The 140,492-nt window shown below is 42.4% G+C and overlaps 3 protein-coding genes across 4 annotated transcripts; 1 reads left to right on the top strand and 2 right to left on the bottom strand.

The window, feature by feature from the left end:
* Window positions 1-2,182: 2,182 nt before the first annotated feature.
* On the bottom strand, window positions 2,183-54,238 carry ATL3 (atlastin GTPase 3). The gene is made up of 13 exons (XM_060103066.1): window positions 53,921-54,238; window positions 41,003-41,217; window positions 40,718-40,861; window positions 37,065-37,169; window positions 36,514-36,564; window positions 26,118-26,174; window positions 25,011-25,103; window positions 23,866-24,004; window positions 10,411-10,538; window positions 9,738-9,794; window positions 8,369-8,440; window positions 7,546-7,977; window positions 2,183-6,761 (listed from the first exon to the last, which is right to left on the bottom strand). The coding sequence occupies exons 1-13, from the start codon at window positions 53,964-53,966 to the stop codon at window positions 6,675-6,677; spliced, it is 1,626 nt and encodes a 541-aa protein (XP_059959049.1). The 5' UTR covers window positions 53,967-54,238; the 3' UTR covers window positions 2,183-6,674.
* Window positions 54,239-61,841: 7,603 nt separating this feature from the next.
* Window positions 61,842-123,856, top strand: RTN3 (reticulon 3). 2 transcript variants are annotated; one of them, XM_060105579.1, is made up of 9 exons: window positions 61,842-62,269; window positions 77,041-77,091; window positions 87,865-90,207; window positions 116,364-116,571; window positions 118,492-118,630; window positions 119,068-119,137; window positions 119,618-119,664; window positions 120,968-121,026; window positions 122,883-123,856. In XM_060105579.1, exons 1-9 carry the CDS (start codon window positions 62,125-62,127, stop codon window positions 122,926-122,928), a joined length of 3,108 nt encoding a protein of 1,035 aa, XP_059961562.1. In that variant the 5' UTR covers window positions 61,842-62,124; the 3' UTR covers window positions 122,929-123,856. The 2 variants fall into 2 exon arrangements, with proteins under 2 accessions (XP_059961562.1, XP_059961563.1); XM_060105580.1 differs by lacking the exons at window positions 77,041-77,091; window positions 87,865-90,207 and having other exon boundaries at window positions 61,915-62,269.
* Window positions 123,857-125,083: 1,227 nt separating this feature from the next.
* ZFTA (zinc finger translocation associated) lies at window positions 125,084-133,879 on the bottom strand. Its single transcript, XM_060105578.1, has 5 exons — window positions 133,741-133,879; window positions 131,092-131,589; window positions 130,164-130,550; window positions 129,130-129,681; window positions 125,084-128,967 (listed from the first exon to the last, which is right to left on the bottom strand). The coding sequence occupies exons 1-5, from the start codon at window positions 133,877-133,879 to the stop codon at window positions 128,498-128,500; spliced, it is 2,046 nt and encodes a 681-aa protein (XP_059961561.1). The 3' UTR covers window positions 125,084-128,497.
* Between the last annotated feature and the right edge of the window lie 6,613 nt (window positions 133,880-140,492).

Here is a 140,492-nt window from a genome sequence, read left to right as displayed (position 1 = left end):
CATGTGATGCCACCACCATCCCCAGCAAGACAGTCTGCCCTTAAGCCCCATTCCAAGTCCAAAACAACGATTTGGGTGGAGAGCCAAGATCAAAACAGCCAGGATCAAACTGCTATCTGTCTACGAAGCCTCCAGTCTTTTCTGCAACCAGCTATGGAGCCCCGTTACTCTTCTTGTGACAGGTGGAAAATATTAATTTTTAATTATTTGCAATCTCTCCATTCTCTGCCTTCTGATGGTTCTCCTCCAGGAGATCCATTGTCGTGCTGCCTCTGAGGAAGAAGTAACTGAGAAAGTGGGAGGAAATGGCACAAGCCTAAATGCCGAGCAGGCCTAAGAGACCCTGTGGGGATTCTGAGCAGGTGGGGGGCGGGTACAAGAGGCAAGGCCAGGCCAAGAGGAAAGGGGGGGAGGAAGAGTCGGCAGCAAACCGCATCTAAGGGAGCAGAATCCATAGCAGGAGCATTTCATGATAACATGAGGGCTCTGACGCTTAACAGCAACTCAAACCTGGAGCACCCCTCAGGGGAAAGGTGTTCCATCAGCCAAGTGAATGCAGGCTTTTTACGTGTATCCAGGCCACCCTGGGCAGGCTTTGTGAATATACCAATTTTGACAGTTCGTCCTGGCTGGAAAAATCAGGCTTTTATGAAAGGAAGGTGAAGTATAACTTCCTTGTGAATTGCCTATCTCTGCAACCCCTCAAACCCTACTGAAGAGGTGAGAATAAACCCCTCGAGAGGCCCTGAAGAGCTTCCACTGCATAAATGCGCATCACGTCTATTTCCCCTTAAAAGCACATTCCCGAGATGTTGCAGGCTCTCATTCCACTACGCTTGTTAAATGGCCAGTCTGGGGAACTGAAAACTGCAGTGGACATTCATTTTTGTCCAGCAGTCTCTCATCTGGTGGCTCCATGTGGTTCTGGTGGAGCCACCAATCACAATACCCCCATCACCCTGAGTAGGGACACACGTGACCTACATATGGCTGGTTATCATGCCCTCAGGTTATATGACCCAAGCCAAGGGGGAGAGAGAGAGAGAGAGAGAGAGAGAGAGAGAGAGAGAGAGAGAGAGTGTGTGTGTGTGTGTGTGTGTGTGTGTGTGTGTAAAATACACATTTTTGAATAGGCAGTGGGTCAAAAAGCCTCTTTCCTCTGGGGACTTAAAAGAGATGATGTAAGCCTGGAGCCACAAATAATGCAGCCACTGCATACAGGAGATACTAGTCCTGTTGACATTTGAGTTCTTCCAGGGCCTCATGCTAGCTTAACTTCTAGACAGCCAATTATAAGAAACTTTCTCCTAGTTACAATTCTATTTTTTTAGTTATTAAGCTAGTCAGAGTTGGACTTATCTTTGGCAAACTGTTTATGGTCATCAAAGGCAACAATGCCAATGCACCAAAGACGAGCCACAGTTTGCTTGACGTCCCCCCGCCCCCCCCCCCCACGACCACTTTCCCCACCCTGGTCCTTCCTTCCCCCCAGCCTACACCGAGGGAGGCATCATCACTCCCCATATTCTTCGTGTCACATCTACTTGTGACTTTGCCCCTTCCCTACTATCTACTTGTGACTTTGCCCCTTCCCTACTAAACTGCGGTGAACTCAGTGCAACACCCAGCCTGGTACGATCAGGGATGGATGGAGGCTACTGACGCCACCCAGTGTATGTTTCAAACTAGGAAATAAATCTTTTTATTGTAGGGCTAAATTGGGTATGTAAAGTGATTAGTCAATATGTGAGAAGTTCAAACCAACTTCCCCACTGCCTCCAAGGTCGTCAGTGAAAGGGAAAGCTTTCAGTAGAGCTTTCTTTACCTCACCCCACTCCCAACAAGGAACCGTTAACCAGTTAGCTCCATTTTACCCAATACCTCCAACAGCATGGCTTGCTCCAGCATTATGCTAGTAAGATACTAGTTCAGTATTGTTTTGCAGGACAGAGAAAGCTGACTCACTCAAACCACATGACCACTGCCGCCTTTGATCCAAGTTTTCATCCCCTTAGAGATCCTATTTGCTTTGCCAAGCCCAAACGTACTTCACAGATCCTCCCATGTTAAAGAACAGAGAAAGAAGAAACACAAGTAACATGGTGCTGTGATCTTTATTCCATTAAGTGACCTTAAAACTAAGAAACAGAAACAAGCTTTTAATATACTAATAGCATAATCTAATCCATTGCACTTTTAAAAAAGTATATTAAATTTTAAAGCCATTCAAAAAGGGTCTAGGAGAAAGAAAGTGCTTTGAACAAATTATTTTTTTTGAAGAAAAAGAAATCAGAGAGGAAATTCTATATATGCTCAAAATTAACTCCTTTAAGGCTTAAGTCCATGATAGCATTTATTCATCTAAATTGGAAACTTTGGGAATCAAATGCAACCTTCCCTTGGTCATAAAACACTACATTTAAATTTTAGTTCTGGCACCTGAAATTCCTTTCCCAGGAAGAAAAATTTCTTCTAAAATCTTTCTGCCCTTAGATCTATCTTGAAAGTCCCTGGTAAGGGCTATTTTGTGGCTAATTTTCAGAGTTATGATCTTCTCCTTCCTTTTTGTTCATTTTTACTTAGGCTTAAGGTTTTCTGTGCATAAAAGATTTAGAGGTTCAAGTCACAGTGCTGAATTTTGCTTTTTAATAAAAGAAAAACAACTTTCAAAATAGTTTTTTTTTATCCTAATTACACCCGTTAGTAAATAGGATACTTGTACATTCATCTCTGAGAAGGCACTAGGGCTTCCTAATTTAGAAAACATTTTCACAGAGCTTAGATAATCCTCTAGACTAAAGGCATCCTTTTTACTCTGAACACTGTAAACTCTCAGTGATTGTATCTGGCAGTAGACCACCTACTCTGAACCTCAGGCAAAAGCCATCCACATGCCTCCAGACAATATACTGAATTGCACTCTCCCATCCCTCCGAGCAGTCTCTCTCGCTGTGGTCTCTGAACCACCTGTGATGCTGTTTTTAAAAGTGGTGATTCCAGGGCCACAACCCAGACCCAGACCCACTGAGGCAATCCCTGGGTATAAAGCTGGGAATTTGAATTTCTTTAAATATGCCTCCCAGAGGTAAGTTTTATGCACTTCAAGACAGACGAGAACCACTATCCAAAACATAGCTACAACAGGACTTAACAGAAGGAAAACGATTCAAATGCAAAATGGTCTCTTACAAATGGGCTTTTGAGTGTCATTTTAAAACACCACCTACACAAACAGTTTGTGTTTTAGTAACTGAAGCTTGTCTTCATCGTGCCCTTATTCTTGACTAAAATTTTGTTGGATCTAAAGGTAAGCCAGAATGATGCAGCCCATGTTGGCGACCTTAGATGGCTGCCATCCTAAATAAACCTAAATTACATTTCAATAGTTCTATGCAGATGTCCATATGCTACATTATTTTTAAAAAAATACTCTAGGGAAAAATAAAACTTTTTAAATCGCTTTTGCCTGGACTTAAATCAACTACTTAATTTCTCTGTAACTCATACGTACATACATACTCATCCAAACTCACCCCATCCAAGACACCATTTTCATAAGCCAGGTGGAACGCTGGGTATGACCTGTTAAAGATACGCACTGCCAGTACAAGGCAGTTTGTTTGTTCGCATAAGCATTTTACTTCACGAAAGAGAAAAAAAAAGAAAAACCAGGTAAAACAAAAACAATACTCACAGGCAACTCTACCAAGTATGAAGTAGCTGTTACTATATAAACCTCTGCGGGACTAACATCTCTTGGTATACTGCTAAAATAAGGTTATGACTCTAAGGATATTTTATCACCATACATGATAGTTTTCCCTCATTTTGTCTACACACCTCAGTAAAACAATCGAAATTTTGATTCTATTATTTTTACTTAGAAGCTAACTGGAAGCATTAAGAAAACAAAAAACTTAACAATATTTAACCTCTCCTAAAATGAAGTATTTTCATAGAAAATTCTGAAAACCTTTTATATGTTAATAGGAATGTGCCCCATATACTGTTAGGAATGTGCAAATTAAAAATGCTTGCATGGGCTTCCCTGGTGGCGCAGTGGTGGTTGAGAGTCCGCCTGCCGATGCAGGGGACACGGGTTTGTGCCCCGGTCCGGGAGGATCCCACATGCCGCGGAGCGGCTGGGCCCGTGAGCCATGGCCGCTGTGCCTGCGCGTCCAGAGCCTGTGCTCCGCAACGGGAGAGGCCACAACAGTGAGAGGCCAGCGTACCGCAAAAAAAAAAAAAAAAAAATGCTTGCATGGAAAGGCAGGAGTGGCAGAGCAACAAACACCAAGCAAAAACTTAGTCCTAAGTAATGTCCCTGACCCACAAACTAACAGCTGAGGGAAGGTAAGGGGTAAAAGGCATTCCTTTCAACCTGGTTATAAACCTCCCCAAGACTATTTATAGCCAGCAATGAGAATGTACCTTTTATTGGGAAAGCTGACATAAAATCATCAATTTTCTGTTTAAAAAAAAAAGAGGCCAAAGGAAACTCATAAAAATCCTCACTGAGAAAATTTTATAAACAATTTCCAGAGGCAGAATAAGTTAACTGATAAAGACAAAAAAATAAGGGTTCCCCAGGGTAATTAAACAAAGTTATTCCTTTAAGATCAAAACAGAAATGGTGGATTTAAACAGTAACTAAATTCTAAGATTTCATTAAATCATACATTATCATATATTTTTTTGTTTTAAAAAATCTAATATTTTAGTATTAAAATAAAATTTAAACACAGCATCCTTTCTCACCATTAAAAGTAGGACAATTCTAGACAATTTTTCTGAAATCTATAAACGTGCTTATACAAATGCATTAAAAGCTAAGTATTTCAACATCTGTAAGGCCTTTAGCAAATAAGTATCAACCTTCAGGAAGATGAGAGGCCACCTGAAAATGCACCAAAATTTCAAAACTAAGCTTTTAATTTATTGATAATAAAGCTAAGTATCACTGATATGCAAGTAAACGGTTTTTAGGACAAGCTGGAATTTTTCTAGAATTTAACCACAGCTGAATAAAATAGCAAGAACTTCAGGGCAAGATGGTATGTAAATATGAAAAAATACATAAAACACTTGGAATTAATTCAGAACTTGTAAAAATACTTGAGTGGTAAAGTGTTAAAACAGTCAAGAGAAATATTCTTTGACAGAGATTACATGCTAGAAGAGACTTTTTCTACCTTCCATTCATACTTCACGTATAAAGAATTTACACTCAGAATTTGCCTAAGCCTCCCTACCTCCCTCCCTCCCACAGCAAAAGTTAAATTATCTTAAGAATTAAGGCTCACATACCTGAATGTTTATATAAATACCCGCAGGCAAGTTTTATGAAGTTTTAAAATCCACAACAATTCACCATTATAAAACCAAAGGAAAAGGCAACTGATAAAGTTTTTTATCACATGATCAAGGTAAATGAAGAAGAATTCTTAGATACTTCTAGATATTATATGTCCATATTTGGGTGGGACTTTGGTCCTTACTAAGCCAAAGCTATTTTAAAGCTACCAGACTAGTCATGTATAAAGTTAAATAAAGGATGATTCAATAAAACTGACAGTTTTAGCTCCATTATTAAAAATATTAGACAGTGAATAGGAGAATGCAAATAAACATTGTGGATAAAGACCTGATTTACTGCTAAACCACATGAAATAGGATGCCAGTTAAAGGCAGTTATGTTTGGTAAATGTCTTTCCTCTAATCCTTGATAAAGTTCTGTTCTCATACAGAACTCTAAAAAACAAAAACTCTCAAATGACAATTGTGTGTGAGTTATGTATAATACATATATGTATATAAACCTACAATCAGTGAATCTGACCAAGGCACAAGTTCAAATGAGTTATCAGAGGTTACATGGTTCATTTCACTTTTTTCTTAAAGTATGAAAGCTCATTCCTTTTATTACAAGCTGCTCTGGTTTCTCAAGCCACGTTTGTCTCTTTTCTAGAAAGAAGCTATAGGAATGAATGAAGGCAAAAAAAAAAAAAAAAACAGCGTATGTTCTAACAAAACTGCCAGCCTGTCAGGAAACAGACCTTAAATTTCAGTGTACGGTAGAGTTAAATACGATATAATTTTTCCATACTATGTGGCAAAAACAATTCTCTAATATTATAAGACTTTAAAAGTGTTATGGCATCATTTTTAGTCAGTCTTTAGTTCTGAAGCTTTTGCAAGTTTTGTAAACTTAAAAAAAAAAAATCCTTTTCAAAAGAGTAAGGTACAAAAAAGAACTGATAATTCACCAAAACAGCATCTTTCATGTGGTTATCCTCAATCCCCTCCCTATTACGTCCTCAAAAGCATGGATTCAACCTTAAAAGGCACTAAATGGCACATAAAGGACAAAACCGCATTTCCATTTTTTCTTTTAGCTTTTTCCCCATAAAGTGCACAAAGCAGAGAGTAATAAGAAGACAGACATAGGCTTGGATCTATACCAGCAAGGAAAAGAAATGCTTCCAAGAGAAATGGAAGTGTGTTTAAGAATTTGAAACCACAGGAAAGGTCTGTTCATTTATTAGTGCCGTGTTCCAGCTCTTCCCAGATGGTCCCAGGTCTGCGTTCCTCGGGACCTGGACCTGTGGCCGGGGCAGAAGCCCAGAAATCAGAAGGGGCTGGCCGGGGTCTTGTAGGATCGTCTTGTTAAGATGCTATTGAGCTTTTTTATCCGAGGACGGTCTCCCAACAACTGCATCCCTCACAGCAGCCTGAGTGGAATTACCAATGTGAGAAGTGGCCTGCAAAAGTCCATTTATTCAACATGTCAGTTAATAAAATACAGCACAGCATCAAAAGAGTAAGCCATTGGAGACAAACTTTCGAAAATCTCTGCCTACATTGTTAGTATGTTATAGAAAATAAGGGAATGAAAATGCAGGGGTCGGGGAGCCTGTGGCAGCTGCTAACTCCCCAGAGAGTCCATCAGCTGAGCCGTTGCTACCTTACTGGAATGGGGTGGGCAGCTCTCCCGGCTTTACCACAAGCTTCTAACTTAACTGATATGTTCCTGCTACTCAGAAAGAGAAAGCTGAGTCTCAAGGATCTATAAACCTAGAGATCATGTCAATGTCAAAAGCCACTGGCTTACTGAATGATTTAAGTGAAAGACACGCCATCCATTAGTAGGTCTCAAAATAGAACAGTTTGTTAAGTTCATATTTTTCAAAGCTTGTGACTTTCAGTGAAGCAAACTAACCTTGGATGGGGGAGAGACTCACACAGGAATTGTGTCTGATGAACATGCAGTTAAAAGATTCCCATGAAGAAAACATATGTAAGTTGGAAATTTTTTTGCATTAAAGAGCAGTTTTTAAGCATGGAAACAAAATATTACAAATAAACATTAATATCCTAAAGAAGGATAATAAAACGTAAGGCCTATTAGAAAAAAAAAAAATGGCCAGGGGAAGTTTCTCATGCCTTCTTTCACTACTGAACTCTTCCAAACGGAGATATTTTACAATAAAAGCACAAATATCTATCCATTATCAACCGTCAGCCTGCTCAGCTGGCACCACTTACCTGCTCTAATACATATGCTGCACCAGAATCGATAGCACCGCCCAGCTCACGATACTGACCAGAGTACCTGATGTACCCCCAGGTGAGAAGCGCTATTAACAGCAGGCCAACCATACAGTTGAACAACTGGGCCACCACCTCAAGACCAATAAAGCCAGTGAGGCCTGAGGCTATGTACAAAGCCACAATGCCTGTGAAGAGCACTGCAGGTGTTCGGAAGGTGCTGAAGACATTCTTGCTACCATTGTGCTTGCAGAAGTTCTCATAGAGTTCCTTGATCTCCTCCTCCAGCTCCTGCTGGTAACGAAGGCTAAAATCCTTCCCACCCATCTTTTTTGTCTTCTTAAAATGGTCCAGAGCAACTTCTTTGAATTCACAGTGCTTCTCCTGTAGAATGTCTGGAGACAAATAAGGTTTGTCTCCCCCACAAACCTAAAAAGAATAAAGACACAATGTGAAGGGTGAAGAACCCTTCAAAAACAAATGCCAAATAAAACAAGTGAAAACACTGAAAAGCTCAGAATATTTTAAGATATTAGAAATTAACTTTAAAATGATGACCAAGACCAACAGAGGTCTGGCTTCAATTCCTCAGAAAAGCACACTTAGTAACCAGGGTGCTATTGATTAGTGAGAGCAGTGACACTGTAAGGAAGTCTTGCTTAGAAACGGCCATAATGAAAAGGCCCCAATAAGCAGGAAGACCTGAATGTTGCCTCATCATCATAAGATACACTAAACGGGATCAAGTTTGGACTTCTGAAGTCAGCAACATGCCCAGTTATAGATATTTCAGAATAAGACAACTGCCCAGCACACCTACCTCTTCCATGTTTTTATAGTAAATGTCCTTGGCAGAGGCTGCAGCTGCTAAATTGTTGGCTTCAGCAGTGGCCTTTTAAGAAATGAAAGCATAAAACATAAATCCTTTCTCTTTTAATATTCTTCCACAAATAACCAAGTAAATATTTTCTCTCACCCTATTCCCCATCCCCCCTTCATTATTCTTCTGTTTTTCAGCTTTCCATATAGCCCAATTTATGAATTAAAATACACCTTTTCTGCCAAATTTTCTGCCAAAAAATGTTCTCATACATAAGAATCTTTATCATAAAATTAAACCTCTGAAAGTATTTCCTTTGCTTTAATTTTATGTGTTAAAAAATAGATGTAACTCAGAAAAGAAGAGGAAAATTTTATCTTTACAACATCAATCCCAATCTCTAGCTCCCTTTGTGAAAATGTTATCCTACTAAAGAAATAAACATTTGGGGCTTCCCTGGTGGCGTAGTGGTTAAGAATCCACCTGCCAATGCAGGGGACACGGGTTTGATCCCTGCTGCGGGAAGATCCCACATGCCACAGAGCAACTAAGCCCATGCGCCACAACTACTGAGCCTGCGCTCTAGAGCCCATGAGCCACAACTACTGAGCCCATGCACCACAACTACTGAAGCCGATGTGCCTAGAGCCTGTGCTGCACAACAAGAGAAGCCACTGCAATGAGGAGCCCGTGCACCGCAACAAAGAGTAGCCCCCACTCGTAACAACTAGAGAAAGCCCGCACACAGCAATGAAGACCCAATGCAGCCATAAATAAATAAATAAATAAATAAATAAATAAATGAATAAATGAATAAATGAATGAATGAATAAATAAATAAATAAATAAATAAATAAATAAATAAAGAAATAAAGATTTGGCAATAAATGGCCTTATCCTCAGCACATGAAAGTCAGAAATTATATGTTTTAACAAAATGACATCTTGGAAACATCAAAATGTTGGAAATAAAACTATTTGCAAATTAAAAACCTGATTAGTAAACAGGAAATAGATACATTGGACATGTTCTATGAAAAGAGACAACAGGTAACAGGAAAATGATTTGTCTAACAGAACTGGGTATGTTTAACCTGGGAATAATAAAACACTGTTTTCCACAGTATATTTTGTGGGAAGACCAGGCCCAGCAAGAAGCCATTCTGTTCTAACTTCACCAGCATGAATACAGACAAGAAAACCGGAAGGGAGTCACACTGCTGGAAACTGTGCTAAACATGAATGGACCTCAGCATAATGAAAAGAGCGGGGACCAACAGCATTCTCTTCTTAAAGGACTCTGCTTACTGTATACGGGTCAACTCAAGTAATCAAAGGATATCATTTAGGATGCCAAAGAACTGCTTACCTGAAGCATGGATTTGGGGTGAGGCAGATCTTCTCCTTGGTAAATTTTAATATATGCCTTAGAATATAAACATAAAAACAACTATGAAAAATGCCATTCTGTCATATTTAACTGGACTTTAATTTTTAGAAACAGTGACCATACAATTGCATTTTCCTAAAGACCTAGATCAACACCCAGGAATTAGCAAAATCACAGCACACCTCTGAGTGCATGTTAGCATTTTTTAGTTAACTGAAAATATTCTCAAAGCAGCACAAGTCTAGGACTCCCACCAGGCTCCCCATGCACACTGGCCTCACCACTACCTGTGGGCAGAGTGACCATCCGCCTTGAGGTAGTCGTGTCACATCTAGGTGCCGTCTCCTCCTACTCACAGCAACTTCCTAACCACCTCCTGTCCACACCATCTTCCTTGAGGAACAATCTTCCTTTAGCCACAGTAATTACTCCTCTAAGAGAGTGCAAACAACATCATCCATTTGGTTCTTAGACCGATACTGCCACCCAGTGGCCCACTCCTGGGAGGACACTGGAGTCTCTCAAAACGCCTCTCACCATCTCCCCCTTGAAACTTTCCCCCAGGCTTTAAAATATTGAAACCAAGTTAGTTTATAACCTAGATCAGTTTAACCAAAAGTCAAACATTTTAATAATTAAAACCCACATTTACCTTAAAATATTCCAATAGCCCCCGACAGGTGACTTTCGAGCCATTGATCTCCTTTTCCATTAAGTTAGCTGGGTTTAATACATATGGTATCAGTGTCTGTAACTGCTCTTTGAATTCACTGGCAATATCTGTTCACAGGACAAAGAAAAAGGAAACAATAAGCCCAACAGATTTATTCAACCAAGGGGAGCATAACGCACAATCTTCACACTCTATCTAGTTGTTCTAACGTTTGCTAAGCTGAAAGACAAGGGCGGGGGTCCCAGACTGTGAGTCTGACAATGACCAGACTGCGTACGGGTTTCTGTTCTCATGTACCTGTATTGTCTCCTTCCCTTGTGCAGTATTAAGTCCTCTCTAGTCCAGAATAGAATAGGCAGAACATCCCTACCCTGCTTTCCATTCTGGGAGATTCAGTCTACTCCCTAGACTTACAAGAAATTTCACTTTTTAAAGAATTTCATTAACAGGTCTTCAAGAAAATCAAGTATCAACCCCTCAGGTTCTCCCAAGCCAGGCCTTTGCTGTACCCTCTCTCTCCCCCTTAAATCCATTAGATTTCACTATTCATCCACATGCTTTATTTTTGTTCATTTTCTAATGTTAAAGGAAGTAAAAGCACCTGGACCCCATGATATTTATTTTCTATTATCTCCTCAGAGAGGCCCTCTGGGCCACCCCAAAAGGAAAAGGCTACTATCTCAGAAAAGGTGATAGCTTCTTTTCAGCTTCTACAAAGTTCTCACAGAGGGTTCAGGAGAGCCATTAAATAGAGCTCTTTCCTCAAAGTGAGAACTCGCTGGCCCAACTACGAAAATGCAAGAAATCTGATTTATATGATCTAACTTCTTCCTAGGTTCCCGACTAATTCAGACTATCAACTGAAAAGAAAGTAGATGGGAACCCACATCAAGGTAGGAACTCTTTCAACAGTCCATAACCCAAATTTACAAAACTGAGACATTCTTATTTATTCATTCAACACTTTGGGGGCACTCTTTCGTGGCAGGCATTGCGGTAAGAGTTGGGGATAGCATAGTGAATAAAACAAAAGTGGTTTATAAATTTTTCCAACTACAAATATCACCATAAAAATCTCTATAGAAAAAACTTCAGGTCACTTTTACCTCCTTAGACTATAGGGTCAACTAAGAGAAGCTACCAGGTATGTGACAACAATGTAGACTCCTGGAAAAAATTCAAAACTGTTTTTAAAAAAACAACCATACATAAAGCCCACCATCAGACAATCACAATTAACATTTAAAATATCCTCCTTCCTTTTTAAGGCTCTTATATATTGCTAAACTGCTTCTATAGAAGATGGTACCCATTTATACCCCTATCACCAATGTAGGAGAAGACTTATTACTCTGAACACACCGAGATTTTCGTTGTTTTTAAAACTTTTACTGACTTGATTGGTGAAAAATAGTATCTTGCAGTTTTGTTTTGTTTTGTATTTAATTTATTTATGTTTTGGCTGCATTGGGTCTTCATTGCTGCCTGGGCTTTCTCTAGTTGAGGCAAGCAGGAGCTGCTCTTCATTGTGATACTCAGGCTTCGCACTGCGGTGGCTTCTCTTGTTGTGGAGCACGGGCTCTAGGCACATGGGCTTCGGTAGTTGTGGCATGCGGGCTCAGTAGTTGTGGCGCACAGGCTTAGTTGCTCTGCGGCATGTGGGATCTTCCCAGACCAGGGCTTGAACCCATGTCCCCTGCATTGGCAGGCGGATTCTTAACCACTGCGCCACCAGGGAAGTCCCTATCTTGCAGCTTCTGCTTCTGACAGTACTAAAGACTAGAGAATCTGAAGGGACCTTCTTCCTAACAAGATCCTGCATACAATATATTCCATTACAGTGTACACTTGGAAGTAAAAGAGAGCTGCAAGGGGCTGAGCAGGTGGGCAGTGAGCTGAAACCAGAGCACTGAGCTAAGTACATGTGAAGCTGTGGCTTATTTGAGGCCATTCACTGCAATGCAGTGACAAACTTTGGGCAAAAATAACTCCTAAATTCAGCTGGATCATGAAATGGGGCTGGACTGGTCCCAGGTGGGTAAGCTAGCTCCCCAAAGAAGCAAACACAGATCGCTTCTGGAGGAAAAGAGATCTGAAAAATGTACCAAAGAGCAACACAGACAGATGACGATGGGAAATAAGGAAGAAAATTAAGATATGGAAGACAGAATAAGATTATTTAATATATGTCTAACAGGAGTCCTGGGAGATGAAGGGGAGTGAATCAGAGGCAATAAAAGAAGGGATGATGGCTGAGAACTCTCTAGAACTGATGAAGTACATGAATCTACAGCTTCAGAAACCACAGCATATAACAAGCAGATTAAATAGAAAGAAAAACACATATAACAGTAAAACTGTCACATGGCAAAGACCTTCTGAAAGAAGGAAACTGTTTCCAGAAGGAAGATCTACAGGACAAGAAAGTGAACAAAGAAATTCTTTTTTTTTTGCAGTACGCGGGCCTCTCACTGTTGTGGCCTCTCCCGCTGCGGAGCACAGGCTCCGGACGCGCAGGCTCAGCGGCCGTGGCTCACGGGCCCAGCCGCTCCGCGGCATGTGGGATCTTCCCGGACGGGGGCACGAACCCGTGACCCCTGCATCGGCAGGCAGACTCTCAACCACTGCGCCACCAGGGAAGCCCAAGAAATTCTTTAAAAATGTAAGAAAAGCTAAACAAATATTATCTTATACAGTAATAATGACAGTTAACTGATGAGGTTAAAAAGAAAACAGAACTGAAACACTAGTTGGGAGGAAGGTAATCAGGTAATCTGTTCTAAAGCTCTGTATTGTTCAGGAAGGAGATTAAGTTATTTCTTTACATTTTAAATAAGTACATGTGGTAAAGTTTCAAGGGTAACAACTGAAAGAATTTTTATAGGTGGTATAACTTCCGTAAGAGGAGGGGACTGGAATAAGAAAACTAACACAATTTTTTTTTAAAAGACAAATAGGAGGGGGAAAAAAAGCATAGTAAGAGTAAAACTAATAGAAACCAAAAGGTAAGATGGTAGCTCTAAAACCAAATATTTCAGAAATCAGAAAATGGATTAAACCCACCAATTAAAAAAACAGGGCTTTAGAGCTTCCCTGGTGGCGCAGTGGTTGAGAGTCCACCTGCCGATGCAGGGGACGCAGGTTCGTGCCCCGGTCCAGGAAGATCCCACATGCCGTGGAGCAGCTGGGCCGGTGAGCCATGGCCAATGAGCCTGCGCGTCCGGAGCCTGTGCTCCGCAACGGGAGAGGCCACAACAGTGAGAGGCCCGTGTACCGCAAAACAAACAAACAAACAAACAAATAGGGCTTCCCTGGTGGCGCAGTGGTTGAGAGTCTGCCTGCCGATGCAGGGGACACGGGTTCATGCCCCGGTCTGGGAAGATCCCACATGCCGCAGAGCGGCTAGGCCCGTGAGCCATGGCCACTGAGCCTGCGCGTCCGGAGCCTGTGCTCCACAACGGGAGAGGCCACAACAGTGAGAGGCCTGTGTACTGCAAAAAAAAAAAAAAAATTATATATATATATATATATATATATATATATATATATATAAAATCTGATGTGAAAAAAAGCAAAAACTCCATTCTCCATGAATTACGTAGATAATACCTAATATTTACAGATATATTACTAGAAATAATGCGAGTTTAGCAAGATGGCTCAATTTATCATATAGAAAAATCAAATGCATTGCAACATACCAGCATAATTAGGAAAAATAATTTTTAAGATTTCTAACTTCTAAGGAAACTTCTAAAATAAATCTAACAAAACATGTATAATGCCTTAATCAAGTAAGTTTTTATATTCTTCATAAAGTGAAACTAAAAAACCTAAATAAATGGAGAGATTACTCTGTTCAGGATAAGAATACCTTCCCATTGTAAATACACGCCAATCCCCGTCAGACCAATTATAGATCCAATGCAATTGCAATCAAAAGCCAAACAGGGACATTAATAAACTTGATAAACTGATTCCAAAACTTACGCAGAAGAGCAAAGACTAAAGCATAATTAAGACACTCCTGAAGATGATTACAGGTAAAAAAGGGAGGGAATCGTTCTACCAGATATCAACTCTTATTATAAAATAACTAATTATGATAATGTAGTAATGGCACAGGGCTAGACAAAATGACCAGTGGGACAGAATTAAGAGCCTAGAATCTGACCCATGCATTTATAAAAGGATTTTTTTAAACATAACAGAAATTGCAAATAACGGGAAAACAGAGTATTCAATCAATCATGTCAAAAGTATTGGCACCTATGTACAAAAATAGAAAACGGATCTCCACCTCACATACACAAAAATTAATTCCCAGTCGACTAAACACAAATATGAAAGACAAAATTTAAGAGTGTTTGTATGCATGTGTGTGTGTGTGTAGAGAAAGGAAAGGATTTTCTAAAACAAGACTTAAAAAGCACTACATAAAATCAAAGGTGAATGAATTCGACCACATTAAAACTAAGACACTACTACTAAAAAAAGAAAAGGCAAGACACAGGATGGGAGAAGATACCTGCAATGCATAACCAACAAGGCTCATATCTTTTTTTTAAAAATAAATTTACTTATTTTATTTATTTATTTTAGGCTGCATCGGGTCTTCATTGCTGGGCACGGGCTTTCTCTAGTTGCAGAGAGTTGGGGCTACTCTTCGTTGCAGTACGCAGGCTTCTCATTGCAGTGGCTTCTCTTGTTGCAGAGCACAGGCTCTAGGTGCGGGCTTCAGTAGTTGTGGCTCACAGGCTGAGTAGTTGTGGCACACGGGATTAGTTGCTCCGCGGCATGTGGGATCTTCCCTGACCAGGGCTCGAACCCATGTCCCCTGCACTGGCAGGCGGATTCTTTTTTTTTTTTGCGGTATGCGGGCCTCTCACTGTTGTGGCCTCTCCCGTTGCGGAGCACAGGCTCCGGACGCGCAGGCTCAGCGGCCATGGCTCACGGGCCCAGCCGCTCCGCGGCATATGGGATCCTCCCAGACCGGGGCACGAACCCGTATCCCCTGCATCGGCAGGCGGACTCTCAACCACTTGCGCCACCAGGGAGGCCCTGGCAGGCGGATTCTTAACCACTGTGCCACCAGGGAAGCCCAAGGCTCATATCTTAAAGTAGACATACAGGATCTTTACAGTGCAGAGAAAGACAATCCAATTAAAACTGGACAACAGGAATTTCAAAGGAAAGGAAACATGAATGTAAATAAATACATGAAAAGACATTCAATCCCATTAGTAATCAGGGAAATGCAATTTAAGATCACAATGAGATATTTTTTTTTCTTTTTTTTTTTTTTTTTTGCTGTATGCGGGCCTCTCACTGTTGTGGCCTCCCCCGTTGCGGAGCACAGGCTCCGGATGCGCAGGCCCAGCGGCCATGGCTCACGGGCCCAGCCGCTCCGCGGCATATGGGACCCTCCCAGACCGGGGCACGAACCCGTATCCCCTGCATCGGCAGCCGGACTCTTAACCACTGCGCTACCAGGGAGGCCCCACAATGAGATATTTTATATCACTAACTTAGCAAAACTAAGATGCCTGATAATACCAAGTGTTGCCAAGGATATGGATCAATGGGAATTTTTATAAACACCGATGAAGGGACTATAAACTGGAACAAGAATTTTGGAAAACAATTTGGCATTATCTAGTAAAGGCGAAGCTGTATTACATATTCCAATATCCGTCAATCCCGCTTTTAAGCACATACCCTTGGGAAATTCCCATATATCCACACATACAAGAATGTTCATAGCAGCATTGTTCATAATAGCAAAAAACTGGAGAAAACTATTGAGAATAAACTGTTATATTCACAGAAGGCACTATTATACTACAATGAAACTGAATGAATTACAACTACATGCAATAATACAGATAGGGCCTCCCTGGTGGCGCAGTGGTTGAGAGTCCGCCTGCCGATGCAGGGGATACGGGTTCGTGCCCCGGTCCGGGAGGATCCCATATGCCGCGGAGCGGCTGGGCCCGTGAGCCATGGCCGCTGGGCCTGCGCATCCGGAGCCTGTGCTCCGCAACGGGAGAGGCCACAACAGTGAGAGGCCCGCGTACCACAAAAAAAAAAATAATAATAATAATAATAATACAGATAACCTTAAGCTTAAGAATAAAATGCTCAGTAAAAATTCAGGTTGGCCACATCTTATATTTTTATAAAGTTCAAAATTAAAGAAACTTAGCAATAGACTGTTACATGAACCAAACACAAGTAATTACTTTTTTTTAATTCAAGGACAGAAAAAGCAAATTTTACAATAGTGGTTATTTCTGTGGAGAGGCAGGGAGATGGGAAGAAGCATATAGGTATAGAAAATAGTACTTGTAATGTTCTGTAGTTCTGGAAAGCTACAGCCCTTGGGCCAAATACGACCTGCGAACTATATTTGTAAAGAAAGTTTTATTGGAATACAACCATGTACATTCATTAATACAATTGTCTATGGCTGCTTTCTTGCTACAACAGCAGAGCGGAGAAGTTGTAAGGCCCACAAAGTCTAAAATATTTACTATTTAGTCAGAACTTTTTACAGAAAAAGTTTGCCAATTGTAGTTCTAGATAGTTAAGTTGGGTAGTGGGTTGATGATGTTCATTAAATTATGTTTCATACCTTACATATATACATTACGTGTATCCTTTCTTACATGTAATACTTATGCTTTCCTTTGGATATCTAATAGCATATTTAAAAATTTAATGGTAGGTCATTATTTTAATTTGCTTTTATTTCTTCTATTACTAGTTAGGCCAAACTTTCTCCCATATTTGTTCATCAGCTGATTTCCTTTTCAGTGAACTATTTATTAGGGCCTTTATCTTAGAATACAGTCACTCTTCAGCAAGTAAATAAATGTTATCCTTATGTGTACCATGATAACTAAAATATTTTCTCCAGTTTGTTTGCCTTTTTGTAAATATACATAAGATTATTATGTATTCAAAACTACAGCACTTTTCCTAGATAATTTCTTTTATTCTTTCTAATTTTAAAGAGTCCTTCCCCAATTCCAGAAGTCTAATAAAATTTACTTTTCCTCCATGCTTTAAATTTTGTAATTAGAATTTATTTATGGCTCCTAAATTGAAATCTACACGAGATTTTTCTCTAAATAATAACATATACTTCTAATCACTGATTTCCACCCCATCTTAAATAACTAATCAATCATAAGGTCTCTTGACATCAAAAATTTTTTTAAGTTTTTCAATGTCCTACCTAAGTAAATGGGTACCAATCTCCATCTAAATACTCTTAATTCTATAGTCTTTTCAGGATGGCGCCAAAATATGGCCTATATCAACTTTAAAAAGGGATTGATCGGGCTTCCCTGGTGGCGCAGTGGTTGAGAATCCGCCTGCCGATGCAGGGGATATGGGTTCGTGCCCCGGTCTGGGAGGATCCCACTTGCCACGGAGCGGCTGGGCCCGTGAACCATGGCCACTGGGCCTGCACGTCCGGAGCCTGTGCTCCACAACGGGAGAGGCCACAACAGTGACAGGCCTGCGTACCGCTAAAAAAAAAAAAAGGATTGATCCCTATATTACACATTGATTAGTGGCTTAACATTTGATAAAGGTGACATTTCAACCAGTGGGGGAAAGTTGGACTCTCCAACAAATAGTGTTGAGACAAATAGGTGCCCATTCAGAAAATAAGCTGGATCCAAACTGGATCATAAATTATAATGTGAAAAATGGAACCACAAAATTTCAAGAAAAAAAAGTGGGACAAATTCTTCATAACCTTGGAGTGAAAAACACATAGGGTACATAAAATGCTATCCCATGTATATTTATATTTGCTTTGCATATACTAAAAGAAACTCTGGAAGCCTACAAAAATAGAAGAGAGACTTTTCACTAAATACTTCTTAATCTTTTCTGGGATTTTAAACATGTGAGTGCATTACCTATTCAGAAAAAAAAATTTTTTTATGGTTTCAACATTCATCACACTGAAAGAATGAGAGCTTCAGCAATTATTTCACAAAAGACGCAGCAGGATCTAGACACCACAGACTGTATTATCCATGTTTTTACACAGATTTCATAGACCCTCAGCTATTAATGTTTCTATGAAGGCTGTACCAAAATATGAGTTTTAGACTCAGAACAGACAAGAACTGTCTCACGACTGAGACAATCTCAGAATCTCATGGCATCCAAGAAGACTGCTCCTTACAATCTCTTCTGTTTAATTTCTAAACAATTCAGTAGTTACTGTATTAGGTCTCTCTGCCCTAGTGAAAAGGAAGACAGATTTCTTTATGGTGAAGACAGTCGTCCTGTGTCGGTTGAAAAGGAGTCTCAAAAATGAGCTCATCTCCTAGCTAACTATTGTAGGAACAGCAGCTCAGCACTGATTATACCAAAACTAAGACTGTCTGGCAGGTGTTCACCTCTGAATAAATGGTTATTCTTTTTTTAAAAAAAATAAAATAAAACCACTAAAACAATCCCTAAAGTACTTAGGGGAACATTTGCAGAAAATAGCTTCAGAATGTAGTTTTTTTGTGTGTGTGTGGTACACGGGCCTCTCACTGTTGTGGCCTCTCCCGTTGCGGAGCACAGGCTCAGGACATGCAGGCTCAGCAGCCATGGCTCACGGACCCAGCTGCTCCGCAGCATGTGGGATCTTCCCTGACCGGGGCACGAACCCATATCCCCTGCATCGGCAGGCGGACTCTCAACCACTGCGCCACCAGGGAAGCCACAGAATGTAGTTCTTAATCAATTTAAATGTCCTACAGAAACTACATAAAGATCCTTTTCTGGATTAAACATAACATTCTCAGGGTAATGGTGTCTTGCCCAGGTTATATGGGGCAGGGCTACAGAACCTCAACCAAGTCACTGTACAAGAATATACATGAGAAAATATATTGAAATGTCTAGGTATTTTTCTAACTCTGAGAAATGTGTCAGCTCTACTTAAAGATCCCCCCCCACAATGAAGTTTATGAGGTTCTCAATCAAGCACTTGCCAAATATTCACAAGTCACCTACTATTTGCAATGTAGCATCCTAAATTTACTCTTCACTCAAAACCCTTCAATATCTTGTTTAAAAGGTTCCCTAAAATTACAAACTACCCAACTCCAAAGCTAAAAAGTACATACATCTTTGCAGAGCTAACAAGAATTCTTCACGAACAATCCTAATGACTATAGTTCCCTAAATAGACACACAAGGGCAAACTAATATATTTTTTTCTAAGGTTTTTTAAAAATTTTATTTACTATTTATTTGTTTATTTGGTTGCTCGGGTATTAGTTGCAGCACACAGGATCTTCGTTGCAGCATACGGGATCTTTCACTGCAGCGCATGGGCTCCCTAGTTGTGGTGCGCAGGCTCAGTAGCTGGGGTACAGGGGCTTAGTTGCCCCGCAGCATGTGGGATCTTAGTTCCCCGACCAGGGATCGAACCCGCATCCCCTGCATTGGAAAGCAGATTCTCAACCACTGTACCGCCAAGGAAGTCCCAGGGCAAACTAGTATTAACATATTTTTAAAGTGAAATAAAAAAGGAAATTTTTGGGCCTCCCTGGTGGCGCAGTGGTTAAGAGTCCGCCTGCCGATGCAGGGGATACGGGTTCGTGCCCCGGTCTGGGAGGATCCCATATGCCGCGGAGCGGCTGGGCCCGTGAGCCATGGCCGCTGGGCCTGCGCATCCGGAGCCTGTGCTCCGCAACGGGAGAGGCCACAACAGTGAGAGGCCCACATACCGCAAAAAGAAAAAAAAAAAAAAAAAAGGAAATTTTTATTTTTCAAATCTTTCCTTTTAAAAACATCCTTATATGTACATATTTTTCAATAATTAGGATCCTTACAATATATGCTACTCTGCAATCTTTTTACATTTAATAACGTATCATGAATATCTTTCTATGTAAATACAGATAGATCCATTTATCTATCTTATCCTTTTAAATGACTTCTTTTCATTCCTTTGTGTGATGTACCATAATTTAACCAATTCCTCAAAAATACATATTTGGGTTGTTTCCAATTATTCACTATTATAATAATAATGCCACAGTAGTATTATTCTTGTCCACATATTTTTATCTACTTACATATGGATAGTCCCTTAGGGTAATTTCCTAAAAGTGAAACAGTGGATGAAAAGACGGGAACATTTAAAATGTTGATACTGTCACATAAAGACTGTGTACCAACACATTTGCACTTTCTTGATTACTGTTATGCAACACATATTTTCATGAATATGTCTTAACCATTTGTATTTCTTCCTTTGGGACTTGCCTTTCATGTAGCAAAGGAAAATTTTTAACCCTATAAATGTGTTTTATAGTTCAATCATGCATGAGGGAAGCAAATAGTACATAATTATGAGACTAAAGTTTGCTTATATAGAATTTATTCCCTATTTTATAAATATAATATGAAACTTACCACACTTAATATTTAGTAATAAACCTTTCATATCTGTAAGTATGTGTATGGGGTTGAGCAGTGTCCCCCCTCCTAAAATGCATGTCCACTGGAATCTCAGAATGGGGCCTTATTTAAAAATAGAGTCTTTACAGATGTAATTAGTTAAGTTGAGATCATACTGGATATGGGTGGGACCTAAATTCAAAGAGCAGTGTCCTTGTAAGAAGAGAGAACACAGAGAGAAGGTGGCCATGTGACCACAGAGACAGAAATCAGAATGCTGAAACTAAAAGCCAAGGAATGCCAAGGATTGCCAGCAACCACCAAGACAAACACAGGACAGATTCCCCCTCAGAGCCTCCAGAAGGAATCTACCCTGCCAACACCTTATTTTCGGAATTCTGGTCTCCTGAGCTGTTAGGGAATGAATTTCTTTTCTTAAGCCACCCCGTTTGTGGCACTTTGTTACAGCAGTCCTAAGAAACTAATACAATATGCATATTGTATTACAATATGCATTATATATTGTATTGCAATACAAAATTTCAAAAGTCAGGGTTACAGAACTTTAAAAAGCTCTTCCTATTTCCTGGAATACCATGATAAAAATGAATTTTAAAACAGAATGTTCTGGGGGCTTCCCTGGTGGCTCAGTGGTTGAGAATCTGCATGCCAACGCAGGGGACACGAGTTAGATCCCTGGTCCAGGAAGATCCCACATGCCGCGGAGCAACCAAGCCCATGCACCACAACTACTGAGCCTGCACTCCAGAGCCTGTGAGCCACAACTACTGAGCCTGCGTGCCGCAACTACTGAAGCCTGTGCGCCTAGAGCCCATGCTCTGCAACAAGAGAAGCCACCGCAATGAGAAGCCCGTGCACCGCAACAAAAAGTAGCCCATGCTCCCCGCAACTAGAGAAAGCCCACGCACAGCAATGAAGACCCAACACAACCAAAAATAAAGAAATTTTAAAAAAAGAATGTTCTGAAATATTTAAATGTTTAATAATACAGAGGAATGTCATTCTGCATGTTTATGCCCGATAACCTGAGACCACCCTAAGACAAGAGGAAAGGCATGAAGAGTCATTCTAACCGACCCTCTCCTAAACATCCTCAGTTGAGAATTCCACTGGGGGCCTTCCCTGGTGGCCCAATGGGTAAGACTCTGCACTCCCAATGCAGGGGACCCAGGTTCGATCCCTGGTTGGGGAACTAGATCCCGCATGCATGCCACAACTAGAGTTCGCATGCTGCAACTAAGACCTGGTGCAGCATGAATGAATGAATGAATAATTTTTTTAATTCAAATGAAAATCAAGTACTTAAAAAAAAAAAAGAATTCCACTGGACACCTTCCCTACCAGTGATGAACAAACCAGAGCTTAGGTTTGGTAAAAGTATGTCTAATAATGGAACGTTATAACCCTAAAAGGACACATCACTTACACACTCAACTTTCTCTCCTACCTAACTCACAAAGTGTTGCCTAAGCAGATTTCTCTCCAAAGCCAGGCCCCAACCTTGGATTTCTGAATTGCCAACTAATAAGCTGTGGAAGTTTCCTGCTCAGGAAAGCTGCCAACCACATAAAAATATCACAGGTAACAAATAGAAGGTAAAGGTAGGTCTCTCAAACTCGGTTTCTTTTGCAATATTAAGACCAGCTGGAATGTAAATCTTAGGTTGAACAAGCATATTAACTTTCTTGAATCAACTGAGCCAAATAAACTGAAAAAGATGCATTTTACATTTAATATGAGGCTATGAAAAATTCCCACTTCAAAAGGCAAGTTCTCCTACTAACTAAACAGTATATATCCTCTAAATGACTTCCCCAATATAACAGAACTTCTAGGTTAGCACAGTTAAGGCTTTGAGGCAAGAAGGCCGGGGACGTGAATCTCTGCCCCACTACTTACTAGCTGAGTACTTTGAGCAAGTTACTTAACTTTCCTAAGCCAGCTTCTTCATTTTTAAGATAAAGGAAATACCAACTCCATGGAATTACTGGGAACATAAAGTATAAAAGTAATGAGCACAGTGCTGGTGCTATTGTCTGAATGTCTGTGTGCCCCTAAAACTCATATGGTTGAAATCCTAACCCCTAAAGGTGATGGTATTAGTAGGTGGGGCCTTTGGGAAGTGATTAGGTCATGAAGGTGAAGCCCTCAAGAATGGGATTAGTGCTCCTATGAAAGAGATCCTACAATCAGAACTCTTGAGACCAGAAAGAGAACCCTCACCCAACCATGCTAGCACTCAGATCTTGGATTTCCAGCCTCCAGAACGGTGAGAAATGAATTTCTGTTGCTTATAAACCACCCAGTCAATGGTATTTTGTCATAGCAGCCTGGAGAGACTGACAGTTGGGAACACAGCCGGCCTCTAAAAACGGCAGCTATTATTATTTCTACTTTACTCGGAACCTAAGAAGTTCAGATAAGTTTATAAACAAAAGCACTTAGGTTAACACATGTGTAAACTGAGGACTAGCCATTAAATGACTCAAGGTCTCAGTGAAAAAGGAACAAAAATAAGATAATGGAACCCAAGTGTCCCACCTCTGATTTCTCTAAGTTACCGTCTAGTCAGCACTTCCTGATATTAACTCATGACCCAGCATCAAGTTTTGCTATAATCACAAATAAGATGAAAACAATAGCCATGCCATGCATCATGCTACTTTGTTTGGGAATTTAATTTCACATCATAAAAATGAGCTAATGATAAGTTTTCCCTTTTTTAGCACTTTTATCTCTTGTAAACCAGTAAACATAACATCTCTCTTAGAAAGATCATTAATGGGTATTACCACAACCATTTCAGATGGAGAAACTATGGTCACAGTAAGGCAGGAGCAAAAACTGAACTAGATTCTAAATACTATTCTTTCTAAGAGAACATACTATTTCTCTTTAGCATTTACTATTCACAATTGATATTTTCTGGTCACTATTTAATTCCAAACATAAAATCACATGTATAAAATAACATCATTTGAAACACACCTTTCAATTTGCCATCAAAGTCAGGGCTTGTCGCGACCTGGAGCCCTGGATGTGGTAGCAGAAAACAGGTGACACTGGAGAAACATGAGTGAATGTGATTTCGGACATTCTGAATTTCTTCATGTTGATGTTCCTTCACCTGCCAATAAAGGCTGACAATTTACAAAAGACCATTTGATTTTCCTCACCAGCAACCACTAGTATATGACAAAGGAAAGACTTCCCAATTCTAATGGATCGTAGTGGCCTAGGTGTTTTCCAATGAGAAAACTCAGAACCCTAAGAAGCAATAAATGCATAAAATCGATTAACCATGGCTTGGCTCCTAAAGCTATCAAAGAACAGCAACTAAAGAGTTTCTTAAATAGGAATACTGCACAAGACTGAGGAAGAATAAGGGAAGGTTTGTGGGCATGAAGCAGGGTCTAACCAATTAGCAGTGATTGACAGAGGCCTCCTGTGTTTTTTTTTTGTTTTTGCTTTTTTAATAAATTTATTTTATTATTTTTATTTTATTTATTTATTGTTTCTGGCTGCGTTGGGTCTTCATTGCTGAGCGCGGGCTTTTTCTCTGGTTGCGGCGAGTGGGGGTTACTCTTCGTTGCGGTTCCCGGGCTTCTCATTGAGGTGGCTTCTCTTGTTGCAGAGCATGGGCTCTAGGCACGCGGGCTTCAGTAGTTGTGGCTTGTAGGCTCTAAGCGCAGGCTCAGTACTTGTGGTGCATGGGCTTAGCTGCTCCACAGCATGCGGGCTCTTCCCGGACCAGGGATCGAACCCGTGTCCCCTGTACTGGCAGGCGGATTCTCAACCACTGTGTCACCAGGGAATCCTGACTTCTGTGTTTTGAAGCCTGTTTGTATCCACACCAGAAACAAAAGGCACATATGGACCCACATGTAAAATGTGCAACGGAAATTGCAATCAAAGCTTGGGCTTTTGCACGGGGTTCTGCTCTCCAATCCCTGTGAGTTATATATATGGGTTCTCTAATCTTACCATAAATAATATTATTGTGTGCTAATATTCCGGAATGTTCAACACAAAAGGTAATTTTCCATGATGTCCTTTAAATACAATAGCTAAAGGCAAATGAGAAAGTTATCACTAGTTCAGGTAATTCCTCAGAAGATTATATTTCTATTTACCTGTAGACGCTTTTCCAAAAATGACATTCCTCCCTGTAGTCCATAGTTGTATTCATAAGGGAAACTCCAGTCTCGAACCAGAAACATCAGTGTCTGTTTAGAAAGAGAGCAGAATGTATTATAATACTGCATAAATGTATTTTCAAAATAACCATTCAAATACTTCTTTGCATAATGCCAGCTTCTTCAAAGGGGGCAAGAAAATGTGCCAAAGGATTTATCTACTCTGTAATGTCTTAGAAACCTTATAAACACTAGCAGAACATGTATAAACCATATGTGAGGTCAATATCCCATCTGATATTTTTGTTCTCATGGGTTAATAGGAAGAGACTGATGAGAAAATGTTAAATTCAGGGCTCTGCTCGAAATGCAAGTATGAGGAATATGGTGGAGAACAAGAAAAACATATGGCACTAGCTACTCATAAAATGAGATCTACTTTTTTTTTTTTTTTTTTGCGGTACGCGGGCCTCTCACTGTTGTGGCCTCTCCCGTTGCGGAGCACAGGCTCCGGACGCGTAGGCTCAGCGGCCATGGCTCACGGGCCTAGCCACTCCGTGGCATGTGGGATCTTCCCGGACCGGGACACAAACCCGTGTCCCCTGCATCGGCAGGTGGACTCTCAACCACTGCACCACCAGGGAAGCCCTGAGATCTACTTTTAATGTCAGAAAGGCAAAGCAAACTAAAACAATAATACTTAGAGATCCTCTAATCTTACCGAGGCTACTATGCATTCTTACCCTCATAAAACAATTAGCTAAAGCAAGGGTCAGCAAACTTTCTGTAAAGGGCCACAGAGTAAATATTTCAGGCTGCTGTAGCAAGAAGCAGCCACGGACAATACAAATGAGTGTAGCTGTGTTCCAATAAAACTTTCACTGTGGACACTGACATTTAAATTTCAAATAACTTACATATGTCATGAAATATTATTCCTCCTTTGATTTTTTTCAGCCATTTAAAAATGTAAAAAAAAAACATTCCTAACTCACAGGTCATATGAAAGCAGGCAGCTGGCCAGATCTGGCCTGTGGATTGTAGTTTGCTCATCTCTGAACTAAAACAAAGATATGACTTAAATATTTATAGTTAATATTCTACCTGGAAGGGTTTTTGGAAAATTTCATCCATCGCCAGACGACCATATTCTGTGAAGAGCTTGAAAAAAGAAGAGTTATGGTTTGTAAGGCAATATTACATAAAGTATTTCTATGGCTATTCTATAGCAAATAATTCATTTAACAGACTGAATAATACTTATCTGAGACCAAAATTCTACAGTTTCAAAAGCCCACAGGAGTCATGAACCTTAAAATAATCTTGACTATTCCCTCTCTCACACCCCTCATCCCAATTCATTAGCAAACCCAAAATCCAACCACTCACAACTTCCACGTGGCTGCACTAGCTTCTCTTGCGTCAGCCCTTGCCCCCCCCGCCACCAGACTCTTCTCACTACAGCGGCCACGGTGGCTCTGTCATACACAAGGTTAGTCAGACCACGTCATACCTCTGCTCAAAACCCTCCAAGCTCGTTCAGGATAAAAGCCAGTCCCTACAGTGTGATCCAGTGACACTGGCCCTCCGTGATGCTCCTCAAGCCTGCGGGCGCAATGCTGCCTCAGGGCCTTTGTTTTCACTCCTCCTTCTGCCTGCCGTGTTCCTCCCCCAAACATCTGCCCAATCAGCTCCCTCACTTCTTCAGGTCTTTACTCCAATGACTTCTTCTCAGTGAAACCTCCCATGGCCATCTACCTAAGATTACAGTTTTCCGCATAATATTTCCTACCCCATGTCCTTGTGAAATTTTTCTCCTTCACCTGTCTCACTACCTAACGTAATATACCTTTATTTATCGTGATTAGTGTCTGTCTTCACTACTAGCATTTAAACTTCGTGAGGGCAAGGACGTTTGTCTGTTCTGTGCACTACGGGACCTCCAGCAGCAACGGTAGCATGTACTGGGCCTGTAGGATGCATGCCATTCAAATGACCCAATGAACGAATTCTTTAAAGACAGGGTTTACACATACATTTACCTCTATTTCTTCATGAAGCCTCACTAAAAAGTAAAGCAAAACGAAGTTTAAAAATTGTAAACTCACAGGACAGAGAGGATCAGAAATGATATGAAAAAGAGGAGTTGTCACAAAAACTCTGGAAGGAAAACAAATGAGAACTGTCTCGGGTTTTGGCTTTCTCTGCCCTGCTAAGAAATCTGTGAGGCAGGGGCCAGAAAGAAACAAGCAGAGTCTTTCAGCAGAATCTCTGAAAGGCTCAGAAATTAGAAGCACCGGTCACCCTGAAGGAGGGTGTGAGGGAGCTGGGAAATGGCTGGAAGCCTTCTGAGGGATCGCCGACACTCCCAGGTCCTGCCCCCTCCCCCAGCTCCAATCCCCTTCCTGCCCCCACAGAAGATGGGAAGTGAACCAAAAAGAATTTAGACTTTGAAACCAAACTCAGCTGAAGATGGGAGTAAGTCCCCTACCTTACTGGAAACAGGTACTTAAGTCAGGTCTACATGTGCCACAGTGAGACTCCTTGGGCCTCTCACCCTGCTGGAGCCACAGCAAGCTTTACCTACCCACACAGGAGTTTAAAGATGTCTCTGGAGAAACTGACAACCCAAGAATAATAGTCTGCAAACACTGACATTTAGGGGCTGCAACAAAATAACTAAATAATCTTGCCCAGTGATCTCACTGGTGATCCAAACCAGTACAAAAGGCCCACTCTCTTACCAAAAGCTACCAGTTGGTATTTTAGTGGCTCACTCTCAAATACAGATGACCAGGGACCACCACTCCTTTAAGAAAAGCTTCTAGTAGGGAAGACAAAAACTCATGTCTTTCAATTCTAGAACATCATTTAATCCTTTTGTAATTTCTTTCCCTCCATTTTCTGTGTTCTGTTTTACTAATATCGATTACCAACATGTTAAACCTCTCCTGAATTGATCCTCAAATTTTCCTATTTTTCAGTGCCCTCCTCTTCCCCTCCCCTCCACCTCTCCCTCTCCTCTCTTCCTCCCCTTTCCCTTCTCTCTGCTCCCCGCTCTGTCTCTCTCCTCTCCTCTCCTCTTCTCTCGATGCTCCACTACCTCCCCTGCTACTGATTTCTACTCTGTCTTTTTAGTCAACCTGTTAGGAGAATTTTCTCCAATTCACCTTCTAACTCCTCCTGTACGGAATTTTCCATTTTTGCTGTCATAGTTGTAATTTCCAGGAGCTCTTTCTGGTTTTCTGAAGGTTGCTTTATACCAGCATCCTGTTATTTCTTGGTTGCAACAGTTGCAATGTCTTATCTTTCTGAGGATATGAGTGTACCAAGAATGAAGAAAAAGCCCACACTAAGGTATATAACCATGAAAATTCATGCCAAGAATCAGAAGATCTTAAAAGCATCAGAGAGAAACAAAAAGGTCATATTCAAAGGAATCAGATGATGTGGGACTTCAGCAGAGACACTGGAAGCTGGAAAGTAATGAAACGATGCCTTCAATTCTAAAACAAAATTATTTCCTGTAATTCTAGGATAAAATTAACACATGCTCAGATTTATTAGACCTCAAAAATGTTATCTCCTATGCAGCCTTTCTCAGGAAGCTACTGGAGAATGCATACAATGATGGACAGAATAAACAAAAGATTAAATGGGATCCAACTGAGAAAGGAATCGAAAAGAAATTGCCCGGCCCTGGTTTCAAACTATATTACAAAACTATAGTAATCAAAACAGTACAGTACTGATATAAAAACAGACACACAGATCAATGGAACAGAATAGAGAGCCCAGAAATAAACCCTCATATACATGGTCAATTAATTTTGGAAAAGGGGGACAAGAATACACAATGGGGAAAGGAGAGTCTCTTCAATAAATGGTGTTGAGAAAACTGGACAGCTACATGCAAAAGAATGTAACTAGACTACTATATTACACCATACACAAAAATTCACTCAAAATGGATCAAAGACTTGAATGTAAAACCTGAGACCATAAAAATCCTAGAAGAAAACATAGGTGGTAAGTTCCTTGACATAGGTATTGGCAATCTTTGGATTTGACACCAAAAGCAAAGGCAACAAAAGCAAAAATAAACAAGTGAACTACATCAAACTAAATAGCTTCTGCACAGCAAAAGAAACCATCAACAAAATGAAAAGGCAATGTACCGAATGGGAGAAAATATTTCCAAATCATATGTCAGATAAGAGGTTAATATCCAAAATATATGAAGAACTTATGCAACACAACAGCTACTGAGAACTACCATATGATCCAGCAATCCAACTTCTTGGTATATATCCAAAGGAAACAAAACCAATATTTCAAATAGATATCAGCACTCCCATGTTCATAGCAGCATTATTCACAATAGCTAAAATACAGAAACAATCTAACAATCTAAGTGTCTGTCAATGGAAGAACAGATAAGAAAAATGTTATATATATTATACATATATACATAATGGATTATATATACCACAGGGGAATTTTTTTCAGTCTTTAAAAAGAAGGAAACCTTGTCATCTGTGGCAACATGGATGAAACTTAAGGGTAATATGCCAAGTTACATGCAGATTAACCCTCCATGTTGTTCAAGGATCAACTGGAGTTAATAATACTGTACCGTATACTTGAAAGTTGCTAAGAGTTTTAAAAGTTTTTATCACACACACACAAAAATAATAAAAATAATTTTTTATTAAAAGAAAGAAAATAGGGACTGCACTGGTGGTCCAGTGGGTAAGACTCCATGCTCCCAATGCAGGGGACCCATGTTCAATCCCTGGTCGGGGAACTAGATCCCACATGTGTGCCACAACTAAGAGTTCACATTACACAACTAAGAAGTCCACAAGCTGCAACTAAGATTCTGCATGCCGCAACTAAGAAGTCCACATGCCGCGACAAAGATCCCACGTGCCACAACTAAGACCTGGCGCAGCCAAAATAAATAAATAAACAAACAAATAAACAAATAATTGTAATAAATAAATAAATTACTAGGATGATGGCTATGCCCCAGGTCTAGACGAAGCACTCCAGACTAAAGGAACAAAACACAGGCCAAGAAGTCATGCCTCCCCAAGGAAAAATAAAACAGAACCTAAAGTATTAAGATCAGACTGAGATATTTTTTGAGTCTCTCCTTTGCAGACGCATTACTGATAAGCACAGAACACTAAACTAATGAAAAGAGTGATATAAGACACCTCAGTTATGAAGAACATATACATATATCCATATAATAAGGCAAATACAAATACTTTTTTAACCAAAAATTGCAACGTTAACTACTGGGAAGATGAGAGAAAGGAAACTGAGTGAGGGGTAGGAGAGTTGTAAAGAGAGAGAAATCCTAATTTTATATAAGAAATAACACTTAAGTCTTTTAAATCCAGAAGGAACAATATAAGCACATTCTTTAAAACTGTAGACACAAATAGCAGAAGACACAGCCAAAAGGAGTACAAGTGGCTGCCTCTGGAGAAAGGGAATGGGACGTAGAAGGGATGCTCATTATGAACACTGCAAGACTACTGACTTTTAAACTATGAATACAGATAACCATATTAAAAATAAATAAAATGTTTTTTTAAAAAAGTACAGCTTTCCCTGGTGGCGCAGTAGTTAAGAATCCGCCTGCCAATGCAGGGGACACAGGTTCAATCCCTGGTCCGGGAAGATCCCACATGCCGTGGAGCAACTAAGCCCATACGCCACAACTACTGAACCTGAACTCTAGAGCCCATGGGCCCGCACACCACAACTACTGAAGCCCGTGCACCTAGATCCCGTGCTCTGCAACAAGAGAAGCCACTGCAATGAGAAGCCCGCGCACCACAATGAAGAGTAACCCCCACTCGCCACAACTAGAGAAAGCCCACACAGAGCGACGAAGACCCAATGCAGCCAAAAATAAATAAATAAATAAATAAAATTTATTAGGGAAAAAAACTACCTGGTAAATTAAAATACTATATATATAAAAAAGACAAACACACACTATAAAACTATATACAACCATGATTTCCTATCTGTAATTCTGAAATCCAAAAAGCTCTAAAACCCCAAGTTAAGCAGCAAACTCATTTGGAGGAAAGTCTGCCTTAAACTGATGTAAGGCTTTAAATAGGTTTTATTTATCCTATTTCATATAATTGGTCACACATTTCACTGCAGAAATATTAATGTGTTTAATTAGAAGGTATTAACCAAGTGCCCATTCCTATCCCAGACATCATGCTATAATATATGCACCATATTATCTATCTAAAATCCAAAAACGGGACTCCCCTGGTGGCCCTGTGGTTAAGACTCCATGCCCCCAGTGCAGGGGGGATGGATTTGATCCCTGGTCAGGGAACCAGATCCTGCATGCCGCAACTAAGAGCCAACATGCCACAACTAAAAGATCTCACGTGCTGCAACTAAAGATCACGCATGCTGCAACTAAAGATACCGCATGCCACAACCAAGATCCCAAGTGCCACAACGAAGACCCAGTGCAGCAAAATAAGTAAATTAAAAAAATTTTTTTTAATTTTAAATCCAAAAAAATTTGAACTCCAAAACACATGTAGCCTCAAAGCGTTTGGATAAGGGCTTGTTGTCACATGTCATATATTTCCTATAGGGATACATACCTGTTTAAAGAACGCAGGGAAAGAATAGAAAGGATATATTCAAAACTGATAGGCATAGTGGTTACCTCTAGGGAGGGGGAGAGGGGGACTTCAGCCTTATCCAAAGTGCCCAATTTTTTGAAAGGATAATATTTCTAATTTCATCAGTAATATTATACATTATTAACTTTTAAAAGGAGAAAAAGTATTACAATGATAGATATCATCTTACCCATTTACAGAGCTTAATTCTAGGCTCTATGAAGAAGGCACAGAGTGAAGGGAGTATCTCCACCAGGAAACCTTTCCCAATCCCCGAGGCTGGGACCTCAGATACCTGGGCATCTCTCTCCCTCAGCACTTAATAGGTAATGAACTCCTGTTCAGAACCCTGATTTGTAATTTACATGGAATCAAATCTAGCCACTTTTTTTCTTTTGTCTTCTACCTTTGACATCTTGGTTAAAAAATTCTCCCTCGGGACTTCCCTGGTGCTCTAGTGGTTAAGAATCTGCCTTCCACTGCAGGGAATGTGAGTTCGATCCCTGGTCAGGGAACTAAGATCTCACATGCCTAAACTAGAGACCCCACATGCCACAAACCACAGAGCCCACGCGCCCTGGAGCCCTCGCACCACAACTAGAGGGCTCGTGAGCCACAACAAAAGATCCCACGTGCCATAATTAAGACCTGATGCAGCCAAATAAATAAGCAAATAAATATTTTTTTTTTAAAAATTTCTCCCTCGGGGCTTCCCTGGTGGTGCAGTGGTTAAGAATCTGCCTGCCAATGCAGGAGACACAGGTTCGAGCCCTGGTCCAGGAAGATCCCACATGCCACAGAGCAACTAAGCCCATGCGCCACAATTACTGAGCCTGCGCTCTAGAGCCCGCGAGTCACAACTATTGAAGCTCGTGTGCCTAGAGCCCGTGCTCCGCAGCAAGAGAAGCCACAGCAACGAGAAGCCCATGCGCCACATGGAATAGCCCCTGCTCGCCACAACTAGAGAAAGCCCGCGTGCAGCAATGAAGACCCAATGCAGCAAAAAATAAATAAATAAATTTATTTTTTAAAAAAATTTCTCCCTCAATATTGTATATTGGCCTATTTTTTCCAGTTATTTATGTTCTTTTTTTACATCAAAATATTTAATCATCTGGAATTTATTTTCGTATATAGCACAAGGTAGGCATCTAACTTCTTTGTATCTAAATACATAGGCAACTATCCTAACATCATTTACTGACTGATCCATCCTTTATGTATTATATATTCTTAAGTAGAATGAAATATATGAAAATGTACTATATCATAAGTATATATCACATTAATCTATTTTTCCCTGAACCAGTGCCCTGTTGCAGTAATTATAGCCTTATAAGATGTACTAAGTCAGTTTTCTCTTATTTCCCCCACCCCTTGTAATATTCTTGGAGGTTTTACAATTTAACTTTCCAAAGGAATCTCAGAACAATCCTGTCAAGTTCCCAAAAGAATACCTTTATGATTCTGTTTAATGGGAAAGAAGTAACAACTTTATAATACTCAGTCTCATATGAGGTAACATTTATATAATACACAGCAGTGTCTGGTACAGAGTAAGCAATAAACATGTGTTAGCTCCACATATAGAAGATACATATGAAATATAGATATTTACAGAAGAAACAAGGTGTATTCCTGCATGTGGTTAAATCTTTTATATGCCTCATACAACACTGTATATAGGTCTCCTTAAATTTATTCCAAGTTGTTAATATTTTGCTACAGCAAATGTTTTCCATTACATTTTTAAACTGGTTAATGTTGGTAGACAGGAAAGCCTACAGATTTTTGTATTTGTACTTTGTGATTGGTACCAAATTTTTTTTTTTTTAGTTCTAAATAGTTCGCCAGTTGATTCTTGTGAATTTCCAGGTACACAAGAAAATTATTGCCTCCTTCATAAAATTTATATTTATTCAATTTCTAAATCTACCATCAATCAATCTTGTCCAAGGAGACAAGGCCTCTGGCCATTAGGCCCAGTGGTCACCCTCCATAAGCGTAAAATCCATCCGACCTACCATCCCTGTTCTCACTGACCAGTGCCCTAACCCTAGTCACATCCCCCTTCCAGCTTCACAGTCGAAGGCACTGGCACTATCAGCCACTAAATTCTCTGGTCCTCCCTCCCCCACCCTCAGACACTTCCACTGTTTCTCCTGCAACTTCAGAGCCACAATGAACACTCTCCTAAAATTCCAGCTCCTTCTCTGAGAATTTCTTCTACCTCCCTGCTTTAACAAAACCTGAGGGCACAATTTTCCCCATAAATATCTGAAGTAGCAGCTGTTATTCTCTCACATCCCATGTGTCTCCAGATCAAAAGGTGGAGTTGGTGACTTCCCTGCTTCCCTTTATCACTTCTCAACCATCATCCTCCATCTTCTGGTAAAAAGCCCTACTCCTTTAGGATTTGCGCCATTCTGTAGAATAATCTCTTTCCCCATTCTTTATTGCCATCCATCTGCAAACCATGTGGTCATTCCCTATCATTCATCAAGCACTTTGACACCTGTCCCAGTCCTCTTCATCAAAGCAGGCACTTCCATTCAATCCCTGCTTCAGCCAAGAACCTAAGATGAGTAAAGATTTTTTCCTCCCCTACAGTAGGGCGTAATTAACAGAATCAGGAACGTTTAGTTTTGAAATGATTACGGGAAAGACATGTTTAAACACCTCTTGGGTTTGAGGAACCAGAGGATGGTGGAGCTCTTGAGAAGAGTATCAAAGGAGAATTATGTAACTGCATCATAATCCTTATCACCTGTTATGGAGTTGTGCCCACCCCCAAAAAAAACAGGCTGAAGTCCTAATCCCTGGTACCTGTGAAATGTGACCTTATTGGATGTAGGGTCTTCTCAGATTATTCAAGTTAAGATAAAGTCACTAGGGTAAGACTTAATCCAATATGACTAGTGTCCTTATAAGAAGACATAACAGAAACACAGGGAACAGAATGCAACGGGAAGACAAAGACACACAGACACAGGGGGAAGACAGCCACATGAAGACAGAGGCAGAGACTGAAGTGTTACAGCTGCAAGCCAAGGAATGCCAAAGATTGCCAACAAACCACTAGAAGCCAGGAAGAGGCAAGAAAGGATTCTCCCCACAGGCTCGGAGAGACTGTGGCCCCGTCAACCCCTTGATTTCCGACTTCTAGCTTCCACAACTGTGAGATGATACATTTCTACTGTTTTAAGCCACCCAGGTCGTGGTACTCTGTGACAGTAGTCCTAATACATCACCCATGCCTAGGCATTTAGGTACCCTCTCACTGACTGGACTACAAAATCCATAAAGAATCATGTCTACCTCACATACTATGGTATCTACAGCACTTGGTCCACTGCCTCACACAAATTAGGCACTCCAAAAAAAGGAGCTTAGAAAGGAATAAGTTTCAGGTAAAAAGGTGTCAAATTCAAGTTTTGATGGATATGTATTATGGAGCAACAGCTCTCAACTACTGAACAATGGCACTGGTATAGAACCACCAATTATGAAGTACAGGTAACTACTAATAATAACATTAAGAACCAAAATTTAGGAATTATTTCCTTTTTTTTTTTTTTTTGCAGTACGCGGGCCTCCTTTTTTTTTTAAGAAATAGAAATTAGAACTAATTCAAGGTAATTTCTATAATAAAAGACACCCCCACTGTGGTATTGATATGTTTCTTGAATGTCGGTGGGAGGAGTAGAATTAGAGAAGCATGCCAAATTGCATCCAACTCTGGAATACTCAATAAAGAGGATTTTACAGGAAAAGTGTATAAGAACTGCTACTGTTGGGACATCCCTGGTGGCAGAGTGGTTAAGAATCTGCCTGCCAACGCAGGGAACACGTGTTCAATCCCTGGTCTGGGAAGATCCCACATGCCGTGGAGCAACTAAGCCCGTGCGCCACAACCGCAGAGCCCGTGTGCCACAACTACTGAAGCCCGCGCACCTAGAGCCCGTGCTCTGCAACAAGAGAAGCCACCGCAATGAGAAGCCCGTACACTGCAACGAAGAGTAGCCCCCACTCGCCGCAACTAGAGAAAGCCCGCACACAGCAACGAAGACCCAACGCAGCCCCCCCCAAAAAAGAACTGCTACTATGGAGAAGAGGAGACAATGACTAATAACAGTAGCAGTGATAGGTATAATAAGTAATGGCTAGCAGTTACTAAGCACATACTGTTTTCCAGGCACATGATCCTATGCATTTTATAAATATGAATTTATTTAACCTCGCCTGAATTATTGCAATAGCTCCATAACCAGTCTCACTGAATGCACACTTGTGCCTCTAAAAATCTATTCTAAACACAACAGCCAGGGTGATCCTTTCATAATATGTCAAATAATATCACCCCTCTGATCAAAACATGGCTCTCATCTCACCCAGAGGAAAAGCCCAAGTCCTACAAAGGCAGGGCATCACTGGAAGCTGAATGCCTCTCTGACTTCATCACTTGGCCTTCTCCCGTCTCACCCTCCAACCCCACCCACTGGCCTCCTTGCTGTTCCTGGATCCCACCAAGCACATTCCACCTCAGGGTCTTTCTTCCTGCTGTCCCCTCCCCTGCACCACTCCCCACACCCCTCCCCCCAATATATCTGCAGGACTGACCCACCCACTTTCTTCCGGTTCCCAGCTCAACTCACTAAGGCCTTCCCTGACCACTCCAGCCACAGATACAGAATGCAGGATTACCATGAACCCCAAGCCTTCCTCCATGTTTCAATCTTTGGCTGAAACTACTCAGTTGTAAAACTTATCTTAGTCTTAAAACTTTTAAATGATATATTAACATTTTTATGAGAAATATATACCTGTAGCTGTTGAAGATCATCTTCCTGAATGTTCTGGGACAAATTATAAATCTAGAAAACAAAAGTCCAGATTTATTCTAGTCTAGCTTACTTCAAATGAATCCCAAATAAGGCTAAAGGACTGAACAGAAGCTTTGTACAATTAAAGGTCTGCATATAAGAATATGAGGTCTGTTTAAACAGTAATAACAGCTGTCTTTTTGAAAACTATGCATATAATGTTGAAATCACATAATCTTTCCTTTATACTTTAAAATATAGTTTTCTTCAATTTTTACCAAATCTATATTTCCTGTATGATGTAAATGATATAATTTCGATTTTCACTTTTCAGACTTTTCTTGGAATATACTACATATATTTATGACCAAAATGGAAAAATAGTTTAGGCTCCTTCTTAAGCTTGTAAGAGCTTAACTTATATCTGTAGTCTAAAAAGAACATTTACATATCACCATAGGAATGCTGATAACAGAACAATAACTGAAACTAGATGTATTCTCTTCATCTTATTTCTTCTACAAACTTTTTTCCTAGTCAAATGGTCTTACCTGAACAGAACTAGTCATGGTACTTAGAGCAAAGATGGTAGCACAATCTTTCACAGTGGACTGGCTGTCAAATGCCCCCTGGGTATCCATCAGAACAACTGCAACCTATGAAAAAAAGGAAACACAAACAAAATATGTAAAAGTGAGAAGGGAAGACATGCAAGGAGAAATTGAAAAGTACAGGTAATATTTAAATGAGGCTCAAGCACCTGCTCGTAGGTTCTATCAGAAAAGTACAATTACAGTTGACCCTTGAACAACAGGGGTTTGAACTGCGCAGGTCCACTTAATACGTGAATTTTTTTCAATAATAAAGTATTCAGCTGCCTTGTATTTTTGAACAGAGAACTTTTCTGGAGAAGATTATCTGCTCTCACCTGGTGATATGATACAAAATAGAGGTATACAAAGCAATAAGGTATGAAAAGAGGGGAAAATCACCCTAACAATCAAAACAGCCAAATGTTGAAGTCAATTAGCTCACTTTCAAAGCCAGTCATTTGGATTGGCTAAGTCAATTAACTAATTGACTTAGTTTAAACTTAGGCATAATCAAAAAATAAATAAATAAAACATATGGCGTGGGATATTTTTGGCATTTACCTGCAAGCCTGCATTCTTCTCTCAAATTTCTAGAGTTTTCTCGTTGTATGATAAAATAAAATGAACATTTATTTCAATCTTTATGAAACAGAGACCACACCACAGATGCCAAATGAAAGCACGAGAAACTAGGCTATCATTCACTCTATGTAATTAGGTTTCATGAAGCCTTAATGAACGTTCCCACCTTAAAAGTTAGATGTATGCAAAATGTTAAATAAGATATAGTACCTTATAATCCTTATACAACTTGCTATAATTTTCAGTCATATAATTTAAAAATAAAACTTTTCAAACTCGTGCATAACTAGCTCCAAAAGAAGACAGGGTTTAATATGTTCAGAAAAATAAGTAAATTCATCAGCAAGTGCCTAGTTCTTTACCAATACCAAAGTTATTGCAAAGGCCAGAAGGGAAGCTTTCTATGAAGCTCTATTGAATACAAGAAGAGAAATGCCATAGTCAAAAACATTTTTAAGTAAGATTTATGATAACAAATACAAATCAAAATTTTTATTCTTAGAAATATTTTTATTACTTAGAAAAGTATTTTTATTCTTAGAAATGATAATAAATCATTTTATATAGTTTATATATCAGGACCCATTAATAACATTATATATTTATGGATTTTCATATACCCAATGCACTACTGTGATTGAATACATAAGATATAAATTCAACCAAAAGAAAGCACTATTCAGAAAAAAGATCAATTCAAATGAAATGAAGTTTCTAGCATGAATACACTGAAACCTAATGATAAAAGACTCCATCTACCCATACCTTAGCTGTTTTGTGAAGAGGATACTGTCAAACTAAACGACCAATCAAGACTAATCATGGGGACTTCCCTGGTGGCACAGTGGTTAAGAATCCACCTGCCAATGCAGGGGCCACAGGTTCGATCCCTGGTCCGGGAAGATCCCACATGCTGCAGAGCAACTAAGCTAGCGAGCCACAACTACTGAGCCCATGTGCCACAACTACTGAAGCCTGCACGCCTAGAGCCTGTGCTCTGCAACGAGAAGCCACTGTAATGAGAAGCCCACGCACCGCAACGAAGAGTAGCCCCCGCTCGCCGCAACTAGAGAAAACCCGCACGCAGCAACGAAGACCCAACGCAGCCAAAACAATAAATAAAATTAAATCTTTTTTTTTTGGCTGCGTTGGGTCTTCGTTGCTGTGTGTGGGCTTTCTCTTGTTGCGGAGCACAGGCTCTAGGCGCACAGGCTTCAGTAGTTGTGGCACACGGGCTCAGTAGTTGTGGCTCGCTGGCTCTAGAGCACAGGCTCAATAGTTGTGGTGCACAGGCTTCATTGCTCCACGGCACGTGGGATCTTCCTGGACCAGGGCTTGAACCCATGTCCCCTGCATTGGCAGGTGGATTCTTAACCACTGTGCCACCAGGGAAGCCCGAAGTTAAATCTTTAAAAAAAAAAAAAAAAAAAAAAAGGCAGGGGAGTGACATCTTTGAGGCACTGGAAGACAAAACTGCCAGCCTAGAATTCTATATCCAGCATAAATATTTTCAAAACAAAGGCAAAATACTTTTCAAACATAGAAAGAAAGCTAATTCTGCACCAAAAGAGCAGCACTACAAGAAATATTAAAGAAGTCCTTCAGGTTGAAGGAAAAATGAATACAAAAAACAGATAAAAATCTGGACACAAAAAGTGAAGAGCAGTTAATGGTAACTGCATGGGTAAATATATGGCTTTTTTCTTATTATTTAAATATCTTTAAAAGATAACTGACCATTTAAACAAAAATAAAAACAATGTTATTAAAGTAAAATAGTGACAAAAGCTGGGAGGGGAGAAATGGAACATCAATTAAATTTCAGTAAAGCTGTTGGAAAATTAAAGGCTGGATAAAAATAACATCTGAAGATCCTTCCATGCAAAAGTTTCTAATGTTATATTCCAAAAACTCCTTATTCTCCTACATTCTCTACCCTTAAAAAAAATGTGTGATAATCTCCCCATTTTGCTATGCATTTCTGTATGTGTATCTATGCTAAAAAAAAAAAAAAAAGGGTTTTCCAATATACCTTTCTCCTGAAACTTCACTGAAAAAAAAAAAAAAAAAAGAGAGAGAGAAAGAAACAAAACATTAAAAGAATAAGGAAATTTATAAGGGAAAAAATAGAAGCTGTGGAAACAGTGATCAAGAGTTCATGCATCAGGGACTTCCCTGGTGGTCCAGTGGTTAGGACTCCTGGCTCCCAACGCAGGGGGTCCAGGTTCAACCCCTGGTCAGGTAACTAGATCCCGCATGTTGCAACTAAAGATCCCGCATGCAGCAACGAAGATCCTGCATGCCGCAACTAAGACCCAGCGCAGCCAAATAAATAAGTAAGTAAGTAAGTAAGTAAGTAAGTAAACATTAAAAAAAAAAAAGTCATGCATCAACTGTCCAGCTCTCAAAATATTTAATTACTTAACATCAAGGAAACGGCTGAAGCTGAACAACCTGAAGGGGGATATGAAACCTGAAGCCCTGGAAAGACTCAAAAATGAGAGGCGCAAACAGCTGTGAAGGTATGCTTTAGGGTGAGGCTAAAAACAGAAGGAATGGGTTAAAGTCTGTTAAAGAAACAGTCATAACCCCAAATCCCCTCTTCCACTTTAGGAGACACATGACTTGCCCCTGCTGACCCTTACAAAGAAACCTGGGGAGAAGCTCTACAACTGAAGCTTACTAGGCTCGATGAGGTGGGTAAGATGCCCTGCTGACAGCTGGAGGGGTGGGGGGAGTGAATGCTTACAGGAGTAAGAGTGTAAAGGACAGAAGTAACATCTGAACAGCTGTGAGCATTAGCCTCTGGAAAGTGAAAATGAGTAGACGGAGGACTAGGGCACCTGACGGCTATTTTTCGTTAGAAGCTTTATGTTACTCTTTGACCTTTTAAATTATATTCATGAATTAGTTTTAAACATGCATTTATATCATTATGATAAAAATCATTTTTAATTGGATTATCAGGCGACACATTAAAGTTCTCATTTTCTTGTGTTTGTTAGTTTATAAGTCTTTTTCTTCCTTACCTTCTTCCCATCTGGCTTCTCCACAGTGAAAACCTCACTCCAGATCTGGATCCCAGTGGTTTCTGGGTCAGAGCCCCCTCTCCATGAAAACCCTGATAACGGTTCTTCTCGGTCACCCAACCAATTTGAACGGCCACCTTCCTTCTATAGGAGAAATAAGAAATTTCCATTAAGTCTAAAATTTCGAGTAACTTTAAACATCAAGAATAATTCATGAGCTTAGTTTTGCTCTTTTGGACATAACAGTCTCACTTTCTAATTTGAAATGAAATAATTCTACTTTACCTGGAAATATAAGTATCGTAGCATGAAGTCCAGAAAGAAGGACTTGCCCTTTCGGAAGGCACCAGCCACTGACACCACCACCACGTCAAGGTCTCGGATGTGTTCCTGTAAGAGGATGCTGGCCAAGGCTTTCTCTTCTAGCTCAAAGGCATGTTGGTCTTTCTGAACCAAAACAACCTGCACTGGACAAGGCTTTCCACTCTCCATAGCATCACCTATGTTGTTGTAGAGAAAAAAAATTAGTTTCAAATATTTTTTAAATATGTATTTTTTAACATGGGAAGAGTAAAAACTTCTTAAACATGGCACAAAGCACCAACCATAAAAGAAAAAAATGACAAATTAGACTTCATTAAAATTAAGAATTTTTGTTCATTAAAAGACATCCTTAAGGGAGTAAAAATGCAAGTCACAGGCTAGGAGGAAATATTCCTAACACCTAAATCCAAAGGACTCATATCCAGAATCATTATAGAAAAACAAAAGAAAAAGACAAACATTCCACCTTTAAAAATAGCAATGGGTAAAAGATTATGAACGAGCATTTCATTAAAAAAGGATATCCAGGACTTCCCTGGTGGCACAGTGGTTAAGAATCCGCCTGCCAATGCAGGGGACACGGGTTCAATCCCTGGTCCGGGAAGATCCCACATGCCGTGGAGCAACTAAGCCCGTGTGCCACAACGACTGAGACTGCGCTCTAGAGCCCACGAGCCACAACTACTGAGCCCACGTGCCACAACTACTGAAGCCCGTGCGCCTAGAGCCCGCGACAAGAGAAGCCACCGCAATGAGAAGCCCGCACACAGCAACAAAGAGTAGCCCCTACTCGCCACAACTAGAGAAAGCCCACGTGCAGCAACGAAGATCCAATGCAGCCAAAAATAAATAAATAAATTACTTTAAAAATAAAACCATAATGAGATACCACTGCCCACCCATCAGAGTGGCTAAAATTTCAAAGACTGACAATATCAACTGTGGGAGAGACTGTGGTACGACTGTAATTCTCATACATTCTGATAGGAATAGAAAAAATCGTTAGGTAGTATACACTAAAACTAAACATAACTATGATAAAGCAATTCCACTCCTAGGTATACACCTAAAGAGAAATGTATGTGTATATCCACCAAAAGACATATATACAAGAATGTTCACATCAGCTTTACTCAAAATGGTCCAAAATTAGAAATAACCCAAACGTCCACCAATAGTAGAAAGGGTGACTGCCACCGCTAAGTCGTATTTTTTTTTTTTTGGCCGTAACACGTGGCTAGTGGGATCTCAGCTCCCTGACCAGGGAAACCCTAACCCTAACCCGTGGCCCCTGCAGGGGAAGTGCAGTCTTAACCACTGGACCACCGGGGAAGACCCTAAGCCTTTTAAATACATCATTTTACTTAATCCTCAGAACAACCCTACGAGGTAAATAATACTGCTCCATTTTAAAAATAAAGAAACTAAGGCTTACAAAAGTTAAGCATCTTCCCCAACAGGTTCTGGAGAAAAGCTTGAAAAGATCTTTAGGTGGCTATGTTTTGCAGATCACTCTTAATAACCTAGTCAAGGTTTTAGAGACAATTAATTCTTTAGTTCAAAATTAAGCACTAACCAGTAGTTTCTCTTCTAGAGTTGAAAGCACAAAGATATTAATTCTTTGAAATTCAGAGCCACTTAGCTATGTGGATTTATGGAAGGTTTACAAAAAAACAGCAGTGGAGGGCTTCCCTGGTGGTGCAGTGGTTGAGAGTCCGCCTGCCGATGCAGGGGACGTGGGTTCGTGCCCCGGTCCGAGAAAATCCCACATGCCGCAGAGCGGCTGGGCCCGTGAGCCATGGCCGCTGAGCCTGCGCATTCAGACCCTGTGCTCCGCAACGGGAGAGGCCACGACAGTGAGAGGCCCGCGTACCGCAAAAAAAAAAAAAAGAGCAGTGGGGCCTATGAAATGAGGCAAAGCACTATTTCCCTTCCCTAAGTGTATGTACTAAAGGAGATGTTTTTAGGTAGTTAAAATGACACTTGTTTTATTTTAATAATTATGTATTTTAATGACTATTAAACATTAGGAAACAAAACCATGTTTTAATGGATTATTGCTTAGAAGGAGGCTAAGTTTTAAAAACTAATCAATATAAAGTAAATTGAAGGACAAATATTAAGTTGAGCATAGAACAGGTAGGCAGATTTGGCCAAAATCATACACATGGTCCCAGAAACACTTTCATCTGAGAAGCACTGAAGGCCGAATGATCACAGCAGGCAAAGTCGACAAAACAGCTTTGACTGCCAGACTCTAATCTTTAAGTATGGGAATTGCTGCCCACTTTTTAGTTTTTTTATTTTTGGCTGCATTGGGTCTTCTTTGCTGACCATATGCTTTCTCCAGTTGTGGCGAACAGGGGTTACTCTTCATTGCACTGCGCAGGCTTCTCATTGCGGTGGCTTCTCTTGTTGCAGAGCACAGGCTCTAGGCAAGCGGGCTTCAGTAGTTGCAGCACACAGCCTCAGTAGTTGCGGCATGCAGGCCCTACAGTGTGTGGGCTTCAGTAGTTATGGCACGTGGGCTCAGTAGTTGTGGCGCATGGGCTTAGTTGCTCCACGGTATATGGGAGCTCTCTGGACCAGGAATCAAACCTGTGTCCCCTGCATTGGCAGGCGGATTCTTAACCACTGCGCCACCAAGGGAGTCCTGCTGCTCGCTTTTTATACTTACTGTATCAGACGGCAACAAAAGGGTTCTTGTCACTTTTTAATTTTTTGCAAACTGTTGGAAAACAATTTATAAACATTGATTCAATGTCATTCTAGCATTATAATACATATACACTAGTACTTTTCTTTCCCATTATTTCCTATTATAAAAAGGAAACATTTCTGTAAATAATCTCTTAGAGTTCTTATTGCCATAACAGCAGGTGAATCCAGGACCTGAAGACCTTCAGACTTTTATATAAAAGAAGAAATGAGAACAATTTATTCACACCTTATGGATAAGCCACAAGGTTAAGTACTGTGCAGCACTCAAAGCAATACCAAACAAAGTCCCTGAGATGGCTGGTTGCTCCCCCAATATTCATTTTCCCCTCCTGCTATGGCAATAGATTTTTAGCTGGGCATATAAATGCTCAGAAGAAACACATTTCCAACCCAACCTTGTATGCAGGGTATCACTGTGTGACTAAGTTCTGACTGGAAATGATATAGCAACTTCCATATCATGCATCTTCCCCCTTCCTGCTGGCTATATGTGAAAGTGGGAGCGAGTCACCCTGGACCAGGCATGTGAGGGCAACACCCTAGGAATATTGGAGCAACAAGAGAGGTAGGTAGCAGAACTGCCATGCTGGCTCACTTTCATATGAAAGAAAAATGTCTACCCCGTTTAAATCACTTATTTGGAGGCTCTATGAGATACAATCAAACCTAGTAACCAATACAATAGTCCCCCAGGACTTCACAATTAAGTTCATGGTACTGGCTCTTTCAATTTTATCTATTTCACTATTAAAGTTTACTGAGCAGTGTGAATGAACTGACACAAAGCAGGCACACAATACACAACTGTAAAAAGGATGGATGATATGTACTGTAATATAGTTGAAAGCTACCACCCTAAGGATGCAGGTGATACTGTCAGGGCAACAGGTATGGAAGATAAAGTTACCTGGGCTACAAACAAGATAGAATAATCACATGACAAAAATGTATGCAGCTGTAGACAACGAATTGCACTTCAAGAGAAGATGAAGGGGCTTCCCTGGTAGCGCAGTGGTTGAGAGTCCGCCTGCCGATGCAGGGGACACGGGTTCGTGCCCCAATCCGGGAAGATCCCACATGCCGCGGAGCGGCTGGGCCCGTGAGCCATGGCCGCTGAGCCTGCGGGTCCGGAGCCTGTGCTCCGCAACGGGAGAGGCCACAACAGTGAGAAGCCCGCGTATCGCAAAAAAAAAAAAAAAAAAAAAGAAGATGAAGACCACTAAGAAGGACAGTTTTAAAAAAAAGTGATACGGGGCTTCCCTGGTGGCGCAGTGGTTGAGAGTCCGCCTGCCGATGCAGGGGGCGCGGGTTCGTGCCCTGTTCCGGGAAGATCCCAAACGCCGCGGAGTAACTAAGCCCGTGCACCACAACTAGTGAGCCTGTGAGCCATAACTACTGGAGCCCGCAGGCCTAGAGCCCATGCTCCGCAACAAGAGAAGCCACCGCAGTGAGAAGCCCACGCACCTCAGCGAAGAGTAGTTCCCACTCGCAGCAACTAGAGAAAAGCCTGCGTGCAGCAACGAAGACCCAACGCAGCCAAAGATAAGTAAATAAAATTTAAAAAAAAAAAAGTGATAAAGCCTTCCCTCATCTCTTCCTCTTTCTGCCTATAGCAAAGTGAAAAAGAAGAGAACCAGGCTATATTTAGTTGAGGGAGCTGGGGTGATCCTGCATTTCTCTCCGACAGTATACTGGGCACACCGGATTTTAAAAGATCTTGTTCCTTTGGTTTGGATCCACTTAAGGGAAAAATCATTTTAAACTGTACACATCACTAATAATTTAATTTAAACAAATAGAGCTGCTCACTTTTCACCACACTATCTTTATCTCTCACTTCCTAAGACAAGAGAACTATATTATTGATCGTCCAAGTAAAAATCTTATTTCCACTCACTCTTTTCTAGATATCATGTAAATTTCCTTTGCTGATTTATCCTCGCATCTCAGACAACCTGCCTCCCAATCTCATAGATCCCTTAATCAAAACCTCAGGGCCCTCTCCTTTAGCCATGCCACCTTCCAACCTTTACTGCCTGTTAGGTTGATCATGCAAGTTAACATCCCCAAGTGTTGCTTTAAGGATGTTACCTCATCCTTCAGGGATGAATGCCTTCATTACAGTACATAAACATATCATGACAGCAACTACATAAAAAAAAAACTATCAAGGACTTCCCTGGTGGCACAGTGGTTAAGAATCTGCCTGCCAATGCAGGGGACACGGGTTCAAGCCCTGGTCCAGGAAGATCCCACATGCCACGGAGCAACTAAGTCCGTGTGCCACAAGTACTGAGCCCATGCTCTAGAGCCTGCAAGCCACAACTACTGAGCCCGCGTGCCGCAACTACTGAAGCCCGCACGCCTAGAGCCCATGCTCTGCAACGAGAAGCCAACACAATGAGAAGCACGCGCACCGCAACCAAGAGTAGCCCCCGCTCGCAGGAACTAGAGAAAGCCCGCGTGCGGCAACAAAGACCCAACGCGGCCAAAAATAAATAAATAAAATAAAATAAATAAAACAAATTTATTTAAAAAACTACAAAAACATTTTATGGGGGCTTCCCTGGTGGCGCAGTGGTTGAGAATCCGCCTGCCGATGCAGGGGACATGGGTTCGTGCCCCGGTCTGGGAAGATCCCACATGCCGCAGAGCGGCTAGGCCCGTGAACCATGGCCGCTGAGCCTGTGTGTCCAGAGCCTGTGCTCCGCAATGGGAGAGGCCACAACAGAGAGAGGCCTGCGTACCGCAAAAAAAAAAAACAAAAAATTTATGGATTGATGGCTTAAAGCTAAAAAGTGTCCATCCTGGGGCTTCCCTGGTGGCGCAGTGGTTGAGAGTCCGCCTGCCGATGCAGGGGACAGGGGTTCGTGCCCCGGTCCGGGAAGATCCCACATGCCGCGGAGCGGCTGGGCCCGTGAGCCATGGCCGCTGAGCCTGCGCATCCGGAGCCTGTGCTCCGCAACGGGAGAGGCCACAACAGTGAGAGACCCGCATACCGCAAAATAAATAAATAAATAATTTTTTTTAAAAAGTGTCCATCCTGTAAGTCAAAGCCTTTCACCATTCGCCCTACTGCCTTCGTTCCTCTAATTCTTTATTCTCCTCATCCTCCCAGGTAAATTTATACTCATTGGTCTTCCCCCTAGGAGAAAGTTAGGATTCACGCCCTGTCCTGTCTTGATTCCAAATTTTCAAATATACAGCCTATTCAACCATTTGTTCTCATGGCCTGAAATGTTTCTTCCACTTGACTCCAGCAAACACTTGCTCATCCTTCAACAATCACCTTCACCCTCCCTCTGTCCTGATCGCCCACCCCATCCTCTCAGAGTCCATCACTTTGCACAGTACACTAAAAGCAATCAAGAGAGACGGCAGGGCTTAAATCCTTACTTTCTCACCTCTAGAATGTAAGCTCCATGAGGGCAGAAATTTTTGTCTTTTTGTTCAATGCTATATCCCCCAAGAACCAGAACAGTGCCCACAGAGAGCAGACATCCAATAAACAGTTGGGGAATAAACGAAAAACTCCCACCATTTAGTCACAATGTGACTGTGGATAAATTTCTAACCATTTGTAGCTCCATTTATTTATAAATCTAATACCCATCTCAAAGCACAGTATCTGACACATATTAGGGACTCCATAAAAAGAACCCACTTTCCTATTTCCACTAAAACCTTTACTATTATTCCACTCATTACAACATAATAATATTGTAATGAGCTCCTGGGAGCCCCTGGGAAGTAGGGAAACTACCACATTCAGCCCCAGGATCTACCATAGAATAATAGCTTCCTAGTATTGTAAACACTAAACCCTATAGTACATGTAAAGAACCTCAATAAAAGTCAGTTTCTTCCCTTCCTCCTCCCAGTCTCCTTTCTTTGTCAGCCTCCCAGAAAGTGTGTCTTCAACCACTTATCTACTCATGCCCTTCTTATCACCTTGCAATCTGACTTTCCTCTCAGTCTCTCTGTTGAAACCATTCTCTAGTTCATCAATGACCTCTCCTGCCAAATCCAATAGGCATTTCTTGATTCTCATTCAACTCTACACCTGTGATATAACACACTGGCCAACCACTTCTAAAACTTCTTAAAACCTTTGGACTCCACAACAGTGCCCACTCCTAGTTCTCTTCCAGCCTCTTTATCATCCCCGTTCACCGGTTCTCCTTTTCAGCCTCCTGTGATACCCACCAATGCCCTGCTTTAGCCTTCTGCAGTTCTCAGCCTCTCCCTGAATAAGCTCTTTATTCTTATAATTTCACTACACCCTCTATTTTGGTGATGCAACGTCATTAATTTCTAACCTGCACTTAGGTCCAAATGTGCAACTGCTTAAGGGACAGATTCACCTGGATATTCCACCATCAGCTCACTCTCGGAGGAGTATTATGTAGAAATATATGGGTACAAGAGTCAGGAGACAAGTTCCTGTTCCAGTTCTACCACTAACAACCTGTGTGATTCTGGGCATGTCTAGTCTTCAGTCTCAACAGTAAAATGAGTCAAGATTTAACCTCTAGCAACCCTTTCAGTTCTAACATTTTATAAGTCTACATTTAGTATCATCAAAATGAATCCTCTCTCAGGCTTCCCTGGCAGCGCAGTGGTTGAGAGTCCGCCTGCCGATGCAGGGGACACGGGTTCGTGTCCGGGTCTGGGAAGATCCCACAGGCCGCGGAGCAGCTGGGCCCGTGAGCCATGGCCGCTGAGCCTGCGCGTCCGGAGCCTGTGCTCCGCAACGGGAGAGACCACAACAGTGAGAGGCCCACATACCGCAAAAAAAAAAAAAAAAGAAAAAAGAGGATAAAATGAATCCTCTCAGCTGCTCCACTTCTCTCAAATCTCCACCTTTCAGTCTTCACATCTTCCCTGACTCCACCTTCCTATATGAAACATACCACCAGACCCTATCATTTCTTCCTTCTATGACTTAAGCTCCTGGTTTGGCAAAGACTGTTGTGACAGTGAAGGAGTATCTACAGGAGAAAGGCCTTCCCTAACAATCAGGAAAGACCAGATTTCTGGGCCCAGTTTCGTACTAACCGTAACAGCATGAGTAAATCACTTTACTTCTCTGTGTCTCGGTTTCGTCTACAAAATCAGGCAGTTACGTAAAGCCATTCTATAGCTCTAAAATTCAATCTCTCTTGAACAACTGAAAATTTCCTGAATATCTAAATTGGCCAAACTTGCTGGGTAACGTATTCATGCCTTGGCTTAATTTAAAATTGTATAGTCCTGGCTAAAGAACAGATCAAAATTTACGATGATAAAAACATTAAAGCAACTTGCTCAGCAAGGACCCCACCAAAGACTTGGGGGTTTGTTTTAGGAGTTTTTTAAGGGGGAGAGATACTCCATTTGCAGTGAAATTACTCCCACTTCTCAGTAATCTTATTCTCTGGAGCTCTAACCTCCAGGGATAGTACTAGAAAAACCTTTAAGTGGCAACCTTATATGTCTCCTCCCTTTAGCAAAGCAATCATTTCCCAAGGTCTAGATATGCATTCTGAGATGATAACAGTAATGCTCACTTACATGAACAGTTAATGTTCGATATGAAGAGCTAATGCTCTATTATGTTCATTTATATGAGTAACAGATGTGACATTTTATACACATACAAAGATATGGCCTGACCACAGTCACATCTATCATCTCTCTCTTTTTTTTTTTTTGGCCACACCACGCAGTTTCTGGGATCCTAGTTCCCCGGCCATCTGTATACATTTAAGTGAACTTAAAACCTAAGTTTAGGGAAAACCTAAGTTTAGTGAACTTAAAACCTAAGTTTAAAAAAAAAAAAAAGTGGGCTTCCCTGGTGGCGCAGTGGTTGAGAGTCCGCCTGCCGATGCAGGGGACATAGGTTCGTGCCCCTGTCTGGGAAGATCCCACATGCCGCGGAGCAGCTGGGCCTGTGAGCCATGGCCGCTGAGCCTGCGCGTCCGGAGCCTGTGCTCCGCAACGGGAGAGGCCACGACAGTGAGAGGCCCGCGTACCGCAAAAAAAAAAAAAAAAAAAAGTGAGTGGTAGAACTATATCACACTGCCAATTCTGATTAGTGCTGTAAATAGCTCATAGTAATACCGCATCAGCCATCATTTCAAAGTATGTAGAAATGTTGAAAATATTTGGATAATTAAAAAGGACTCCAATAGTTGATGTGGAAGCTACAACATTTTTTCTAATTACTTTTAAAGTACTGACGTATCCTTTACTCTGGACACAACACACCTTAATCCAGACTAACCAATAGGTTTAAGTATGCCTATTCAAACAATCGCTGTATGATTGGATTCAATGGAGAAGCTATGCACTAAAACAAAAACAGACAACCCAAATAGAATGGCTGAAAGACTAACAAGTGAAATTAATTATTATAGGGACAAATTTGTAGAGATCTGAGCAAATTACAGCGCTGATTCTTCCTAGAATTATTTCTGAATTTTCAAAGGACTGAAAGAAAAAAAAAAAAAAAAAAGTAGCTGCACAGGCTAAATAAAAGTAGATGAGACTACTGAATTATAATTGGCCTTTCTGCTCCTACGGAAAACGTAAATTTTAAGAAATAAGTTCTATCAGAAAAAGCATTATGGGGAAAAAAGTTTAAATGTCCCTCAAATACTTGAGAAGACCATCGGAACAGTGATAAATTCAATGAAACTAGTTATTTGGAAGCAATTACAATTGCTATTTCAGATAATTCAGACAGAATTTAGTAGATCGAGGCAACAGTTTAGACCAGGGTTTCTCAACCTCAGCACCACTGGTATTTTGGGCTGGATAACTCTTTGTTGTGGGGAGTCACCCCATTCACTGCAAGATATTTAGGAGCATCTCTGGCCTCTACCCACTGGATACCAGTAGTGCTTCCTCCTGATTGTGAGACCCAGCAATGTCTCCAGACATTGCTAAGTGTCCCAACCAGGCAAAATCGCCCTGGGTTAAGAACCACTGGGGTAGAGCCAGCCTCAGTACTCATCCTTACTGTCCAGAGAGTTTTGAAAAGCAAATCTTAACTACAGTTATAGAAACATTTCACTGAGTAGCGTGCATGACTCAGGGTAAAGTTATGACCTGAGTTTTCCACTCTCCTTCTGAAATACCACATTTTCTAAAGGGCAAAAGCAACACACCCAAAAACAGAAGCATACCATTTTCATGCCTTGTTCTTACTGGCAGTCTTTAAAGTTCCTAATTCACAGAAAAGGCCAAAGAAAACACATCATCATATGTATGGCTAAGTACACTAAAGCCCTCAGCCAACTCTACAACTGCTGGGTGTGGCTCTGGTTTGGTGATGGTGAGGGAGTGCTTTTATACACTGTTAGGTCTCAAGGCAGTAAGCATGCCGGTAGATACACGTATGTTGTTTCAGTGAAAATTCTATTTAAATGCAACTTAACGGAATAGGGGAAATTTGTACCTTAGCACAGAATGCTGAACAAAACCACATTTTCTTTGTCAATTAAGAATTCTGTAGTGCTTAATGGATTTATGAAGATCAACTATGACTAAACAGTATTAAAGATTCAGAAATGCAGAGACTGGGCTGAATCTAAAAATGATGCCAGGCTATACTACAGGCATCTAATTTAATACAGGCATTTAACAGAATAGATGCCAGGCTATTCTATTAAAAAGATAAATATCTTTTTAATAGAATGAATTCAATATTCATCTTATTTGACTTTACCCTAAAAATAAGACCACCACCAAAATCAATCTGGTTTCCTGAAGGTTTTAATTACCTGTATTCCAGTTGAATAAGACTTTAACTGGCAATATTTGATGTGGAGTCCTTATCATTTCAAGACAAAAAGAGTTAATCTACTTCTTTGCTTATTCACCTACTATACCACTAAAACCTATTTTCTGATTTGTAATATATTGATACTTTATCTGTGAAATATATGTAACACATTCTAACAATCAAAACATATTCTAACAATCAAAACACATACCAATAAAAGGCATTCTTTAGATATGTGCATGGAAGAGTATCAACTCAATACAAAAATACTGATATTACAAATTATACTTCCTATAAAGTAATAAATCAATTCAAATTAATCAACCACCTACAGAGAAATTTGTATATATTAGCACAGAAATTAAATTACTTGGGTTTGGGGGTTGTTGTTTTTTTTAAACTGTTGCCTAGCCCCTCAATATATTAAATCAGAATCTGTGAGTGGGTCCCAAGCATTGGCAGGTTTTTAAAACCCCAAGTTATTCTAATGCGCAGCAGCAGGGCTGAGAACCACAGCTCTACAGCAATTAAAAGACTTTTTTCGTTTAACTAAAAGCTTTCTACTCACTTTTCCCCCCTTGATATTTTTTAGAGAATATGCTCCTAGAATCTCAAAGATAAGTCAGGAAAATGTTTTAAAATTCATACTAACTTTAAACTGTAGTTGTGTTAAACAATTTCTCAGTATAAGACACAAAAACATAGAAAGTTTAACAGGCATGCCGAGTCACTGCAGGTAAATTTTAAACCTCAAACAAGTTCACACAACCTAGGATTCCCTAAGGTACTTGAAAGAAATCTTAGAATACGTGACCAAACTGTGAGTAATGGCTACCACTGGGGAATTGGGAAAGTAGAGATGACTTTATATTTCTTGCTTCTTACAATTCTCTATTATTTCATTTTAAATAATTAGTGTGAGTATACCTTTTATTTTATGACTTAGGAAGCATAAAAATGAAAAATGCATGTGCTATGCCATAGAAAACCAATTATAAAAAACCTAATCTAAACAAGTCCTATTTAGTGAAAACTAAGACAATTATGCTAGTACACATCATCACATTTATCCTTACTTTTTACTACTTTTCTTAATTTTATGATTACTCCAATAAGACAGTTAACAACACCTAATAAAACAACCTGCTCTACTAATGTAATGCTTCATTAGGTAGAGGTCTTTTTCAATCAAGCGTTTTCTTTACAGGTGTTAAAGCAGCAACAGAGATTTCTATACTATGAGCTGGTTTCTGTGGGGATTGAAAAAACACAGTAATTTGAAATTCAGTACACTGCAATGCTGAATACTTGTCGCGGTTTAAAACTACGTAGGTTTTGCTTCTCCAAAGGCCAGCCAAAATGCGAAACCACGTTTTTGGTCCGTTAGTTCTTTTCTCTCCTTCCCAAAACATTCCATCCAACTTCGTATTCAAATCTGAGGACTAGGATTTATTAAAAGAGTCTTCAAACAATGTTCTTTTCTTCTTTTTTTTTTGCCTTTAGATTTCGCAAGTGAAAACTTCTGGCCATTTCAACAGCACACACAGCAAACAAGAATAAAGCCAGGTAGAATGACAGATGAAATTAAAATCCATGAATTTATGGTGACTATATGTTTTTTCTTTAATACTTTCCCTATGCTTTGTGTATTCAAGAAAGCAAAAGAACAATGTACTGTACCAAACGTACTAAAAGAACTTCCTAAAAATCAATTTAGGCCACATTCTTTTATCTTTAGGCCACATTCTTTTATCTCCTTTAGGGAGATAAGTGCGGGTTGAAAATCGACTTCCCTAATACCTCCTGTAACTCAAGGTCTTTAGGATAAAAATAAAGCTTCCAACTCAAAGACGCTTCGCAGCCTTCCGGAGCTTTTTAAAAGGCTGAAAAATAAAGCATCTACCTTCCCCAGTCCCTGGGCCCGTTAATACGGCCAGAGCCACTCGGCCCGAGGTTTCCCGGCCCGCGAGCGAGCGAAGCGCCTAGGCAGGGAGAGGGCAGCAGCCCGGAGCGCCCAGCTCAGCCTCTAAACGCCGCCCCAGGACCACCGACCCTCGGGGGCCGCTCCAGGTGGGGAGGGAAAGGGCCAGATGGGCGGCGGCAGCCCCGAGGGGCACTAACGGCCTCCTCCGGGGCCACGGCCCGACCCCCGAAGTCGGCCGCTCCCAGCCGGTAGCGGAGGAAGGCGCCGCCCGCGTCCGACTGGCCCGGCCCCGCGAGCAGCCCCCGGACCCGAATTCGTCGGCCAAGGGACCCCAGCGAGAGGCGCGCGGTCCCAACCCCGGGACGAGGAAGGGCGGCGGCGCGGGCGTCCGGTCTCCTCGAAACTATAGCAGGGAGGGCGGCGGGGTTGGCCACGGAGCGGGCTCGGGGGAAATAGCGCGCCTCACCTGCTCTTCCCGATGCAGCCGCTACCACTCGCTGAGGGGACAACATGGAGCCTCCGCCTCCAGCAAAAGGAGCAGGAGCTCAGAGAGGGGCGGGCTGGGGCGGGAACGAACCAGGCCCTGGCGGCGGGAAACGGGCGTGGCCTGGGCTCTACAAAAAACTAGGGAGAAGGAGAGGCGCGCGAAACCACGAGACGGCGCGTAGACAGCGGGCTGGCGAGGATCAACCGACAGCCCGAGGTGCAGCGAGCGCCGAGCCGGCTGGAGCGGGAAAGCGCACGCGGCCGAATTCTGCCACCGCCCGAGGCGTGTGCGCGTGCGCCGGAGTCCGACACCCGCAGCCGACTACCTGGGGCTGCGCCCTGGGGGCAACCGTCCGTTGGGAATTGTAGTCCCACGCTCTCTGGGTACCCTCCAACGGTTCCCATTCTGCGCATTCATCCGGGCGGGGAGGAAGCGGAAGAGAGGGGTGTGAATTGCCGCGGCTCTTCGACGACTGAACTACAACTCCCAGCAGGCTGTGCAGGGAGCGGTGGGCCGACCAGTCATCCCCGCCCTGCCCTCACTTGCCTTGAGGCCAGGCCCCCAGAGGAGGCGTTGATGGAACTGGCCTCTCATATCCTTACCGGCGGTGTTTGAGACGGTTTTGGTGTTTAACGCTGGCCGGGGCCATAGGTCGACGGCACTCTGCCCTAAGGACCGAAGGGAGGCCTCAACCCTGGGTGACGTGAGCATCGCTGTTTTTTTAAATGATTTTGACTTCACAAGGAGAGGAGGTCGTGACTTCATTATCACCATCAGCAACTTCGCCCCATATTCCCGTCCCTGTCCAAGCCTGATGGCTCACCATAGCCACTCTAATAGCTAACGTAAGAACTTCTAGGCAAAGTCCTTCCACTGGCTTTGTCCAGTCTAAGCCATGGCCATATTTTGTAAATCTACGGCTTAGAGAAGCTTGTTTTGGAGCTGCTTTGGCAATCACACTCTTACTTAAACTGTATGGTAGATCAATACAAAACAGGGTTCTCCAAAAATGCTTTTATTCACGCTTCACGTGTGATTGAGAAAATGTCAGTTGTCACAGTTGAAGGATATTGTTATTTTGGATTCGTTGGGGTAGGGGCAGTTGTCCTGGGGCTAAATAGCTAGTGGAGCTTATGAGAGGCTAAAGCCTCTATCTCCCTCCCCACGACTGCTACCACCTCTTGGCATCACCATTGCCTCATTCACTCGACAAATTATTCCACTTGCTTTCTTCTGCCTCTACATTAACTATTATAACCTACCCAGAACCTCCTTCCAGCTATATCTCTAGGCCCTGCCACGCCCTTGAGCTGTTTTTCACTCCCCAAGTGATTAGGCCGGAAGTGAAAAGGTAAAGATAATTCTACCTAATCTTACCTGAAGAGGTCCTGTTTTGATTTCTTTTCCCCTGCACCTTCTGATTCTCTGCAAACTCTCAAGATTATCTGAATACCCTCGTCCAGGCTTTTAATTTGAGTCTAGGTTAGATCTAAATTAACTCTGGCTAGCAAGAAACTAGATGAGCACCTCAAGACAAGTGGTTCCTGGGGTTTCTCATTGGGTGTGCAGAAAGCAGGACCTACAGGATGTGACACAAATCCAGGGCATTATGAGACATGCTCAGAAGAGAAAGGAGCCAGAGGCTAATGACTTGTCACAGTTGCAACATGCAGTGTAAGAATTTAAAATTGAGGGCCATCATCAAAAAATCTAGAAACAGGGGCTTCCCTGGTGGCGCAGTGGTTGAGAGTCCGCCTGCCGATGCAGGGGACACGGGTTCGTGCTCCCGTCCGGGAAGATCCCACATGCCGCGGAGCGGCTGGGCCTGTGAGCCATGGCCGCTGAGCCTGTGCGTCTGGAGCCTGTGCTCCACAACGGGAGAGGCCACAACAGTGAGAGGCCCGTGTACCACCAAAAAAAAAAAAAAAAAAAAAAAAAATCTAGAAACAATAAATGTTAGAGAGGGTGTGGAGAAAAGGGAACACTCTTGCACTGCTGGTGGGAATGTGAATTGGTACAGCCACTATGGAGAACAGTATGGAGGTTCCTTAAAAAACTACAAATAGGGCCTCCCTGGTGGCGCAGTGGTTGAGAGTCCGCCTGCCGATGCAGGGGATACAGGTTCGTGCCCTGGTCTGGGAGGATCCCATATGCCGCGGAGCGGCTGGGCCCGTGAGCCATGGCCGCTGAGCCTGCGCATCCGGAGCCTGTGCTCCGCAACGGGAGAGGCCACAACAGTGAGAGGCCCGCATACCGCAAAAAAAAAAAACAAAACTACAAATAGAACTACCATATGACCCAGCAATCGCACTACTGGGCATATACCCTGAGAAAAACATAATTCAAAAAGAGTCATGTACCAAAATGTTCATTGCAGCTCTATTTACAATAGGCAGGACATGGAAACAACGTAAGTGTCCGTCATCGGATGAATGGATAAAGAAGATGTGGCACATATATACAATGGAATATTACTCAGCCATAAAAAGAAACGAAATTGAGCTATTTGTAGTGAGGTGGATGGACCTAGAGTCTGTCATACAGAGTGAAGTAAGTCAGAAAGAGAAAGACAAGTACCATATGCTAACACATATATATGGAATTTAAGAAAAAAAAATGTCATGAAGAACCTAGGGGTAAGACAGGAATAAAGACACAGACCTACTAGAGAATGGACTTGATGATATGGGGAGGGGGATGGGTAAGCTGTGACAAAGCGAGAGAGAGGCATGGACATATATACACTACCAAACGTAAAATAGATAGATAGTGGGAAGCAGCCGCATAGCACAGGGAGATCAGCTCCGTGCTTTGTAACCACCTAGAGGGGTGGGATAGGGAGGGTGGGAGGGAGGGAGACGCAAGAGGGAAGAGATATGGGAACATATGTATATGTATAACTGATTCACTTTGTTATAAAGCAGAAACTAACACACCATTGTAAAGCAATTATACTCCAATAAAGATGTAAAAAAAAAAAAAGAATTTAAAGTTGAGCGTACCTCCCAGCATTCTATATTCCCCTTCCCCATCCTTCTCCATAAGGCTTCTCACCATCTAACTTTGTTTTGTTTTGTGGTACGCGGGCCTCTCACTGTTGTGGCTTCTCCTGTTGTGGCACAGGCTCCGGACAAGCAGGCTCAGCGGCCATGGCTCACGGGCCCAGCCGCTCCGCGGCATGCGGGATCTTCCCGGATCGGGGCACGAACCCATGTCCCCTGCATCGGCAGACGGACTCTCAACCACTGCGCCACCAGGGAAGCCCTGACTTTAAGTTTTACTTTTATTTTTGTTTGTCTCTTCCCATGAGAATATAAGTTCCAAATGGACAGGAATTTTTGTTTTGGTTCACTGCTATATCTCCAGTGCCCCCAGACAGTGCCAGGCAGATGGTAGAAACTCAAATATTTATTGAATGGAAGAATAAAGAAGGTATACGTTAGGGACTTCCCTGGTGACGCAGTGGTTAAGAATCCACCTGCCAGTGCAGGGGACATGGGTTCAATCCCTGGTCTGGGAAGATACCACATGCCGCAGAGCAATTAAACCCAGGTGTCACAACTATTGAAGCCCGCGCACCTAGAGCCCGTGCTCTGCAACAAGAGAAGCAGCCACAATGAGAAGCCTGTCCACCGCAATGAAAAAGCAGCCCCTGCTCGCCGCGACTAGATAAAGCCCGCGCACAGCAACGAAGACCCAATGCAGCCAAAAATAAATAAATAAAATAAATGTTTTTAAAAATACATTACATCTTTCTCAATATAACATCAAGGTCAGTGTCAGCACATCAGCTTCCCCATACACTGTAGAAGTTTTGGGCACTTCGAACAACACTACAAATTATAGGTACACTTTAGGATTAGTCACAGCTTACAAAACAACCCCTGTAAACAAGAAAACTGTTTTGTTATTGTTGTTTCCTTCTCAAGTATCCAGGGTCATCAAAACACTGGAGGTTCAAAATGCTAAAAATTGATGAGACTGATTTGAGCCTGCCTTCAACCATCTCACTCTGAATTGAGTCATGTGGTATGACCAGAGGCTGAGCTTTCCTTGTGGTTTTCCAGAGTAGGTGACATGTAGACATGTTTGAATGGTCAAGGCCACTGGCTTTGTGGTCAGACTGAGCTGGCTCTGAATTCTAGCTCTGATGCTCACTAGCTGGGCAAACTTGGGTGAGTTAGTTAACCTCTTTGAACTCATTTTATCATCATCTGCCAAATGATTTGAATACTCAAGTCACAGAGTTGTAGGTTAAATGAGATGTAAGTGTTTGGCAATTATGAATGATGCATAATTAGTGCTCAAAAATTGGTAATCATTATATTCATTCTGGAAAAGCAAAACAATGTCATAAATATTCGAGATGCTAAATTATGTTACAAAGCACAAAAATAGAAAAATTGTTTTCTGCAATAACATCCACTGTGACTCAGGATCCACAGTTTTCCAAAAATAGGGTGTTTATTGCGTGCCAGGCACAGTGCTAGGTAGTAATGCTGCAACAATGCATAAGACACATTCTTGTCCTCCAGAGACTCACAGCCTCCTGGGGTAAACAGCCAAGTAAGTAATTATCACTCACTGACTGTGCTGACAGCTCAGCCTCCTCTCCTACCACCTACTCGCAGGATCCACATTTAAGCAACAGTCTGGGCACTCAGAAAAGACAGACTGGACTACTGGCGTCCCTGGGTGTCATTTAAATACCTTACTTTGCTCGCCTATAAAATGGTGTATAGGACTTCCCTGGTGGCACAGTGGTTAAGAATCCGCCTGCCAATGCAGGGGACACAGGTTCGAGCCCTGGTCTGGGAAGATCCCACATGCCGCGGAGCAGCTAAGCCCGTGCACCACAACTACTGAGCCTGCACTCTAGAGCCCATGAGCCACAACTACTGAACCCACGCGCCTAAAGCCTGTGCTCTGCAACAAGAGAAGCCACCATGGTGAGAAGCCTGCACACCGCAACCAAGAGTAGCCCCCGCTCTCCACAACTAGAGAAAGCCCGCGCGCAGCAACAAAGACCCAACGCAGCCAAAAATTAAAATTTAAAAAAAAAAAAACAAAGAAGAATATAGATTTGCTATATTCACCTGTGCACTTGTCACAAAAAGCTCCTAACAGTAATTACCTATGTGAGTGTAGAGGGGGAGACCAGTGGGTGGAGAGGGGTTGGTGATAGAATAAAACTTTATAGTATATATACTTTTGAATATAAACACATATATGGCATGTGACTATATTAAATTTTTTAATTAAATAATTTTTTTTCTAAAAGTCAAGAAAAAAAATAAACTAGGTAATAAGATGGCCTAGAAAATGATGTGGGAAATTAGCTTTGTAAATACCTGTCCCATAAGGATAGGACCAAGAAGGAAGATTTCCCAGCTCAGTTCCTCAGCAGTAAAAATTGCTCAGAACTCCTGAGAAATGGCTGTACTCCAGTGAGCACTTTAACAATCCCACCTGAGCCCTTCCCTGCCTGAAAACTTATGCTGAATCCCCATTAAGATGAACCCTCAATTCTTTAAGGCTCTGTTACTGCTTCTCCACACTCTGGCCCCAACCCATCTTCCCCATTTTATCTCCCTCTTGTCCTAATTCAAGCCCTTGGCTCTAGCCAACCTGGGCTAACCGTACCCAAAACATCTCACACTTCTAGGCCTCCAGCCACCACAGAAGGCTGTGTTGTGTTATGTTGCACTAATGCAGCCTGTGGAGGGGAGGGGCAAGATGGGATCAAATCTAAGCCAAGTTCTGCTAGTCAAGCCAGCATTGACATGCATCATGGGCTGGGCTGGGAGGAAGGGGTGCTTCTGTGTGATTGGTCTGCCCAGAAGGAGGTGTTATTGTATACTTGCACAAAAACAGCCCATGCCTTTGCTTCACACCATTCTCCCTTGCCTTTAATGACCTCCTTACCACTCCAAACTCCTGAGTTAGCTTCTTCATAAAACCTCCCCAAGTCACTATAGCTCCATAGTGATTCCCTATATTCTCAAATTCATACAATTCACTTGTCATCTAATCATAGCATTATAATTTTGTGTTGTTTGGGGGTTGTTTTTGGTTGCTATTTAATTTGTATTTTTTTAACTTTATGTATGTTCTAAGCCCCAACTAGCTTGTAAGCTCAGGACAAACATATTTTTGAGATCCCTCCAAAGTTCCCAGGATACCGTCATACACACAGCAAGTGACCAGTAAACATCTGTGGAACAAACCATGCATACAAATAACAGCCCAAGCAAGAGTCAGTCTCAGGGAAGTTTACTGGTACAGCAAATGAGAGCAGGAAGGAAAGGCAGCTTCAAGAATTGGATCTAGCACAAAGGCGTCTTATGTAAAAAATCTGAAGGGTTTGAAGAGACCACCAAGACCACATCAATGTCTTGATTTTTATCTTCTTTTCTCTCTTTCTAGATATGGAAACAGGATTCCTTTCCAGCCAGGGTCTGCAGATCCTAGCAATTGCTGTCAGAGTTAGGGACCAGCCTCATTCATTTCCTTATCCAGCACCTAATAATGTAAATTTTTAAAATTTATGCATTTATCAGAATGGGTAGATAACTGGCTTGGTTATCAGATTGGATTGCATTTCTCTTTGTCATCTAAGGGACAGGTTGCTGCAGTGTCATCTGATGCTGTTAAGTGCCAGAGTTAGATATTTGCCACAAAGTTATTCTGGGAAATATTCTCTGTGCCTTTTTTCAGAGTGTTTCAATGGCCAGGAGTTTTTTTCCTGTCTGGGCTTTACCTGACCTTAAAAACTGTCAAGGACAGATGTAGTCCACTGACTGTTCTAGAAGATTTCCTCTGGTCAGATCACTTTTCCTCTCTGTGGCTGCTTGGCTGGCTACCTCCCCCTTCATGAGGTTGCATCTTTACAGGATCTGCTGATCCTGCAATTGCCCTTCTGGTCATCAATTGCTGCTTTAGCAATAACAAAGCCTACAGTCTTCATCTTTATTACTTCCAGTCTACATTTCCGTTTTTAAAAGAATCAGGCACGTTTCAAATCACTTGACCAGACGTAGGGAGAAGGCTTTGAATTTCGCAAGCCGACCAAAGAGAAGCCAAAACTTGAACAAAATCCAGTATAAGCTAGCTATCTGGTTTCGAATACAGTTTTCACTAAGGACGTCTTTTAGGCTACGAATAAAATTCAATTACGTGTCTTTTGTGCCATATTCTCAATTTTTAGTACCTCATTTTACCATCCCCCATAACCACAGCCAGGATGTTATCTCCTGGCTCTTTCTTTTTCATTAGCTCAGCTTTTTTTTCATTCAGAATGTGTCTTCTCTCTCTGTTAGTCTATTTAGAGGAAAGGACAACCTTGAGACCCAAGGTGGATACCTCTTTTGGAACCGTAACGAGATAAGAACATGAAGCAGGTTCTGCGGCTGCATGGCAATGTGATTGGAATAAGTAATAGTTTTTCACTCTGTACAGCATCTTTCTCCACCTACCAAATGGGAGATCGTGCCATCTCTGCCTCATGGTGATGAGATGTTACGACACATCCAGAAAAATTCATAAAGCACCTTGCAGAGTGGGCCTACACTGTGTTTTTCACCATTGGAGTTAAGAGCGGGAACGCATCAGACAAAAGACATCGGCTCTGGAATCTGTGGGAAAGATATGCTCCACTAATGGAAGCAAAAAGAAACTTCTATCGTTAAAACACATAATCAGCCTACGCTAAAACATTCACAAAAAGAGCCGTGAAGCAACACTAAGCCGCAGGCCCCCCTCCCACTTCGGCCGCAGTGGTGGGCGGGGCTTGATGCTTGGTCACGCCCCTTGCGCCTAGTCCCCGAGGGGCACGGCCCACCCCAGCCACTGGCCCGGGCGCTGGGCGAAGCTGGTCTTGCCCCTCCTTCCCTGCTAGAGTGCGGAGGGACAGTTCTTGCGCCTGCGCCCTGCGTCGCTGGCCGCCTCAACTCGACCGCCTCCCGCCCGCGCCACCAGCCCGAGGGCCCTTTGTGCGCCTGCGCGCTCGCGCTTCCGCCCTCTCGCGGCGCTCGGCTACGGCAGTCTGTCTGTCGGACTCTGTCCTCCGAGCGAGGAGAGGCGAGGCGACTTTGGAGAGCCAGCCGCCCGATTATTTTCTTTTCCCTTCCTCTCTCCCGTCCCACATCGCTATTCACCCCTCTCCCGCCTTTGCTCGCGCAGCCATGGCGGAGCCGTCGGCGGCCACTCAGTCCCCATCCGTCTCCTCGTCATCCTCCGTGGCCGAGTCCTCTGCGCCCGGTGGCGGCGGCGGGAGCCCGGGAGCCTGCCCCGCCCTGGGGGCGAAGAGCTGCGGCTCCTCCTGTGCTGGTGAGGCGCGCCGGGGGACCCCGACCTCGGGAGGGGGGGTACCTTCGGGGTCGGGGACTGCAAATCACTCTCGCGTACTGGAAGGCTTCGGCCCTCGGGAAGGAGCGTCTGGAAAATGGGGTAAGGGGGAGGGGAGCGTCAGGTCTTGCAGGCGGTGAGGAAATAACGGGGTGTGAGGAAAACAGGTTGGGGGAGGGGAGATACTCTGGAGAGTGGGCGTTAACGCCGAGACCGGGCAGGTGGGGAAAGACACGGGTTCGGGGGGAGCCGTCCTCTGAACCGGGGTGATTTAGTGGAGGATTAGAGAGATTGAGCGGATTGGGGCAGGTTGGTGGTAGGAGAAATGACTCCTTACGATTTTGAGGGGATGGTGGTGAAAAGGTTGGGCTGCATTGCAGGTTTTGCAAACAGGTGTTGACATAATCAGCCATTCGTAGTCTTCCAAAAAACATGGGTTTTTTTTGGTTGCCCATGGGAAAGATGAGGAAGTTTAATGGAAACACTGAGGCCGTTTTCTATACTGTTTTCATCTGCCTTTAATTTTTTGTGGCCAGACACCGAATGCCCGATTTTTCTGAGGCTCCGAGGTAGAAGGAGGCGTGATGAGAATAGCTCAGGGAAGATTTGGGAGGGAGCTGCTGATGGTCCAAGATGGATCCGTGGCTGCATCTGCAACACAGCCTGCTCTTCACCGGCGCGGCGTCGGGGTGGGGAGGGTAGCTACGAGGGTAGCTGCTTATATTCTAGAAGATAATAGGTAGAGTCATGCCAAGCCATCAACATATTTTAATTTCATGCTTTTTGTCAGCTATTATTGATCGAAGTATAACAAAAGGGAGTGTTTCCCGCAGACAGGGGGGAGGGGGAGAAAAGTCAGACAAAGCAGGGGCTGGTTGAACCCCCTTCTCCTCCCATCTCTGTGAAAGACTAGGAGGGAAGCTGCAGGCCGCTTTCAGTTTCCATTGTATAACGCGTCTGCCTGGTGGTGGGAGCTGGCTGGCAAGCTCCCCTCGTGCAGAGATCTGCAGTGCAGATGCCTTCTTGAGGTGGGGGGGGAAAGCACCATGAGCAGGTGGTGGTTCTTAAAGGAACTCAGTCTTCCAAGAAGAAGAAGAAAAAAAAAGCTTTTTGTCAAAAGAAGGGCCATAAGCTTGGCAGAGTACAGATAATTTTGCTGTTTATTCAGTTACCTTAAAGGATTTTGAGACGTTTTAAAATGCTTCATCGTCTCCTTTGCCAGAATCTTGGGTTGATTGTTCTAAAGAACAAAATTGATCTTAGCTCTAAGTATATTCTCTACGTGTTTTTCGAACAGTGGATTTCCACGTAAGAGCTTTGGTACTCATTTGGATTTTCCAGTGTGGTTATGGCCATTTCAGTCGAAACAGTATCAGAGGAAGCTTCTGCAAGGCCAAGATTACATGTCCACATAAAGGAATGAAGCAGCAAATTTAGAACCCTTGTCCCCTTTAAACTACCACTGTTTCTCCTCCAAATTTCTGTGTTCTGGGCAAAGGTCCAGATGAACAGCAGCTTCCTTATATATTTAGCAACTTGGTGTTTTGGCTCTAATCACTTGTCATTGGTTACTCTTTGGTTGTTGGCCCTTTTGTGCATACCTTTTGATTTCTCTTGGTTTTAAATTTTTGATACAGTTGAAAAATAAATTAGATACTCTCTCCACCTTAAAGTCTTACCCATTGCAAATATGTATTAATATTGTGTAAAAATCATTAATACAGTTTTAGTGGGTTCAGTGCAAGATCCTCATTTGTCAGGTCACTACTGGAAAAGTTTAGCTTAAGACACTGCAGTGTATAGTCATCATTTCATTGCAGAAGCTCTTCCTCCTTACAGAATGCTTTCCGCAACTCTCAGAGGAAATGTCTCAAGCTTTTGCACCATGAAAATAAGATGAAGTCTGTTATTCCAAAATTTGACTCATTTAAAATGGATTCTTAAAAAATTTACCTTGTTTTAAAAATCTGTAAGTGTTGGGTTTCCCTGGTGGTGCAGTGGTTGAGAGTCCGCCTGCCGATGCAGGGGACACGGGTTTGTGCCCCGGTCCGGGAAGATCCCACATGCCGCAGAGCGGCTGGGCCCGTGAGCCATGGCCACTGAGCCTGCGCGTCCGGAGCACAGGCTCTGCAACGAGAGAGGCCACAGCAGTGAGAGGCCCGCGTGCCGCAAAAAAAATAAAAAATAAAAAAATAAAAATCTGTGTTGATGTCAACCTTTAGCTTCACTTTCATTCACCAAGCTCCTCTTGGTTTTAGAGACTTTCAAAAAATAAAAAAAGAAGAGGAAGTGGTCACTTGGTGCCTGCAGGAGACAATTGTGTCTTGACTGACCTGTCCAAATTTTAGAAATTTAGTTCCTACCTAAAGGTGATCAGCAATAGCACTCTCTCTTCCAGTGCATCGGGTATTAGTGCAGCTGGCAATGGTGTACGCTTGGAGAAGGTCGGGGCCAGGATTGGCTTCCCGGATTTCTGCCTTTGAAGGAAAGTGAGGATTTCAAAGGCAGAAATTTGAGGTTGAGGTAGAAAATACGTAAATAATTAGTGCTCTTTTCAGGATGAGGGTTGCCTTATTAGACATCAAGTATAGATACCTGTCTATTGTCTGATGTTTAAAAGTGCTTTAATAGCTTGTTGTCTGTAGCCTTTGAAATTCTGTAACTTGCTAGAGACTATTCTTTATTACTGCTCTGAAAATCATGGTGCCAAAATAAAGCTACATTTCTTGTGTCTGTTTGTGGAAGTTAGCTTAAAGCAAAAACAGCTTGGACAACTAAAAAATATTTTAATGCTTTAATGCTTTAAATACTTCTTTTTCACTCATGAAACTGAGTTGTTCTGTGTACTTTTTAAGGCATCATTTTTACGCTTTGTTCTAACACGTCAATCAATCATATGATTATGTAACTTGTATTTTCAGTCTTAACTCTTGAGTAAAAAAGAACTCTGACCACCTGTTCAACACTGACATCTGTATTGTATTCATCTCAGATTAGCAGTGACAGTATAACATGGTGATAAACACACAGACTTGAGCCCCAGAGACACCTAGATTTCAATCCTGTCTCTCTCATTAATTGTATGACCTTGTGCACATCCTAAGCCTCAGGAACGTGACCTAGACAAATTTGCTTTGCTGCCCTTAGATCCTAACTTTGATTGAATAACAATACCTACTACTTGATACATCTATTTTGCAGGTTTGAAGCACATAGATACAAAAAACAGTTGAATTACAAGTGAGAAATCATTTAATCTTCCTCCCAGTAAAGGATACTCTTATATCTTTTTCTGCTTTCTAAAAGCGAGGCAGTTGTTTCAGCTTCTGACCCCTCGTATTAATAAGAGCTGCCACTCCTTTCACTCACCTGATCTGTTAAAGAAGTTGAGGGGGAGCCAGGATGTTTCATAGGTCGCTTGGCATCAGTATGCTTAAATACTTTCTGCAGCATTCTGACCATAAGTATAGTTACGATACATTGTGAAACTCCTATCAGTGGAAGCAAGAGTACAGGAGACAGCAAGAATGGTCATGTCAGTATGGTTTACAAATGCCTATTGACTAAGGTGGTTTTTATTCCCCAGGAATAGAAGATTTCTTTTAATGCTGTTTTCTTTTAGAGTCAATTCACAGATAGTTTAACGACTATGATCAAACAAACCAGTCTATGTATATTTAACACTTACACCTTTCTTAAATTGAAATCTCTTGGGAATTGTTCATGTAGTAGCTGGTAAGAGCATCAGTGTTTTTATTTTTATTATTTTAGTGATGGTCTGAAAACAAAATAAAATATTATTGCTTTTATTGTATTCTGTCGTGAGGAAATTATATACTGGTCCTGATACAGGAGGCACCTGTTTAATCCTGTGCAGGTTACAAGCATTTGTAAACAAAGCTTGGTAGTGAAGGAGTTGGTGATGTGCCATTGAAGGGCCAGGGGAAAGTTAAGGTTTCCAGTTTTGTGTGAGCCAAGAGGTTGTTTGTTCTTTAGAAGGGCACTTCTCTTTAGACTAGCCATAAACCTAGAATTTACCACTTTTGTAATTCTGAGCAGAATTAACAAAAGCTCCAAATAAATGGTTAGCTATGCATTATTTGTTGCGTGTACCTAGCTTATAGTTTGTATTCAACTTTATTGTTAATGATGAATTTATAACTGCCTCCTAAACTGTACAGACTTGTGAAAAATATGTACATTTCATAGTAAAACTTTTAAAATAAAAATTACCAAGTCGATATTATGTTCATATCATTTAAGTCATTCAGGAGTTGTGCAGGAGACTGACAGCTTTTATTCTGTTTATTCATAACAGCTATTCTAGAATTAATTTGGATCATCGGGTATGTTATAGGTGTTTTGAAAAAGTACGTATGCTACATAAGTTTAGCTGTAATCAGTATTGCTTGTGATTACATCATTGAAGTCTTTTACTGCATATCTGACTAGTAACATCTGTTATTAGAGTATGACATGTTACTCTGTAATACTGCAATTTCAGAGAGAATCCGTTTATTTCTTTTTTCTTTTGACGGGGTGGGGAGAGGCTGCACTGCATGGCTTGTGGGATCTTAGTTCCCCGACAAGGGACTGAACCTGGGCCACGGCAGTGAAAGCGCCGAGTCCTAACCACTGGATGGCCAGGGAATTCCCAGAGAGAATCCCTTTAAATACTGTATAGGATTTGCATTTCTGTTTTACGTTTTGGGGGTGGTGGTAATTGTTACCAGTTAGCCTCCTCTTGTGATGGTCTCTTTAAATTTCAAAGAAATATTCGTATCTGTTCTTTCCAATCTACTGGTTGAGTTTTGCCTGTAAGCACATCATCATACCTAGTGGGGAGGCGGGTGGGGGGGTGGCAGAAGGAGCTGTTTGACTTGTTCCTCACTGGCAATTTGCCCTTGAGGGTATATTGAAGGGTATTCTGAAAAACATTTTTAGCAAAACTAATACAGAGCCACCTGAAGGCATTTCAGCAGTGAGCATTGTCTTCTTTTTACATAAAGTTGGAAATATTTGATTTTTTATATCTTACCTTTGTATATTGCTTTATGGTTTAATTTGTGCCCATACATTAACTTAATTCAACAAATGTTTGAGTATACATTAAAGCTCTTTGTTAGTTGCTGTGCATACAACATCTCTCTTAGAGGCTGTATTCGATAGGAGAAAGACTTATATTTTTTATCTGTGAGGTGGGTAGTGAAATAAATCTCACTTTACAGATGAGGAATCAGAGAAATTAAGTGATATGCCCAAAGGTTTGTGTCTGTGAAGTTGAAGATAGGATAAAACAGGGATTGAGGACCAACTCAGTTCTTTCAAATATGTACACTGCCTCTCTTTGAAATTTGAAACAGCATGTGATAAAAACGGTTCAGTCATCCTCTTGAATTCAGTTATTGGTTAACTGAGTCCAGTTAACTTAGAAACCGTCACTTCTGGTCCCATGGTTCCTAAGCCGGGTGCCTTTTTGCTCCACCGTTCTACAGAAACATCTCTTGTCAAGTTCACCAGTTATTTTCCACATTGTTAAATCCAGTGGTTACTTCTCTTCCTCATTTTATTTTATTTTAATTAATCAATTAATTTATTTATTTTTGGCTGCGTTGGGTCTCCGTTGCTGTGTGCGGGCTTTCTCTAACTGTGGCGAGCAGGGGCTACTCTTCGTTGCGGTGTGCGGGCTTCTCATTGCAGTGGGTTCTCATTGCGGAGCACAGGCTCTAGGCACGTGGGCTTCAGTAGTTGTGGCACACGGGCTCAGTAGTTGTGGCTCGCAGGCTCTAGAGCGCAGGGTCAGTAGTTGTGGCGCACAGACTTAGTTGCTCCGCGGCATGTGGGATCTTCCCGGATCAGGGCTCGAACCCGTGTCCCCTACATTGGCAGGCAGATTCTTAACCACTGCGCCACCAGGGAAGCCCTCTTCCTCATTTTAAATGCCCTTGATTCCTCTCTTTCCTTCATACAACAATCAGCAAATCCTGTTGATTCTACCTTCAGAATATATTCAGTGACTACTAGTTTTCTCAAGTTCCATTGCTACCACCCTGGTCCAGGCTGTTATCATAGCTCTCCTGGATCAATGCAGTTGCCTCCTAAGTGGTCTCCAGACTTTCTCCCTTGGCTCTCTTCAGTCTTTTCTCTGCACAGCAGCTGGTGGAAACCTGTGAAAAATGTAAGTCAGATTATTTCGCTCATTGGCAAATGCTCCAGTAGCTTCTGATCCCACTCAGATTAAATGCTGAAGTCCTTAGAAGGCTTATGAAGCCCTATAATATCTGGTCCCAGCCTCCCCCTTGCTTACCCAGCTTTAGCCACACTGATCATGCTGTTCTTCACACCAGGAATAGCTCTCTACCGCCGTCTTTGCTGTTCACTGTGCCTAGAATGCTTTTCCCTCATACATTCTCGCAGCTCTTCACTTTCTCACCTCCTTTAGGTCTTTTCCTGGCCACCTGATCTAACTTGCACAAGAGAAAAAACACCTTATAGGCCTTTCCTGCTTTATCTTTCTTACCACTTGTCATAATCTATCTTACAGTATTTGACTTATTTATTTTGTATATTGTCTGTCTGCCACGGTAGAATATAAGTTCCATCAGAGTGGAGATTTTTGCTGCTTTATTCACTGCTCTATCTCTAATGCCTGAACAGAACCTGGCACAAAGCAGACCCTCGGATGTTTTTGAAAGAGAGCAGAGACCTTATTGTTTTTGTTCAGCAACTAAAACTAATCCTGGGCTCATAATAGATATTCAGTAAATTTATGGAATGGATAGAGAGTTGGAGAAACCTTATTCCCAGAAAAATATGCATATAAATGAAGTATTGCATGAACTTTTACAGATTCGTGAACTACTATGAAATCTACTCATAAACCTCAGGTAAAGAAAATTTAGTTTTTAAAAGTCAAATTATAAGCGTTGCAAAAACTTACACATATGGAAATTTATATATTCATTTAGGTGCTGAGGAGAGAATTTGCATGTAAGCGCATAAAACTATATCCAAATATATCGTACGTTACTGTCCTTACTTCTGGACTCTAGGTATTAAGTCCACTAATGGCCTTAATCCAGAAAATTATAACCACTTGAATGCCACATTTTGGTGTATTAGAAAGAGACTCACTTCCAATAAGGACTCAATGGTAGGCTAGTCTGATGTGTCAGAATTTTAAAATACGTTAGAATAAGTTTGATTCCCATCTTACTCCTAACAGAATCTGAGATTTTGATTTGATACGTTTCAAACATTATTTGGAGAAGGGTAAGATACTCCTAACAACAGTAAATGTAGCACTACTTTAGAAGTTGGGTTATTAAAATATTTGTAACCAATTTACTGTTTATACAGTCCAATTTCTTTCTGTCAGGCTTTCTAATGTTGCTTCTTTTGCAACAAGAGTTCTGCTTATTTTTCCTTTTAGATTGCATATGCATTTACTCCACAAACGTACAACTCTTTTTAGTGTTGTAACAGAGTGAGCATCTTGACTTATACTAGAGGGAACTACATTACTACATTAGTAGGACTAATATCCAGTAGCTACTCAAAGTCTGTTTTTGAAATAACAATTTAAACTTCTACTATTTAGTTTTCACCAAACATTTATTAAGGCTCTGTAATGTTCAGGCCTCCATATTCTGTGCCTTCTACTATATGCTGACCATCATATTCTGTGCCTGTGAAAGATACAGGGACATGTAAGGTGGCCCGTAGCCGTAAGGTGCTTCCAGTCAGGTTGGAATTTATTTCCAATAGCAAATAAATTGAATGTATTTAACTAGATATTAGATCTTATCTAGGTTTATTGGTTCCAGAGGACCAAAACATTACTAATTGGTCTATTTACCATAGTTACGTTAGCTCTAGTAAATTAAAAATTAGCCTGCCAGTTTATGTAGATTCTCCCCATGCCTTAAGTTTGGAAAGTGCTTAGTAACTTGCTTCCAAAGGGTACAGTGTAGAAGGGTGGGGAGAAGTACTACCGTGGAGAAACTTGGCAAACTCTACCTCAGCCAGGGGATCAAGGTTAATATCATCAGTGGTAAGTCATATTAATAGTATGAACCCTTGATATGGTGTGACAAGGATGGCCCTTCATCTCAGTGAAGGGTTGCCACCTCAGTGGTAGTCCTCCCCAAAACTCATAACTCCAGTCTAACCATGAGAAAAACAGCAGACTAATCCAAATTGAGGGACATTCTGCAAAATATCTGAGCAGTACTGCTCAAAACTGTCAAGATCATCAAAGTAAGGAAAGTCTGAGAAATTGTCATAGTCCACAGGAGGCTCAAGAGACATGATGACAAAATGTGACGCGGTATCCTGGATGGGATCTTAGAACAGGAAGGGGGCAATAGGGAAAAATTAATGAAATCACAACGAAGTGTGGGCTTTAGTTATTAGTAATGTATCAATATTAGTTCATTAACTCTGACAAATGTACCACAATACTAATGTAACATGTTAATGGCGGAAACAGTGCTGGATATAAAGCAACACTCTACAATCTTTTTGCCTTTTCTGTAAATCTAAAATTATTCTAAAAAAATTTTTTTTCAAAAAGAGGGAGAAAGACTTAATCATGAAATAAATTATTTTGGAAGAGGCAAGCAGGTCCAAGTAATGCAGTGGAGGTCCTAGCCAGCACAAAAAGGTAAGAAAAAGAAAAAAATGGCATTAAGTTTTGGGAGAAAAATCAGTCTGCCTATTCCTGGAGCTCTGATGGGGGAGAGGGCAGTAATTGGCTCCCTTTAGCAGTTTTTACTGAGATCATGAGTTGCCATCAAGAATGGTGGTCATGAGAAAGAGTGGAAAGATTGACATTTTTTTGTGGCCCAGCTATAGAGCAAAAAGGAAAACTACATGATAAAAATCATTTGTTTTGATATTAGAGAGAATTTTTAAAATTAATTAATTTATTTATTTGGCTGCACCGGGTCTTAGTTGGCGGCACGCGGGATCTTTAAGTTGCAGCATGTGGGATCTTTAGTTGCAGCACGCAAACTCTTAGTTGCGGCATGTGGGCTCTAGTTCCCTGACCAGGGATCAAATGCGGGCCTGCTGCATTGGGAGAGCGGAGTCTTAGCCACTGGACCACCAGGGAAGTCCCTAGAGAGAATATTAATATTAGAAAAGATGTTTAAAAGAGCCAATGAATTTCTCATTTTCATTATATTAGTTTTAGATAAAATTTCAAATACTTTATTTTTCCTTATGTATTAGAAAATGCTTTAATAATCTATAGAAACTAACACAAAGGAAAAAGCTTTGGCGTTAAATTGTAGAAGTCATTATACAAAGTTGTTCCTAGAGTAACTTACTTCTCTAAAAAATCGTCTGTATTCTGCTGGTGTTGAAGGACAGATATCACCAAAATAAACAATTCACTGAAGCTGTTTTTACTGCAGTTTAGAAAATTCAAACAGTCAGATTTATTTAGTGTATTTTCCCCAGGTGATCTGACTGGTAGAGTGATAGAGAAGAAGCACAGGCTTTCAGGAAAAGTTCAAGTTTAAATCTTGATTCTGACACTTACAAGCTTCAGTTTTTGTAAGGATTTGATTTATAATGTATATAAATACTTAATTCAGTGTCTATCACAGATACTTGGGACTCAGTAAGGGAAATGAAGCTGTTTTCAAAGAGGATGATTTTTTTTTTTTTAGTTTTAGTTTTAGTTTTGACAGTTTGTTGCAGCTTAAAGTATTATCAATATTGAAAATCCAGTGGTGTGAAGACTAGTAAGATTATTCACTAAATGGTTTTATTGAAAGACCTGTTAGAGATCCCATTTTAGGTGTCCTTTTTCTCCCTTTAAGGTAACTAACCCGTTCCATGTTGGGGGGAGCATAGGTATGTGTTAGGAAGTATAAGAAAAATGTATGTTCATAATAGAAAATTTAGGAAACAAAAATGTAAAGAAAATTAAAAATCAGTGGGTACTGTATCCTTTCATTTTGTAACAATCTTTTTTTTTTTTTTTTTTTTTGCGGTACGCGGGCCTCTCACTGTTGTGGCCTCTCCCGTTGCGGAGCACAGGCTCCGGACGCGCAGGCTCAGCGGCCATGGCTCACGGGCCCAGCCGCTCCGCGGCATGTGGGATCTTCCCGGACCGGGGCACGAACCCGTATCCCCTGCATTGGCAGGCGGACTCTCAACCACTGCGCCACCAGGGAAGCCCTACAATAGTTTTTAATGAATAGTATCCCATCGTATGGATATACCAAAACCTATTTAACCAGTCCCTAATAGATTTTTATTAAATTTCCTTAATATTTGTGATAAACAATCTTATAACTTCATATTTGCACAGATTTATGGGACTTCCCTTTGTGGTCCAATGGTTAAGAATCAGCCTTCCAATGCAGGGGATGCAGGTTCGAACCTTGGTTGGGGAACTAAGATCCCACGTGCCGCAGGGCAACTAAGCCCACACCCATGCACTGCAATGGAAGAGCCTGCATGCCGCAACTAAGACCTGACACAGCCAAATAAATAAACAAATAAAACATATATGCACAGATTTATTATTTTATTTATAAATAAATTAATTATTTATTGGAATTCGGTTTCATCAGGTTGACTCGTACTTTTTTATCCCTTACCTTCTAGAAACTTCCTGGACTTTGTTCCTGCAAATATTGCTTCTTTTTCATGTTCAGTCTTTTTCCTTCTGCTTGCTCCTTTCTCTATATAAATATGCTTGTCACTTCCGTTCCTAAAAATCTTTCCCTTGACTCTGCCTCTCCCTCTAGGTGCTGCCCAGTTTTTAGTCCTTCCCTTTATCATCATACTTCGTACACTTTAAACTTCCATTCACTCCTCAGTCTTCAGTGCCTGGCCCGCTCCCCACCCCTCTCTCTATAGAGTCATCAATGCTAAATTACTTGATTACTTAATTTCAGTGACCCATTTGAAAGTCTTAACCACTCATCGGCTTTTTTTTTTAATATATTCATTTATTTATTTGTATTTATTTTTGGCTGTGTTGAGTCTTCGTTGCTGTGCGTGAGCTTTCTCTAGTTGCAGCAAGCAGGGGCTACCCTGTTATGGTACGCAGGCTTCTCATTGTCGTGGCTTCTCTTGTTGCAGAGCACGGGCTCTAGAGCGCAGGCTCAGTGTTGTGGCGCACGGGCTTAGTTGCTCCACGGCATGTGGGGTCTTCCAGGACCAGGGCTTGAACCCATGTCCCCTGAATTGGGAGGTGGATTCTTAACCACTGTCCACCAGGGAAGCCCCACTCATTGGATTTTGACTCTGTTAATCCTTCTCTAAAGCTTTCTCCAAGTGACACCATTTCCCCCCACACTGACTCCTTTCTGTCTCCTTCACTGGTAGTTCTTTCTTGCTCCTCTTTACATATTGGTAGTGTATCTCAAGATTCCATTGTTAACGGCTCTCTGATTCTCCCTGGACAAATTCATTCACTCCAGTGGTGTCAGTTCTCACCCAAATGTTAACTCCCAGATGTTTATCTATAACCCTTACCTGTCTCCTGAGCTTATCCATATTGGTAAACAGTTTCCTCTTTGATATGCCTTAGACAACTTATTTTTAGTGGAAATTAATATAAAGAATTCCTTTTCCTCTGTTTCATTCCCCAACCAAGTGGCATTTCATGTAGTCCTTCAGTCCTTTGATTTTTGCTTCTCCAGTCTCCAACATCCAATGACCAAGTCCAGGCCATTCTGTCCTGTCGTATCTATCCCCTTATTCCCATCCTCATTGCCTTAGTTAAGCCCTCATGTCTTGCCAAGATTATGTAGTAGCTTTTCATTTAAGTCCATACTCTACCCTGCTGCTAGAGTTCTCTTTAAAATACATGTGATACTGTGAATCCCTTACCTTCAGTGATGCCTCATTATACATAATATCCAAATTTCATTACATGACATTTAAAGCCATTTGGAATCTGATTAGTTGTTCCTTCTCCCTAGAATGCCTTCCCCTGTCTCGTTCACCTGACGAACGTCTCTTCTGCCTCTGCTGCATTCCCACAATGCATACAGTTTTGCTGGTTTGTCTTTTTCAGTTGCTTGTGCACAACCATCATCTCTGTGCTAATACAGTGCCTAGACCTAGCTACTTGAAGATAATGTTTGATTTAATTAATAGTATTTGAGCATTAAGGTTGCCTTTTTTGGGTTCAGTTGCCTGTAGCATAAATATGGCATATGAGTACAACATGGTTTTGTAAGTTAGAAGACCTCATGCAATATTGTTGCAAACTACTACTGGTTATCTGTGTTCTGTATCAAAATAGATGCTATTGCATAAAACTTTGTATGTTGAAATTTTCCATTAGGAGGGGTGTCAGGTGGAGATGAAAAGTTCATAGGATCTTTTTTGTCATCAGGCTTATTTAGCATTTGGATTTTCAGATTTGTTCAGTTGGCAGAGATTTAATGTTGCAGATAATTGCATACAGAAGTGAACCCATCTGGGGGCCTTCCTGGTGGCGCAGTGGTTAAGAATCTGCCTACCAATGCAGGGGAGACGGGTTCAAACTCTGGTCCGGGAAGATTGCCACATGCTGCGGAGCAAGGAGCAACTAAGCCCCATGCGCCACAGCTACGGAGCCTGTGCTCTAGAGCCCACGTGCCACAACTACTGAAGCCCGAGTGCCTAGAGCCTGTGCTCTTCAACAAGAGAAGCCACTGCAGTGAGAAGCCTGCGCACCACAATAGAGTAGCCCCCTCTCGCTGCAACTAGAGAAAGCCCTCGCACAGCAGCGAAGACCCAATGCAGCCATAAATAAATAAATAAATTTAAAAGAAAAGAAATGAACCCATCTGGAAACATTAAAGAAATAGATAGAAATGCTTGCTTTAACAAGGAAAGGTGAATTGTTTTTCATTTGTAGGAGTAAATGTGATGCTTCATTTTAAGATAATTAAAAAGTAGTGAATTTTTAAATTCTGGTCTAGAGTTACTGAATTACTGCCTCTTGTCCACTAAATTCTGCCTTGGTGTTAACATGCTCCATGTCTGTTGACTAAATAGTTTTCTTTTTTTTTTTTTGCGGTACACGGGCCTCTCACTGTTGTGGCCTCTCCCGTTGTGGAGCGCAGGCTCAGCGGCCATGGCTCACGGGCCCAGCCGCTCTGCGGCATGTGGGATCTTCCTGGACCGGGGCACAAACCCGTGTCCCCTGCATCGGCAGGCGGACTCTCAACCACTGCGCCACCAGGGAAGCCCCAATAGTTTGCTTTTTTTTAACTGAAGTATAGTTGATGTTCAATATTATGTACATTACAGATGCACAATGCAGTGATTCACAATTTTTACGGGTTATACTCCATTTATAGTTACTATAAAATATAGGCTATATTCCCTGTGTTGTATTTAGATTAGTACTTACAGATATACTGATGGCCCAGTCCTTTAAAGCAATCTCCTCAATTTAAGTGTATCTCTAATATTTGTGAAAACATTTTTATAATTACAAGAAAAAAGGCGTTAAGTAAAGATCAGTATATTTAGGGGCACTTTTGGAGGGTTTTGTTTTTCACATGCTGTTTTTATTAATTTTTTTTCCATTTTTACCAATGGCAATTTATATTCTGTTTCATGATTTTTCTTTTAAGGCCAAAGGTTGTAGTGAAAAGCAAATCTCCCTCCTGCCCCAGACCTCAAAGTCCCTTTTGTTGCCAGTTAACAAATGGAGGCACACTGTATGCACTTCAGCACTTTGGTTTTTAATTTAATATATCAACATATATAGCTGTACCTCATTCTTTTTCATAGCAGCAAGTATTCCATTATTTGGATGTAACTAAGTAGACGTCTATTGATGGTCATTTAGATTATTCCTAGTATTTATAACCAGTGCTCTTATGAATATCCTTATATACATGTCTTTGTACATGTATGCAAATATATCTGCCAAGTCAAAGAATATGTGCAGGAGGTGGCGGAGAAAGTCTATGCATTTAAATTTTTGATATATGTTGCCAAATTTAGAGAAGTATAATTTTAGAGATGGAAGATTTCTCATGTTGGTGCTGTTTTCCCAGTGGATTAATAGTGATTAAAAGTATTTAATCATTAAAAGTATTCAGTGTCAGGCTTCCCTGGTGGCGCAGTGGTTGAGAGTCCGCCTGCCGATGCGGGGGACGCGGGTTCGTGCCCCGGTCCGGGAGGATCCCACATGCCGCGGAGCAGCTGGGCCCTTGAGCCATGGCCGCTGAGCCTGCGTGTCGGGAGCCTGTGCTCCGCGACGGGAGAGGCCACAACAGTGAGAGGCCCGCGTACCGCAAAAAAAAAAAAAAAAAAAAAAAAAGTATTCAGGGTCAATTTTACATATTTGCCAACTATAATGTTTAGTGCTCATATTCGTGACTGACTCCTCAAAATGAAGTTGAAAATGGTTACAAGCAAAATCAGTTAGTACTCAGATCCCTGTTTTTCCTTTCCCACATGAAGTTGCAGGTGAGCATTATCTTTCTTGAGGTTATACTTGTTTAAAAATGCTAGGGGTTCCTCTTTTCTTCCTTTGCAGGTGAGAATATTTGACCAAAAAATTGAATTGATTAACTTTTAGAAATGCATCTTGAAAATGAAATAAGGTTTTGCTGCCAGGTGAGTGAAAACAGTAATTGGAAGTATAGATGTGGGTTTTCTCATCTTGCTTAAACCCAGTGAAATTAAGATGCTTGGCCAAAAAAAAAAAAAAAAGGAAAGTTAAAGTTCAAATTCCTGTGTGAGGTTGTCAAATTCTCACGCTGTATATTTTCTTTCAGATTCCTTTGTTTCTTCCTCTCAGCCTGTATCTCTATTTTCGACCTCACAAGGCAAGTCTGTCATTTTTTGTGTGTGCATTAATAAAAGAAAAATGTTGAGAAAGAGGCTGTAACTGGGGATACGAGGCACAGGTTTTCTTTTGCCCCCAAATCCCCTAAAATAAAAACCAAATCCAAGCCAGTGCTTTCTATTTAGCAGTTTCTAATGGATTTCTCGTAAAGCTTAATAAAATAGAATGAGGCTAGGTGGACCCTTTAACATAGCATAAGCTTTAGGTGTAGTTTTGAGTATTTCTTAAAAATTAAAAACTTGCCCACAGAACTTGGAGTAGATAGAATTGTGGGTCAGAAAACACACCACCTCCAGAATGCATTTGACCTATAGATTTGTGGTTATGTAACTGGTTTGATAGGTAGTAGATTTGGAAAAACTTTCAAAGTGTGCTTCCACTGAACTAGTAACAGTGTCCTAGCTAGAATACTTTAGTGTGAACTTATCTGAGATTCGTCCCAAGAGGTAGGCCAATTCCAAATTGCCTAGGAACATTGAACGTGTCGGTTGAATTTTTGGCAAGCAGGGCTTGTTTTCCTAGAGATTAAGTTGTGGTGTTTTGGGGGGGTTGTTTGTTTTAATGTCAACCAGTGAGGAAGGGAATCAGAGTTGTTAACTGTATGTTTATAGGGGAAGCACTGCCAAGAACCTGGAAGAGAGAGTGTGCTTTGATTTGCGCTAATAATAAAGTGCTGTTTCATTTGTGATGTTGTGCTCCTCCTCGAGTATAGGTCAACGGAAAAGCATTATTTGAAAAAGGGTAATTAAACTCACTAGATAGGTCTAAGAAGCCTTGTGCAAAGAGTTTATTGTCCTAGCTGGAATGCGAAGTCTGGGTGCTGGTTTGTTAGGAAGACTTTGACCTTATAGGAATAAAAACATAATGGGGGCTTCCCTGGTGGCACAGTGGTTGAGAATCTGCCTGCCAGTGCAGGGGACACGGGTTCGAGCCCTGGTCTGGGAGGATCCCACATGCCACGGAGCAACTAGGCCCGTGAGCCACAACTACTGAGCCTGCGCTCCACAGCAAGAGAGGCCGCGACAGTGAGAGGCCCGCGTACCGCGATGAAGAGTGGCCCCCGTTCGCCACAACTAGAGAAAGCCCACACACAGAAACGAAGACCCAACACAGCCAAAAAATAATAATAATAATAATAATAATAATAATGGGATAAAATGAACATAGTAAATGTTTCTCAGAGTTTCTGCTTCTTAGGAAACATGATAGATAATTTGTTGCTTTTAATTCAGACTGATAACATTCAGAGTCCCCAACATTTTTTTTTTTTTTTTTTTTTTTTTTTTTGCGGTATGCGGGCCTCTCACTGTTGTGGCCTCCCCCGTTGCGGAGCACAGGCTCCGGACGCGCAGGCTCCGGACGCGCAGGCTCAGCGGCCATGGCCCACGGGCCCAGCCGCTCCGCGGCATATGGGATCCTCCCAGACCGGGGCACGAACCCGTATCCCCTGCATCGGCAGACGGACTCTCAACCACTTGCGCCACCAGGGAGGCCCCCAACATTTTTATAATGTGCCTCATTGTGTGAATTTGGATATCTTCTGGGTCAAATCATGACCTTTGAAATTAAAAAAAATTGTTTACATTGAAAGATATTTTGTGAATGTTAGAAAGTAACTCAGACATACAAATTGATCCTTGACATCTGGAACCCAACCATATTTATATTTCTAAGGGTTCTTTTTTTTCCTCATGAGAAATTCAATAATTTAGGCAAATAGGTATTACATTTATTCTACTCTGGAAGATAAATCAGTAAAAATAGTGTAAATAGAACAAAAAATTGTATTTTCTCTGTTGTATTTCAGATCTTCTAAAATGCATTCTTCATAGTCACTTTTTTCATACAGAAAGGGAATAATTAATATCCTAAATAGTGTAACAATACAACCTAAGCACAACATACCTAATGTATAGAATGTTGAGAAAGATAAGTGTCATAGTTTTAAAAATTACTTTAATCCCTGTTAGGAGAAATTACATATACACTCAGGTAAAATGGAGGTAAATAAAGAGGATTTTTGTAATTAAAAATGTTTAAGTAGGCTTCAGTTTCAGTGAGTATGAGAGTTTGTTAAAGAAAATAGATTTGTCATTCTTCCTTTTTCTTATAGTTATTTTGACCAGTGCAGATTCAGCATAGTGTTATTGTTAAAAGGGTATTGTATTGTAAAGAAGCATTTAAAAATGTCATATCCCTGAAGGTGTTCCAGTGTAGCCTCTATTACTAACATTTTCTCCTGCAAAAAAACATAATGGAAAAGCAACCCAGTTGATGCTCTACTTCATTGGCAGGTCTAGAGATCAGCCTATTCAGTTTTTTGAGGGCACTCCTTGGCAAGTGATTAGGTGTGTTCTAGGGTAGCCAAGTCTAGTAGCTTCTAGTCTGCCTTAATAAAACTAAGGGAAAGGAAGTTGTTGGTGTACTTGGTTAACTGGATTAAAACCCCTGGAGAGAATAGCTAGGACCAGTTCCACCCAACCGCAGGCCTTTCAGAGTGACTGTCACCAGCAGGTACCTTGAGTCCATCATTGGCAGTAACCCAGCTAATCTGTCTCTGGCTTCCATATCCCTTAGCCATTTAGCCTTGAAGGATTGTGCCTTACTTTTATATATCTAAACCATATCAAGTAATATGTAGCAGTAATTATGTAGCAGTAATTAAATAAGACATTTTCATATTTAAGAATGACATTTTTAATCCTGAAATATATACTTATCATTATTGAACTTTAAGGAGATGCATGTATTAAAAGTTGCCTTTTTTTTTTTTTTTTTTGGCCACGCCTTGCGGCTTGTGGAATCTTAAATTCCCCAACCAGGGATCGAACCCAGGCCCACTGCAGTGAAAGTGCTGAGTCCTAACTACTGGACTGCCAGGGAATTCCCACAGTTGTCATTAATTTGGACTGAGAAGAAAGGGCAGTTAAATCTTTCAAAAGGAAATTATGTAATCTTTATTAAATTGTACTACCTTGAAGTATACAGCTACTTAAGCTAGTAAATTAAGCTTTTTGAAAACTAACAAATAGATTTGTGATGAGAATATCAATGGAATAATCAGTTCCTTCTTAAATAAGTTGTACTCCTGAGTAGGTGCTTTGCAGTCTTTTGCTTATTGAGTCCTTTTTTCTCATCAAGCAGAGTTTAATTTCAGCTTAATCCCCAAGCATCTCAAAATAGGGGAGTAAATTTTAATGATGTTTTCCTGTACTGTTAAATAAGAATATTAACAGAGGTATAGTTGTGGTATGTGGCCAATTTTTTTTTTTCCGAGCTTTTACTGTGCTCAGTACTTTATGTGAATCATCTCATTTAATCCTCACAGCCAATTTTATGGAGGAAAGGTACTGCCTCTTTTACTAATTGAGGAAACTGGGGTTTAAAATGGTGAAATAACTTGCTCAAGGTCACGCAGTAAGTGACACACCTAGGACTCCACCGTCCATGCGCATGACCACTACCTACAGTAAAGATGATATATTAGTTGTATTTTAGGGTTTACAGGTATTTTTAGAGATGTCATTTTGAGGTTAATGTTAAAATCATGAGAGCAGAAGAGGCAGAAATTACTATTTTAACCATATTATTGCTATTAGTGATGTAATTTAGTATCATCTGGGGGATGTACTCCATCAGACACAAAATCAAACTGAAATTTGGTTTCTACTTTTGAAATCTTTGATAAAAAGTGGAGGCTGGAAAATACTACAATTTTCATTAGAAAACATTGGAAGAAAAGTGGGTGAAAATAAGATTAGAGAGGATCTACCCATGTAGAATTGGAAGTACATTTGCAGTAATGAATATTTGCGTTCAGTTTGAGTAATGCAGTAGGCATCTGGAATAGGAAGTTAAGCACTGAACTTTGGGGCAAGCGTTGAGGAGAAAAAATATGCCAGTTACAGCCTTTTTTTAAACAAAAGCAAAACATTTTTCTTTGTACAAAAGAGACTTTTTGTTTAGGATCTAGCTTGGCTGCAAAGTGTCTGCTGGCTAACTTCCTATTTTGATGCTTTGGCTGAAAGTTGCTTATACTGTTTTGCACGATAATTTGTCTTTCCCTCTTGTTTTGTGAACATGAGAAAATTCAAGTGTAGAAAAACCTATACCTGAATATTTCAAGCCTCCCTTGTATGACTATGCATAGTATGTATGTGAAAAAGTAACTTAGTGGTTTACTATAGGCTGGCACCCTTTCTTCACTGATGTGTATGCTTTTTCCTTGTTACAGGTATCCTTTGAGTTAAAAGTAATGAATTTCCTGAGGCGGGGTAGTAACCAAATGGTAACTCCAGTATAGCATAATTCTAAGTTATTCACTCTTTTAAGGAAGAAGTCTCATATAACATTCATTATTGCTTACTTGTTTCTAGATCACATTGTGTTTTCATTATTAAGTTATAAAACACTTAAATAAAAAAGTACTAAACCTTTTCCTAAAAGACAGTTTGGGGACTAAGAAACAAAGTAAAGAGAAGGGTGTTTTTTGTTTGTTTTGTTTTGTTTGTTTGTTTTTTGCCACGCCACTCGCCACTTGTGGGATTTTAGTTCTCCGACCAGGGATGGAACCCAGGCCCACGGCAGTGAAAGCGCCAAGTCTTAACCACTGGACTGCCAGGGAATTCCCTCAAGTTTAAAATTAGTATATGTACTTTAAAATTAGTATATGGAAGTATTTAAAGCAGCCACAAAAGGATCACCCCTGCCCCATGCCCTACTAACCTGTAAGTTGTGTTCCTGGACAAAGAATCTGTGGTGAGTGAGAGTGAAGAGTGCCAATTTCTACGCCTGTGGAATTTTTACAGGGCTAAAGTTCTGCAGTACTGCTCGGCTTTTCTACCCCTTGAAAACTAATAAAACGCTGTAAAGCTGTGGTTCCCAAACGGTTCATTACTGGCAAACTTGTAATGCAGATCCTTAAGCTCCATCCTACTCAGGAAATTCTGAGTCAGTAAGTCAGAGAGACAGAGCCCATGAAGTACTAGTAGTTGTTCTAAAGTTTGAAAAGGACTAAAGATGGTGCCAAGGGCTGTGTTTTTACTAGGTTGTTAAATTGTTCAGCTAGTTGTACGTTGAACTAAAATATACTTCGATGATGGTAAAGATCATTTGCTGAAACATTTTGTTAAGGAAAAGTTCTTTTATCTTTCAGCATTGACTTAGAATTTTTTATATGTTGGGTTGTATTAAATGTCTTTATCCACATAGTACTTTGCACAATTCTTGGAATGTCATAAGCATTTTGTTTGTATTAGATGATTCAGAAGTTGCATCACCCAAAATTTTGAAGTAGATAAAAGCTCTTTAAATTACTTCCCTTTAGGGCTTCCCTGGTGGCGCAGTGGTTGAGAGTCTGCTTGCCGATGCAGGGGACACAGGTTCGTTCCCTGGGCCAGGAAGATCCCACGTGCCGCGGAGCGGCTGGGCCCGTGAGCCATGGCCGCTGAGCCTGCGCGTCTGGAGCCTGTGCTCCACAGCGGGAGAGGCCACAACAGTGAGAGGCCCGTGTATCGCAAAAAAAAAAAAATTACTTCCTTTTATTTATGGCTGGTTGGAGGGAAAGTGTCTAAAACTCTAAATGAGGATTTTCTTTATTATATACCACATGAAGGTGGTTGTGATTTGGCACTATGCCTTTTTTCTCTCCCCAAACAAAAAGGCATATGGTCTGGAGTCTCTATGTCAGGAGATACTTTTTTGACAATATGGTGTTTGGGGACATTTATGGAAGATTTATTAAGTGCCAGATCCTGTTCTAAGCACTTCACATGTATTAACTCATTTAATCCTCACAGCAGTTCTCAAGTTAGGTGCTTTAGTATCCCAATTTTCAATTTTCAGATGAGATTAAGGAACTGAGATTAAGGCCACACGATTAGTAAGTGTGATGAAAGGATTTTGCATCTTTTTGGTTTGTTTGGTGTTTTATTTTTTGGCTGTGTTGCGTCTTCGTTGCTGCGCGTGGGCTCTCTCTAGTTGCGGGGGGTGCTCTTTGTTGTGGTGCGTGGGCTTCTCGTTGCAGTGGTTTCTCTTGTTGCGGAGCATGGGCTCTATGTATGCGGGCTTCAGTAGTTGTGGCATGCAGGCTCAGTAGTTGTGGCTCGCAGGCCCTAGAGCACAGGCTCAGTAGTTGTGGCACACGGGCTTAGTTGCTCGGCGGCATGTGGGATCTTCCCGGACCAGCGCTCGAACCCATGTCCCCTTCATTGGCAGGCGGATTCTTAACCACTGCGCCACCAGAGAAGACCGGAGTTTGCATCTTTTAATAGGAATTTTTGGTTTGGGAGTGGTCTAGAAATTTAGAATATGACTGCCAACTTAAATTCCTAGTCTTATTTAAAATAATATACTTAAATGGAGACTTCTGAATATTTAGAGTTTAAGAAGAAATTGAGTAAGCAAGGAGCTCAGTACTGAAATACATTTGGGAACATTCTCGTGATCATTGCGGGGTTATGACATTTTTCACCTCTTACCATGTATTGATTCCCTTTTTGACAAGTCTATTAGATGTGTAACTCTTGCTTGTTAATAACTAGAATAATGCTATATTTTTGAGTAACTAGACTTTTTGAAAATGAATGTGCACATTAAATTGCATTATAGCAAATAACTAATCTAGAAAATATAATGAGATTTTTGACAGACATGTGTTTTGAGTAATGTTGAAAATATCTAGTAGTGCATGTGAAGGGCTGGATCTTTTGAAAAAGGAAAGGTAGTGGACATTTTCTGAGATGTAAGATAATCCAGAGTTATTCCATCAGGCAGTTTTCCAGCGTATAGTATTTTTAAAAACTAACACCCTTCAAACTCCCTGGAGTTTTCTGCTGTTTTGCCAGGTACAGACTTTGACAACACTAATGACTATTGTGTCATACTGACTAATTAGAAGAATCTTTACTTATGGGAGCTTAGTTTCTAAAGGCTTATTAGATTCTGGTCTTTGTTTTATTTAATGTTTTCATGCCATTATAAGTTCTTTACTTCCAGACCAGTTTTTTCATTGTCTTGGTACAAGTCAGCTCTGTTCAACTTTGTGAGGGTTTCAACTAGCCAAATAAACTTCTTTCCATTTGCTGAAATTCTAAACAAGATAATTATTAAAATTAAAACAAAGATGAGGATGCTAACTTATTTTGCTACATGTGGGAAACCTTGATTGACAGTCATGAGAGCTAATATCTGCATCTCATGATCACTGAGGAATGAATGCAACATCATACTCTGTTTACCCCCTAAACCTGTGCCCTGAAAACACTATCCACTCCAAGTATTAAGTCACAAAATTATTGTTAGGGAACATGATTAAAGTTCTTTTGTATATATAATAGTTACATCATATTGACAGATCTTCAGTAAAATGCTTGAAGTCTGTCAAGCAGTCATGGCATTCAGTACAGAACTTGTTGTTATTCTGAGAATACGATTGCTAACCTAATCTTCTAGCTTTACCTCAGATTATTATATACCTAACCCGAAATTTTTGGAGTATTAAGAGTTCAAGGAGGGACTTCCCTGGCGGTCCATTGGTTAAGACTTCACCTTTCAATGCAGGGGGTGCGGATTCATTCCCTTGTCGGGGAGCTGAGATCCCACATAGCTCTCAGCCAAAAAACCAAAACATGAAACAGAAGCAATATTGTAGCAAATTCAATAAAGATTTTTTAAATGGTCCACATCAAAAAAAATCTTAAAAAAAAAGAGTTCAAGGAAGTTAGAAAAGAAACAAGGCTTAGAAAACTGAAAAGTTTGTGTCCTGACAAAGCAAAACATTTCTACCATGCTTTTTTTTTTTTTGTCCTCACTGTGTGGCTTGCAGGATCTTAGTTGCCTGACCAGGGCCCACGGCAGTGAAAGCACCAATTCCTAACCACTGGACCGCCAGGGAACCGCCCTACCGTGCTTTTTTTGTTTGTAGTACTGTGTGCATTCTTTCATTAGCATTCAATGTAGGTTGCTTTCTTTTTCATTTCATCCAGTCCACCTCCACATCATCATCATTTTACTTATTGATTTTGCTTATTTTCTGTCTCCCACTCTGTATTATAAACTCCACAAAGGCAAGGATTTTTTCTGTGTTGTTCACTGCTTTTAATCTAGTTTCTAAAACAGTGTTAGGCACGTGATAATGGCACTCAGTAATTACTAATGAATTATTACTAATTCATTTTGTCCACTTGTTTCTGTAAAATGACAGGTCTAAATCTTCTGAAATCTCAGTCTCTATAAAACATATAAGCTGAGCCTTCCCTCTGAGGTGGAGTCAGTTTTGTTCACCTTAAGATTCCATTCCTGTTTGTTTGTTTTTTAAGTTATTTAATTTTGGCTGCGTTGGGTCTTTGTTGCTACGCGCAGGCTTTCTCTAGTTGCAGTGAGCTGGGGCTACTGTTAGTTGTGGTCCACAGGCTTCTCATTGTGGTGGCTTCTCTTGTTGCGGAGCATGGGCTCTAGGCGTGCAGGCTTCAGTACTGTGGCACGCAGGCTCAGTAATTGTGGCTCGCGGGCTCTAGAGCACAGGCTCAGCAGTGTGACACACGGGCTTAGTTGCTCCGTGGCATGTGGGATCTTCCCAGACCAGGGCTCGAACCCATGTCCCCTGCACTGGCAGGCAGATTCTTAACCATTGCGCCACCAGGGAAGTCCTCCATTCCTGTTTGAAGGGAGGGGGGCGGTCCCAGTTTTACCTTATTCCAGATTTAGTCCATTGAATGTTTCCTGGTAGGAACAGTCAGCAGTAAATTCAGTAATAATACATAGCTCAGATTGTGGAATATTTCTTTTCTTTTTTCTTTTTTTAAAAATATATTTATTTATTTTTGGCTACGTTGGGTCTTCGTTGCTGTGCACGGGCTTTCTCTAGTTGCCTTGAGCGGGGGCTACTCTTTGTTGTGGTGCGCAGACGTCTCATTGCGGTCGCTTCTTCTTGTGGAGCATGGGCTCTAGGTGCGCGGGCTTCAGTAGTTGTGGCACATGGCTTCAGTAGTTGTGGTGCACGGGCTTAGTTGCTCCGCGGCATGTGGGACCTTCCTGGACCAGGGCTCGAACCCATGTCCCCTGCATTGGCAGGCAGATTCTTAACCCCCGTGCCACCAGGGAAGCCCTGTGGAATATTTCTGATTTAAACGTAGGCCATAGTTCTTTAAATTTCAGGTTTTTTAAAACATTTTAATCTACAGTGGTGAGCTTCATTTATCCTTAATCCAATCTTGCTGAGTATCCATACTATACAGTGAGAGATGCAAGCCATGTTTTTACTGCATTAGAACTAAATATGAATTACAGCTTACTTCTGTCTCACTGGTACAGTTTGTACCACCAAACTTTATTTTTCCTCAATTTACAAAGACTTTCCCTGCCCCCGCCCCACCCCCGATGATTACAGTTACACTGTTCTAAAAGTCAGAGATCCTATTACATCAGATTCCAGTGATGTGTTAAAATAGGGGAACTTTATCTGGCATTTGGAAACATTTTTATTATAGTGGAATTTTATTTCTTGCAATAAGATATTTCTTTTCATCTTTATAAAATGGTTTTGAATAAATCATAATTTTGCTTTTGTCTGGTTAATTCAGCTTCTCACTGAAAAAGAACATAAGCTGAGTAAAAGTAATCCCTAAGCTTTTTCTCTTTCACATCTTCCTAATTACTCATTCACACTCAAGGAAGGCATTGCTGTCCTGAGCCTACTTAGGTCTCATCTGACCAAGCTGAATGTTTGATTCATTCATTTGGAACTATTTATTTAAGACCTACTTTGTTCCAACTCCAGAGATACAATAGTGTGTAAGAAAGATAGTGCCTGCCCTTGGGACAGTTGTTTTGATCTTTTCCCCAGTAAAAGCTTCCTAGATTGGTTAGTTGGAAAACAGTGTGGTAAATCAGTGGCTACTGTGATATTAAAAACTGTTAAGACTTAATTAACGTATTTCTTTTAGGGGGATATTTTCTGTTTTTAAAAGGATTTCTGAAGTTTACTCTTCTTAATAAAGGAAACCAATTTACACAGTTCAGTTTTGTTTGAATTGGCAAGGTGGTGCAAGAGATTTTGGAACAGACCAGCCTTTTCAGTGCCCTTTAGTTTAAGACCTTTTCAGTGCCCTTTAGTTTAAGACATTGAGGCCATCTGTTCCTGGGGCCCATCTTCCCTATGGATGGAATAGACTACTTCTAGTCTGATTTTTAGACTTAGGAAGGGTCCGCTCTATCTCTGGGGGTGGGAGGGGAACTCTGGTCACTTCTTTTTTTCCTTTTCAGACTGTCAGACTCTTAACAGTGGTTTTATAGAAGGTGTGTGTCCTGAATTGTTCCCCCTACAGATGAGAGCATATCAGTACTCCATAATATCAAGTTGTTTGTTTTATATGGATTACATTGTTTCTGTTGAATAGCTATATCAAATACCAAAGGAAAAACACTTCCCCAGATTATCCATCTTATTATACCCTTCTTTATGCTTTACCATTAAAGGGAAAAAGTAAATTGAAAAGTATTTTGTCGTGAAAATTTTTTGTCTTTTGCAATTTGTAGCATGATAAGCCTTTTTTGTTTCACTGCTGACATTTTTATGCATGTCTTATAGGATAGCTGTTGATCATTGTTTTGTTATAAATTTATGTGTGTGTATATGTACATCCTGTGTGTATATATACGAATTTCAAAATAAAAAGCATGCTGCTTGGCCTGACTAGCTAATGTGTAATTGTACCTGGTAAACAATTTTTTTTCTTTCAAATTCTGACCATAGAGGGATTGAGCTCTCTTTGCTCTGATGAGCCACCTTCAGAAACTATGACTTCCTTCTTTTGTTCACCTTCTGAAATATATAGCACTGACCTTACAGTACCACATGGAGAAAAAAGTAAAGTGTTAGGCAGCCAGCCTGTTTTAACCAAAGAAAGAAAAGACTGCTTGGCTCTTCTAGATGTGAAAAAGATGGAAAAGCCTCAGGGGACCAGTAAAGACATAGCAGACTCCCCAGTTTCTGTTTCAGAAGGAGTTCACTGTAACCATCCTTCCATTCCAGACAGTTTCCCAGATCATCCTGCTTTTCTCTCAAAGGAAGTTGGTCAAATGCAACAGCAGATAAATAAAGATCAAGAGACCAAGAACCCAAATGAGGTACCAAGTAGGGACGATAGAACTGCCTTGGATGCAGATGACAAATTCACTTTGCTAACAGCCCAGAAGCCACCCACCGAGCAGTATAAAGCAGAAGGTATTTGTACATATTCCTTGTCCCCCTCTGAAGTTTCAGGAGTTGGTATTATGGAAAAGGATTCCCCTGAATCACCATTTGAAGTAATTATTGACAAAGCAGCATTTGACAGAGAATTTAAAGACGCATATAAGGAAAACATAAATGATTTTGGTAGCTGGGCAGTGCACACTGATAGAGAATCACCTGCAGACATTTCTGAGTCTAATGACAAAGTATTTCCACTGAGAAATAAAGAAACAGGGCGTTCCCCAGCCTCTGCGTTGCTCACTAGGCAGTTTTCACACACAACTGCAGCATTGGAGGAGGTATCTAGATGTGTAAATGATATGCATAACTTTACTAATGAAATATTGACTTGGGATTTGGTTCCCCAAGTAAAACAGCAGAGTGATAAATCTGACTACATCACAAAAGCTACAGGACCTGACATGGGTGAATATATTTCAGAAATTCCAGTTGTAAATCTTAAAAGTAACACTCATCAGAAAATTCCTGTATGTTCTATCAATGGGAGCACTACTATCCCTAAATCAACAGGTGATTGGGCAGAAACATCTCTCCCACAGGAAAATGCTATGCCAGACTGTCTCACCTCCACACAGGAAATCAATATCAAAGGTGTGCGAGGCAGTGTGCAAAAAAGAGATGACACACTTACAGAGTTACCCGGATCTCCACTTGAGAAATGTGTCTCTCTTGGTTCTGGAGTGGCCACAGTGAAAGTGGTTTTACCTGATGGCCACCTGAAAGGTGAAATGAACTGGCAGACCTCTGTGTTGGGAGAAGTGACAGAGGCTGATAGTTCTGGTGAGTCTGATGACACGGTGATAGAGGACATCACAGCAGATACTTCATTTGAGAGCAACAAAATTCAGGCTGAAAAACCTGTTTCCATCCCAAGTGCTGTTGTAAAAACAGATGAAAGAGCAGTCAAAGAGATTCTTAATTGTAATAGGGAAGATAAAACATCTGGAAACTTTGACGGGTCCATCAGTGACTCTGGGCCACGACAAGTTCAGCCTGATATTCTTGGAAGGAGTCCAGCTGGTGAGGCAGCATGTTCACAAGTACCTAATGCGAATGTCATGTCAGAAGATGTGAAGCAGTCAGGTAGTATGAGTGCAGTTGCTCCTGAAAAGCTTGTTGCAGCTGAGAACCCCAAACTTCCTTCAGAAGCATCTCCAAAGGTTTTTAATGGTAAGACAGAATTCTCACGAAATGTGACAACCTCTTCCTATTTGGAGTCATTGCGTGAAAAAAGTGTTAAAGATATAGATGATTCTTCCCCAGAGGACCTGATAGCAGCCTTTACAGAAACCAGAGAGAAAGGAATAGTAGGTAAAGGTGAAGGAAATACCTTCGAAGCAACATCAGAGAAAACTAAGGACTTTAAAACAGCTCTTCCTGTAGATGTTTTACATGAAAGTGAGTCAGGTGGTTCTGAAATTAAAAACATAGAAGGCAAATACAGTGAACAAAGCAAAGAAACAGATGGGAGTGAGCTTCTGGGTGTTTTCCCTACCCAAGGTACTCCAGTAGCATCTCTTGACTTAGACCAGGAACAGCTCACAATCAAAGCACTGAAAGAACTGAGTGAAAGGAAGGTTGAGAAGTCAGCTTCTGTACAGGATAAAGTAGAATCTCCCGAAGGAGTACTCAAGCAGACTTTAACATTTGCTCCAGAATCTTGGCCAGAGAGATCCTATGATGTCCTAGAACACAAAGATGTCAAGACTGGATCTGATCTCGGGATTTCCAAGAAGCCCTCTATTACCAAAGAAGCTACTAGGGTAGATATCACTTCCAGCCTTAGCAAGACTGGACTGGTAAACAAGGATGTCCTAGCAAGACTTCAGACAGAATTCTCAGGTAACTGTTTACATTAGAAATACTGCATGTGGTTAATTCTGCTATGATTGATTATTTAGAGTGCTATTTTTTTAGTCTCTGATTTATATCACCAAAATTATAGCTAGAATAAAAATATACAGTAAAACGGGAAAACGTAGATTTTTTTAATGGTTGCTTGATTTGTTTTTCTTGTACAAATATTTTCCAAAGCAATAGACAACCTGTTAAAATTAATATTCTCCTAAAGAAAGAATTTTATGGTCCAGTTTTTTCAAGGTTCTCCTTTTCTTGTACGTTGCCCCTAGGGGAGATTGCTGCTTTTAAGAATATCCTAGGCTCTTATTTATTTACAAAGCTTATTTTTAAATCTCCATAATAGTAGCACTGCTTGGCACTTGGGTTTTTTGCTATGGGGCTTGGAAAATCTATTTAGCAATCAAAGATAAAGGAATCCCTGCTGGGAAGATAGTAAATGAAACTTTTAATTAATTTGATCTTACACCGCAGAGATTTTATGCTCTGAAAGTAGGTAACCAGTATTGTAGTACAGCTTTGTGAGTAATACTTAAGAGAACTCATGCATTCTTCTACTTTGGACCTTGTTTATCGTGCTTTAGGCCAAAACCCAATGTATGGTACTAGAAGCCCTTCCCCTTGTCTTCTGTTTATTTGAGTGATTACTTTGCTAGAGGTTGGCCTTCAGTTAAATTATTTCAAATGCTCTCTGTTCTGGTGTCTTAGAAAGTATAATGAAAAAAGGATATATAAAACCCTCCAAAAGTGACCCGCAACCTCTAATCTGATACCAAGTTCTGCACTTACTGTATGGTCAGTGTTAGGTGCTATGTAGGACTCTGTGGTTTTCCAAACTTTTTTTTTTTTGCGGTACGCGGGCCTCTCACTGCTGTGGCCCCTCTCGCTGCGGAGCACAGGCTCCGGACGCGCAGGCTCAGTGGCCATGGCTCACGGGCCCAGCCGCTCCGCGGCACGCAGGATCCTCCCGGACCGGGGCACGAACCCGTGTCCCCTGCATCGGCAGGCGGACTCTCAACCACTGTGCCACCAGGGAAGCCCTTCCAAACTTTTTAAACAATAGATCCCTTCTTTCAAATGAAATCATATGCAGAGTTATAATATTTAAAACAAAAAATATTTTCATTAGGATAAATTTATAAGTGAGATTATACCATTTACTTTTTTTTTTTTTCTGTAAAGGTTTAATTATGCAGAGTAAGGAGGGGGGCTCAGTCCTTAGCAGCCACTTTCCTCTCCTCACAGTATCCAGAACACTGGTCAGCTCCTCCTGCAGGGGCACTCCTTGCAAGGAGTGAAGCCCCATGCCTCTCAGAGCTTGTCCCTCACTAACTTGCTTTGCTTGGTAAGGTGCCCTGCTGGTATCTGTGCGTCACCTTCCTTGCTCACGTGCTGGGTCACCTTGAAGCCCATAGTCATGGGCTGCTGCAGAGCCACGGTTGCTGCCCTTAGTGCGTGCAGCAGAAAGGCACTGTTTACTTTTTATAAAGACATTTCCTTGCTGAAGACCATGGGCAGATTATTTAATCTTACTAAATTTTAATCCTTAAAAATAGAGATATTAATGGTGCTTACTTTATAATAGTGAGAGGGTTACATGTGAAAATACAGGTAATGCAGAGCCTAGAATATAGTGAATATTCATTTAGCATCAAGTACAGGACCTGGCATATAGTAGGTACTGGATAATTATTTGTTAGTGAATGAATTGTTAATAATTATCAGTGAAAACATCGAGGCTTTTTTATAAACTCAAAAATTTGAAATGGCAGTTAAGGATAGCTGTTATACTCTAGTAATTGAAGATTGTTGAACTTGGATTAAAGAGAGTTGAATTATTGTTGCTTTACAGTGTCTAGAATTGTGACTTTAAACAGTTACATTACATCACCTTTTGGGGCCTCCGTTGTAAAGTGAGGACATTGAAGTAGGTGTTCATCGATATCATTTCAATAATATGATTCTCTGACTCTGGTATATTCTAGCTTTCTTCATTAGTTGTCAAAATTCTTAAAGGTAATTCTTGTGAGTGATGAGGCATATAGAAGTAAGGCAACAATCCAGAGTCTAATTCTGGCAAATACCTGCTTTAGTGTGACCTTAGACAACTGGCCAGATTGGTTTGGCATCTTCCTTTGTTAATATTCTCGTAGTTATTTTGCCCTGCTTCACAGTGTTGTAATAAATAAAGTACTGTGTAGTAATTATCAGTAAATCTCAACTGAGTTATTTAATCTTGTGTGAGAGGTTAAAAGGAGTATGGAAGTTTAGGATATTTGTCACTGACCAAATTCTGTGATTAGTAGATATTTTTAGATGATAATTAAAGAAGACTAGTATAATTAGACCAAGAAGCTAAAAGGTCTTCTTTAAGGTTTCAGAATTGAAAACCTTTTAAAATTGTCTTCATTTAAAATTGTCTTCTTTTAAAATATAAACTATAGCAAAATATATGAGGGTCTAGTTCTAAGTAGTATATCTGAGTAGTCTTCCTTTCTAAAGTAAAACCAGTTCTGTAATTATGTCCTGCCTAAAGTTGTTGGGGAAAAGAGGCAAAAGAAACAATGAAAAAATTAATGGTATTTTATTTTTCTTTTGCTGTTCTATGGTATATATGACAGTATATAACAAAGAACTAGAAATGACCTAGCAATTTTGTTTCTAGGTATGAATTCTAAGTTTAAAAAAAAAAAGCATTTATGTGCAAAAACAACTACAAAGATGTTCTTTGTAGGGCTGTTTATGATAGTGGCATATATCTCAGTATCTTAACAATTAGAGATTGTTTGAGTATCTTTTAATATATCTGTGCAGTCGAATACTATATAGCCATTGAAATTGTTATAGGTTGGTGTTTCTTTTTTTTTTTTTTTTTTTTTGCGGTACGTGGGCCTCTCACTATTGTGGCCTCTCCCGTTGCGGAGCACAGGCTCCGGACGCGCAGCCTCAGCGGCCATGGCTCACGGGCCCAGCCGCTCCGTGGCATGTGGGATTCTCCCAGATCGGGGCACGAACCTGTGTCCCCTGCATCGGCAAGTGGACTCTCAACCACTGCGCCACCAGGGAAGCCCCCTTTTTTTTTTTAAGAAATTGAAAAATATAGAAAAGTACAAAAAGACATACACTTGTATTTCTATATATTAGAATTAACTCTATTAATTGTTAATTAGTGATCATATTTGCTTCCAAACTAAAGGACCCTTTGATTACCACCTGACCCACTCCTTCCCCTTGCCCAGAGGGTAACTACCATCAGTGGAGCTGATAACATCCTTCCACTACATTTTAAATTGGTGCATGTGTGGTATTGTTTTGTATTTTTAAAGCTTTACTAATACTATTTTTGTTATGCAACTTGTTTCATTCAACATTAGGTTTTTTTTTAACTCTTCATGTTGAAATGTGTATAATTCTATTTAACAGCTGTGTAGTAATCAATTTTATTACTATGTTATTTCTCTTTTAATTATGATTTGGATTATTTTCCATTTTTTTACTATTATAGACAGTGCTGAAGTTAACATCCTTGTACTTGCCTGTTTTTACACATATGCACATACTTCTCTAGAGTCGTTGTGCCACTGCTTATCAGTCTCGCTTCTGGGTGTGTGCATTATTTTTCTAGTTACTGTCAATTTGCTGTCAAAGTTGAAGTTTCTTCTGTTATGTGAAAATGTTCATAATTAATTAATAAAAACTATATTATTGAATATAGCAGAGTTTTTATTACATGATGAATGCTTAAAGTAGAAAAAAACAAGTTAGAAAACAAGGTTTTCAGAATAATACCTACTTTGGTATCATTAAAAGTGAATCTGTATACCTACACACAGTGATTCTGAAGTAAATTTTTAAAAACAAGATCACGATGACTTTTCTTGCAATATGGCCAAGTAGGCTTTCACTGGACCTGATCTTTCTGCATGTAACTATGTCTCTGGACAAAATTGTGGGGGCAGCGAGGGAGCCCTGGAAACACTGGAAAATGAGCAAAAGCAGACAGATTCTGAAAAAGGGCTGACACTTTCAGAAAGAGATAGCATGAAATTAATTTTCCATTTTTACTGCTTTTAGCCAGAGGAAGGCTGAAGTTGGCACCTGGCAGCTTGGTTTAAAACTTAATAGAAAACTTATCAGAGGACAGAATTCAGGTCAGCCACAGCTGTTCAACCACTGAAAAGTGAGGGGAGGAGGAATCCTAGAAAGGAGAGATCTAGAGAGTGACAGCCTAAAATTCTGAGTATAAGCTCTCTATCTAAGCTTCTGTTTAATCCCTGAACCACAAAGATAAAAGAACTGAACTAAGATTTGAGGTATTGATTGCCCAGAGAGTTTGCAGTTTGGGTCTAAGCCAAATTTAATTGCATACTAAAACAGAAATATCGGTACTCTCCAGAGGAATATAACAGAGTCCAGAGGCTATACAGCATAATTTTCATAATGTCCAAGATATTATCTATAACTACACAACATTTTAAAAACCAGGAAAATATAACTTAGTCTGAAGAAAAAAGACAACCAACAGAAACTAACTTCATATGTTAGAATTGACAAACAGGTTTTAAGGCAGCTACTATAACTGATCAGTTGAAGTAAGGGAAAATATTCTTGCACTGAATGAAAACAAAGGAAACCTCAACTGAGAAATAGAAACAAAAAAGAGCAAAGTGGAATTCTATAATACAGCAGCTAAAATTAAAATTCACTGAGTAGCCTTAACAGTAAAACAGAGATGATAGAAGAGTCAGTGAACTCGATGATAGATGAACAGAAAACCACCCAACCTGAAGAATAGAAAGAAAAAAATATTACCAAGCGTCAGGGACTTTTGGGACAATGTTATAAGAGCTAACATGTATAGTTGGAATCCCAGAAACGAAGAAAGTGAGAGGCTGGAGAAGAACATATTTGAAGATAAAATGGCAGAAAAAAAACCTTCAAATTTTATGAAAAACATATTTACTGATTAAAGAAGCTTAGCAAACACCTACTAGGATAAGGATGAAGAAAACCATACCTTGGTATATGTGTCAGAGGTTCCCAAGACCACTGTCAGGCTCAATGATTTGCTAGAAGGACTCACAGGATTCAGAAGCTGTTGTACTCACTGTATACAGCAAAAGGACACATTAGAATTGACAAAGGGGAAAGACACATGGGATAAAGTCCAGGAGGAACCAGGTGCAAGCTCCAGGTGTCCAGTAGAGTCACACAGAGCTGTCCTTAATTCTCCTATCAAGGACACGTGACAACATGTGCAAAGTGCTGCCAACTAGGGAAGCTCACCCAGTCCTGGGTGTTCAGGGTGGCACGCAGTATCCCCATGACTTACCTCAGCTACTCAGACCCCAGCCACCTAGAGCAAGGACAGGTGTTTGCCATAAATCATATTGTTCAGGTAGACTTAAGTGGTCATGCTGGTACAGCATGGCCCAAGGCCCCAGGTATGCAAAAACACTTATCAGCCAGAATATGCCAAGGGCTCAGAGTTCATCTCCCAGGAGCCAGGAAAAGGCCAGTCCTGAAGACAGACCTTTCTTTGGCATGTTCAGGGTTTGAGCATTCCAGAACTGCCAAGTTAATCCTTTCCTTCCCAGTATATCTTAGTCAAATTGCTGAAACGAAAGATAAGGAGAAAACTGACCCATATAAAGGAATGACAATTATAATTAGAGCTTACTTCTTACCACTAACCACAGATGCCAGAAGACAGTGAAATAACATCTTTTAAAGTGCCAAACGGGGAAAAAAGTCAACCAGGATCTCTGTTCAGCAAAAATACCTTGCAAGAATGAAGACAAAATAAAGACATTTTTAGATAAAAGAAAACTAAGAGAATCTATCACTAGAAGACCTGTACTACAAGAAACAGAAAAAAGAAGTTCTTCAGATTGAAGGGAATTGATACCAGATAGAAACTTAGACCTTCAGGAAAGAATGAAGAGCATTGAAAATGGTAAATAGCTGAGTAAAAATAAAAGACATATTTTTTTCCTCTTCTTTAAAATATGTAAGACTGTTTGGGCTTCCCTCGTGGCGCAGCGGTTGAGAGTCCGCCTGCCAATGCAGGGGACGCGGGTTTGTGCCCCGGTTTGGGAGGATCCCACATGCCGCGGAGCGGCTGGGCCCGTGAGCCATGGCCGCTGAGCCTGCGCATCCAGAGCCTGTGCTCCGCAACGGGAGAGGCCACAACAGAGAGAGGCCCGCGTACCACACACAAAAAAATAAAATAAATAAAATAAAATAAAATATGTAAGACTGTTTAAAGGAGAAATTATAATGTGTGCGGAGATTATAATGTTTATTTCATGTGACAATTTATAACAAAAGACAAGAGTATGTGAATCTATACTATAGCAGGGGTTCCTACATTTTTTATGAAGTGGTACAATATTTTAAGTAGATTGAAAAGTCAAGGGTGTATGTCTCCCAAGAGGTGGGAGACTTGGTACGATCACTATGTTAGTGGACTGAAGACTACAATCAGAGTGACAGACTGCATAAAAATGCAAGACCTACTTATATGCTGACTATAAAAGATATGCATTAAATATAAAGACACAGGGCTTCCCTGGTGGTGCAGTGGTTGAGAGTCCACCTGCCGATGCAGGGGACACGGGTTCGTGCCCCGGTCCGGGAAGATCCCACATGCCATGGAGTGGCTGGGCCCATGAGCCATGGCCGCTGAGCCTGCGCGTCCAGAGCCTGTGCTCCGCAACGGGAGAGGCCACAACAGTGAGAGGCCCGTGTACCGCAAAAAATAAATAAATAAAAATGTTCTCAGACCATAATGAAATAAAAACTTTAAACAATGAAGATATCTAGGAAAATTCCCAAATATTTGGAAATTAAGCAAATCACTTTTATATAATCTATAGCTCAAAGAAGAAATCATGAGAAAAAAATTTAAATGTTTTAAACTGAATGACAGTGAAAATACAATATATCAAACTTGTGGAATGTAGTGCTGAAAGGGAAACTTATGGTTCTAAGTGCATGTATTAGAAAAGAAAAATATCTAAATTCAGTGATCTAAGGTTTCAACTTAAACTGGAAAAAGCAAAGCACATCCAAAGGAAGTAGAAGGAAAGAAAGAATAAAGATAAGAGCAGAAATTAAAGGAATAAAAAACATTAACAAAGCCAAAATTTGGTTCCTGAAAAAGATTAACAAAATTGATTTCTTGACTGATCAAAAAAAAAGCAAATACAGATTACCAATATTAAGCATGAAAAGGGTTATTTCAGATCCTACAGATATTAAAAGGACAATAGAATATTATGAACAACTTTATGCCAACTTAGATGAAACAAATTCCTTGAAAAATATAATTTACCAAAGCTAACACAATTTCTATTAAATCCATTATTAAAAATCTTACCAAAAAAAGTCGAGGCCCAGTGGTTTTACTGGGAAGTTTTTTCAAGCACTTAAGGAAAAAGGAGGAGAGAACACTTTCCAACTCATAGACTAGTATATGTATAGTAATACCAAAACTGGAGAAAGACACTACAAAGAAAATTATAGACTAGTATCCCTATGGAACATAATAAGATGAAAATTCCTTCACAAAATATTAGCAAATCAAAAAAAAAGGTTAGCAAATAAAAAAAAATTTAGCAAATCAAATCCAGCACTCTGTCAGATACAGAAAAGGTGTTTGAAAAAGCTCAACATCCTTTTCTGACAAAAATTTTCAGCAAACTAGGAATAGAAGGTAATCTCCTCAGTCTAATAAATAATATCTTTTGAAAACTATAGCTGACATTATGCTTAATGCCAAAATATTGGACACTTTCCTCTAACATTGGATACAAGGCCAAGATGCTCACCCTCACCATTTGTATTCAGCATTATACTGGAGGTCCTCCCCTTTGAATTAAGACAAGTAATAGAAATAAAAGGAATGACTATTGGAAAAGAAGTTGTTAAGCTGTCTTAATATGCAAATTACATGATTGTGTACACAGAAAATCCTAAGGAATCTATTGATACAAAGCAACTACTAAGACTAATAAGTGAATTTAATTTAGCAAGTTTACAGGATTTTAGGTTAATACACAAAACTCAGTTTCGTTTGTTATATACTAGCAACAAGTAATCAGAAAATTAAAAAGTTTTAAAGTTCCATTTACAATAGCACCAAAGCATAAAATAGGGATAAATTTAACCAAAAGAAAAAAATGTGTAAGACTTCTATACTGAAAATTACAAAACTTCAGAGAGAAGCTCAAGAATTGTCTAAGAAGAGAACCATGCTGTGTTCATGGATTGGAAACCTGGATATCGTAAAGAAGTCAGTCCTAGCCAGATTCACCTATGGATTCAGAACAGTTCAAAGTCCTTGAAGAATTTTTCAATAGAAATTGACAAGCTCATTCTAAAATTTCTTTGGAAGTACACAGACCTAGCAAATCCAAAGCAGTCTTGAAAAAGGACAAAATTGAGGGCTTGGAATAGTCCAAGACATTATGAAACTCCAGTAATAAAGACTGTGGAACTTGCAAAAGAGTCAACAAGTAGGTCAAAGAAACAGAGAATCCAGAAATAACACATTGCCAAAAATTTGGCAACTTAGCACAACTTTATTATCTCACAGTTTTCAAGGGTCAGGAGTCCAGGCACAGGTTAGCTGGATCCTCTGCTCAGGATCTCACCAGGCTGAAATAAAGTGTGATTCTGAAATCACCAGGTGTGAACCAGGGTTGGGATCTCATCTGAGGCTCAGGGTTCTCTTCCAAGCTCACTGATTGTTGGTAGGATTCACTGGAGGTTGAAGGACCGGATCCCTCTTTTCTAGCTTGCTGGCGCTGGGGCGGGGATCGTGCCCACCACCAGGAGGCTGCACTCAGATCCTGGTCTTGTGGCCCTCTCACAACATGGTAGCTTGCTTCTTCAAAGCTGTCAGGAGGGGCTTCCCTGGTGGTGCAGTGGTTGAGAGTCCGCCTGCCAATGCGGGGGACACGGGTTCGTGCCCCGGTCCGGCAAGATCCCACATGCCGCGGAGCGGCTAGGCCTGTGAGCCATGGCCGCTGAGCCTGCGCGTCCAGAGCCTGTGCTCCGCAATGGGAGAGGCCACAATAGTGAGAGGCCCGTGTACGGCAAAAAAAAAAAAAAAAAGCTGTTAGGAGAATTTCTCTCTAGTCTGCTGCAGTATCTTATATAACTGAAACTTAAACACGAGAGTGACTATCCCATCATATTCACAGGGTCTGCTCACATTTGGGGGTAGGAGGAAATATTAAATAAGGCATGTACACCGAGGAGTAAGAGTCTTGGGGCCATCTTAGCATTCAGCCTACCACAATCCCTACATCATATGATATGCAGAAATGAACTTAAAATGGAACATTAAAAACTAAAATCATGAAACTTTTAGAAGAAAGCATAGGAGAATATCTTCATGACTTGGAGGTAGACAAAGGTTTTTTAAGTCACAGAATGCACTAGCCATAAAATAAAGGATCGATGAGTTAGACTTAATCAGAAGTAAAACTTGCTCATTAAAAGACACCACTAATAGGCAAGCCATTGACTAGGAGAAAGTATTTACAAAACATGTGTCTTGATGAGGGACTAGTATCCAGGAAATATTTAAAACTACATTTCTACAATAAAAATGCAAACAACACAATAAAAAATTGGGCAGAAAAGATTCTGGCACTTACAAAAGATATACAAATAACCAGTAATCCAGTGAAAATGTGTTCAACTTCACAAGTCTTCATGTAATTAAAATAAGTTATCACTACACATCCACCTGAACGGCTAAAATTAAAGACTGACAACAACCAACTCTCAAACTATTGGTAAGAATGTAAAATAGTACAAATATTTTGGAGAAAGGTTGGCCAGTTTCTTAAGAGAACTAAACATGCATGTGTCCCATGACCTGGCAACTCCACTGCAGAGAAATGAAAACATTCATACAAACACTCGTATATGTTCATAGCAGTTTTATTCATCACAGCTCAAAGCTATTCATCGATTAAGGAGTAGATAACCTGTGGTATAGCTAGTTATCTTTTGATACTTGCAGCAAATACAGATGAATCTCAGAAATTATGAATAGTGGAAGAAGCAGTACAGAAGGGATTCATACTGCATGATTCCATTTATATGAAATCGTAGAACAAGCAAACTATTCTATGTAGGGGAAAGAACCAGAGCAGAGCAGTGGCTACTTCTTGGCATGTTGTCTGGGAGATAACATGAGAAAACTTTTTGGGGTGACGATAACGTTCTGTAGTTTGATAGGGTTACACAGGTGTGTGCGTGTGTCCCGACTCAGCGGATGTATTGTATATTTCATCGTATGGAAATCTTGTATCACAAGAATAACAGTAAATATTGAACTTTGTTAATGATATGCAAGCTGAAGATCATTTCCTGATATTTGTTATTTACTTTGAAATATATTTTTAAAAATTGGGCTAGTGGATAAGAAGAACAGATAAGTAAGTATAGTAAAACATTAATGATCATGGTGATGGTTACACAACAATGAATATACTTAACGTCACTGAACTACATACTTAAAAATGGTTAAGATGCTAAATTTTATGTTACGTATATCTACCACAGTAAAAAAATTAAAGTAAGACATTGCTAGTATTGAATAAAAATCTAGGTAGTGATTATATGGGTGTTCACTCTAAACGATTTCTAATGTGCTATATGTTGGGAGGAAGTTAAATGTTGGGGGGAATAAGGCAGAGTTGGGAAAAGCTGTCCCGGTTACCGAGCAGATACCCATTTTTTCCATGAGGGAGACACTCAGTAGAGCTCCCAGGAAAATAGAATGAGATCTCAGAAGTCAAGGTTATGTATATTACCTAATACTTCATTTTTAACATTTCTTTTGCTTATTACTGGTAAAGATTTTAGAGACTATGAGCTGTTTTTTAGAAGAAAATAATTTTATCACTTACTACAATAGTCTGAAACCATGTCATTTATCTGCCTTACTTAACAGACTGTCAAAGAAGCATCCAAGTCCAAGTGTGTTGTAACCATAGGAGAAGTGTCATGTTACCAATAACAAGACTAGCATCGGAAGATTGAATTAGAAATAAATGTGTGCAAAGGGCATAAAATCACTTTTTAAGTTTGGGCTTTCACAGTTATTAGCAATTAACTAGTGTTTTGTTTAATTTTAGATCGGATCTGGTTATCTTCTGCAGACTTAAGTCTAGACTTTCTTAGTTGGAGAATTAAGAAGTTGTCAAACGTGCAAATAACCAACTGTACTTGGAAAAAAAAAAAGGATAGAAAACTAAAGCCAGAGTTTTGTGCCTTTATCCTTTCCATCATGATTCAGCACTGCATTTATTATCTTTAATTATATTCTTTAGATAACTTAGTTCAGAAGTTCACATTTTCAGATCCACCTAGTTATTCTGTTGGGCAAGGGTAGTCAAGGCCATTTTGTCTTCTGTGCTTTTAAAATCTGAAATTGAAAGCAAGTGGGGTTGTTAGGTTATTTTAATGAATGAAAAACTTTTTTCTTGACCATCTTTGAGAAGACTGCTATCTTGAAAGGGGTTCCTACAAATTTCTTTGGCCTGCTGCCAGGTGCATCCGTGGCCAAAGCGTGTGTTTGTCTTTGACAGTGAGTTTTGTATTTTGTCTGTGATCCTTCTGTGCCGTTTTGAATGGAGTGTCTTTGGTAAGCATAAATCTGTAGTAGAGCAGACTATTAACCCATTTCAGCAGCCACAAAATTTGGATCTGAGTTTATAAACACATTATCCACAATGTCTTTTGCAACTCAAAAAGTGGCTTCACTTATTATGAACTATTAATGCAAAAGTAACCAAAGAAAAGAACTAATCAATGTGAAAATGTCTGCATACTTTTCTTTTTTTTTTTTATTTTTTATTTTTTATTTTTTATTTTTTATTTTTTTGCGGCATGCGGGCCTCTCACTGTTGTGGCCTCCCCCGTTGCGGAGCACAGGCTCCGGACGCGCAGGCTCCGGACGCGCAGGCTCAGCGGCCATGGCTCACGGGCCCAGCCGCTCCGCGGCATATGGGATCCTCCCAGACCGGGGCACGAACCCGTATCCCCTGCATCGGCAGGCGGACTCTCAACCACTTGCGCCACCAGGGAGGCCCTGCATACTTTTCTTTACATAAGTAATTATTCACATAAAAAACTGAACTGCCCATTTCCGTTTCCCCTTTTATTACTGAACAGTTTCCCTTTTGTGGTCATAAATCCTTTTTTTTTTTTTCTTTTAGCTCTTTCACTTACATTTAAATCTTGGAGATGTGTATTTACAAATTTTGTAAAATTAGTGCACAGAAGATAGAACATGTTGTATGGATCCTTAGTTGGTGATTTATTCCTGAAAATGAAAAAGATTATAGACTACTAAACCTTGAAATTTCTTGCACATTTATTCCTTTTCAGAATAAGCATTTGAGCAGCCTTTCTTTTCTTCGAGGTGTATACTTGGGAGAGTAAAGTTTGAGAATGGCTTTGGGAATGGTTGAAGTTGTCATGAAACCAAGAGATTTCCCCAAATTTAGGAATGAAAATCAACGGTGCTGCTGTTCTTTGAATTGGCAGGAACCAATTTTTTTCCCTCTGCCTTGAGATTACCTTTGGATGTGTTAGTGCCCTCTTTTGGTGTAAGAACAGTACTGCATCCTTAGATAATACGGGCAAGAGATAGATATCCTTAAAAGTTTTTAAAATAAAAAGTATGCTCACATTATAGAAGATTTGGAAAATAAAAGGAAGGACTGAATCAGTCATTCTACCAGCAATATAAACACTCTTGGTGAATACATACATTCATTGTCAGATGCTTCATCTGCCATTAGCAAAATAATTAAGGTAACTGAGAAATTATTGACTTTACTTACATAAATTTATACAGAGAAGGTGTATTATATATTGAAATGGATTCTAAGCAATACTTAGTGCAGCACAAGACTTTAAACATATTGAAACATAACTAGAAACAAGGGTCTTTCAAATGAAAATAAATTTTAGGTCATGTGATAATAATAATAAAGTTATAATTGAAAAGTAAGGAAAACACTGACTTTGCACTTCTGAGAACTTTTGGCTTTCATTTTTTTTTCTAGTACCCATTGAACTAGCTTGGGTCAGTATTCAGGACTTTGGAAGAGGCTAGCCAAAGCTTAATTCTGTCTCTGTCAGGTAGTGTACTAGAGTGGCAGTTTGTTAGCCCACTGGCTCTCAATTAAGATCTTCTTTTCCTGTGGATAGATTCAAGGAGGTAGACTTTGTCAGGCCACGGTGTTTGAATGTGGAGGGTGAGGGAGAAGGAGTGGTGAGCCCTGTTTCCGTAACTCTGTCTTGGGTTACTGCATGGAGGGTAGAATAAATGGGGTTTGAGGTGTTATGAGGTGCCTCTAGGTGATCTCTTCTGTTCCCATGGCTTTAGGTTTCCACCTCTATGTCAAAATCTCCTGAATCTATGCTAGTCCAGCCTAACCTGTAGGCCTACCTGTCGCATTGCATTTACCTCCTGGCTCTCTGCCTCCCTCTAACCTTTTACAGGCCATTCTCTTTACTTAATCATAGTGCTGACAGTGCAACTTCTTTTTCATTGGAAATTTTATGTTGAAGCTTGGTATGTAAAATAGATCAAAGGAGCTGATTTGGTTGAAAACGTCCCTAGTAATCCCCCAATCTTAATTTCTTAGTATCATAGCAACAAAGAGGAAAGGAAAAAAACTTTAATTCTCTGTAGCAGGTTTTAACTTTAGTTCTTCAATTTTCCATTTTAATTGTAGCAGGAATTAGCAGTCAAATGAATAATAATAATAATAGCTAACATTTGTATTACTACCTAATCAATAGTGTTCTGAGCGCTTCTACATATTAACCCATTTAATGCAGGCAACATCCCTAAAAACCAGATACTGTATGATTCCATTTTGCAAATGAGGAACCCAAGGCACAGAGAGGTTAAGTGTCTTGCTCAGAATCACACAGCTAGTAAATAGAAGAGGATGCAAACCCAGGCAGTCTGGAGCAGAGTTTGTTGTTTGCTGTACTGATTCTGAAGCTGGGGATAAAGCGGGTCACCAAGTAGGGATCTGGGGCCAAGTGGAAGCCAGGAGGTATGAAGGGGCTCCAAAGAGAAAACTGGAATAATCCCTGAAATAAACATTGCTTAATTCACAATTGTACCTAAAGCTGGATCTAACTAATGCCTTTCATAATCATCTCTGATGTTGCCTTAGCATCCAGGACCATAGGTTGCTCATCTCTGACACAGTAACCAGATTTCTAGAGTAAAGTTTTCTTTGTTGGTAATTTTTAAATAAGATTTAATCTTTGTAAGTATGTGTACATTTGTTGTTTATAAATAATACTTCTGAGTCGTTTAAGGGGTTGGGACACTGTTCTGTTATTTATCAGACATTTATAGACAATACAGAGGTAAGCTTGGGCTGGTTAGATTATTATGAAGTCTGAATTCATAGTAAAAGACTTCAAATTAAAAAGGTTTTACTGTACATTATTCTTCCTTTTCCTCTGATTCTGTCTCATGCATAATTGTTAAGTTTTTAATTTGTTAGATTAACCACTTGAAGACCAAAAATGATATATATTACCTCCTGGTCATTTAAGTTTTTTTTAAAAAACAACTTTATTAGGGCTTCCCTGGTGGCGCAGTGGTTGAGAGTCCGCCTGCCGATGCAGGGGACGTGGGTTCGTGCCCCGGTCCGGGAAGATCCCACATGCTGCGGAGTGGCTGGGCCCGTGAGCCATGGCCGCTGAGCCTGCACGTCCGGAGCCTGTGCTCCGCAACGGGAGAGGCCACAACAGTGAGAGGCCCGCGTACCGCAACAACAACAACAACAAAACAACTTTATTGAGGTATAATTGCTATGCAATAAATTGCATATATTTAAAATATACAGTTTGATAAGTTTTGACATATGTATACACTCATGAAACTATCACAATCAAGATGATGAACATCTCCATCACACAAAAATTTCATTGCTCCCTTTTTTTTTTTTTTTTTTTTTTTGCAGTACGCGGGCCTCTTACTGTTGTGGCCTCTCCCGTTGCGGAGCACAGGCTCCGGATGCGCAGGCTCAGTGGCCATGGCTCACGGGCCCAGCCGCTCTGCGGCATGTGGGATATTCCCGGACCGGGGCACGAACCCGTGTCGCCTGCATTAGCAGGCGGACTCTCAACCACTACGCCACCAGGGAAGCCCTCATTGCTCCCTTTTTTAATCTCTCCCTCCTGACAGACAACCACTGATCTGTCTGCTGTCACTAGATTGGTTTGCATTTTCTAGAATTTTATATATATGGAATCATAAAATATGTGTACTATTTTTTTTTATCTGGCTTCTTTAACTCAACCTAATTTTTTTGAGATTCATCCATGTTGATGAGTGTATTACTGAGTAGTTTTCCATTGTATGGATATACCATTGGTTGACAGACGTTTGGGTTATTTTCAATTTTTGCTGAATTTTGATTTTCAGTTTTGCTTATTTATTTTACAAATAAAGCTGCTATGAACATTCATGTCTTTATATGGACAAAATGTATTCTTTTCTCGGGTAAATACAAGTGAAATGGCTGGATCATAGGATAGTCGTAGTTAACTTTGTAAGAAACTGCTGAATTTTTTTTTCCAAAGTGGTTTGCATTATTTTATATTCCAGCCAGCCATGTATGAGAGTTGCGGTTCTTCCATGTCCTCACCAACACTTGGTATGGTCAGTCTTTTAACACTAGACATTGTGCCAGGTACATAGTAGGCTCTCATTGTGGTTTTAATTTGCATTTCCTTAATGACTAACGGTGGTAAGCATCTATTCATGTGTTTACTTGCTATCCATATATCTTCTTTGATGAAAATTCTGTTCAAATTTTGACTAGTTTTTATTGTGTTTGTTTTTGATAACGGGTGTGTGTGTGTGTTTATACACATTCTGGATACAAGTTGTTTATCAGATACGTTCTTCGCAAATACTTTCTCCAGTCTGTGGCTTATCTTTTAATTCTTTTAACAATGTCCTTCAAAAAGAGTAGAAGTTCTGGGCCTCCCTGGTGGCGCAAGTGGTTGGGAGTCTGCCTGCCGATGCAGGGGATGCGGGTTCGTGCCCCGGTCTGGGGGGATCCCATATGCCGCGGAGCGGCTGGGCCCGTGAGCCATGGCCGCTGAGCCTGCGCGTCCGGAGCCTGCGCATCCGGAGCCTGTGCTCCGCAACGGGGGAGGCCACGGCAGTGAGAGGCCCGCGTACCGCAAAAAAAAAAAAAAAAAAAAAAGAGCAGAAGTTTTTAATTTTGATGAAATATAGTTTTCCAGTTTTTTCTGTTATGTATCAAATGTTTATTGTTGTATATAAGAAATTTTTCCCAATTCCAAGGTCACAGAGATTTTTGTTTGTTTTCTTCTAGTAGTTATATAGTACTAGGTTTACATTTAAGTCTGTGATTCTTGTGTGTTAATTTTTACATGTCATGTGAGGTATTGATAAAAGTTTGGGGATTTTTGCACATGTATATTCTGTTGTTCTGGCACCATTTGTTGTAGACTCTCATTTCTCCCCTGAATTGACTTTGCAAGTTTGTCAAAAAACAGTTTGTCCGTGTATGCGTGGGCCTGTTTATGGACTTTGTATACAGTGTCATTGCTCTGTTGCCTGTCTTTAAGCCAATAGTACACCATCTTGATAATGGTAGCTTTATATTACCATTGAAATCAGACAGTGTTAGTCCTTCAACTTTGTTTTTCTTCACAGTTGTTTTGGCTCTTCTAGGTCCTTCGCATTTCCATAGGAATTTTAAAATCAGTTGGTCTATTTCTATTTTAAAAAGCCTACTGGAATTACTTAGAATTATAGATAAATTAACACCTTAGCAATTTTGAGTCTTTTAACCCCTGAAAACAATATAGCTTTCCATTAATTTAGGTCTTCATCTGTTTCTCTTAGCAGTATTTTATAGATTTCAGTGTACAGGTCTTATACATCTTCTGTTAGATTTATGCCTAAGTATTTCATATTTTCATGCTGTTTTAAATGGTGTTTTTAGCTCAGTTTCTTATTGGTTAATACTAATATATGGAAATATAGTTAATTTTGTGTCCTGCAACCTTGCTAAAACTTATTACCTTTTTTGTAGATTCTGTCAGATTTTCTACATAGGCACTCAAGCCATCTGTGAATAATGACAGTTTTACTTCTTCCTTTCCAATTTGATGCCTTTTAATTTATTGTTCTTGATTTACTGCACTGGCTAAAACCTCTAATACAGTGTTCAACAGAAGTAGTAAGAGAATATCCTTGCCTTCTTTCATTAAATATGATGTTAGCTCTACATTTCTTGTAGATTACCTTTATCAAGTTGAGGAGATTCCCTTCTGTCACCTAGTTTGCTGAGAGGTTTTATCAAAAGGGATATTGGATTTTGTTTTTCTGTATGTTTTGAGATGATCATATGGTTCTTCCTCTTTAGTTTGTTGATATGATGAATTATACTGACTGATTTATGAATGCTACACCAGTCTTGGATTTTTGCAAAAAGACACTTGGGGCTTCCATGGTGGTGCAGTGGTTGAGAGTCCGCCTGCCGATGTGGGGGACACGGGTTCGTGCCCTGGTCCGGGAGGATCCCACATGCCGCGGGGCGGCTGGGCCCGTGAGCCATGGCCGCTGGGCCTCTGCGTCCGGAGCCTGTGCTCCGCAGCGGGAGGGGCCACGGCAGTGAGAGGCCCGCGTACCGCAAAAAAAAAAAAAAAAAAAAGACACTTGGTCATGATATACTCTGTTAACATATTGTTGGGTTGCATTTGCTAAATTTTTGTTAAGAATTTTTACATCTATGTCCATGAGCAATATTGGTCTATAGCTTTCTTTTCCTGTAATGTCTTTGTCTAGTTTTGGAATCAGGGTAATGCTGGCCTTATAAAATGTATTGGTAAACATTACCTTCTCTCTTCATTATCATGGAAGAATTGTGTAGAATTGCTATTATTTCTTGTTCAGTGTTTGGCAGAATTCCCCAGTGATGTAGAATTCCCCTGGAGTTTTCTGAATGGGAAGTATTTTAAATTTTATTTATTTATTTATTTATCTTTGCTGTGTTGGGTCTTCGTTTCTGTGTGAGGGCTTTCTGTAGTTGCGGTGAGCAGGGGCCACTCTTCATCGCAGTGCGCTGGCCTCTCACTATTGCGGCCTCTCTTGTTGCAGAGCACAGGCTCCAGATGCGCAGGCTCAGTAGTTGTGGCTCACGGGCCTAGTTGCTCCGCAGCATGTGGGATCTTCCCAGACCAGGGCTCGAACCCGTGTCCCCTGCATTGGCAGGCAGATTCTCAACCACTGCACCACCAGGGAAGCCCGGAAGTATTTTATCTATAAGTTTTGTTTCTGTAATAGATATGGGACTACTCAGTTTATCTATTTCTTGAGTGAGCTTTGATAGTCTGTGTCCTCTTCATCTAACGTGTCTAGTTTATTGGCATAACAGTGATCATTATATTTCCTTATCCTTTTAATGTCTTTAGAATCTGTAGTGATGTCACCTCTCTGATTCCTGATATTGGCAATTTGTGTATTGCACTTTTTTTTGATCAGTCTAGCTAGAGTTTTATCTATTTTATTGATATTCTCAAAGAATCAACTTTGGTTTCATTGATTTTTCTCTGTTGTTTTTCTGTTATCTGTTCATTGAGATCTGCTCTGGTTTTTCCTCTTTCCTTATTTCTGTTTACTTGGCGTTCAAGTTGTTCTTTTCTCTAGTTTTTTAAGGTTGAAACTGAGATCACTGATCTCTCATCTTCTTTTATAATATAGGCACTTGGCTGGATCCCACTGATTTTGATTTTCATTCAGTTCAGAATACTCAGTAATTTCCCTGTTGATTTTTTTCTTTGGTCTGTGAGTTGTTTAGAAGCGTATTTAGTTTATACAAAGTTTAATATTGGTTTTCCCAGTATCTTTCTGTTATTGTTTCTAATGTAATTACGTTATAGTCAGAAAACATGAAAGTGTCTTGAATCCTTTTCAAGACCCAGAATTTAGTGTATCTTGGTAAATGTTCCACATGTATTTGAAAAGAATGTATATTCTGCTGTTATTGTGTGGAGTGTTCTTTCAAATGTCAAGAAGGTCAAGTTGGTTAATAGCATTCAAGTCTTATATTCTTATTGATTTTCTGTCTACTTATTCTGCCAGTTATTGAGAGAGGTGTTGAAATCCCTGACTATAATTGCAGGTTTGTCTGTTTGTTTTTTTAACACCTTTATTGAGATATAATTCACATACTATACAATTCATCCATTAAAGTGTACAGCTAAATGGTTTTCTGCCATCACCACTATCCAATTTTAGAACATTTTAGTCCCCCCACAAAAAAGAAACCCCATACCTGTTAGCAATCACTCCCCATTTCCCATCACCACCACCACAACCCTAAACAACCACTCATCTACTTTCTCTCTCTACAGATTTGCATATTCTAGATGTTTTATATAAATGGAATCATACAATATGTGGTCTTTTGTAATCAGTGTCTCACACTTGGCCTAATGTTTTCACGTTTTGTCTGTGTTGTAATATGTAGCATCAGGACTTTATTCCTTTTTATTGACAAATAATTATTGCATTGTATGGATATACTACATTTTATTTGTCCATTCATCAGTTAATGGATGTTTACATTGTTTCCACTTTTTCCCTGTTGTGAATAACGCTTCTGTGAACATTGGCATACACAGATTTTTGTGTTGTATGTTTTTATTTCTCTTGGCCATTTGCTTAAGAGTGGAACTCCTGGGTCATATAATAACCCTATGTTTAACTTTTGAGGAACTGCTAAATTGTTTTCCAAAGTGGGTGCACCATTTTTCATTCCCACTAGGAATGAATGAGGTTTCTAATTTCTCCACATCCTTGCCAATATTTGTTATTGTACTTTTTATTATAGCCATTCTAGTGGGTTCACCGTGGTTTTGATTTGCATTTCCCTAATGACTAATGATGTTAAGCCTCTTTTTATGTGCTTATTGGCCATTTGTATATCTTTGGAGAAATGTCTATTTGGATCCTTTCTGTCTTTTTTTTTTTTAACATCTTTATTGGAGTATAATTGCTTTACATTGTTGTTTTGGTTTCTGCTGTATAACAAAGTGAATCAGCTATACGTATACTTATATCCCCACATCCCCTCCCTCTTGTGTCTTCTCATTTTTATTATGTTTTTTATTTTTTTCATTTAGGCTGTTCTTTTTATTATTGAGTTATAATTCTTTATTCTTATATATATATTGGACACAAATACCTTATCAGATAAGTAATTTGCAAATATATTCTCTCATTCTATGAGGTTTCTTGTCATTTTCTTGGTACTACTTATAGCACAGAGGTTTTTTAGTTTTGATATAGCCCAATTTATCTATTTTTTCTTTTGTCATTTGTGCTTTTGGTATCATGTCTGAGGAACCATTGCCTAATCCAAGATCAGAAAGATGTGCTCCTGTGTTTTCTTCTAAGAGTTTTAAGACACTTTCTCAGTTTTCTGAAACAACCATTTCATATCTTTTTCTCTCTCCATAAACCGTCTTCACTCCCCTGCCCTCTTCCAGCTGATGACCTCAGCTCCCTTTTGTTGAGAAAATAAAAACATCCAGACAGGAGTCCCTCCTCTTCCATTCTTCAGATCCGTGAATGGGCCTGTGTCTATCTCTCTTCATCCTCTTCACTATGTTATTCTAACAAGGATCAGTCCCTTCACCTGGCCTCTGGATCTCCGTCCCTCCTTTCTCCTGGGCGTCACTGCTTCTGCTCCCTATCTTCAGTCTCCCTTTGCTTGTGACTGCATAGAAGCGTGCTTTAGTGTTTCCCATCTGTTAAAACCATCCCTTGGCTCTGAATGTCTCTACTCCCCTTCACAGCCAAACTTCTTAGGCATTTTCTCTCACACTGCCTCCATGTCTCACCACTGATTCCTCTTCAGCCCCCGCCAGCTGTTCACTGAACAGCTTTGATCAGATCACCAACTATCTCCATATTACTAAGTCCAGGATCACTTTTTTCCTTATTCAACCTCAGCAGAACTGGTATTCAACCTCAGCAGAATTGGCCCGTTTCCACATCCTTCTCCACAAAGCACTCCTTTTTCAGCTTCTGTGATGCCATACATACTCTCCTAGTTACCCCCTGCTTCCTTGGTTATTTCCTCTGTTTCCTTTCTCTAGTTCGTCTACTTTTACTCAGCTACTAAGTATTGGAGTACCTCAGAATTAAGACTGGGCCTTCTTCCATATCAATACTACGTAACCTCTTCCATTACTGTGACTTTTTTTTTTTTTTTTTTTGGGCGTAGTTGGCAGTCCATGACTCTTAATATTATTTGTGTGCTGATGATTTCCAAATGTGTATCTCCAGCTCAGACTTGTCCTGTTTGCTTCCCACTGGTAGATCTAACCACCTTCTTTATGGATGTCTCTAGACATCCATCCCAAAACTAACATGGCCCTTTCTCATCTCAGTAAACGACACCACATCCATCCATTTGCTCAGGCCCCAAAACTAGGTCTCATCCATATTTCTTTCCCCCATCACCTCCCATATCCAGTTCATCACCAAGTTCTGTCTGTTCTGCCTCCAAAATATAGCCTGTCCACTCTGCTCCATCCTGACCTCATCTAAATGACAATCATTTCTTATTTGAAGCCCCGTGTTAGCCTCCTAGGGAGTCTGCCTGTACTCTTGCCCCATCCCAATCCATTTTCTATACAGCAGTAAAAGTGTTCCTCTTCTTAAAATATATCATGTTGGGACTTCCCTGGTGGCGCAGTGGTTAAGAATCCACCCGCCGATGCAGGGCACACGGGTTCGTGCCCCGGTCTGGGAAGATCCCACATGCCGCGGAGCGGCTGGGCCTGTGAGCCATGGCCACTGAGCCTGCGTGTCCAGAGCCTGTGCTCCGCAACGGGAGAGGCCACAACAGTGAGAGGCCCACGTACCACAAAAAAAAAAAAAAAGAATCCGCCTGCCAATGCAAGGGACACGGGTTCAAGCCCTGGTCTGGGAAGATCCCACATGCCGTGGAGCAACTAAGCCCCTGTGCCACAACTACTGAGCCTGTGCTCTAGAGCCCTCGAGCCACAGCTGCTGAGCCCGCATGCCTAGAGCCCGAGCCCATGCTCCACAACAAGAGAAGCCACCACAATGAGAAGCCCGTGCACCACAAGGAAGAGTAGCCCCCGCTCGCCTCAACTAGAGAAAGTCCGTGCACAGCAACGAAGACCCAATGCAGCCAAAAATAAATAAATAACATAAAAAAAAATATATATATATATATCATGTTATTCCCCTGCTTGGCCTTCTTTAGTGACTTCCCATTTCACCTGAGGTAAAGTCCAAGCTCCTTACTCTGCTCTGTGAAAATACTCCATGATCTAGTCCCTGCCAGGCTCTCCAGCCTTATTTCACACCGCTCTCCCCTTCACTCACTACACACCATCTACACTGGCCTTCTGCCCTCCCCTAAGGAATGCCAAAGCCCACCACCACCATCCCCAAGAGCCTGTGCACATGAATCTTCTAGCCTAGAATACCCTTCCCCTGGCTTTTTTTTTTTTTTTTTTTTTTTTAATTTTTTTTTTTTGCGGTACGTGGGCCTCTCCCTGTTGTGGAGCACAGGCTCCGGACGCACAGGCTCAACGGCCATGGCTCACGGGCCCAGCTGCTCCGAGGTATGTGGGATCTTCCCGGACCGGGGCACGAACTCGTGTCTCCTGCATCGGCAGGCGGACTCTCAACCACTGCGCCACCAGGGAAGCCCTCCCCTGGCTTTTCTGCATGGCCTGCTCATCCTTCATGTCGCACCTTTAGTGTCAACTCCTCAGAGAGGCTTTTCCTGACCACCGTACCTACAGTAGTGCATGTGTGCACACACATGACTCTCCTCATACCACAATGGGTTTGTATGCTTACCGGCCTCGGTTACAAGTGACATGTATCTTGTTTGTTATTCATTGCTTCTCTTCCCCACTGGAATGTGAGTAAGGACCTTGTTTGCTTTGTTTACTGTTGTGTTGTATTCCCAGTTCCTAGCACTTGCCTGGCCCGTGGTAGCCACTAAATTAAAGCTTACTGAAAGAGAGAAGGATGGGAAAGGAAGGAAAGAAAACACATTAAAAATAGGGAATTTCCTGTTTTAAAAAGTCTTACACTGACATAGTAAGAGCAGATGAATAAAAGTAGAAGAGCAAAAGAACATTTCATGGAATCGAACCGTTGCAGCTTCTTGCTGGTTTCCTGGTTATGAAATAAACACTAAACCTAAGTCTAGTGGTTTCACATTTTAAACTTTTGGCATCTGTCTCCTTTCTTGCTTTTCCTACGTGTGTTTCATCCTCCTAACTCTCCCTCAAGGATCAGAGAGGAAAATGTTTGCAGACTATGCCTGTTTCCTTTGTTTGATATTGTGTACTCAGAATCCTTGGTCCACTGTACTTGATAGGAGTTAGGTGCAGAAACTTGACTAGATTGAGAGAGATTATCAGAAAACAAATGAAAGTTGTGATTATGCCACCTCTTGGTCATTAGCTTAGTTTAGCTCATGTTTAAGTATTCAGCAACAGCTATGAAGAGCCTGCTATGGATAAATAAAGTGACAAGTGCTCTGACGAAACATAAGGCAGAATGAGGAGGTAGATGAGTGATAGATAGAGAATGAGGAGAAGGAGAGGATGTGAGATAGGGTGGGCAGTCTCTGAGGCGGTATCCCATGCACCAGGACCTGAATGGGGTAAAGGAGCAAATTGTGGGAAGTTGTGGACAAAGAGCATCCCAGAGGTTTGTGGTATTGAACCATCTTTTCCTAGCTTTCCCTCTATTATCCCCCTTCTAATCAGTATGTTCCTGCTTCTAGCCCAGACCACAATTCTACCGTTGTTTTTAAGGCCGAGCCGAGGGCCTTCCATACTGTTATGCAGTTTGTATACTGCACACCTATAGGGGGCACCAGTCACATGTGTTATCATTGTAGGTTTGACTGTTTCATCACTGTTTTCCAGCAGATGGCAGTAAAGTTCACGAGGAAGGGTGGCTTTTTCTAATTTGCACAAAGGTAGATTTGCATTTAGGCTAATGTTTTTATGCCTTTTTCCTTCTCCAATACATTAAGGTCTTTTTCTCTCTAGGCCCAACCTTATCCTCTAAGCTTTTCTCTTTCTTTCCTTCTTTCAAATATTTCAAACTTAAAGAATTGTAAGCATAGTATGAAAAACTCCCATATAACCTTTGCTCTAGTTCACCAATTGTTAACATTTGACCACTTTTGCTTTATCACTCCCTCCCTCTCTCTATAGAACATGTTTTTTCCTGAACCGTTTAAGAACTGCTTGCAAACGTCCTTCCCCTTTACCCCTAAATATTTTGGAGTATGTTTCCTTCAAACAGAAATTGTTTGGAATTGTTTTGCGTAGCCACAGTATATTTATTTATTTATTTATTTATTTATTTATTTTGCGGTATGCGGGCCTCTCACTGTTGTGGCCTCCCCCGTTGCGGAGCACAGGCTCCGGACGCGCAGGCTCCGGACGCGCAGGCTCAGCGGCCATGGCTCACGGGCCCAGCCGCTCCGCGGCATATGGGATCCTCCCAGACCGGGGCACGAACTCGCATCCCCTGCATCGGCAGGCGGACTCTCAACCACTTGCGCCACCAGGGAGGCCCCACAGTATATTTATTGAATTTAGGAAATTCAACATTGATACAGTACTTTTATCAATTATATAGTGTACATTCAATTTTTTTCACTTGTCCCAGCGATGTTCTTTATAGCTGTTTTTACCCCCTTATCCAGTCTATGATCACAGTTTGCATTTATGTGTTGTCAAGTCTCTTTACTCTCCTTTAATCTGAAAAAGTTCTTCAGCTTTTTCTTGTCTTTCATACCATTGATATTTTTGAAGAATACTGGTCAGTTGTTCTGTAGACTTTTCTCAAACTGGTTTTATCTGGTGCTTTCTCATTAGATTCAGGTTATATGGTTTGGCAAGAATACCATTGAAGTGATGTGCTGTTCTCAGTGCATTACATCAAGAGGCACATGGTATCTGTTTGTTCCATTACTAAGCATTCTGTGTTGAAACTGTTCTTGTAGTCATACGAACTGTGACATACATATATGGATTATAGTTAAAATTTGAGTGTTTACCATGTGTTGTGTACAGTGCTAATAAGCATTCTGCATACATTAGCTTTAAGGAACATTATATGTTCCTTAAAACAACTCTAAGAAATAGATGTCACTTTCTTCATTTTATAAATGAGAAAACAAAGGTTTAGAAGGGTTAATTAAGGTAACATGGCTAAAAATTACCAGAACTCAAACTCCTGTCTCTCCAATTCCAAAGTCCTTACTCTTCTTTAAAAGGAAAGAGTAGCACAGAAGAAACTTGCACAGGGCTATTAGTGTTGAAGCTAGACTTCACGGATTGGAATTCAAATGTGATGTCATTGCTAGATTGGAAGTAATTGCTAGCCCTCACACTCAGAGTTTTTGAGGTGTCTTTAAGGAGAAGAACTTAGATTTTTCCAGTTTGGATTTCCCAACCATAAGACCCACTTGCCTGAGACAGTCTTGGTTTATACCTATTTCCTAACAGTTATTAATAGTGTCCCCATTCATTTTCAAAAGTATCATCGTTTAGTAATTATATGGTCCCCTACCCAAAATCCTTCCTTGAGTTCTCTTCAGATCAACATAGAGACTGGTGTTTCATTGTAACCAACACTAACATAACTTGGTATGTTTTTATAAGCATGGTTTGCTTAATTTAGTCAACAGTTAGCAAGATTTTCCCACAGTTGCTCTACTGAAACATTTAAAGTAAATGATATTTTATCCCATCGTACTTCAGTAGCCATGACTAAAAAATCAGTTTCTAAGTTTCTGTAAACCTATCCAGAAACAGAGGTACCTTTGGCAGTGTGAATCATCATCCCTGATGTAATTTGATTTTCATTTATCATTGTCTTAAGGAGGGGGTGCACCTGTAATTGCATGCTAGTGTAATGCTTCTCCAGTGTGCAGGACACAGCCAGGGAGAACAGACCTAGCCTTGTGGCTCACGGGTGTTCATATAACTTATGTTCTTTTTTCTTTTGGCAGTGCACGACTTAATTTTCTGGCGAGATGTGAAGAAGACTGGGTTTGTCTTTGGCACCACACTGATCGTGCTGCTCTCCCTGGCAGCTTTCAGTGTCATCAGTGTGATTTCTTACCTCATCCTGGCTCTTCTGTCTGTCACCATCAGCTTCAGGGTCTACAGGTCTGTCATCCAAGCTGTACAGAAGTCAGAAGAAGGCCATCCATTCAAGTGAGTTGAAGTATCACAAGTAACACTACAATTTAGGGAAGGGATTCACTGAGGCTGGTCAGATCTAAATCAGACCTGATTAAAAATCAAGAATTATAGGGCCTAATGCAGCTGATCAGTGGCATGAAACATCAACTTGAGACCACCTTATGAAGTGAACAAGTTGGGAGCTAGGAACTTTTTAACAAACTAGAGGCTCACCAAAAAGGACTGTCTAAATTCCTGAGCAGGGTCAGTAGGAAAGCAGAGCATCTAGGACAGCACTCAGATGGGGTCCCAAGTACATGTGTAAGCCGCCACGTAGTTAACTCTTAAAACAGCCTTGAAATTTTGGTGTTGAGGCTGCCTTCTTGGCAATACCAGAACTCGGTGTGTTTACTCTTGGTTTTATTACTGATTTCCTTCCTGTCTCTCCTTTAGTTTCCTTAATACCAGGGGCAGGTCTTGATTAAGTCAGTAGGTCATGCATTTCTAGAATCCAGTTGCTAACCTTTCCTACTGTGCTATGACTTTAACAGATGTTTTCCTCACGCTTTTCCTCTTGAAAGTCTTAGGCCATAAAAACTTTAACATCAGCAAATGACAGGGTTTTTTTTGTTTGTTAGTTAGTTTTTAATTTACTTTCAAAATGACAGTTTTTTAAAACCTCTTCTCATGGAAAAAGAAACACTTCTATGATCTCTCAGAACTATGACAGAATAGGTGTCTGGCTGCAGCTCTGGTCCTTGTATTTTCTCCTGGTGAGAATAGAAGCAATAATTTAAACTATATATGACATTTAAAAAGTTATTTGCAAATTAGTTTTAACAAATCAATAGTTGCTGGTTGGTTGAGTGGATAAATTTTACTGTTTTGCCACAAGTTCCAATGTGTTAGCAGGGTTTTTTTCCCTTTTGTGTGACACTGTTGTGGATTTATAAAATGTGTTTTGCTAAGTTGCATTAATTACAGCATCTAATTTTTATAACTTTTGTATTTGGTAAATATTTTCTTAATAAATAGGAAAGAAAAACATGTCTGTTACTCTTCTGTTTTTCCCACAAGACTGTAGGCTCTTTAAGGCAAAAGCAGTTTTATCTTTCCTGATATCTCTACACCTAGCAGAGGGTCTGGTACTCAGTAGGTGCTCAGCACGTACTGAGCGAATGAACAGTTTATGAGCAGATGGTTGTATCTCAATTCTGTAATGTGTCTGGGGACAGGACCTAGGTCTTTTTGTTTTCTTAACAAATATTTTATAATGCCTCCTTTATCATTTTGAAATGAAATTCATAGATAATATACCATATAATATAATGTTATATAATATACCATTGTATGGTATATTATATAACATATATAACAACATTTTAAAAATTGATCCTTATTATAAAGAGTGATAAATAGAAAGCCATTGACAATAAAATAATATGTATTCCAGTCAATATTTAATTGCTTGGACATAACTACACCAAAAAAAAACCCATAATAAAGACTTGCACATACATGTATAATCTCCCTTATAGGTGTGATTTTCTAAAATGATGGGAAAAAATCTTAATAAGGTTTTAGCATAAACAAAACACAGTTTTAGACAATTCAGGATATGTTAAAACTATGGGAAAAAATACTTTGCTCTTATATGTTCTGGGCTCTTGATAATTACAAATAGGTTCGCCTTCATGAATATCCTATGAGGCCGTAAAAGTTATGCAGGACATGGGGCAGTTCTTTTTCGTGCGTGACACGCCCACCCTGCGGGCATCTGGCAGCTTTGTCTCTGCGCACTAAATGACAGAGGTGCCCCCACCCCACCCCATGGCAGCAAAAAAATGCCTTTGCAGATTGGGGAATTTCATACTCTAAAGAACTTCTGTGCTAACAGAAAGAGATCTTCTCCTGCCACGTCAAATGTGTGACTATTGTTTCTTCTTCTGGAAGAGCCTACCTGGACGTAGACATCACTCTGTCCTCAGAAGCTTTCCATAATTACGTGAACGCTGCCATGGTGCACGTCAACAGGGCCCTGAAACTCATTATTCGTCTCTTTCTGGTGGAAGATCTAGTTGACTCCTTGAAGGTTAGTTGCCTCTACAGCTTTTGGTGGTGAGGCTGAGGAAAATCAGGGACGAGGTTATAATTCAGAGGAAAAGCAGTTAATAGGGTTTTATCAGACAAAAGCAAATGTATGCTTTTCTCAATCAACCTGTAAAAATGGGGACAGGAGTTAGTAAAGGAGGTACCTCTGCACCTGGAGAACTAACATCAGAACCAGGCTAATGTATTAATTGACAGAAATGCAGTTACAGTCTGTTTGGGGGCCTGAGAGAACTATAGAGTTCTCTTACGCACCCTCAAATGTATAGTACAAATGAGGTAACCTTCATTTTGAAATTATTTATGGCATACATCGCTAAATTTATGCAGACTCAGTTAGCTAGAGAAGAATGGCATCAGTTAACCTGAATTTTGCATTACGATTATTCCTGCTTAACCCTCTGATGTTGGCCTTCACAGCTGGCTGTCTTCATGTGGCTGATGACCTATGTTGGTGCCGTTTTCAATGGGATCACCCTTCTGATTCTTGGTAAGATGGCAAGGAGAATGTCTCCAGGCTCTATGAAGTAATTGCTAAGAGTAAGAGCAAAGAGAGTTGTCAGCATTGCTCCAGTCCTTCCACATTGGCCCAGCCTTTAACATCCATAGAGACCTTGACCTCAGAGGAATCTGTGTTTATGGCCACAGGTTTACTAAATGGTCCTACCTATAAAGAAATATCCAGACAGCTAGAAATAAAGGAGAGTTGTCTAGATTTGGTTTAAATATGGGGATCTTATTTGTAGAAATCATTTTCATAATTTGGAAATTATTTGTAGTACAAAGAAGGAAGCCTGTGTACCTGTATCTAACTGTCCTTAATTGAGAGCTCTGGCCCCGATTTCTCATATTGAAGAAGATCTGTGTTTCCCTATATTTTATGAGGAAAAATGTTCCTGTTACTTATGTCTTGAGACTTTGTGACCATCTCACATTTACACTTGCCATGTCTCATGATTCTGTCTTACAGCTGAACTGCTCATTTTCAGTGTTCCAGTTGTCTATGAGAAGTACAAGGTAAGCATTTGTCTGTTTCTAATCAGATATGTTGGTGTACGACTAATTTTAGTTCATTCTTTAGGCATTGGAAGTTCAGAGCAATCCTTTTCTAACCATTTTTACAATCTAATTTTATAGGTCAGGTGCCTGTAAGAAACTGGTAATAGTGGTTTCCTTTAAGGAGAGAAGCTGAATGTCTAGGAGAGTTAAGGGTAGGAAGGGAACTTATACCTTGCTGTGTGCCTTTTGAGGGTTTTGTTGTTGTTGTTGTTTTTATTTGGTTCGCTGGGTCTTGGTTGCAGCAGGAGGCCTCCTTAGTTGTGGCATGCGAACTCTTAGTTGCGGCATGCATGTGGGATCTAGTTCCCAGACCCAGGGATTGAACCCAGGCCCCCTGCATTGGGAGCGCAGAGTCTTATCCACTGCGCCACCAGGGAAGTCCCCACCTTTTGAGTTTTTATCACATGGATCTGTTCCAAAAAAATAAGCTGAAAAAATGCTTAAATAAAAGCTGGTGTCTAAAAAGAAACTTAAACTGTTAAGGCTATTGTGGGGATCCATCAGTATGAACAGATGTTTGCATCGTACAGTGGTGTATACAGAGTATACTAGATGCTATGAGGTTGTTCTTGATAGATTAAGTCATGCATCAGCAGACTTTTATTCATGGCTTTTTAAAATTTATTTACTTTATTTTATTTATTTTTGGCTGCGTTGGGTCTTTGTTGCTGCACCCGGGCTTTCTCTAGTTGCGGCGAGTGAGGGCTACTCTTTGTTGCGGTGCGCAGTCTTCTCATTGTGGTGGCTTCTCTTGTTGTGGAGCGCGGGCTCTAGGCACGCAAGCTTCAGTAGTTGAGGCACACAGGCTCAGTAGTTGTGGCTCGCAGGCTCTAGAGGGCAGGCTCAGTAGCTGTGGCACACGGGCTTAGTTGCTCCGCAGCATGTGGGATCTTCCCAGACCAGGGCTCGAACCCGTGTCCCCTGCATTGGCAGGTGGATTCTTAACCACTGCGCCACCAGGGAAGCCCTATTCATGGCTTTTTGATATTAAATGAATTAGTCTCACCCAGGAGTCAAAACACATTTCTGATTACAGAATATAGATTAGACACACAGTTTCTAGTATTCAGAAAATGCTATATACTCCAGTGTCTCTGAAGGAAATACCTAGCAAGTACTTTTTAAAACTGAGCACTATTTTCATTTTCCAGAATATTCCATAGTGTTTTTTAAAAATGGTTAAACTAGACAAAAAAAATTACCTTCAGGAAAATTGTTAATCTGTGTGTTGCCACAACTGAGTCGCTTTTCTTTGTTAAAGATCCAGATTGATCACTATGTTGGCATCGCCCGCGATCAGACCAAGTCAATTGTTGAAAAGTGAGTATGCTTAGGTCCCACATTTCATCATGACATGTGTTTTTTTTCCCCCAATTATTTTTAGTCTCCTGTGTAAAATGCTAATATCAAAGAAAGTAATTTTTACCCTGGGGAAAAAGAAAACCTCGGTTAATAGTTTGATTTTACTAAAAATTATTTCATCTGCTTCTTTGTAAAGCATGCCTTGTATCTTAGACTAAAAAGGATCAATGGAGTTAGGATCACTCTGCCTTTTTGAACCGGCTGTTTTTTTGCTTTTTTTTTTTTTCCTGGTGGTACGCGGGCCTCTCACTGCTGTGGCCTCTCCCGTTGCGGAGCACAGGCTCCGGACGCGCAGGCTCAGCGACCATGGCTCACGGGCCCAGCCGCTCCGCGGCATGTGGGATCTTCCTGGACCGGGGCACGAACCCGTGTCCCCTGCATCGGCAGGCAGACTCTCAACCTCTGCGTCACCAGGGAAGCCCTTGCACCGGTTTTTAAATGTTCGTGGTTGTCTACTCACCTTCATTTATTTTCACAAATATCAGTTTTATTTTATTTTATTTTATTTTATTTTTGGCCACGCCACACGGCATGTGGTATCTTAGTTCCCCGACCAGGGATCGAACCCACACCCACTGCAGTGGAAGCGTGGAGTCTTAGCCACTGGACCAAGACGGAAGTCCCCAGTTTTCACAAATAACAATTTTAAGCCAAACTCTTCCCTCCCTTTTCAGAAATAAAAATTTTAGTAAATCAATGTATTAAAGTTCAAAGCTAGCTCTTTTTTCTAAGACTACCAAATCCTTCTGTTTTAACCAATTTAATATTTAAATCAAGTAATAAGTTGTTGGTAGACATTTTTATGATTCCCTATATCACAGAACTGTTTCTCTTTTTTATTTTCAATTATTTGTAACAAACACTATGGAACCCAGCACGTTGAATTAAAATGTTAATATTTTTCCATGTTTTCCATATTTTCTTCAGATTTTCTTCAAGAGACAAAACATCACAAGCATTTAAATCCTCTTTGTGTACACTCCCACCTTTCACACCCCAAATTTTAGTGCTTTTTCCAGCTTTGATAAGAGGAAATCTCAACTATATCCAGACAGCTCTGGCTTGATGCCAGGATCTTTACCTACTCTTTTGCTTTCTTAGGTAGACATTGGAGCTCAAGCCAGACAAGGGCAGCTTAGGACAAATTTGTATATGGTTGCTGTTTACTCCTTAGTGTAAAAGATGATCATAACTTAGCTTTAAACCTAAAGTCTTGATTAGCAGTGTGAGCTGATTGGCCCACTCTGTGGGGAGTAGCTTTGACATTAGCTGAGGGATGTGAATGTCCCTTGGTACCCTTGGTGATGGGTAACCTCAGTGCACAAAATAAAGGACAGCTTTAGTGTTCTGTGCGGGGCGGGGAACTATTGCCAGCTCCTGTAGTTTTTTTATATGTGACCTTGACCCTTGACTCCTGGTTCCTTCTGTGACACTAATGGGTAACCTGGCATTCCAAGAGAAATGGGCTCTTGCACTGCCATCATGTAGAGCACAGTCAGCAGGCATTATGCCTAGATACATCTCATTCTTCTCTGGAACCCCCAGTGAAGGAGCCAGGAGGTTCAGGCAGTGAAAGAGGACAGGCAGCAGGCACAGCAACAGGGAGGGGGATGGGTCCTGGTACACTCCTCAGCTCATCCCAGGCCAGACTCAGCCCCTGCCACTTTTCATCCAGAGGAAGCCCTGTGGAAATGGGAGTGTTTTTCACATGGCTCTGGTAAATCCAGGAGTGTCTTCTAGCATCAGTGTTAAAATAAAAACCTAGAACTAATGTCTGTATTTTCACCCTTTTTTTTTTTCCTTTTCCTTAATAGGATTCAAGCAAAACTCCCTGGAGTTGCAAAAAAAAAGGCAGAATAAGTACATGGAAACCAGAAATGCAACAGTCACTAAAACACCATTTAATAGTTATAATGTTGTTACTTGTACTATGAAGGAACCGTGCTCAGTGTCAGCTTGAGCCTGCATTCCAAGCTTTTTTTTTTTTAATTTGGTGTTTTCTCCCCTCCTTTCCCTTTACCCTCAGTATCAAGCACAAGAATTGTTGGACTTAAAAAAGAACTGATATCTTAGGACCCGAAAGGATAAAGAAAGAATCAAATTAATAGGATAAATCAATACCTTAATGATGGTGGAGCTTTACCTGTAGCTAGAAAGGAGGGGAAAGATTGGAGGTAAAGGAGAAAATGGAAAATAAAACACATCTCTTGGGTTCTTCTATTCAAATTTCAAGGACTAGTCAGTCTTACATAGCTTTCCATCATAGTTTTGACCTTATTTTTAAGTTAAGAAATAATGATTAACTTATAAAGAAATTATCTGGGGACAAGAATGGGATTCTTTCCCTCCTTTTTGTTGTTGTTGTTGTTGTTGTTTTGTTTTGTTTTTTGCAGCCCTGTGATCCCATCTTCCTGCCCCACAATGTGAGCAGCTACCCCTAATATTATTCTTCATTTAACGATATAACTTTCAACTCTATGAATAACTTATAGTCGATAGTGGTAATTCCTGATTCTCAGAATGCCATCCGATAACCAAGAATGCAGATGGAAAGTAGGATGAGAAGGAGTGCACAGGGGTGCTGCTGCGACTCCCGCTCACCCTTAGGAGAGGAAAGGCTCCACCATGTGGGACTATGGGGTCTGTGTCATCTCTTTCGGACACCAGTTCTGAGCTTTAGTTTGAGAGCTTATTCCTGAATGGGCTTTCCTCCCTCTTTCCTACCCTCAAGTTTAGTAAATATGGTTGTACTTTTCTTATTATAAAATAAATGTCTGTAACTGCTGTACACTGCTGTAAACTTGTTAGAGAAAAAAATTAATCTGCATGTGGGCTCCTCAGTTATTGAGTTATTGTAATCCTGTCTCAGTCCATGGTGGGGAGACATTCTCAAGAGGTGAACTACAGAAACACAAAGGCCTTTTTTCTCTTTTATCTTTTCCTCCTGCACGTGTTACATCTTTAACCTGTGCTCATCGTTTTCCCCTAAGGACCAAAGCTGAGCTGGCTTGAGAGGAGATTGTGTCTGTGGTTAAGAGATCACAGATTTGTGTAAGGAAGTGCATTTTGTGATTCATATGGAGTTTTAACTTGGAGGCTAGCTTATTGGGTGTGTGTTGTTTGAGGGTTCCTTTCATTTTCAGGCACATAAAATGTCTTGGCACCTCTACAGTGGTACAGGGTACCTTTTGAGAGTGTTGTCCAAGAAGCTTTAGGTAAGGGTGATCAGGCAGGGCCAGATTGTGTTGACAGGCTCCGTGCACAATTAAAAGACAACAAAACAGTTCACGTTGACATCAGATGGAGGGCGTTTGGGAATCTTTGATTCCCATTTGAGACTTATAAGTGTCTTCCTCCCTTTCCAACATGAAAATTCAGTAAATTTGAAAGAAAATCATCTGTGAGTTCCTTCAGGTTGTAACTCATAGTCGTGATAATCCAGAGGGAATAAGCACCGGTGACTTTAAAGGCTACAGTGTTTGACAGTCCCAAAGTAGTGCAGCTCTGTAGAAGGTAGTGGAAGGAAGTTTTCCTTCTACTTTGTTGAGGAAATTACTTAGGAGTTTAGATGGGTAAAAGGTACCCTTGCCTTACTCCACTCTCTTATTTTCTTAGCCCCCTTTCCTTTTGAAATGTTTAACTGATTTCATGTCATAGTAGGGAACGCATTCTCCATCCCCATCCTTTGCCCTCCCAGGAAGTAAGTGTACTGATCATCTTTTTGGGCTTCCCCTCCAAAGGACCTTTTTCTGCAGTGGAAGCCTCCACACCTAGCTCTTTGTTTTGTTAGTGCTGTGTTTAGATTAATTTGGACAGATCTTTGTGCCACACAAGAATTTTTTGTTTTTTTAAGAAAAATCTATAGGTGAAAAATTACTAATGAAACTGTGTGTGCGTGTATGTGCGTGCAACATAAAAGTACAGTAGCGCCTAAGGAGCTTGAATCTTGGTTCCTGTAAAACTGCAAATTGATGTGGTATTAATAAAAATAATAATTTAAAAAAAACACAGTGACTGTGATGTCATTCTGCTAACTTTATTCTTTATACACAGTTTGGGTGAAGTAAGAACCAAACAAGGCTTCCACTGGCCCCCATCCCCACTCCACTTTTGAGGCTTTAAAAGAGAGACTAATAGTTGATACTGGTAATGATTTCCAAGACTGTAGAATTTCCATAGTAGAGCAAAACTGTGCATTTGGTTTCTGACAGAAAATAAGAGACCCTCTAAGAGATGACCTTAGGAAAAAGATGATGAATGGAAGGGGGCCAGAGGGGTCTGTTGTCCCAGTTTACACCAACCTAGGAAGGTTCCCCCACCTGCAACATGAAGCAGCCTATAACTCAGTCACAATGTACTTAAAATGAGAGTCAATCACCATGGCAAATGGAAACTTTTCCATCGGGTTTTTGCTGAAAGAACTTGTCTCGGATTAGCTCTTTCCCAAGATGAAGGCTGCCATGACCCTTAAGCTGGATTTTAAAATTTTATTCAACATACCTCTTAGAAAACTTAGGCTGAAATTTTTAAAAAATAACTGATGCAAACAACTTCACAAATACGCATACAAATGTTCAAATAATATCACTAACATGGTATATAAATATGTATTCAGAGTAACATTTACATATTGGCCATAATAGCAAGCATACCATTAACAAAAATATTCATGAAGAAACTTCACCTGTTCATATCAGACTCCCAAGGCAAGGAGGAGGCACCTAGAGATGGGGACCACCTAATCTCCTAACTCATGAGGCCATAGCTGCAAAGTAGTAATCACTGCAGTGGCACTTTCTAGGTCATTGGTGCTCAGAACTTCAGCATGCCTCATGATCACTGGAGGGCTTTTCAAAACGGACTGCTGGGCTCCACCCCAGTTTCTGATCTACAAGTAGGGGCCCAAGAATTTGCCTTTCTACTAAGTTCCTAACGGGATGATGCTGTTCTGGTGGCCACTTTTGAGAACCAGTGGAGTGCTTGGGGCTGCTGCTTAATAAAGACATCCACTCCTGCCCTCCTAAGTCCTCTCCCTATCAAGGGAAAAACCATTCCCACCCTGCTCTCTGCCCTGGCTTACCTGAACTTCGGCAGAGGGCTTGGATGACTATAATAATTGCCCCAGTTTGCCTACTGTTTTTGAATAGGCAGAGTAGCAAAAGTGGCACAACACTCCTTCTGGATCTGAACACATGCATGAAGGAAAATAAAAAAATGGCAGTATCCAACCTGGTGCCATCCATAATCCCTGTTCTGAAGCTTTTAATACTGTCTCAAAAAACCTGGAGGTTCAGACACTCTAGGAATTCACTTTTCAGTCCACTGACCGCCCATGCAGTGATTTCCTGAACCCCTGGTGGCATCAACAACGCAACACCAGAGCCTTGCCCAGTAGAGAGACCTTGGGCCAGGCGGCAGTCAGCCCTACTTGGGGAGTTCTGATGGAGAAGGCTGCTGCTGGTGCCCTCCAGCTGAAGCCAGTGGTGGCAAGACTGCCCTATAGAATATTCATTCTTTACAAGGAAGTGTGCCGTTCTTTGCCATCCCCAGGAGGCCACAACTGCACTGAGGGCCTGCAGCACCCAGCACGGGTCATCCTTCGGCAGGCCTGACGGTAAAAGAAATTTTAACTTACCAGAGATTGGGAGGCCGTGTAGTGTAGTGCAAAGAACACTGAATTGGGAGTTGAGATTTTTATTCTAGTCCTAGTACTATTCCTACCTGGTGTGCGATAATTTCAGTTTCCGGGCTTCATTTTACCTATCTGTGAAAGGGGTGGGGGCAGGTACTAGATCTCCAAGGTCCTTCCAACTCAGACAATCTTGAATTATATAAAAATGCTATAAAATCCGTGGTATAAAATTCAATTCCCAATCAGGAAGAAACGAGGGGACTGGGCCTGAGGCACTTGAACCTTGGGCTCTGGCCTGGGGGCACTGGGATGAGAGCAAAGGCTTCTTTGCTGTCTGCTTTCCCACCCCACAGAGGCAGCTCCTGGCCCCAGGTGCCAGGGCCCCTTCCCCTCCAGACCCAGCCCTGAAGTCCCAACCCGCTGACCTCCCCACTCTCAGGCTTTAAGACCAAAGGAACTGGCCTATGTGAAGAGCAGACAGTGGGTGCCAGAGACTCCGAGGAGGGGCCCCGATGAGACACACATTCGTCTATGATGTTTGGGGTCCTCCCATCCGCGCCTCCTCGCACCTCCTCCCTTTAGGTCCTTCCTCCACCACCTCACAGCTTATCTCTGATACACGCATAATAAATAAGACATTTGCACATAAGGGTGACGGACAGCTCTCTTCCCGCCCCTCCCCCTCTCATATAAAAGCATTAAATACAGTTTCAAAATAAAATACAAAGAGCAAAAAGGGCCTGATCTTGGGGCCACCTGTTCTCCACAGGAGAATGAATCTACACATCCCTCTCGGACCTGCCTGGGAGATCGTGGGGCCCACTCCCGGCCCCTCAGGACCTGGCGCTGCCGCGGGGAAGAGAAACGAAGGCCGAGGCCCGGCCCCAGGCCCTGGGGGCTGAGAACGGGTGGCGCGTCCACCGCGTACAAAAGGGGACAGGAACAGAACGCCAACTGCCGGGACCTCCAGTGCCCCGGGCTCGGACTGACGGGCGCTGAAGCGGGAGCGCCTGACTGAGCTCAGGGTAAACGGAGGCCTTCGGAGCAAAGGAAAAAAGTGCTAATCCCTTTACAAGATCTCGGTGCGGGCGGCCGTGGTAGGGGGCGGGTGGGGCGGTCCTCGGAGAGCCCGCCCCTGAGGCAGGCACAGCAGGCGGGGCCCGGCCCAGCTCCACCCCCGCCCCGGGCAACCGCCCCGCCCGACCACCCGCTGTACTACGCGCCTTCACCGCGGGCTGGCGGGCTGGCTCCCCAACCCCGTTGCCTCTCCTCCCGAGGAAGGCCCTCGTCCGCAGTCCAGGCCCCGGAGCGGTCGAGCAAGCCAGTAACGACTGGGCAGCAGCCGCCCCGACCGGGGAGCCGTGCCTGCCGACATGCAGCTCTGAGAGCTGGACCCCCGGCCGTGAAAAGGGGTCGGTGCGTCCTTTCTGCCTCCCCCACCTACTTGGGGCCCTAATACTGACTGTCAGTGCCCCCGTCCCGGCCTGGCACAGGATCCCCTCGCGGGTGCGGCCGGGGCCCGGAAGCTCTCCGTGCAAACGCTGTGGCTTCTCAGGAACGTGAGGCCCTGAGCGGCGAGGGCCTGGGCTCCGGGTCCGAGAAGAGAGCGCGATTCCTGCGGCGCCCCGACTAGCCTGGGGAACTCTCTGGAACCGAGCGCAAGCCGGAGACCGCCACCCAATCCCGAATCTCCGCCCGGCCCGGCCAGCGGGGGGCAGCGGCAGCGGCCAGGGCCGCGGGAAGCTGGGGCTCCCAGCCGGACAGCCAGCCGGGCACGGCCCCTCGAGTGCGAGTCCTCTACGCCCGACACACGGCGCCCGCCTTGAGGTCCGCGCCGCCGTCGCGCGGCGCCGGGGCGGGCGGTCCAAAGCCCTCGTGGCCGTAGCAGCGTAGTGCCGCCTCCTCGTAGGCCTCCAGGATGGTCTGGCGCTCCTCGGGCGTGAAGTCCATGGAGAAGGGGTGCACCTGCAGAATGTGCCGTTTGATGGTGCTGACCTTGAGCGTGGCCAGCGCGCCCCCGCACACCATGCACACCAGGCCGCGCCGGCTGCCGTCGTAGTCCATCAGGTACTCGCCCCGCCAGCGCGGCTGGTAGTTCCGCCGCTGCTCTCGGCTGCGGGGGGGAGGCGGCGGGGGAGGCGGCGGCGGCGGCGGCGGCGGCGGCAGTGGTGGGAAAGCGAGTCCCCCGGGTTCTGGGCCGTCTTCATCGTCCTCCTCTTCCTCGGCGGGCCGCTCCGACGGTTCTCCAGGGGAATGCGGGACGTCGCCTAGGGCGGAACAAAGGACCGCACTGGAGCGTCTGGGCTTCGTAACCCCCCACCTTTGCCCTGTCCCACCCTCCCCTCTCCCCTTCGACCTTCCACTCTCCCCACCCCCTTCTACCCTGGCCCCTCTCCCTCTCCACCTGCTCTGGCCCTCCGCCAGCTCACCCCACCACTCCTCCTCCTCCTCTGGCTCCTCCTCCTCTTCCCCTCCCCCCTCCTCGGAGGCTGCGGCTGTGCTGGGGGCGGCAGGGTCCCTGGGGGACTCGGGGCAGGGCAGCCCCAAGGCCAGCAGGTGGGCGGCCTTCTCGCTCCACTCCTGGGCGATGAGGGCCCTGACTGGCCCGCTGAGGCGCGTGGAGCCCGGGTGGCGCTGGCGGATGTGCCGCTTGATGGTGCTCATCTTGAGCGAGGCCAGCGCGCCCCCGCACACCATGCACACCAGGCCGCGCCGGCCGCCGTCCAACTCCATGAGGTACTCCAGCCGCCAGCGCTCCTGGTAGTGGCGGCGGTGGTCGCGGCCCCGCGGAGACCGGCCCGGGATCCCCACCCTCTCGCCCTCCTCCAGCTCCTCCTCCTCTGCCGGCCCGGGCCTCTCAGGGACCCAGCCAGCCTCTTCCTTTACGTCTGGGGGGCTGAGATCCTGAGAGGAGGGGGCTCCAGCAGCGGGGGCCGAGTCCCGGCTCTTTCTGGTCAGGTCCTGGGGGACGAGGTCATCGTCTGTTGGGGAAGGGGTGAGGGAGAGGGGCTCAGCCTGCTGGCTGGGTTGCCCTTACCCACACAGAGGGGTCCCTTGCTCCTCTCCCCAGCCCTAAGCTAGAGGGCCCAACCAGAGAGAGAGAGAGAGAGCGCAGAAGTGTGTGTGTGTGTAGGGGGGGGAATGAGTCCTCCCGTGTGTGTGTGTGTGGGAGGGAATGAGTCCTCCCGTGCGTGTGTGTGTGTGTGTAGGGGGGGAATGAGTCCTCCCGTGTGTGTGTGTGTGTGTGTGTGTGTGTGTGTGTGTGTGTGTAGGGGGGGATGAGTCCTCCCGGGGTGTGTGTGTGTGTGTGTGTGTGTGTGTGTGTGTGTGTGTAGGGGGGGAATGAGTCCTCCCGGGGGGGGGGGTGTGTGTAGGGGGGGATGAGTCCCTCCCGGTTCTGGCCACAGACCTCACTTTGCAGCCCTTATATGAAGGGGTCCTGGCCCTGGGATGGGCCTCGCACCTGGTGGGGACTGGGTGAGCTCAGACAGTGCCTCGGGCTGGCCACCCCAGGCTTGCAGCAGGGCGCTGCGCTGGGGGCCGCTGAGCCCCAGGGAGCTGGGGTGCACCTCCAGCACGTGGGCACGGATGTCATCCAGGTGCAAGCTGGGTAGTGCCCGGCCACAGGCCATGCACACCAGCCGGTTCCCCCGCGGGTCATAGTCCATGAGACACTCTGCCCGGAACCAGTTCTGCAGGGACTCCTTCAGCCTCCGCTCCAGGCGCCGGGCACCCAGCCCCCTGCTGCCCCCAGCCCTCCGGGAGGCAGACAGGCGCCGACGCCGAGCCCGGGGTGCCCCTGAGCCCCCTCGCCGCTGGCGCCGGCCACCCCCACCAGCTGGGGCTTTGCCTGAAAGGGTTGGAGGAAGGGAAGGAACTGAGATGCTGGCCCTCCGGGGGAGCCCCCGCCACCACAGCCAGGTCCTCCATCCATAAGCCTCTCCCTCACTCCGACTCTGAGCCCTCTGCCTAAGCTTTACCCTTCCCTTCCTCTCCCCTCAGGTCTTCACTCCTCCATCTCCTAATCCTCCTGAACACAAACCCTCAGCCCACCCGACTCCTCCCCCAGACCCACATTCTAGCCCCTTCCCTAGACTTCACTGTCAGTCATACCTTTCCAGTGCCCTCTGCTCCCAGACCTTCCCCAGCCTCTCTCCCCAGCCTCCACTCCCTGGATCCTTCTAAAACCACAGAATGTCAAAGCTGTCAGGGACGCTGGAGACCCCCTAATCCCACTGTCTCTCCCCCACTATTGTCCAATAAACAGACCTCACCCCAAAAAGGAGCAATAACTTGCTCCAGAAAACCAGCTAGTTGGCTAAGAAGCCCAGGCTGTCCCCACCTGGCCCCGTCCACCACCCAGGCCCTTGCTTCCCCATGTCCTACATTACCTGGGCCCTTGGGAGGGCAAGCCTGGAGGCCGGCCCCTTCCTCCTCCTCTTCCTCCTCCTCCTCCTCCTCCTCCTCAGCCCCCTGGGCCCCTAGGCCCTCAGCCTCTCCACAGGCCCCCAGCCCCAAGTGGGCATCCCAGCTGTTGCTGATGACTTCCTTCTCCCGGGGACTCCAATGCAGGGAGTAGGGGTGCTTTTGGCGGATGTGTCGCTTGATGGTGCTGAGCTTGAGAGTGGCCAGGGAGCTGCCGCACACCATGCACACCATGCCGTGACGGGCAGGGTTGAAGTCCATTAGGTACTCCAGCCGCCAGTGGTCGTGGTAGTAGCGCCGGTGGTCACGGCCAGGGATGCGGCTCTTTCCAGGCCTCGAGGCCCGGGCCTCACAGTGGTCTGAGTATTTCCTGCCTGAGGATGCTGGTCCCCTGGCCCTGGAGGAGGGCAGGGGGGCACTCCCCCAGGTCCCCAAGGCACCCCCTTCCAGCTGAAGATCTTGCCCTGAAGAGGGGGAAAGGGAGACAGTTTTTCAATCTCCGATTTCCAGGGAAAGAACCTAGGGCTTCGGTTTTGCAAGAGAAGGGAGGTGGGAGAGAGGTCATTCAGGGGCAGGAAAGGGAATGGCAACAGCAATAAAAGGGAGGTGGTAGAGCAGGGCGTCAAAACATTGGTCCTTTACAAAGAGCAAGACCCCTTTGAGAGAGGATCAAGAACAAAAGAATGCAGGGCACAGCTCTGACTTTTTAAAAAATAAGGTGAAGACCAAGGAGGCAGCAGGCTCTGCAAGGCACCCTTTTTGGACGAGAGCTGTAGGGGTACAGCCAGGAGAGCAGCATGCCCTGGCGGTTACAGCCACAGCAGGGTGAGAAGAACAAAGGGGGCATCTGTCTGCATCCAGGGCTGCACACGGGACCCACTGCCCAAGGCCCCAGCCAGGAGGGCCCCACCCAAAGATGATCTTCTCCCTCTTTCCAATAATGCCTCAAATACACCCTCCTGAGAATCCTATTTTAAAGGGCACTAAGCATTGTCAGTTCCCCAAATTTAGAGACCCACAGGAGGGATCCCCATGACAAAGCTGTCAGCACCTCCAGAGAAAGGAGTTTTTAGGACTCTGACTTTCCTAGAGTCTGGGAGAGCCGATGACTGAAAGGGAATGACGGCAGGAGGGCCACCAGAGTGGCTACTGAAGACTCTGCAGCAGGGAGTGGCCACCACCCACTGGAGTCCATTAAGTCTTTCTGGGGATTTATTTTTTGCTCTGGCCGGGAGCCGGCCACTGCCCAGCAATCAGAGGGCAGTCAGTGGAGAGGCCACCAACCCAGTGGTGTTCCCTTTTGCCAAATAGAGACACTGAGCAGTCCCCCACTTTCCCTACAGTTTGGACCTTATTTTATTTAGAAAAGGGTCCCCTGGACAAATAGGCTGAATAGACAGGTGTGGTCATTCTCCCAGTGGAGAATCCCCCGGTCTGGGAAACAAAAGGCAGGATCAGAGAGGGCTCCTGTCATCACTGTTTTTGTTTGGTTTTGGTGTAAGTAGATCCAAAGAAAAAGAAAACACTAGTTTCAGAGTCAGAAACCTGGGTTCGACTCCTGGCTTCACTGGTAACTTGCTCTGTGACCTCTGACAGGTCATGTCCGCTCTCTGGGCCTAAGCGTCTTTGTCTGCAAAGGCACTGGATAAGCTAGCTGGTCTCTGAGCATCCTTCCAGCGCTGGATGTTAGTCTAAGGTGGACTGGCGCTTTAAGAGCCGAAAAAAGGGGAGGAGCTGGGATTCTTTAAAAACAAAAGGGGATGGGGAATTTCTGGGAGGGGAGCTCGGGGATTAGGGCTGAGTCTCCCTAGCCTGGACAGTAGCTTCATGGGTCTTAAGGCGTTGACCCTGAAGCAGAGGGATGAAGAAAGACAGTCTCCTCTGAGAGCAAACGAAGAGGACTGGCTGGTCCCCCATAGCTGACAAATTGTGGCAAAATTTCTGAAAAGAAGGGAGGGGATAACGCGCGGACAGGAGTGGGTGTATGCCTTTGTGGGCGAGCCCATCCCTTTAAGAACTGCCCGCCGTGGGGAAGGTACTGGTAGGTCCCCAAGAGGCGCAAGCCGTGCTCTTTCCCAGGGAGAACGTAGGGAAAAAGAAAAAGGGTTCCTTTCTCTAGGCAAGGCCACAGAGGAGAGGGCAGCCCAACTTAAAGCAGCGGAGTCCCAGCTCAGTTCCTCTGGTGGGAAGCCCGGAAAGGGACCAAAGGTCTGGGCAGACTTTTAAGAGACAGCCGGATAAGGGAGACCACCTGGGAGTCTGAAAGAGAAAGGGGCGGGGGCCGCAAGTCCAAGAGCCTAGAGCGCGAGCCCCGCGGCGCCTGGCCAGGCCCTCTGGGGCCCCTCCAGCTTGGCCTCCAAGGCGGGGGCCGCGGGGCCCTTTAAGGGGGAGGGGATCCGCCCGAGCCCCGCGGGCCAACCCCGGGAGCTGGGCGGGGGGCTCCTCCGCTGGCCCTGCAGTCGCCATCCGCGCCCGCCAGGTGGCGCCCCCGGCCGCCCTGCCCGCGTCCCCACCTTTGTTCGGCGGAGGAGAGGGGCCCGGAGCCCGGAGCCGCAGCCCTCCCCTCCCCCATGCCGGGGCCCCCGCCCGAGCCGCCGGCCCCAGCCAACTCTTACCGCCGTCGTCCTCCTCGGGCTCCGCGCCGCCGCTCGATCCGGCGGGCGGCAGCCGTCGGCCCCGTGCCGAGGCCGCTGCTGGCCCGGGGCCGCCCCTGCCGCCGCCGCTCCGGCTCCGGTGGTCCCCGCCAGGCTCCATGCGCTGCGCTGCGGAGCGGGGCCCCGGGGCGGCAGGGCGCGGGGCCGCGGGGCCGGCGGCGGCCCGCGCGCGGCGCTCGGTGCGCGGGGCCCCGGAGCGCGGGGCGCATGCACTGGGCGGCCGGCCGCACGGACGGCTGACTGCTAGCTCGGCGGCGCGGGCTGGACCGGGGTGGGGATTCCTGTCTGGGGCCCCTGGGGCTCCTTTAAGGGCTCCTGGGTAAATTTAAAGGGGCCGCGCGCTATTTCCTCCTGCCAGCTCGCGGGGGGCTGGGGGGAGAGGCATGAGGCGACCAGCCGGACCAAGGCTCCGCAACCTTCGTCCGCCGCGGACGTTAGGAGCACGGACCTCGCCGTCCTCGCGGGCCCGCGCCGCCGCCTCCGGGGCTCGGGTCCCGGCTCCTGAAGGGTCACCGAGGCGGCCAGGGGCGCCGCGTCCGTTGCGACGCGCTTCCACCCAAGCTCGGCTCGCAGCCACTGCCCCCTCGGGGCATCTAAGCGCCCGGCTCCCCGCACCGGCGTTGGCAAGGGGGTCACCCGGTGGGGAGGCCCCGGTCCCTGCCAGGGACTGCCTCCTCCCGCGCGAGCTAGGCGCGGGCCCCAGAGCGGACACGACTGGCAGGGGCCCCAGATGGCCGCGTCCCCGCAGAGAGGGTGGAGCCGCGGGGGCGGCCGCGCCCCCTCCCGCGGGAGCCGCCCGGGAGCGCTGGGAGCTCGGGCTTCAGCATTGGAGGGCGGACGGGCCAAGCTCCCCCGGAGCTGGCCGGGGCGGGGACCGCGGCCGCGGAGACTCAGGCCGAGGAGAGGGGGCGCGCAGTAGACCGCGGAGAGCGGGCTGCGCCGGGGCCCGACGCTGCCGGGCGGAGGTGGCCCCAGGATGGAAGCCGAGAGGGGAGGGCGTGCGCCGCCGTGACTCAGGCTTCTGCCCCCGCAGGCCTGGGGGTGCGACACGAGGTCCTAGACGCGGTCCTGGACCCTCTGCCCCGCACGAGGAAGGGAAGAACGCTGTCCCCGGGCGGGGAGTCGGGCACCTGGGGACCCGCGCCACCACGGCTGGGAAGCTCTGGGGCGGACCCTGGTTGCGAGCCCCGGGATGCCTCGGAAGCCCCAGGTCCCAAGAAGCGGAGAGAAGGAACCTGGAGAAGCAGCTAGGGGCACGGCAGCCTGGGGTCCTTCCTCGAGGACCGGCTGGAGAAGCAGGTGCTTTCTGTGCCTGTGGTTGGTCACCCACAACAAAGGCGATTCCTAGAGATCCAAATTACAGGGTGCGGGAGGCCATACAGGGTCTCATTATTTAGAGGTGGGTTTTATTCTCTTCTTCGGGGAGGTGCCCAGCAACCCGTTAAAGAAGTCACTCTTGACACATTCATTTGCTCACTCTACACCTATTGTGTGCCAGCATGCTCCCAGGCGCTGGGCAGACAGCAGTGAGCAAGATGCGCAAGTCTGATACTGTTTCTGACTTAGCACCCACAGCTTATACAAAGGAAACGATTCCAGTCCTTGGGGAGCCATGGGAAATATTAAATTACTTGGGACACAGGAAGCCTGCTTCCTAAGTGTTCGTGAAGAGGGACCAGGAACTAAAATTTTTGAAGTGTCTAAAGGTGTCTGTCCCATTGGAGATGTTGTCCCATCACTTCCTCAGTCCCCATGAGGGCCTGCGAGAGACATCACCCTGGGTAAACAGAGTCTCTGTCCTACAGCTCTGCTCTCTCCACTACTGGCCTTGCTGCACTCCACCCACTTGGGTGCCCACCAGGGGCCCTGGTGCTGATGTGGTGCCAGATGGGACCATGAGATGGGGGATTCCCTTATTCATATGTCCTTCACCTATGCCCGGCCAGGGACACAAAAGGAAAATAAGACACAGACCTGGCCTTCACATGTTCCTAAGTATGTTTTTTAAACAATTACAAAGACAACCCATGTTCAGAGCTGGCCACTGAGACACTTTTGGTAAATGTCCTTCCGGTTCTTTTTCTCTGTGTATAAATAGGATAATTTTGATTGTTACCAACAAAAAGGTATCGACACCACCTAGAGCCATTTTTAACAACCTCTGGCTCCTCTCCTTGCTCACATCCTGCGTAGATTCAGGACCCGCTCCAAGCTCCACAGGTCCAAGGCATCTTCCACTCACCATCTGATCCTCACAGCCACCCTACAAAGATGAAGCTTTGCTTTGCAGATGAAGAAACGGAGACTCAGAGTCAAGAGTCTCACTCAAGTCCATTCATTCATTTACTTATCCACTTATTCAGAAAGCATTGACTGAGCCAGTCCTGAGTATGTAGCACTGGGCTGGGGATACAGAGGTTTAAAGATTATATAGCACAGCCCTGGGAGGTCCCATTCCCCACTTCCTAGGAACTCTCTGTCTACTGGGTGGACAATGGCAGCCAGGGTCACATTAATACTTTTCATGGGTCCTAGGTACTTTTGCCTCCATGGGCATCTTCCTCTAAAAAAAAAAGAAGGAAAAAGGAAAAGAAAAATGATTTAATGGATTTTTATGGGCCCTACAATTTTTTTTTCTGATGTGAGAAAAAATAACACATTTTCTTTGACCCTTAAAGTTCTTTTTTTCTTCTGATTTTTAAATAAGTTAAAATATTTTCATGAGCCCCTAAGATTATCAAGGGCTCTAGGCACTGTGCTCCCGAGGCCCAATGTCTAGCCAGCCTTGATTGCAATACAGGGTGACAAGTGCCAGGGGAGAGGCTACCCAACCAACTGGGGAAGACTTCTTAGGGAAGGTATGGCTTGAGCCAAGTCTTCAAAGGCCAGGAGGTATTGCCAGGATGAGAAATAGAGGCAGGGAAGCTCTGGGGTGAAGGAAGATTTCTGGTGGGAGAGGCAGAAAAGGAAATGGAAAGAGCAGGGACAAGAGTCTCGGGTGCCTTTGCTGAGAGTCCGTGTTTGTCCCAGAGGCCCAGGGAGTGCCTGGAGCCAGTGTGCAGGGCAGTCAGCAGGCAGCCCTGAGAACACAAGGGAGGAGGGCGAGAAGAGAGAGAAAGACTGAACACAGTTGGAGCCATCCACGCCAGCCACAGAAAGGCTGTAAGGCAGCAGCTACAGGGTGGATGGAGAGGAAGCCAAAGATTTGAGCAGGGTCCCAGCACATTGTGGTGCCATCTTCACTGCACACAGAGACACTGGAGGGGGGTGTGAAATGCCACCTGTGCCCCCAGCTGAGCCAGAAGGAAGGTGCACCTCTTCTCACCTACAAGCTATTTGTTAGCCAAGCGTGTACCTGAAAGCTGCCTCCACCTAGAGCGAGCATCTTTTCCTATTTCACTAGCACAGAGAAGCACCCCACCCTTTTTAAAATGAATGTGATTTTAAAAAATATTTATTTACTGTATTATTTATTTTGGCTGCGCTGGGTCTTAGTCGCGGCACGCGGGATCTTCGTTGTGGCATGAAGGATCCTTCGTGGCGGCATGCGGGATCTTTAGTTGTGGCATGTGGGCTTCTTAGTTGCAGCATGCATGTGGGATCTAGTTCCCCGACCAGGGATGGAACCCGAGCCCCCTGCATTGGGAGCGTGGAGTCTTACCCACTGGACCACCAGGGAAGTCCCCAGAGAGGGCCCTTTTAACTAATTTCTAACAAAGGCCCTGTAGATGCCAGCAGTGGTCCTAGATTGAGCTATATTACGAGGGTAGAACCTACAGGACGTGGTGACTGATGGAATGTGATGGCAAGAGAAAAGCCTGGCTAACGCCCAGCGTCTGCACTGGAAGGGCAGGGATAGAAAAAGAAAGACAGATTTGGGGGCGGAGACAGAATGAGGTCACAAGTGGAGACCTTGGAGCCTGTATGGAAGCCAGAACTCCTCGTTTTTGCACCAGGCCACTTCCCCTCCATTCTCTGACACACATGCTTAGGCCACCATCTGTGGTCCTCAGCTGGCAGCACCGCAGGCTCCTTAGGGTGGCTGGTCCCAGCCTGCAAGAGCCACAGTCTCTCGGGGCAGAATCGGACTGTCTTTCTAGGGCCTCAGTGGCTCCTCTGGAGTCCCGTTGAAGGAAGGGCCTCCCTAGTGACTAGAAGGGGGTACTGTGAAGAGTGTTCCTAAAGGAAGTTTTTCAGGCCGTAAATAACATCCACCTCACTAGACCCAAATTTGCCACAAATTCTAGATTCTACTTTTTGAAATGTCTCAGAACTATAAAACGGGTTCAGAAAAGTGGGTGTTCAGTGTTCTCTAGAGGGCAGACCTAAACCCTTTCAAAGAACAAAAGTCAATGGGTCATACAGCCTATGAATGTCAAAGGGACTTTCCATGTAGACTGTACATTAAATCATCCCTTGTAAAACTCCAAAGGAATTTCAAACCTAAAGATTATCTCCAGGTGTAAGGTAAACTTCAAACTTTATATGTGCGTGTTGAGGGGAGAGAGGGGGGAGGAATTTCAACCCCAGGCACTCAAATTTGCAAATAAAACAGCCAATGATGTCTCTGTTTTTAGAGAAGAGAAAACTGGCAAAAGCTGTTTCCCAATGTTGCTTAGTCGAGTGTTCATTGCAGGTGAAGAGGATGTGACATATCCCAAGAGGGAGAGTCACAGGTGAGAAAGGAAGTAACTTGTCCAAAACACAGCTAGTAATTGGTGAAAAGAAGACTTAAACTCCAGCCTCCCGGTCTCTAAAGCCCTGACACTTAAAAACACTTTTTTAAATTATAAAATATTTCAAACATACAGAAAAAAAAATATAAGTACCTATGTACATATTCTCATACCTCCCAGCTTTAACAACTGTAAACATTGTGATGTATCTGCTACATAGCATTTTTTAAGAAAAAATATCACAGAGACAGTTGAAGCTCCGAGGCAAGCCTTCCTGCTCCACCTCCTTCCTCCCTGCCCAAGTTCACCCTTCCTGAAGCTGGTGCTTGTCCCTCCCATACAAGTTGCAGTACTTTCACTGCCCACGTATTCATAAACAATATAAATCAATGACTTACATGTTTTTAAGCTTTAACTAAGTAGAATTACTCCATACTTATCATTCTGGAACTTTCAAAGTTTCTTGCACTTACCCACACTACACAGTTTATTCTCAAACACATTCATTTATTCATTCATTCATTCTTTCAGCTCTTGTTTATTGAATGTTTGTTACAGATCTCACCACTGAGGTTGACTCACAGATGAAAACCCTAGGTCTCACATTCTGATTTCTGATTCTGATTCTGGAGGAGTTGGTCCAACGAAATATTCTTTTATTTGTTTTTAAGTTTAAAAATTTCTTGTTTTTATACAGTGTTTAAAGGTTACTTTCCATGTATAGTTATTACAAAATATTGGCTATGTTCCCTGTGTTATACAATACATCCTTGAGCCTGTCTTACACCCAATAGTTTGTACCTCCCACTCCCCCCACCCCCAGTGAAACATTCTTAATGCCCAGGCTGTATAACTATTTACTGGGGTGACGTGATCACTCAGAAAATACAGGATAGCATTCGTGTTCTTACCTGTTGGTGCCAAAGGAAGAATAACTCTAAGGACCATGGCTCAAGTGGCTTGAGTTACCACTAGTGCAGAAAACCATAGATGCATCAGAAGGTCCTCAGAACCAGCCTCAGATGCTGGCCTGCTGCTGGGTCCCCAGCTCCTCATTGTGGGGATGTCTTCAAGATGGTCTCAGTGTCCTACCCTCCTGATCTGGCTTATAAACATTTGAGGATGTTAGTCTTCCCTCTACTTCACCCCACTAAGGAGAGACAAGTCTCATAATGGTCCAACTCCCTGACCCGGCCCTGAGCAGAAACAGGGAACAAGAAGTAACTGAGGGACTTCTCTGGTGGCACAGTGGTTAAGAATCCGCCTGCCAAGGCAGGGGACACGGGTTCAAGCCCTGGTCGGGGAAGATCCCACATGCCGCAGAGCAACTAAGCCCGTGCACCGTAACTACTGAGCCTGAGCTCTAGAGACCGCGAGCCACAACTACTGCAGCCCACGTGCCTAGAGCCTGTGCCCCGCAACAAAGAGAAGCCACCGCAATGAGAAGCCCACACACAGCCACAAAGAGTAGCCCCTGCTCTCCGCAACTGAAGAAAGTCCACGCGCAGCAACGAAGACCGAACGCAGCCAAAAACTAAAAAAAAAAAAAAAAGCAGTAACTGACCAGCAAGGCCTTCATCCCTGTCCCTCTTTAAATGTGTCAAAACCAGACATGTGGGAAACATCCCTGGTGGTCCAGTGGCTAAGAATCCGCCTTCCAATACAGGGGATGCAGGTTCGATCCCTGGTCAGGGAACTAAGATCCCACATGCCGCGGGGCAACTAAGCCCACCACAACAACTGAGCCCACGTGCCACGACTAGAGAGAAGCCTGCGCGTTACAATGAAGAGTCCCCCTCACCACAATGAAAGATCCCATGTGCCGCAACTAAGACCCGACGCAGCCAAAAATAAATAAATATTTGCTTTATAAAATGCTTCTTTATAAAAAACAAACATCAGACATGTGGGATTTCTTTGTCCCTTTTCTATAACCTGTTATCCAACACAGAACATTCCAGTGGTTACTTAATGTTTCATTAATCCTGTCTCAGTATGAGTCAGCACACTTTTATTGGTAAATGATGGAAAACACAA

Source organism: Mesoplodon densirostris, chromosome 7 (assembly GCF_025265405.1).
Source record: "Mesoplodon densirostris isolate mMesDen1 chromosome 7, mMesDen1 primary haplotype, whole genome shotgun sequence".
Lineage (NCBI taxonomy): Eukaryota > Metazoa > Chordata > Mammalia > Artiodactyla > Ziphiidae > Mesoplodon > Mesoplodon densirostris.
The sequence above is the reverse complement of the archived record's forward strand: the minus strand, read 5'-3'. Positions and strand labels throughout refer to the sequence as shown.

What these genes read in the sequence shown, in the direction of transcription:
- RTN3 (XM_060105579.1), top strand. Translation starts at nt 62,125, where the DNA reads ATGGCGGAGCCGTCGGCGGCCACTCAGTCCCCATCCGTCTCCTCGTCA. An exon ending in GAAGAAGGCCATCCATTCAA is followed by an intron (nt 116,572 to 118,491) that starts GTGAGTTGAAGT and finishes TTCTTCTGGAAG; the next exon opens with AGCCTACCTGGACGTAGACA. An exon ending in ATCTAGTTGACTCCTTGAAG is followed by an intron (nt 118,631 to 119,067) that starts GTTAGTTGCCTC and finishes TGGCCTTCACAG; the next exon opens with CTGGCTGTCTTCATGTGGCT.
- ZFTA (XM_060105578.1), bottom strand. Translation starts at nt 133,879, where the DNA reads ATGGAGCCTGGCGGGGACCACCGGAGCCGGAGCGGCGGCGGCAGGGGC. An exon ending in GCCCGAGGAGGACGACGGCG is followed by an intron (nt 131,590 to 133,740) that starts GTAAGAGTTGGC and finishes CCCCCTCTTCAG; the next exon opens with GGCAAGATCTTCAGCTGGAA. An exon ending in TTGCCCTCCCAAGGGCCCAG is followed by an intron (nt 130,551 to 131,091) that starts GTAATGTAGGAC and finishes CAACCCTTTCAG; the next exon opens with GCAAAGCCCCAGCTGGTGGG.
- ATL3 (XM_060103066.1), bottom strand. Translation starts at nt 53,966, where the DNA reads ATGTTGTCCCCTCAGCGAGTGGTAGCGGCTGCATCGGGAAGAGCAG. An exon ending in GGCTGCATCGGGAAGAGCAG is followed by an intron (nt 41,218 to 53,920) that starts GTGAGGCGCGCT and finishes ACAACAACATAG; the next exon opens with GTGATGCTATGGAGAGTGGA. An exon ending in CAGCATATGTATTAGAGCAG is followed by an intron (nt 6,762 to 7,545) that starts GTAAGTGGTGCC and finishes GGACTTTTGCAG; the next exon opens with GCCACTTCTCACATTGGTAA.